General features: G+C 44.6%; 2 protein-coding genes across 6 annotated transcripts; both read left to right on the top strand.

Moving 5' to 3' along the window:
* Nucleotides 1-10512: 10512 nt before the first annotated feature.
* On the top strand, nucleotides 10513-41559 carry LOC119173460 (uncharacterized). 5 transcript variants are annotated; one of them, XM_037424276.2, is made up of 18 exons: nucleotides 10513-10652; nucleotides 14976-15040; nucleotides 15116-15180; nucleotides 16240-16326; nucleotides 23909-23971; nucleotides 26906-27038; nucleotides 27267-27328; nucleotides 28961-29038; nucleotides 29746-29830; nucleotides 29925-29986; nucleotides 35326-35400; nucleotides 35486-35555; nucleotides 36082-36131; nucleotides 36329-36391; nucleotides 37515-37593; nucleotides 38893-38966; nucleotides 40235-40312; nucleotides 41379-41559. In XM_037424276.2, the coding sequence occupies exons 2-18, from the start codon at nucleotides 15013-15015 to the stop codon at nucleotides 41493-41495; spliced, it is 1269 nt and encodes a 422-aa protein (XP_037280173.2). In that variant the 5' UTR covers nucleotides 10513-10652; nucleotides 14976-15012; the 3' UTR covers nucleotides 41496-41559. The 5 variants fall into 5 exon arrangements, with proteins under 5 accessions (XP_037280173.2, XP_075745955.1, XP_075745956.1 ...); XM_075889840.1 differs by lacking the exon at nucleotides 23909-23971; XM_075889841.1 differs by lacking the exons at nucleotides 14976-15040; nucleotides 15116-15180 and having other exon boundaries at nucleotides 10518-10652.
* Nucleotides 41560-44891: 3332 nt separating this feature from the next.
* LOC119173387 (uncharacterized) lies at nucleotides 44892-54941 on the top strand. Its single transcript, XM_037424230.2, has 4 exons — nucleotides 44892-45171; nucleotides 46776-46846; nucleotides 50639-50728; nucleotides 54506-54941. The coding sequence occupies exons 1-4, from the start codon at nucleotides 45129-45131 to the stop codon at nucleotides 54638-54640; spliced, it is 339 nt and encodes a 112-aa protein (XP_037280127.2). The 5' UTR covers nucleotides 44892-45128; the 3' UTR covers nucleotides 54641-54941.
* Nucleotides 54942-121896: the final 66955 nt, after the last annotated feature.

Here is a 121896-nt window from a genome sequence, read left to right as displayed (position 1 = left end):
TCCGCTGGCGCGCCAAATAGGACCACTTCTAAATTGTCAACGCTTTCGTGGTGCGGTTCGGGGGCCGATACTTCGGCCCTTGGAATTAGCCCGGCGATCACCTCCCGAATTAATGGGACCGGTGTGACAGAAGGCCGCGCTTGTGCTGCTCCAATAGCGCGTAAGACCTCTCCCCACATAATCGGTGGAGCGAAAGAGGACTCTAGCCGTTTTTAGAGCAAGAATTTTGCTTACTGTCAGTGCGTGAGTGAGGCCGAGGCCCCCCTCACTCACTGGGAGCTTCAGGAGTGTGCGTCGCACGGGCGCTGGCTTGTTCTCCCATAAAAAAGACCCGAGCACTTTTGACAACTGTGTGGCCGTTTTGGTGGGCATGAGTGCCACCCTGCTCGCATAGTAGGCAAAGACGCAGATGGTGGTCTTCGCGGCCACGGCCTTCTCACGAAGTGTGAGGTCTTTGGAGCTGAGGCAAGTAATCGCTGCCCGTGCTCGTTCCAGCGTCCGCTGCCACGTTGTCCCTGCGACGCCGGCACAGCAGAAGTAGATGCCCAGCACCTTAACCGCTTCGACGACTTGGAGATCGCCGAGGGCTCCGCGAGGAAACTTGCCAAACAGGAGTGCCTTGCATTTTTGCCGGTTCAGTTCCGCGCCCGAGAGCTCCGCATATGATGCGAACACCGTCCGGAACTTCTGGAGACTTGCTGGGTCTCTGGCGAACAAAGAAACGTCATCCGCATACGCCAGTACTTTCATCTCCTCTTCACCAGTCAGGGGAAAGCCTCTAATCTGTTCGTTTAGCACCAAGTTCCTTATGAGTGGTTCGAGTGAGAGAATGAAGAGGGTGGGCCCTAGCACGCACCCCTGCCGGATCCCTCTCTCGTAGGCAAGTGTGTCAGTTGGAGTGCCGTTCACAATGACGTGACATGTCACGTCGCTGTATAGAGCAGAAATGATATCAACAAAGCTTGCCGGAAACCCAAAGTGGCGTAAAACTTTGAGCATGTATTGGTGCCTGACCCGGTCGAAGGCCTTCGCCTGGTCAAGGGAAACGAAGGCGCCCGACAGGGACTTCGCTGTCATGTACTCGAAGACAACCCTTGTCACGGTCAGGTTCGCGAAGATAGAGCGGCCTGGAGCCACGCAAGCCTGCTGCGGAGAGATGATGGTTGGCAGAAGGAGTGTCAGGCGTGTGTTCAGCAAAGAAGCTACAATCTTGTAGTCGACGTTTAGCAAAGAAATGGGCCGCCACGCCGACGGCTCCTTCTGTGGAGCTCCTTCTTTCAGGAGGAGTGCAATCTTCCCTTCTCCGACTGACTTAGGATTAGGTTTGCGCGTGACCACCATGTTGACAATTTCTGTGAGAGGGCGCTCGATAACATAAAAAAGTAGCATAAAAGTAGACGGTTAGGCCGTCTGTGCCAGGGGCGGAGTTGGGGCGCATGCTTCTGATGGCGGTGAGTACTTCCTCAACGGGTACCGCGCTGTCAAGCAGCGCGGCATCCTCTTCGCTTACGCGAATGAGATTCTGACAGAGCTCTTCCGTGAAACGCACGTTACCCGGTCCACGGCTGGGTTCCGTGCTCCGGAATGCGGCCTCGTAGTGATCTCTAAGGATCCCGGCGATCTCTTCTGGATCGGTTGTGACTGAGCCGTCTGAGCATTTCAAACGAGAGATGCACGCACTGCCGTTCCCGTGTACCTCATTATGGTTCTCATCCGCTAAGCTGGGTGCCTCGGCCCACCCGGCAGGTGGTCTAGCCGCTCGCTGTTGCAATAGTCGGGTATATTCGGCTTCCAGTGTGGTCAGGTAATTCTGCATGCACAGCGTAAGTGTCTCGGCCTCTTTGACGATTCTGATTCTACGTAACGTCTCATTGATCCTGGCTGTGATACGCCGCTTTCTCTCTCTGCCTTCGTCTTGTAGTATTGCCTTCCACTCGATCTTTAATGCGTCCCAGGTACATGAGGTCAGGCTCGGTGCAGTCGCCACAGATGCGCGCCGTCGGTTTCTAATGCGCTCGATGCTTTCCTGATCTTGTAACAAAGCTGCATCGAGGCGCCAGCCTTGGTCAATTCTGCGGTCTCCGGGGGAACCGCTCAAGGTGGTGGCGAGCGGGAGGTGGTCGGATTTCCTTGCCAGATCGGCGGGGGGAGAGAGGACTTCGCACGCAACCACCGAGAAAAGGAGGAAGTCGGGCTGGTAGGTGCGGTCCAATCTGCTCGCCGATAGCTGCGAGGTGCATGTCGGGACGAAGAGATCACCGCGCGTGTACAGCCAGGCGTCTGTCAGGCTGAGGTGCATCAAGAGCTTCCTGAGTTCTCTGGCGTGATAAGTGGACCCGCCTTGGCCCGGCCCCCTCACGTCCCGCTGGGAGTCGATGACGCAGTTGAAATCGCCCAGTAGTTTGTGCGGGCGTGGTTCCGTGAGGTATGGGCGTCACGCTTGAAAAAAGGAGTTGGTGTCAGACCTCTTAGCCGGGGCATAAATATTCGCGAAGCGGCACCGCTTTCCATTCACGAAGAGGTCTAGTAGGAGTATTTTGCCGTTCGCGCCGAAGGTGCAGAACGCCTTGTGGCGGAAGCGGCCTGAAACAAAGATGGCCCCCACGCTGCAGGCCCTCGCGTTCGTCAGGGAGAAGAAGGCATCAACCTGAAACTCCCTCTTGAAGACGGCAACGTCGAGTGGCGACCGAAAGTTTGACTCTTGGATGAAGAGGACATCGATCCCCTGAGCTTGAGCGAACGTTAGGAAACTTTCCTGTTTTGCTTTGTCCCGGAAGCCCCTGACGTTCCAAGTGGCGATCTTAAGATGGGGCATGACCTAATAATGATGGTGCTGAGACTGAGAAAGTGGGCCAAGGCGTGATGGCAACAGGGCGCAAGAGCTGAGAAACGCATGCCTTCATCGAAGGGCATGCAGCCTTGTACAGCCTCAACTGGCAGTCAGAGAGTGTAGTGCGGGAGGGAACGACCGAGTGAAGCGAGAGCGGGCAGAGTCGACCGGGGTGGGGGGGGGGGGCGAGGCCGCCGGAGCGAGCAGACGCGCCGTAGCACCCGTCCCGCATCGGGATGGCTCATCAGCCAAGTGTGAATGGAAGGGTGCGAAAGAGCAGGCCGTGCCTGTGGGGGAGGAGGTGGCGAAGCTTGGAAGGGAACGACTAAGAGAAGCGAGAGTGAACAGTGTAGACAGGAGGGCTGCGAAGCCGACGGAGCGAGCAGACGCGTTGCGGCGTTTGTTGGCGTCTCTGGGCATGGGCCAACCCCTTTGCCCCGAGAGACGCGTTGTACGTTTGCTGGCGTCTCAGGGCGTGGGGGGTGGTTCCTCCTTGCCCCCTCCATCTTCTTCGAGCTTCTGGGCCTTCGCGTGCAGCGGAGCGTCGCTATCGCTGCTTTGACCAATGGGCCCGGGTCTGCGGTGTCGTGCGTCCCTGTTGGCGCCCGCTCCCCCGGCCGGCTCCCGCTTGTCGACGCGTCTCCGTGAGCGCGAGCGTGATCTCTGCTCGAGGCCTGTGGCTGTCTGTCCTGGTCTCACGTCCGACTTCCGGCTTAGTCGAGCCAGGTGGGGTACAGGGGAAGATAGATGACGGGGTCCGTCGGTCGTCCTCACCACATTCGGGGGGGACGTAGTGCCCTTCCCTCCATATGGGAGGGTCGACGCTGGCGGCGTCCTGGACACGGGCCTGCAGGTCCTGGGTGGTGACGGGGGCCAAGACGTTGGCGGGTGCATCGGTGGGGGAGGTGTGTCTTACTCGTGACTCGTTGGTGTCAACGGCCGCTTCAGCTGCGGATGACAGAATCAGGCCGTCATCCTGACCTGACCCGAGTGCGGCGGGCAATGGAGGTGGCGATTGCGCAGAGGCCGCCTCATTGTCACTCGACTCGGTTTCGGTTGACATGGTGGTGGTGTCGTCCACCCTTCCTGCCCCCTCGTTGGCAGACGAGGCTTCAGTGTCGCTACTTATGAGCGCACCAGTGTCAGACTCGCGGTCTCCCGAAGTGGGCGCCCCCTCTGATGTGCGGGGTGCGGACCTGGGAGTAAGAACCTGCAGACGCGGTGAAATGGCAGCCCTGGCAGAGGCGGGTCCGCTTGACTGGTGGTGAGGCATAGCGGTTTCGGAAAGCGAGGGGAAGCCGTGGGCGGCTGAAGCGTACGAACGCTTACGGAAGCACTCGCGCGTTCCGTGGTGTCCCCCGCAGCGTTCGCAGTCGGCTGAACAGCCCTCAGTGTCGTGGCCGAATGTGCTGCATCTTTTGCAGTGCGCCGCGGTGCACGCGGTCGCCATATGCCCAGTCTCACCACAACGCGCACACACCCGACGCATACCTCTGTACTTGCACATTTTTTTGTGCCCTGCAATCGTCAAGAAGTTGGGGACAGGGCGACACATCTCAATTTTCACGAGACGCACCCCGTTCAACTTGGTCTGGCGAGTGGCTAAGGTGGCGAACGAAATGCCCTTCACCTTACCAAACTGGGCTAAGGCATTACTAAGGGTCTCATCTGACAGAAAGTGGGGTAGCGGTAGACGTTCACATACATAACCGGCGGCCCAACTGCCTCTACTGGCACGTTCACCCCGTTAACCCTAAAGCCTTCTGCAACCAATAGCTTCGTCGCCTGACCAGCGTTGCGGGTGCATACGAGAAATTTTGCTCCCCCCATGTGTTGTAGCACCAATACACTATCATCTCCGGCTGTTTCTTCTACAGCGTATATTAAATCGTCCACAGAAACGTCGCCTTCGGGCGCTGAAAACATAAAACAATTCTCCCTCACCGGGAGTTCAACTGGCGTGGCCATACTGGTGGGTAGATTCCGCAAGCCGCCGGGTCGGGCGAGGCTTGAGGGTGACTCATTACGTGCAGGCGAGCTGCACACTGGCAGAACGCGGCTCAGCCGAGGCGGGGGCCGCGCTGGACTAGGTAGTGCCCGGTAGACCGCAGGAGGGCTCTGGGACGGCAGGCGTGGGCCGGGGACCTTGCACCACCAGGCATGGGGCGAGCGGGCACCAGGCAGGAGCCGAGAACCTGAGACGGCAGGCGTGCGCGCGGAGCGGTGCTGCCACAGGAACGACCACTGGCACGGACTTCACAGGAACCGGGGGCCGACGCCAACGTGACGTGACCCCATGTCTCGCAGGGAGGCTTGAAACAACGGCCACTCGAACTCCTTGATCTTAGCCAAAAGGCCAAAAGGCCAAAAGGCTGTTTGTACACACTCAACACCACTGGGTACTTGAAACGGCATCAGTCGACGCCTCAAATGGCCGACCCCATCCGCAGCCCCCACCAACATTGCTCAAGGTTAGGCGTTCATACTTGTGCAATTGCCAACTAAAAAGTTATTATTGCGCATATCTGGGGCACCATAATAACACGTATATATTCTGCATGTGCGTCGTTTAATATAAAAGGCATACATAAGTAATTATAAAGACCGTAGCACTTATCACGCAACGCTGACCATGCGACGCCTGCACAACAAGACGAGTATTTCCAACGCTTTGCTAAGGCAACACAGTGGTGGCACCTACCCGTCGTCTTGCGTTCTACACCTTATCACCTCTGAGACGAGCGCGCACACCAGTCTCAGAGCCGCACCCGTTGTTTTCCAAGAAAACTGTCAGTTGGCGCTCATGTCTCACGTGTGACGTCCCTTGATGCGTTCGTTCGCCTACACGCTGCACACTCGAGGCACTCTATCGTAGCGCCTCCAAAATACCATTCACCAATTTTCTTGCGCAGAACATAAAATAAATGTTTTGTTTACGCTCTCCACATGCAAGAATATCGTCTTTCGACGACATTTGCAGATTACATGCAGATACGGGGGCAAATTTTTTAAGCAGGTCTCGAGAAGTGTTGTGAAAATACAAATGCTGTGGCTTGTGCACTTCACTTATATCTCTCAACATTAAAAAAATAAGTAAAGCAGGTGTGCTTATAAAGAAGCTCTTATATAGGATACACAACTGTTACAGCTGGAGTACAAGTGGCAAGAAAGACATGTAGGTCTTTCGAAGAACATGTACGCCATTGGTGCGTGCTTCTGAGGCAAACGCCTTCGAAACAAAAATACACCAGGCTTGTGCAGAAGGTGCAGCAGTCACAGGGAAAGCTAAAAGAGCGGCCTTTCAAAGCCTTTTCTAAACACTCATAGGTAAACTGATGCAAGCACACTAGCTGGGTACCCACTAAGGTATAATTACTAATAATAATTTTTGGGTAGTAGGCCGGCACTCGGTGAACTATCTTTAGTCATTCTTCTGAGAAGTGTGGCATCCGCTAAACACCTGCAAAGAATTTAGTTCCAATTGTTCAGGCAGTGGCTGACAATGATTAGGAATTATGCCTGAAGTGGGCATTCGCCACGGTCAGTAGGTGATCAAGAACAAGGTTTTGTAACCGGCTAAAGCATTGGACGACCCAATGCTTTAGCTATTCGATTGGACGACCCAATCGTTACGCTATTCGAATCGGGTGAAGCCTGCAGTTGCTCTTTTGCTGGTCTGAAACGGTTCATCACTCATAATAAACCGATTGCTTTCCCGACATCAAGCCTGCCTAAGGCAAGTTTGCGAACAAAGCCCAAGCACCAGCATAGCTGAATGAATGAATACTGGGCAGATCCAGGTTCAGGCCACATTGTCCTTGCAATTAGGTTTTTAGGACGACGCTCCTTATAGCGGCACCCCTTCGTTCCTCGTAGTCGTTGTAGTATTGTGTTACCAGACTTACATATTGACCTCCGAGGTGGTGCCGGTGAGAGATTTCTTCTGTGCGTTGTTGAACAATAAAAAATTCGCAGCGTGCGCGTTAACTAAAAGCCAAATTCTCCTGTCTCTCATTCCCCTTTAGCAGTCATTGGCATGTACATTGAGCCCTTTCTGACAAGAAAGGGTTGCTACGTTATACTCGTTGAGCATAACCTCCTTGGTTTTAGAAAGGTTTAGCGAGCGTTGGGCCGCAGTGCCATGAATACAGTGAACTAGTATATACCATGAACTGGAGGTGGTTAAAGGTGGCAAGTAGACACGAAGCGCAAGGCGTAAGAAAGTGTGCGTGTGCCACCTCTCGTTTAGTCCTTAGAATGTCCGCCGGACGGCGGTGCATATGCGGAATATATGATGAAAAGATGCGAGACGGTGGTACTTGGAGTGTTGAATAAATGGACGAACGGACACACAGACAGATGCATGGACGGACTCACGGATGGCTGCACCGACGAATGGACGCATGTACGGACGCAGGGGCGAATGCATGGACGAACGCAGGCACGGACGCACATATGGACGTGCGGACGCACGAACAGACGCACGCATGGACGGACGAATGGACACACGGACGGTCACACAGACGGTCGCATGAACGGACGGAAGCAAGAACGAATGGACGGACGGATGCTTCGCCCCACTCTCCATCATTGACTCCGTGGATATGTTGCCATTTTCTTTTTCTCAATTGGTGCGAAGTGGCTACGGACACCGGCGGCGGCGGCGGCGGACAACTACGGCGCCACGCGTGACCCGAGTTGTTATCTCATAACAGCTTTCGCTGTAAAACAGCTGGGACATTCAACTGTAGCGTTCGCTTTGTGGCGTATATTTTACCCTTTCTTTGGAGCGCACACTCAGTCAAAAAGAACAGGCCATGAATGGGGACACCAGGAAAGTGAGTCTCCTAACGCCCTCGCTCTTCGACTGTCGTAATGTGAAAGACTAATAAAGACAAATGCTTATGAAAACACCAATACACATGAAGATTTGCTTTAAATAAAAATATAAAGCTTGAGAAGAAATCCTAGAAGCTTCAAATAGCTCTAGTAAAGTCAACATATATCAGCAGTTGGCACTAGCGTAAGTTGTCTCACGTCCAAGTAATTTGTCCACGCAGTAACAGGTCCACGCAGTAATGACAATTTATGACATGTTAAGCTTTGATCAACGTTGTAAACGACTAAGTGATTGCGCACTTTATTAGTTTCCTGAAAGTTGCTGCCAACGAGTTATCAATGATGTTTACCGACCAAAGGCAGGAAGAAGCAGTTAGCAGAAATTTATAGGCCATCTCTGCACCAGTGACATCCGATACAGTGCTATCATGCAGCAAAATTTGCTCGTTCATATCGTTTCATCCGACAATGTTAACAAAATGAATAAATTTTTCGATGTCCTTGTTTAAACACGCAATATACAGACAGAACTAAAAGCCTAGATGGCTGTGTTTCATTCACATTCGTTGCTGATGGCATGTCCATCTATTCCGTTTACGTATAGCATTGGCAGTTTTTGGGTAACAGGTTTTTGACGATATATAAGACTGTCATTACGTAAACACCGAGTTACTTGTTAACATTAGCCAGTTTTTTGTTCAAGAAAAAAAAAAGGAATATTTTTGTATAATGTCTAGTACCACTAGACCAAGTATCCTGAATTTGAAGGAATGCTATGCTTATAAGAATATTAGTAATTATTGCTGGCGTTTTTCGACCACCTAAAATTTTTTCATGTGCATAATTTGAAAACGGACTGTTTAATTTTGCCTTTCGTGTGCACTGAAGTGCGCCCACGATGACTAGGTAGTCCATCCACGCCGTCGTGTGTAAAAACGTGTCATGCTTTAAAGTGTATTTTCTACTAACATTTAATATAACGGGACAACATATAAAGTTTGAAGTGATCGAACCTAGAGTGAACAAAATTATACTAGCCTTGCGATATGTTCTGAACATTGTGAAAAAATGTCGCAGACCTTTGGTGAAGCTAGGAAGCTAAGGAAGCTTTGGTGAAGGCCAAATTAACATATCAGGGAAATATTATTGCATCGCAAGCTGCATCAAATTTATGATTAGGTGTCAAAACAGCCGCAAATCACTTTCGCCTTCTTGGTTATCTTAACTTCGAGGTGAGCATGTACTTAGGAGGACAACCTCAGAGGCCACAGGACGCGTCGTCATAAGCATGCACACAAGAAATCGGGGGGGGGGGGGGGGGGGATTACCCGATAGATTGATTGACTGATTGATTGATTGATATGTAGTGTTTAACGTCCCAAAACCACCATATAATTATGAAAGACGCCGTAGTGGAGGGCTCCGGAAATTTCGACCACCTGGGATTCTTTAACGTGCACCGAAATCTGCGCACACGGGCCTACAACATTTCTGCCTCCATTGAGAATGCAGCCGCCGCAGCCGAAATTCGATCCCGCGACCTGCGGGTCAGCAGCCGAGTACCTCAGCCACTAGACCACCAAGGCAGGGTGGGGGGGGGGGGGGGAATAACTTCTTAGTCTTCTAAGAAAAGGGGCACAAAGCCAACCCCACACACTAACATTTCGGGAGGTTGCTACAACTTGGAGGAGAGGGCGCAAAGACAGCCCCATACTTCTACATAATAAGGGTGGGGGTGCTGCGACAAACTTTTGTCTTCCCCAAAGGGAAACCCTGCGCGCGGCAGCGCGTCGAGTATGTAATGTGGCTCACGCAGGTGCCACTTTTGTCTTCCCCAAAGGGAAACCCTGCGCGCGGCAGCGCGTCGAGTATGTAATGTGGCTCACGCAGGTGCCAATACTCGCCGCTGCTGATCCACGTCTGAATAAAAAAGAGTGGCCGGCATTGTCTAAGACCCTCGGGGGCATTGTGACTGGTTGCATAAATTTTATGTGGTTCATATTGCGCTTTCCTGTCATACATGACCATAGCATAAAACCTCCCCACACAAACGCCACCTCTCCACCTCTCTGCAGTTATTGCTGTTTAGTGGCGTCTAGCTTAATCGCGGAGCCGAAAGAAGAAAGAAAAAGTGTTGACCCATGAGGTAATGTGCTTATACTTGACAGATAAAAACAAAAAGATAATCCGGTAGGATGATGTCGCCACTTGCATGAAAAAGTAAGCTGATTTTGCCGCAGCATGAAACGATGTCGGTGGGCCCCTCGAAGCTGAGCACCATCCTGTAACAAATATTTACATAAAGAAACTCTCTTTTGTCCATGTCTGTTCAGGCTATGTCACGATTGAAAAGTTAACACGCAAAAACAGAAAGGAACTGAAGAGACTCTGCGGATACGGGTTCAAACGTGAGTCAGGTTAGTGCATTTTATTACGTACAAAAACAAGCACACTTACGCACATGTAAAAGTCTTGTGAGTCACTTAGACCTCGCGCACCGAGTAATAACGACCAATGAACTATCTGGTTGGGCAGTGAGTAAATGGTGTTTCTGACATTTAGGGGCAGGTGGCTCACACTTTTCAAAAAAGCCAGACGCAAGCGATTTTGCAGTCCTGCTTTGTTTAAAGAACCGAGATCGGTAGGAGCCAGCTTTATGTCGGATCTGCGGAGTGCGAACATTGCACAGCTGCATGGACGTCGACAATGCACACTGCCCATGTGTCGTTTCTATTGTTGTTCTGATATATATCATTGTTTATTTGTTTTTAGCCAAAGAGCTGCTTCAGCACGTGAAGAGGCGATTAACGCCTTTGTGGCTGCGAGTCACCCACTTTATATGCGTTCCTGTCGAGAAAAACAGCTGAAATGACATACGAAATTTTTCAAGAAGTATAACTTGGCGCTGGAAGAACAAGAGTGTGGTGGCCATTTGCAGAACCTGGTCACACGAAAGCAGAAGACCAGGAACTCAGTTTGTAGAGTGAGTAACCAACGCACTCATTCAGTGTTCAGCTACGCATATATAGTTTATATAAGATAGAGTAAAGAAAAATTAGGCATTGGGCAAAACGCAACAATTTGGTTTTGGCGGCCTCTGTAGCGTATATAAAAACTTCTTTTCTGTGTTTCTTTTTTCCAGCGATAGGTGCTGGTGTTTGTCTACCTTTTCATGTGTAAAGTTGATGATTGCTCACAGCGTCCGCACAGGAAAAATTACGCTGCTTGTGTCGGTGTTTTAGTGGCTCATCCTAAAGGAACGAAATTATGCATGGTCAAATTTTTCTATACGTGCGTGAATCTACTCCTGCGTCAGCACAGTAACGTAAATATTTATTTTGTTACACTACGGCCTGCATAAACACAATATTTTAGTTAGTTTAGTGCTGAGGGATTAAAGCACAATTTCTTTAAAATTCAGGCATATGCGTGGGGCAAAACCAGACAAAAGGCATCATCATATTGCTTTGGAAATTTTCTTAGTTTCTCAAGCATTACCTTGCACTTCTTATATACTATATTTGTTTGTTTAGAAGGGTTGGCACATGAAAGAGATTATCATGTAGAGCTTTCTCGGAGGAAAACGACATGAAAAAGCACTGATTGCCGTTCAGGACATGGCACCCTCTATTTGCCCTGCATCGATGTTTTTTCGTGTTCCTAATGATGCTCTCAAAAGACGCACAAAAAAGACGGAATCTTCAAGTAAATTCATTCACAAACACGTAATTTAATTGAGTTTTAATGACATACAACGTTTCTCTAATACCCTAACTGAAAAAAAAAGTGCTAGAAAATCTGAATAAAGCACAGTTTCAAACTCATAGTTTTACAAATCGCGGTGAGCAAAGTAAAAACCCAATAAATACCTGAGCAGTTCTGCATCGAAACGGCAAAAAGAAGTGAAGAATATACGTCACAATCTATCTAGGTGGCAATTGTTGAATAATACAATGATGTGCAAGCGTTCAACAAAAGACGTCAGCACAAAGAAAGACTGGTGGTGTTGGATCTACAAGGAGTTTCGGAGCAAACTAACACCGCGTTCTGTCTAAATTTGATGGCTCCCTAAGACTTCGCAAGGGTCCACAGAGAGAACCTCAAGTGTTTCTACTGAAAAACTTGAAGATAGATTTTTTCCACACGGTCTTATTTTGCCCTATGCAGCATCTCATTTTGCACTCCTTGTTGAGGAAAAATCAGACATGCGAAAAATTTTTATTCGCTTTTAAAATAACGTTTTGAACCGTAGCAACATGACAAAATCTACGTAGCACATACCTTGTATCCTAACGAGTGTTTTTGCGTTGATTTTGAATAGTAAAGAGTGAAATAACAAAAAAAGAGTGACAGCTTTGCCTCAAACGCGAAGCAATGTATGCTATATTTACAAAAACAATTGCAATGTCAAGAATATGACGCATGGCATATCAATAAGTGCTTCACGTTGCTTACTCACAAATGACGCACGAAACGTACTTACATAAAGAGATGAACGCAAATCAGTTGTTACTTTTTTGTCAGTTATCTCAGTTGTTACTTTGGGTGTGTCTGAAAAGCGCGGCCTTTTCGCAAATGGACACTGTGCAGCGAGTGCAGTGACCTTTGTGCACCCGGTAACTACAACAGAATCGTTCGGTGAAAGTCCAAGGTGTACGATTATGGCCACCGTGTGACAAGCGCGCATACGCGTGCACATCCGCCCCCCCCTCCGCGGGGCAAAGCACTAGTAGGTTATGAACGGATCAGTGCACGTTGCCGCGTCGTGACGACCTGGCGATGCACGGTAATTGCACCATCTCGCTGGTAATACTGAAAACATGCTTCTAAAATCACCGTCGCCAGCGGTAAGTGGTATATTTAAATAGCTTGCCGTTTCAGCGTTGAAAGGAGGGGCTCCTCCGTGGATCAGTGGCAAACGACACGCAGTCTTAAGAAAGACCTCAGACCTTCGATTCCGCTCGCCTGAGTCCTTTTTAGCGGCGAAGCTCCTTAAGATGCCACCCGTTCGTCCCTCGTCGTAATCGTAGTGCGTAACCAGTCTTACGCTTTGACCTGCAAGGTGGTGCCGGTGGGAGATTTCTCCTGTGCAATGTTGAACAATAAAAAAAAAATGGCAGCATATTCACGTGGTGAATGTTGAAAAGTGGGGTGATGCATCCATCCGTCCATTCGTTCTTGATTTCGCCAGTCCATGCATCCGTCTGTGTGGCCATCTATGCGTGCGTCTGTTCGTGCAACCGCGCGTCCATCCATGCGTTCATCCATGCGTTCATCCCTGCGTCCGTCTATGCGTCCATCCGTGCGTGCGGCCATCCGTGCATCCGTCCAGGCATCTGTCTGTGCGCCCGTTCGTCCATTTAGTCAACACTCCAAGTACCACCATCTCGCATATTTTCATCATATATTCCGCATATAGAAGCACCACCATCCAGCGGACATTCCCAGGACTAAACGACAGGTTGCACACGCCCGCTTTCTTACGGCTTGCGCTTCGTGTCTACTTCCCACCTTTAACCACCTCGAGTTCATAGTATTATATACTAGTTCACTTTATTCATGTCACTGTGGCCCAATGCTCGCTAAACCTTTCTAAAACCAAGGAGGTTAAGCCCAGCGAGTATAACGTAGCAACCCTTTCTTGTCAGATGGTGCTCAATGTACATGCCAATGGCTGCTATTGGGGAATGAGAGACAGAAAAATTCGGCTTTTAGTTAACGCGCACAATCGCAAGCACACTCAAGGGAGGTCACGCAGTCTACATGCCGTCACTCAGGTTTGTTGTCTTCAAGTAATGTAGGACCAGTTTAATCGCTTTCTGCTCGATTGGGTGGATGCCCAAGGTCCGAGAATCTTCAGCACACAGAATGGTCTAGAGCTCAGTTGGTTCAATACTACCTGGAGCTGACATTGCTTAGTGTTGTAGCAAGGAAAGCTGCACAGGACCTGTTCGATGATGTCTTCAGCTCCGCAGGAATCGCATGTAGAAGTGTCTGCCATACCGATGCGAAAGGAGTACACCTTTGCAAATGCAACACCCAACTAAAGGCGGCATCACAGTGTCTCAGAGGAACGGAAAAGTTGCGATGGTAGCTGTATCTTGAGCGAAGGATCCAGTTCGTATAAGTGATATTTTCGGAAGTTGGTAGACGACCAGAACGTGCGTGTAAGACTTCGAGCCAGCAAGTAAAGTTGTCTTGCTGCATCAGTCCTTGATAGAGCAATCGGGAAGCCAAGCGACAATAAAAGCCGGGTGCAGATTTTCATTCCCATGAATGTGGTAAAGAACGTATCGCCGCCGAATGACCGAAATATGAGATTGAGTAAATAAGTTGTTTTAAGGGCGAAGCTCCTTAAAGCGGCATTTAATGTCCCTCGTAGCCATTGTAGTAGTGTGTAACAAACATAACATTTTGACCTTCAAGGTGGTGCCGGTGAGAGATTTCTTCTGTGCGTTGTTGAACAATAAAAGATAGTGCTCAATGTACATGCCAATGGCTGCTAAGGGGAAATGAGAGACAGGAGAATTCAGCTTTCAGTTAACGCGCACGCTGCGAACTTTTTATTGTTCAACAACGCACAGAAGACAAGAAAGTGTTGCTACGTTATACTCGCTGGGCATAACCTCCTGGGTTTTAGAAAGGTTCAGCGAGCGTTGGGCCGCATTGACATGAATACAGTGAACTAGTATATGCCATGAACTCGAGGTGGTTAAATGTGGGAAGTAGACACGAAGCGCAAGCCGTAAGAAAGTGTGCGTGTACCTCCTCTCGTTCAGTTCTTGGAATGTCCGCTGGATGGCGGTGCTTATTAATGAGGAATATATGATGAAAAGATGCGAGATGGTGGTACTTGGAGTGTTGAATAGGTGGACGAACGGACACACATACAGATGCATGGATGGACGCACGGGCGGCTGCGCGGACGGATGGACGGACGCAGGAGCGGATGCATGGGCGAAAGGAGGGACGGGTACACAGATGAACGTGCGGACGCACGAACAGACGCACCCATTAACGGGCGGATGGACGCACGGATGGCCACACAGACGCACGCATGGATGGACGGAAGCAAGAATGAATGGACAGACGGATTCTTCGTCCCCCTATCAATCATTCACTCCGTGAATATGCTGCCATTTTTTTTCACAGTGACACACAATAAAACCAAAACAGTGGCGTTAAGAACAGTGAAGGCCTCATAGCATTACCGTGGATATATCCCATGGTGTACCGACTAATGTAGAAACAGACAAACGCAAACAAAAATTATTTGACGTTGCGATCCTCTCACTAAAAATTGCAGGAATTACGCCCGCAATTCATCGGCAAGCGCAAGTCAGATGAAGTGGCTAGCTTTTCCTTTATTCCGTAAGTGCACCCAACCATTATTACCAACGTGTTACACACTCAAAAATAAAGTAAAAATTATGCTATGTAACGCAGTGCTTTCCGTGACGGTGGGAGCAGAAAGACCATGTGACCAATACACCACGACAATTAGGGCCCTGGTGAGTCAACAGTAAGGATGTAAATTCATCGCCAGCATCACTTGTTTCACAATGGCTGATATATAAAGTGGCAGTTCTCTGAGATTTGCGAGTGAATTGCTGAATTTTAGTTGAAGATAGATTCGTACAAAATTTGAAGGAAGCATAAATAAAAAGGTTCTCCTCTTCTAGAAGGTGTCACAAAACTACACATAGATTTTGAAACGACAAAAAGTCCTAAAATAGCCATTTAGTTCCCCGCATACCACACTATACAATACACAAATTCTTGAAGTTCGATGTCGCTAACGTGCATGCTAACGAAATCAACGAAATAGAACAATAAGCGCAGAGAGATAACCACTTTAGATGTGAAAGCAATAGCAATTCGTTCATTGCTACAATTCGCATAATCTTGGGCATTGATATATACTTGCCCCGCCACGGTGGTCTAGTGGCTAAGGTACTCGGCTGCTGACCCGCAGGTCGCGGGTTCGAATCCCGGCTGTGGCGGCTGCATTTCCGATGGAGGCGGAAATGTTGTAGGCCCGTGTACTCAGATTTGGGTGCACGTTAAAGAACCCCAGGTGGTCAAAATTTCCGGAGCCCTCCACTACGGCGTCTCTCATAATCATATGATGGCTTTGGGACGTTGATTTGTGGGGTTTTTAAACCCCACAAATCAATTGATATATACTTACATAGGTACAAAAATTACGCAAGATTATGTTGCCCACTTTTGCTGTTTATGGTGACACGGAGTATACACTAGGAACTTCCTGAAATACACAGCCTTCCACAGTTAAGACGCCACCTTATCTGTGAAACGCAGTTTTCCGGCAAATTGAATCTGTTCACGTCTCATATAAACGACTTCCACATTTGCTTCATTCGCAATATAATACCAAATTTCAGTCTGAGCAGTACGTTTAGATCTTGTATGCTTCTTTTGGAGACTTAAATTAACAATTTTATTATGTATATTACTCAACTTCGACCGCCACAATTACGTCTCAGGTTCTTTTAAGGATTTGTGTTCAGCCATGCATCTCTAGACCAACTGTAAACCTTAAACTGCAGGAACGGAGCACATGCATTCTCAGGAACACAACCGAATACGAAGATGCCTTTCACGGATTCAACGGAACGCGGTGCAGGTCGGCATTGGTAAGCTGTCTTGTTGCCACCTAACGTTAGGTCAATATTAGCATACCGATCTATGATATTGTTCATATTACGAGCTGGTGGCAGCTGACAAAAAGCTATTTATCATGTCATGCCCTGCGCCGTAACATAAGAAGAAAACATAAACAGGTAACACTATGCTTTCGTAAGAAATATGCCTCGCATAGGGCTTGGGGGGTGGTGCAGCTTGATACTTGAAAAGGTGAAAAGCTGCTACCTTAATTTTTAGGGTGGGAGGCTCCCCCTTGAAATTATAATTTTTCACCTAGCGGGACTAAGCCCTGGTTAACCTACCCACCTTTCTCCTTATTTTTCTATCTCTCTCTCACTCTATGCCATGGCCAAAAAAAAAGTTTACGGGGGAGAGCACGGGCCTGGTGTGGCATCCCCTTGCTATCCCCACTGACTGGGACTCACCGGGCACAAGACAAAGATATATAGAGATGAATGGGTGGGCCTTTCACAATAATAAGCGCAAAGAGATAACTACTTTAGATGTGGAAGCAATAGCATTTTGTTCATTGCTACAATTCGCGTAATCTTGGGCATTGATATATACTTATATAGGTACAAAAATTACGCAAGATTATATTGCCCACTTTTGCTGTTTCTAGTGACACGGAGTAGACTAGGAACTTCCTGAAATACACAGCCTTCCACAGTTAAGACGCCACCTTATCTGTGAAACGCAGTTTTCCGGCAAATTGAATCTGTTCACGTCTCATATAAACGACTTCCACATTTGCTTCATTCGCAATATAATACCAAATTTCTGTCTGAGCAGCACGTTTAGATCTTGTACGCTTCTTTTGAAGACTTACATTAGCTATTTTATTATGTATATTGCTCAACTTCGACCGCCACAATTACGTCTCAGGTTTTTTTGAAGGATTTGTGTTCAGATATGTGTGAATTGGATAGTGATGATAATTGATGCAATTATCAGCCAATATTTTGTATATTATTATTGCCCCAAATGCTCTCATGATGCTATTTTTCTTTGAATTCAGTGAAAGATTGCTTGCTCGAAACGCGGCCATTGGGTTTGCTCACTATTATCGCTGACTCAGAATACATCGCACAGAAAACTAACACTCTCCAATAATCCCTTTTCCCCGTCACCACGCTTACGCTGTTCCAATGATGGTGGTAACATGTTACAGCTAACGTCGTTACCGGTAATGCGTTGCTTGTTTCGGCAACTTAGTAACGTACTAGTTACCATTCCGGTACTGTAACGGGTAACGCACTTGCGTTAACCTTTCTCGGTAATGCGTAGTGTCACGTTACTCGTTACTTTTTTCGTCTTGTAAGTGCCATTTTTGCAGATCTCGCTCCAACGAATTCTTCTGATGCAGCATCGGACAGCTGCTGGCCTGTCAGGCATGGAGAAAAGAATGCGCTGATGAAGTTGGTTTTGTTTTCGGAAATCACGGCTAGAAATTTACTAAGACATGCTGACTCCCTGTGGGGACGGTCAGGCTATCGCGACACAAAGCTTGAAGAAAGCCGCAGAATCCGCCAAGTGAAACTACACGGACATGCTTTTCGTGTAAAATGATTGTGGCAGGTTAATCGCTGGCACCTGGCTTTTCTGTGTCCTGAAGACAGGCTGCCCGTTGGGAAATCGCATGGGCCTGTTTCAGTCCATATCACGCCCCGCCGCGATGGTCTAGTGGCTAAGGTACTCGGCTGCTGACCCGCAGGTCGCGGGATCAAATCCCGGCTGCGGCGGCTGCATTTCCGATGGAGGCGGAAATGTTGTAGGCCCGTGTGCTCAGATTTGGGTGCACGTTACATAACCCCAAGTGGTCGAAATCTCCGGAGCCCTCCACTACGGCGTCTCTCATAATCATATGGTGGTTTTGGGATGTTAAACCCCACATATCTATCTATCTATCTATCTATCTATCTATCTATCTATCTATCTATCTATCTATCTATCTATCTATCTATCTATCTATCTATCTATCTATCTATCTATCTATCTATCTATCTATCTATCTATCTATCTATCTATCTATCAGTCCATATCACGTGTTCATTGTGACGCTTCGTTCGGGGGGAGGGGGGGCAAGGAAGTTTCGCACGAGAAAGTGGCAACATGAAATTCAAGTTTCAGTGAAGAAGGAGCATACTCGCTAAGCAGAGAGCAATGACCACCGCATCAAATTTCACAAGTACTGCGTCTACGAGTAGGAGATCAATTATGCTACAATCGGCTTTTTGTGGAATTCAGGCTTATCTAAGGGGAAAGAGGAGGTAACTTCAACCGGTCTTTAGAAAGCTTCTAAAAAAGAAACAAAAAGAGAATGCGAATGGGACGCAATATTTCGCACAATTCTTCTTGCAGCGCAAAAGCACAATTCTACTCGCTACATTAATTGGCACCTCTTTTTCAACTAAAGCCCACTAATATCACTGTCTCATGGTATGGCCAACTAAGGTTACCGATAGCTACAGGCACACAAAGAGCAATTATTCTCATAACTTATTCTTCTAGGCCTACCTTTTCAAATCAGGTCACAAAGTTTAAAAGAGTTTGTTCTTCCCTTCGAAACAAAACCGAAACACAGCAATAAACGAAGCCACAAGTACGAGTTGCCGCCCGCAAGTACGAAAACTACCTATATCCGTGTACTACCCATCATTCCTATGGTCGCTGAACGATCGCAGCGCCACAGTTCCCTATAATAATTTTAAAAGACTGTATACAAAGGATATCTGGTGTCCTTCGGGGGACATGTGAACGTGCACATGCCCCCCCGCCCTGTCCCCCTCCCCCCAAAAAGTAGCAAACGCAGGCATCCGTAAATGCCTACTGCAGCGCGGCGGGTGATTTCAGAAGCAGAAGACCCCTAATTTTGATGTCGACAATCTTCACTGGCGGTGCTGTTTGGACAGGTAACGGCCAATCATAGTAAGTTTTTTCATTGTTCGGTGATGCTCTCTTTGAGGATAAAATGCATTATTAATTCTCATGTCGTGTATGGTGTTACATTGAAAAAAGTGGCTTCACAGTGTGCCATAGTGTCAGATTCCATTGTGCAGAACTCTACAGGCATTTTCACATAACACTGATGACGTCAAGCACATTAAAACCTGCATAAATATTTCTAGTCAATTTAGCGTTTGGGTATAATCATTGTTCGGGTTACACTTTATACGGGAAGCATAACTTTGAGATTTGAAAATCTTATTTTGGATTCCTGCAGTGGAAACAAATTAATTAAAACTTGTCACTGTGGAGCAACAAAAGAGGTAACGTTCGTTATTTTTTTCGGTACAGCTAACGCATTGTATACCTTTCTTTTTAGAGGTAACGTAGGGCGGTAACGGGTTCTTTTTAGTTTCAGTAATGAGTAACGTTTTTAGTTATCTTTTTTGGGTAACGAACTAACACTGGTTATCTCTACGGCAATACATTTCTTTCTTTTCAGGGTTATGCCTAACCCAATTGTAAACGCATTAAACAATTAGGGGTTAGTTCTGCGCTTCTACACGTTCAATCTGCTAACGCTATCGAGCGTATCGGACGTATCTTACTAACAAATAAGAGTCTTCGCAAAACGAGGCAGCGCGTTTCATTAGTGGTAAGTATTCACAATAATGAATCATCACGAAAACAAAGCGTGACCTAGGTCTCATTCTATTGCAGAGTCGAAAGAAAACATGCCTGTTAACCTTTTCCCAACAGCTTCTTCATCAAGCTTATGCATTCTCCCAAGCACACATCTTACCCACCAAAATTATTTTTGTTCACAAATAAAACCCAAATTTAGGATTTCGAATGTTGTAGCTTGCCGGCGGATCTAGCCTTGCAAAATTTTCAGGCAATTGCCCCGCCCGGAATAATCTTTGCGAATCGTATTGAAATACTATCCTTTTTCAAACGAAGCGCGGGCATGCATTTAGAAAGTCGTGCATAGTGCGACGGATCTCTGCCCCAGCTGGCAGCCTGTGAGCTATTACGCATGCAGTTTTGGACCAGACCCCTACGTCATCACACTACAACCAAACATATCGGTCACTCATCGACAGTCACATGCGAGCGACTACACGGAAACACAATATTGCTTACACTGTCGCGTGGTGAGTCTAAACGTTGTAGTTGCTCGAAAAATCATTGATGTTCTTTCTCTTAAGCTCACGACACTTAAAGGGGCCCCAAAACATTTTTCAAGTAACCATAGAATAAATTCTCTGAAAGAGCTTATTGCTTTACGAATTTAACACCGCAAAAATTTTAGGAATTCATCCAGTACGAATGGAGTTACAAAGGTTTGTGGCATGCTACAATTGTATTTTCTCTTCTCTCGTCCCGACGAAAGCGCTGGAAGCTAAGCAGGGAGGGATGGCAATATGGTTGATTGGGCGAGTTGGTGATACATGACTATTTCGAAATGAGAGCTCACTACTTAGACACGGACAGAAAGACAGGGGCAAGCGCTTATTACCAACTGAAAATTTATTCGGAAAACTATGAAATACATACGGACAGATGGAACAGTATCATGGCACATAAGATAAGACCAAATCACGGACCAAAACAACAGAACCGATAAAAGATCTCTGTACGTCAGCCCCACCCTACCAACGCCTACTGTGATTTCGAGTGATTACTTAACTCCTACTGTCTAACAATGCTAGCTTTTTCGAAACAGGGATGGCAAGTCACAGAAAAACTTCACGCGCGCTTTGCGAGCTTGAGCACATTTAGGGGCGAAGCTCTTTATAGCGGAACTTATTTGTCCCTCGTAGCCGTTGTAGTATGTAACAAATAAAACATTTTGACCTCCAAGGTAGTGCTGGTGAGAGATTTTTTCTGTGTGTTGTTGAACAATAAAAAATAGTGCTCAATGTACATGCCAATGGCTGCTAATGGGGAATGAGAGACAGGAGTTAACGAGTAAACGCGCGCGCTGCGATTCCATTAGCAGCCATTGGCATGTACATTGAGCACTATCTGTTAGGAAAAGGTTGCTACGTTATACTCGCTGGGTGTAACCTCCTTAGTTTTAGAAAGGTTTAGCGAGCGTTTAGCCGCAGTGCCATGAATACAATGAACTAGTATATACCATGAATGAACTAGAGGTGGTTAAAGGTGGGAAGTAGATACGAAGCGCAAGCCGTAATAAAGTAAAAGCCGAATTCTCCTGTGTCTCATTTCCCATTAGCAGCCATTGGCATGTACATTGAGCACTATCTGACAGGTAAAGGTTTCTACGCTATACTCGCTGGTCGTAACCTCCTTGGTTTTCGAAAGGTTTAGCAAGCGTTCGGTCGCAGTGCCATGAATACAGTAAACTAGTATATACCATGAACTCGAGGTGGTTAAAGGTGGGAAGCAGACCCGAAGCGCAAGCCGTAAGAAAGTGTGCTTGTGTCACCTCTCATTTAGTCCTTGGAATCTCTGCTGCATGGCGGGGCTTCTTTATGGGGAATATATGATGAAAAGATGCGAGATGGTGGTAATTGAAGTGGTGAATAGATGGACGAACGTACACACAGACAGATGCATGGATGGACGCATGAACGGACGCAGGGGCGGATGCATGGACGATAGCAGGGACGGACGCGGGAACAGACGCACGCACGGACGGGCGGATGGACGCATGGATGGTCACACAGATGGGCGCATGGACGGACGGAAGCAAGAACGAATGGACAGACGAATGCTACGCCCCACTCTCCATGATTCACTCCGTGGATAAAGCTGCCAATTTTTTTCTTCTTTTTTTTTCTTCGAATGCGCGGCTTTCTCAGTGTGATTGCGTGCGCATGCGTGGACACGAAACGGCTTCCAGCGGCGAACTCTGTAATGAGCAAGCGCGCTATGTTCAAATCAGCCAATAGCTCATAGATGGATCGTTGACGTGTGATTTTTAGGTATATAACGTTATTTGTCAAAAGAAGAGAAAGCAATTTTAGCTGACTTTGATAATTTATTGTGAATTCCAGGCCGCATGCTGTGCTCTAATATTTGGCTTGCGCGTTTTCTGGAGTAGGGAGCCCTAATGTGCGCGCGTCTCTGTGAGACGCGCGCACTTGAAGGCTTCCTAGTCGGGTGCCTGTGCTACCGATCGGCAGCGTTTTCTGACCATGCTCAAAAAGTGTTGCAAGGCCCCTTTAAGGAAATAGTGGTCTATATCACCACAGGCCTTGGAAGCCGGACACAATGGCATCGCGCAGAGTCTGATCTTGTAAAGTCGTGCTGGTGTACATGGTGATCCCGCCCGGATGTGATGTACCAAACAGGCCTCTTCCCTAGATGTGTTTAGAAAAAGTAGTTAACGATTAAGAGCACTAGGTGCTCTAGTATGGGAGAGTGTGCGCCGTCCCTGAACTTAAGTCCCTTGAGTGTTTCGAGTACTTCGTACTCAACTATGGGAGAGCACTGAGCCGTCGCGCTAAACGAATGAAACTCACATATGGGAGGGGGGGGGGCGTTAAAAAAAGTGGGTAACGATTTAGAGTACCAGGTACTCTATACTATGGGAGAGCACTGAGCCTTCCCGCTAAAAGAATAAAACTCCGAAGACTACATTCATATGACCCCTTTTATCACGCATGAATGTTGTGATATGAATGAAAATGCTTGGAGAGGCTTCTTGAGAGCTTTTTGTAAAACCTGTTGATTGTCTCTAGGAGCCTTCTTCGTTGTGTGTAAGTTTCAAAGCACTTCGGGCAAGTCTGTCCACCGCCTCATTACATACTATACCGACATGAGATGAAATCTATTGAAACTTTATATGAGAGCAACGTCGGGCAGGTCTTCAATAATTAGCAGCGATCTTTGAGTGCACTCTCCCAAAGCAAACCGAATCTTTAGCCGCTGCAGAGGGGGCTTACCGAAAGTAGCACGACTTGTTGCTCCCTAGGAAACTTAAGCTCCTTATAAAGGCTGCCTGAATTTCCCCGCTTTCACATGCTGTACACGAAGCAACGCAATAGAGTCGCACTGCCGACGACCCCTTTAGGGATGGGATCACAAACGCTGCAGTGCTTGCTCCGCGCTATATGTCGACCGATCCGTCTGTGAAAACTTTCGGATGGTAGGCGTACTTTTCTTCAATGTATTCAAGCACCGAAAAACGTACTAACTTTTTGCATGTACAAACCTATTTCAGTTTTTGTGCCTGCACCTAGCCATTTGAGAATAGAATTGTGTCGTACTATTGCTGAAATAACTAATCACAAAATATTCAAAGACGCTCTAAAGGAGGCGTTCAAAAAACTGAAATAATAAAGTATTTAAGCGCAAAATATTTTTCACACAAAATTTTTCTGCTTGCCTTATTATTATGCCAGCATATGCAGTCACATGATATATGTTTATTTTTGTATAACGAAGAAAATCCCGAACAATGGTGTATACGTTCATCTGTGTACCTGTGGCATTTTTTAATACTCTTCATCATTTTCTTTTTACTTACCTGTTTTTACTTCTAATACACGTTTTCGCTGATCATATGAATTATTACAACCCTCTATGTAATGTCCACATTAGACCGTTAGGGTAAATGAATGAAAAATGAAATGAAAAGAGTCATTTTTCTTTCAGAAAGTCACGAGCAACTGCTCGTGCACCGACGGAAGGAATGCAGGAAGCAAGCGATATTGTGCGGTATGAAAATGGGCTCATTACATAACCATCTGCTTGTCATCTACCTGGAGGGTTGCCCTATTGAGAAATAAGCACATTACGTGAAGCTTTGCCCTGTTTATCTGGAACCTTAGAGTGCGCTTTATTCCAGGTCACACTTAGACTACCAAAAGAGTGATTTCTAGCCATTGTTCTTCGAAGTTAACTGTACTGCTTTTCGTCGCCTTATGCTTCGAAACGAGACATCTGCAGATCACAAGAATTTCTTTAAAATGTTTCCTACCACTAACAATTTTTAAATGCTATAGATATTCTGGGACGAGACGGCATGTTATATAAAAGACTGATCAAAACTTGCTTGTGAGAAACGAATAGTTTTGTATATGTAACACACGTATTCCACAGAGACGGCTTCGCTAAGAAACACCACAGTTAATAAAAAAGAGTAGATAAATCCTTCCATTGGGCCTTGAAGCACACAAAGCATCCTATTCGAGCACACTTGTGTATTTTAGCGGGGGTTGCGAAGAAGAACGCTAAAGTTGAAAGGTGTTCGTCAACGTTGATTATAACAATTGAAAGTGATAGGGTTGTTTAACGCCTAAAATTTCTTAAGATGTATAATTGTCTGTAATAGAGCACAACATAGAGCATGCGGTAATACATTCGACAGCTCTCTGACGGTCACTCTCATGTCGTTGACTAATCTGATAGTCAAAGAGAGCTCTCTGACTATCATAATGCGAAAAGGACTGTTGACAAGGCATTGCTTTTCAGAAGCGTATAGCACATTTCGCTGTCGGAACAGTTGGATGTTATTTCTAATTGATGCGATGAGAAAAATAGAGAACAGTAACAAAAACAAACAAGAAAGAGAAAAAAGAGGAATTGACACAGTTGGTTTGGTTACATAAAATATTATTAGGCAAAAATTATGGTGCATACTTTTCGATCAATTTTTATTACTCACGTCTTCTACACAGATTGTGTCAAGAAATGTATCTATAATAAAGAACGGAGACAGCCATTCTTTAAAACATTTTTTAATCATTCTTTAAAAACTCACAGAAAGGAGGCTGGGGCAGAAGGCACCTTCCGATGCACACAAACAATAATGAGGGCAGTGTTTATAAAATTAACAAAATTAACTTGTTAACTAGTGTTGATAGCTGGTCATGTCAAATGGACGAATTCAGGCTCTTTCTACAAATGGTTCATAGCCACTTTGAAATTTTGGAAAAGCGGTCACTGGTAATCACTGCGGAATGTTAAAATTAATCTAATTTAGCTGAAGAAACCAAAACCGGCACACCAAACTGCGCACCTACCATTCGCTTCGACAAGGCCCTCAGTGACAATATGGTTTTCCTGACCGTTGTCAACCGTCAATTTAGACACTTCGCTCCAAGACCGCTTATTGATGCTCGCTTATTCTTCTCTCCCAATGCGAGGAAAGCAGTACCGTCATAGAGGGTGTTATTGAAGTCAATGGTATATGTGCTGTTTGGTGCGTAGGTTTTAGTTTCGCCAATCAAATCGGTCAGATTACATCGCTCCGTGGTCATTACCAGTGACCGCTTTTCGAAAATTTCAAAGTGACCATGGACTATTCAAACGAAGGGCCTGTTTGAGTGAAACGGCTATTACCACTGGTCAAAAGGGTACTGGCGTTATTTGTATAACTACTGCCATAATTAATGCTTGTACCCATCTGAAGCCTTCTGCCACAGGGAGGGAATGCTGGAAGTTGCACACAGCTACCTTCTTACCGTAATTTTTAAAGAATGTTGGACAAATTTCTTTAAAAATCATGTATATGAGAGAGCACGTTACAGTAGCAAGGTACCATTTGCTTTTTTTATGTAAAAATAAACACAGAGAAAACCCCACACGTTTGTAACACGAATAAACTTCTGAACTGTGTGAACATACGGCACTAGGTTCATTGACAAATTTTGAACAAATATTGTAGAATACACTAAGTCACTGGACATATCGCAAACGCTACAAAACAGCAAAAGTGCCAGTATGTATAGAAAACGGTGGAAGTACACATTGACAGTGCTTCGCTATACGGAGAACAACCTATTCAAGATACAAAATGTTAAACGAGACTGTAAAATGTGCAGAGTGTGAAATCTTGATGTACACACGGGGGGAAAACTCTTGTTCCCATTAGGTTGTTTTTGCCGATTCCTGTCGCATTACGAAGAGCACTCGCTAGCTTGATATTTAAATATATGCACATTTTACCAACATGCAAGTGGTACTACAATAATGAAGGTAATCAGTGGTGTCATTATGTCTATACCCTGAAGTGTACCATACAAATCAACGGGATAATGAAAGCACCGTACTGCTGCGTAAAACTCGTGATAAAGAGTGTGATACAGAAAAAAAAGTTCGATCTTGGCACAACTGAAAAAGAGTATTAAGAATGATCAAATAATCAGTTTTTGTTTTCCACAATTTTTTGCAGTTGGCTCGGGCATTCAGGCGAAAAGCTGTTGCGAACAGCTTGAGAGTACCTAAAATTCTATTATCGCAGCTTTATATACAACGTACAACGAAATAAAGTATATAAGTGTACATTGATCGTAATACTAATAAAAAGAACATATAGGAAAGGAGGTTGTGCATAACAGGGGTGATTTGGTAGTTATTGAGAAGCAAAAGAAACATTTAAACAACAAAATCTACTATCCTAATCAAAAGTAGAAATAAATAGCCATAAGTACATCAAGAAAGACAGTGATACTTTAGCAATTCTTTAGCAAGTCTATGCACTTGTTCTGACGCATAGTCGTGATGAATAATTGGAAAACAAATAGGTACAAAATAAGCACATTGGAATAAGTGCGGAAGCAGAAAACACATTGCACGTTGTCGCGCCAACAGTTTCATCCTGGAAAAAATGTTGGAATATTACTTTATGGGGATGTTTTCTACGTGCAGCACATGATCACTTACACGAAAGACGAAAACGCAGTGAACGTTACTCTAGGATACTGCAATGATAAAGGATACTGCAGCATCAAGGACATAGAAGCGTATTGGGAAGTGGACGTAAGATCACCAGAAGTAGCAGGTAGGGACCAACCTAAATATTTAAAAAAATAAGTTTATTTTTATTTACTAGGAGTGTACATAGATTGAAGAGTAAATAATCAGTAAATACATAGATATTACTCTATCCGTCAGATTTCAGAATGTTTATATATTTTGTAGTTTGGTGTCTTCCACTGTGTATGCATTTTCTGAGGCCCGAACGGGAATCTGTGAGCTGATTTAGATTAAAGTCTAACCTTTTTTGCAGAAACACTTAAAGCCTACCCGCGACCAACATGTATTGCTCCAAGCATTAACGTGTCACCTGAGGTGAGATTACAGTCACACGTTTTTTTGTGAGATGGTGGTGAACATTTCACTCCTCTATGTGTGCAATTACGGACCAGCGGTTGTGAGGCATAGCTCGCAGATAGCCTTCGTAATCGCAAACACGTGTTTGCTTCTCCAAAATGTCCGGATATGCTTTTAAGTGTCCACTTCTTGCCGATACGGCGTAGCGATATCGCAACAGTCATAACGGTTCAATGGCTTTCAACAAACGCTCATAAATGACAAGGGGAGGTGCACATAGAGGGGGGAGGGGGGCTCATCATCCACCCCACGAGTCTTTTGAAGACGCAACTGCTACGTAGCCTCCGCAGTAACCTCTGAGGAAGGAACCAAGTCGGCTTCGAAACGTCGGGTTTCTTCAAAACTTTTAATTGGAGTCTAAATCATCTCCCAAAGGACATTCGATAAGTGCACATTTATGTTCACATTTATGTTATTTATGTTCACATTTATGTGCACATATATAATGTCCTGTGACTTACTTCATTAGGTAGTCATGTTGTCGTGATTCCTTCCTTTTGCCTAAACCAATAGCTCACGAGTCCTGCACCGTATGGTATACTTCGAGCTCTGAAAGCCGGCGAATCAAATGAATTTGAGCAGCCACCCCTGGAGGACGTCTTTATATAAAAAGGAATTAGGCATGGGTGCTGAGTTTGCTGTTTTATCTGAGTCCGCCTCACTAGAAAAGTGGCTTATGTGCTCGGCTGCTAACCTTAAGGTCACGGATTCTATACCGGCCGTGGCGTTCGCATTTCGATAAAGGTGAAATGGTAGAGGCCTCTGTACTGTTGCGATGTGAGTGCATGTTAAAAGAACACCAGAAAGTCAAAATTTCTAGAACTCCCTACTAAAGAGTCTCTCATAAGTATATCATGGTTTTGGGGCGTAAAACTCTATACATTGTTAATATTGCTGTTATTATGTTTTATGTGACAAAGTAACAGCAAAGCAAATTTAGTTGTGATTGTCGTGACCGGAACGTGAACACGCCGGGTAGAAGAAACCAACGCATCAATATATATCTGCCTCTAATGTTAATAATAACAACAATAACTGTAGGTTTCAGAAGCGAAACTGATCTTGCCAGATTCGCATTCGTCGTTGTCGCAGAAATATTTATCCATGACTGTTTGAGACATGACAAAGTTGATGAAAGTGCCCCCTCTCGCCGTATAGCTCGATGTACTCGTGGGATGCAAGGAGGTCAAATGGTAGTCTAGAGTGCGGGAAAGACAAATGTAAGACCTGAAACGATCAGCATGGATGTATGAGGCAGTGGATAAGCTAAAGAATACTGACTGTAGCAAAAGAAAAACACCTTTGTAGAAAGTGACGGGCTCGTGTAGTGTACTGAGCTCAAATTGGACTAAGAAATTTAAAAGCACTTGCAGGCTGTACATCGTGATAATCTCTGCATTAAATCTCTGAATAAATGGAGCATGAAATGTAGTAGTGTGTGGCTTGGTAACACTTGCCTGACTTTCATCACATGCTGTAATAACTCATAAGCATAGGTTGCGGTAACCTTTGAAGTGGTATGTAAAAACAAACAGCAACCATTTATTTCAGAAAACATATATGCGTCTGTGTTTTGGTGTTTCTTCATAGCTTACCGCAGTGGCTGGTTGCGAGTATTACTGTTATAAAGGGCATAACAAAGACATCGATGACGGACGACCATGCGTGGTGAGTATTGTAATGGCATGGGGAAGTAAATAATTTTCTGTCACGATTGTTGGTAAAAGTACTGAACTACACTACGCTATAAAAGAAAAGCAGTGTTAATGAGGCGATTGTCAGTGACATCAACGGGCTAATAAACCCAGTTATGTATGCACTAAGACCTCAGGGCACACTTGGCTAATAATGTTGGGGTACTCGTCGCAGAGTTACAAACTGATTTCTTGAGTTCATTTCCGGAGTATTAAAGTCTTTAAATGTGAAGGTAGCCTTTGCTTTTTCACGTCTTCATTTCAACGAGCGAGTATATGGAGTCAGATTAGAGTTTGGCTGTCATTGTCAAGTAACAAATTTTCAGCCTCTTTATTTTTTGGTTAGTTGGTGCTGACTTCTAGCTATTCATCGTCTTTTTCATCGTAAGTCTTCTCAGATTAAAATACGACAGCTTCGGGCTTCGGGCGACCGCTTCGGGCACGCTCTTTTTGTTTGTACCATCTTCAAGTTGCGTGGTGTTAGTGTAACTTCCGTTCGAACATTCACTTCCGCTCCCATCTCTCGTCTCTTTAGCCGTCAGTTTTATAGAGACACAGCGTAGTGATCACGAACAATTATTCGCAAGTGCACATACCAGTCGTTTTACTGAAACGTCAGGACTGTAAAAACAATAAATGAAAGAATAAGACATGAATGGAAAATTTTGCCTATGCTTGCAGATGGAGTGGTACCCGGCTAGCGTAACTGGGGAGCCAGTCGTGACCCTTACTGGAACTTGCATCCAAGGAATATGCCACCATTCTGGTATCGGGTCCCTGCGCTTTGTCAAGCATTCGTAGCGTGATATAGTTGCATTGTGGGGTATTCACTCTTCCAATACGCACTTTCTTCTTTGCAGCATCGACCTGGCATACCATCGACGGCTTGTGTCATGACAGCGAGCGCTTCAGCAAGTACGGCGTAAGGAAGTCACATTACACTTGACTCATAGCAGTTCAAGAAATCCCTTAGACCCATTTCCAAGCAATGATCGAGTGACGAAACAACGCTAGTGGAGAGTCTCGGGAATAGCTCACCGCAAAGCTATACACAGTATTTCAAATCTGGACGGGATCCAGGCATTTGTTTCAAAGATACGAGCACTTTTGTTCCTTCATTTATCCGGACGATTGCGCGGGAGGTTGCACGGAAGTGGATGACACGCGTAAAGTTACATAAGCGCGGGTCATGACTTCGTGAATTTTTTAGCGTTCCTTTTTTCATTATTTAACGCATTTAAATAGTTTCGGTGTAACGAGGAGCGCGGCGCCGGCATTGGCGGCTGCAGCTTGTGAAGCAATATAGTTCTGCAAAAATCTGGTGATTGCGTCGGCAAGCATCGTAAAAACTGGGCTCACTGGGAGACAAGTATTCCACTCAGGTTCTAATGTTTCAAATTAAATGAGCGGGATACCCCACGTGCCACCTCAAGTGAACGACGGAGCAAACAAAAGAAAACTAAACAGGCCTGAAACTTAAGCATAAGTTACGTTTTCGGTGTTTCTCAATTAGGAAGTACGTATTTTTATTTACTTAACTCTAAAAGGCCACATGCCTATTAGCGATGGTCATTTCGAGGCACTAAACAAAATACCGATGACGAGTTTCTTCCCTCAATGACGTATACGAGGTCCCAAACTAATTTTAACTGGCGGGCAGAGGTCGTGTAAGTTATTCCGACAAATGCCTGTGCAGTGAAGTAGCTCGGAGCCAGGGAATAGAGAAGGGGGAGGAAAATTGTTTAAACTCAATGATACTGTCTTTGACATTGTTGCCATGTAAAAGCCGTTCATTTCAGTATGCTACATAGGTCGTTTCTGAAGGGGATTCAGCTTGTAACGGCATTCACTTGTACTATTTGGTATCTATTCATTGTTACGTTATTACGCACGGCTTAAACAACGATGATTAGGAGACGGGGAGCCACACGAACAAAATCGAAATCTAACGTCAGGATACGAGCATGTTGATCTCTGTAACTACAATCTGGATGTTCATTATAAAATACATAGTTTCGCTTAACGGTTATGCTTCGACAAATGGCGACCGACTGGGGAGAAGGGGCTTATGAAAAAAAATGCATAAAATCAGTTATGTTCTTCCAACTCATGAACATACTTAATAAGGAAATAAGAAAAAATAATGCAGGACGAAGGCCATAGAGATTCGTACAATAATACTTAGAGGAGAATATGGCGCTAGTGTCAACGCTGGCTCTTTCAGCGGTGTTTGTACCCCAATGGGAATAAGGGGAAGCAAAGGCTTCGAATCTGCTTCGGATGAACCACGTTCTTAATATTCGCAACGCGTGTTTGCTGAGTGCAAAACAAAGTGATATGAAGCTATGTCTAACTGAAGCTTGCTTTCTTTTTTTGCACGCAAACTTTAATGCAAAAGGTTTGTGTGACTAGGTGGTAGAAGTGAAACCGGGACAAATTTAACCACCAGAGTATGCAATGCTCTGCCATTGCGATCCAGATTATGATTGATTTGTGGGGTTTAACATCCCAAAACCACTATATGATTATGAGAGACGCCGTAGTGGAGGGCTCCGGAAATTTTGCCCACCTGGGGTTCTTTAACGTGCACCCAAATCTGAGCACACGGGCCTCGACATTTCCGCCTCCATCGGAAATGCAGCCGCCGCAGCCGGGATTCGAACCCGCGACCTGCGGGTCAGCATTGCGATCCAGATTAAACATCAAGAAAAAATGAATGGTAAACATCAAGATGAAATGAATTATTGTTTACAACGCTTAAACACAAAAATTGTTTTGCTCCCGAAAGCATGCAATATCTATTTATGGAAGTAACAGCTCAGTATTAAGTGAGGAACATTTAACGTTTCGTCTGCTGGGATGCCAGGTGCGTCTGTTCAAGTGGTCTGCCCCCAACGCACCTGTTGTTTAGTTGTGAGGTCAAGTCAGAAGAGCGTGGTGGTGCGTCTACTTCACGTTGCCGTCGTTTTGCAGTTTATTTCAACGAGTTTTGGCAAGACGCGCTAACAACAAACGTGAACTCGAAAGTAATACTCTGCCCTGGCTGGGGACGTTACATTTATGCGGAGCGGTGAGTGAACGACGCTTTGCTCAAACGGTTAAACACAACTCTAGCGTTGCAGTAAATTGAGAGGCCTAGCGGTTGTCAGCTTCTGTGAACAACAAAGGCACAGCTTCAGTCCTTTGCACCCACCCCACTACCCACTCTACGCGAAAAACGGAACTGAAACTGTAGGAAAAAGTCAGTAGACAGTTCACTGCCTCACGCGATCCAATCCGAAGCCTGTACTTCCCACAATTCCCATGAAGGCACACGATCACAGTGCCAGATGTCTCTCTAGGTACTATTGTATGAAACTCTATGACGAAGGCAGTCATGTTGAGAACCGCACTCTACGCAGTGGCTCTCTCCGGTTACGTAATTAGCCGAGAGGGCCGTGAATAATCTTGGCGTATTTTAGGGGGGAAGCTCCTTAAGGCATGGGTCTGTCCATTCCTTGTATGTATGTATGTATGTATGTATGTATGTATGTATGTATGTATGTATGTATGTATGTATGTATGTATGTATGTATGTATGTATGTATGTATGTATGTATGTATGTATGTATGTATGCATGCATGCATGCATGTATGTATGTATGTATGTATGTATGTATGTATGTATGTATGTATGTATGTATGTATGTATGTATGTATGTATGTAGTAAGCAACCACCGGTGGCACATACCCGCTCTAGAGCGGGTATGTGCCACAGGGGATGCGAGATGGGAGATGGCGGTACTTCGAGTGTTCTCTAGATGAAGGCACGGATAGACGGCCAGACAGGCTAGCAGACGGATGTATAGACGGGCGGAAGTAAGGACGGACGCACGAACAGAAGACAGACAGATGGATGAACGGACTCATGGACGGACGCATGGAGAGATAGACGGACGCATGGATTGACGCATTTATGGCCACGTGGACGGACGGAAGCAAGAACGAACGGATGGACGGAGGCACGGACGGGCTGACGGACGCTACGCCCCACTCATCATGATTCACTCTGGGGATATGCTGTGACTTTTTGAAATTAAGCTGCAGATATTTGCTCTGCACAGAGCAGTAATATTTTGCTCACATGTTCACAAAAGCGGTAACAACATATCGGAAACGTTTTCTGCCTATGCTCAAATGTGTTGAAGAACCCCTTTAGGTGTTATGAATAGTTTGAAAACGTGATATGCGTATGCTTATAGAAAACATGGCTTCCGGAAAACATGGACACATTACTGATTTTACCTTTCGTTACATTATAACTTATAACGTACTCAAGATAATTTTTTCCTTATACATATTTTATTGCGACTGCAATTATATACACACTCAACGTGAGTATTGGCCACCTCAGTTAATTTCCAAAAAACCCTAAGTACGCGCGGAATGAGTGGTCCGCGCACCTTATGCTACGGATGTAAAATCAGGTGTGCGAGTTGAAACCCACGAGCACATGCTCTGAGCACGGGCTGCACACTACTGCCGATTGAAGCAAGCGACCATGCGCTATAGGGAAGAACAGCTCAGTTCCGCTCTGTTCTGTCACGGACCGCACACTGCTGTCCGCGCAGCGCAACTGACACGCAGAACAGGCAGCCGTAGCGAGAAGGTCGTTTGCTGTTGTGCCTATGTTGGAACTAGCGCGCAGATTTCAGGAAGTGAATCGGTCTGTAAATAGAATTAAACGAGGGACGAAACTGGCCATAGTAAGAAGTTCTTTGCACACGTAAAGACAAGCTCATGATTCGTTTACTTGTCTGTCTTCCGCATTGCTTTAGGAGCTTGCTCCTTTCGCTTGTGGCTTGTCGTATGTCGGCGGGTGGCGTGTACACCAGTGTTGCCTGTACACTTCTGCGGTCGCGCTCAAGGTCGCCTTTCCGGTGATTCTGACAGTGCTAGTTACATGGGGCGCCGCAACTCAAAGCGTCGCTTTTTGATGGTCTGCGCACTCACCTCCTCGAAGTTGATTTGAAAGAAAGGGAAGTGAAGAGAAAAGTGTGGTGCCATAACTGTCCCTCTCTCAGGAGGTCACCTCAACAACATCACACAATGACTGGGGAGTGGTGCAGAGAAAGGAATGTGAAAGAGAGAGGAAAACAAGAGGGTGTTAGCGGTGTTTGCTCTGGCCGCACGCGAACACTCGCCGCCTTCGAGCCGGAAGGAAAGAAAGAGAAAAACGCCAAGCAGGCTGGCAGGACGAGGATTGTCGCTTCAAAGGCGTGGCCGCACGTGACAAGTTCCTACGATGAGTGTTATGCACGGGTACCGATATCCTCCCTAGACCCCTTACCTGCCTGCTCTCAGCCTCGTTTAAGAACGCCTTATAACTCCCCGTCATTCATAATCGTTAGGCAGTGAAATCGCGACAGCGGCAGTAAGGCATAAAGGGGAACGTAAGGCATAAAGGGGAAATTAACGTGCCGATTGACGTGGCCAACACTGGGTAGTGCCGGCCGTGAAGCGTACCCGACAACGGTGTCTTCGACGTACACATCATGCAACGGCTCTTAACAAACTGGGGACTCGCTCGCTGGATTCCATGCCGACCGGTTATGCCCTCGCGATCTCCGACGACAGCGTAGCTCTGGCCGTCTGGGTTGGTCCGACGCCACCACCTGCCGCCGGTCCCCTACGACGATGACAGCGTAGCTCTGGCCGACTGGATTAGCCCTACGCCATCTCTTGTTGCCGACAAGAGCTCTCGCCAGTTGTGCCCCGTCCTCGAACTCCTGTGACCATGTTTAATCTTTCCTATCTCTCTTCTGTCGTCACTCATTGTCTACGCGCATCTCTCTCTCTCTCTCTGTGTACCTTTAATCCTATCCTTTTCATTCCTCCTTACCCCCATTCCTTGTGAGCTACTGATGAGGTGTCGCACTGGATGCAGACAGTTACGGGGCTCACTTTTCTCTTCTTTTCCCTTTTATAACCACAATCTCTTAACAAGCTTTCTTACAGAAATGGTCTCGTAAAGAAACGTCCCGTGCACCTCCAAGGAACCTCCTCAAACATCAATAACTTTGCGGGTATGGAAGTGATTTCGTCCCTCACGCCAATTTCCTCGTGTACACGCCATAGCGCGCGGAAAGAGGGAAATAGTTCCAGGTTAGCAGCGGTTGCGCCAAGTGCTATACATCATGTTCTTGTCCTAGCTCGTAACAATAAAGGTTTATTCTGCGTTAATTTTGTTAAATGTGAACTATTTTATTTTTTTTTCGTAGCGTATCGTGGAAAGCTGCAAGTATAAGTGCCCGGACCTTACTAAACGAGATCGCCCTTATGGACTTACGTGTTTGGTAAGTTCATCTGTTGGTGAATCTACTGCTGAGGGAGACGCCTCTATTTCAATGTTTAACCCTTCAAGCTCACTGTTCGTTACAGATACGCAAGACACCAATCACGAAAAGAAACGAAGTTGGTATTTGTAAGGAAGGCACCTGTACACGGATTCGTAAGTGTGCCAATCTTGTCGTTGATTTTTGCACGCATTAATGGAAAGTAAAACCTACTAAATCTAAATAAATATGAACAAATGCAACACACGCAATTCATTCTCATCTTTTGCGCAGAATGACTTGAATACTATTTTCCTGAGATTATTTTTTGGTAGCTCTGATCATCGCGTCAATGGTATGGCCTATAAGAATACTTATAAGCCATAACACAAGTGGTAATGCATACAAAGGTAAATTCAAAAGTAAATTTAAATGGTGTTGTTCTCCTTGACAGCGCATTTGTGTCATTCGGATGGTACATACCTCGTAGATCACTCATTATTAAAGAATATTATGTAACCACCTATTAGTAATCCTACAACTGAGACAATAATAAGCGCACACTAGGGATGACCTATTGGAACATACTGCTGATGGCAAGCAAAAAGCCCTGAATTATAAGAAGCATAAATTGTAAAAATTGTCTACAGTCCTGACGAATCAGGTTTGATGTAACTAATCCTACGTGTGCTTTCATAACAGGTGAAGATGATCCGTGTGCAATGAAGATCTATAATGAGAAAACAGTGCCGGTAAGGGCGACTATTTCAGATACTAGCAATACTTTGTGTCGATTTACTTGACGTTATGAGGTCACTTTCATGTACCGTAACTTTTGATTTACTTCTCCTACGAGCTAGAGGAACTGTGCTGTGCTCAAATTTTCTTCGAATGCTTAAACCTGATTGAAGTCGTGTTCTCTCTCAGGGCAATATTTTTGTCTTTATAGCCCCGAGTATCCAAAAGTTGCCTCTGTCGTGGTGTGCCAGTGGCCAATGGAACTCTGTGTGCGGTAAGTTTTCTGCCCCCAAGTACACTACGAAATTATCAGCAACCAACGGGTTTCGCTACATTAAAAAAAAAGAAAAGCGCGATGGCACAAGCTGCCGGCGATGTCGTATTTACCTTTCTTTTGTCGTCATGAGTTATCACAGTTTTTGATGTCACAGCACAGTGAAGGCTCGTGAATTTAGCACGTGCTAATAAATTCCTCACAATGCCATATAAATAATGGCGAGGGGGATTTAGTATAGGAATATTTTACTCTCCCTTTTTCCACCGTTTAAAACACGAACAGTCGTCAAGGGAAGAGCTTTACTTGTGGCTTCTGTTGGATTACGAGATACACGAACGCCGTGGACATCGCCCACATGAATTTGTGCAGTTATAAAAAGCTAGTGAAGAGCAGGGAGTTCTGAAAAGCTCTAAGTCATGCCGTTGTAGTATAGTGGGCATTGACCACTAAGAAAGACCCAGAGGAAGAACTAATAACAAAGAAGGTAAAGCGGAATCAGGTCGAAAGTGTAGATTAGTCGCGCAGTGTAAAACTCCTGCGAGGGTACTTTATTCCTTTTATAAAATTTTTGGTGGAACCAGCTATTTGAACATTGATACTAGAACCAATTTGTAAAGCTTCGGTATGTAATTGACGTTATGATGATTCATTATTGATCATGGCATGCCAATAGCAGTGCATTTGGCTACGTTAAAAATGCTGCAAAAGGTACTGTTCCTTCATTTTCATTAGAGCATAATTTATGTGCTTACAGGCCAACTTTCGCTTCCAGTGTGTCTGTTGCTCCAGTGTAGAGAATTTATTTTGCATTGAGTGACCGAAAGAAAATTCTCCAACGTAAAGAACTGCATCATGAGAACTTTCAAGCTGCCCTCGTCCATTCGAAACCCGTAGTTTACTTTGTGTTCCACACTCTGCTACTGCTCCAGTGTACAGCTATTTGTGCCCATATCGGATTAGTCAAAACTCCTAAATGAATGGATTAGCGCTCAATTATGGGTAATTAGGATGACAATTCCTGCTATTAAAGAGAGATAATTACTGATTGCCTAATTATATGAAGACATCAACAGCATTTGTTACTGCTCACTGCGCTGATACATTTTTTTTTTCTTTTCAGTTGGCATACTCGTTTGGTTTTGAAGGTTACATGTTGCAAAGAGTAGGGGCCTGCTTTGGAGGCACATGTCAAGAACGACGTAAGTACGGTTGTATGTAGAAAGAAAAAAAAATTAAAAGGAAACGTAGTTCTTTTCCCAAGCTTCTAGATGGATTGATTTGTGTGTTCGATTTACATGGAAGGGCATTGGCTATCTCTTAAGCAGCAATTGTAGGGTCGTTCAATACTAGATAAACAAATGGTGCTAATGAATAGAGTAATGGGTGCAGATTAAATAGTGCGACTTTCATTGAAGTTTTGTAGGCATGCTTTACAGTGAAATCTTGTGATTTTGAATAATTCTGCTCACTAGAAGTTTGATCATTTCGAACTTACAGTTAATCTGAGCTGACACATTGGTGCTGGCCCAGATCTGTCTATTTATATGGAGGAAATTTTCGATCATTCGAATACGTTGGTATCCACGACAGTTAATTTAGACTGGCAGCCCATGGTTTTCAACCCTCCACTCAGAAGTTGGCACAGAATGATCGCAGAATGTTGCAAAGGAAAACTAAAATAAAATATAAAGCTAAGAAACAGCCGCATTTCTCAGGATATAAAATTTTGGATGCTACTCTGGAGCTCTTGAGCAAGCTACGAACGATGCTGCTCATGGATTCGCGTTCGAGAAACACAAGCATATGAAAAGTTATTGAGCTTTGTTGCGCAGTTAACCTTATTCTGGTACAAAGAATACGTATACGGGAGATTTCGCTTATCTTTAAGTTTGACTGCGTTAACTCTACCATGTAAAAAGTGTTTTGTAGTGTAAATAACATCATACATTTCGACATTAGGGCTCATTTCTCACCTGCATACATGGAGCATATAATCAGATAATGAATTAGTTATGTTCACTGGTAAAAACTCTGGTAACCTAATCAACAAAATCAACTTTCAAAAACGTGAAGTACTACCTAGTTCACGATAACAAGACCAGAGGTGACCTCTTTCTGTTCTGCCGTGCAATGTGGCACAATAGGTGTACTTTTTTGGCGCCTGGTCACTCATCAGAACTCCACTTATTAGGAACATTTATATAGATCTCTTCGAGTTGAAATTAATGAACTTTTACTGTATGACCTAAGCAGATTTTGAATGTAGCTTATCGAACGCCAAGAAGTTCAGTATAAGTTTACAACATTTTGGTGACAGGATAATAACAGTTTGCGCTTCAACTAAGCGATATTTCACCCACATATAGGCGTTTATATGAACGTAAGATGGCTCTCTCAAAGTTTAAAACATTTTGAGTGCTGTCGCTGGAATGATGAAAACAATGTTAGGCAGTCTTTGAAGAATACAAAATGTTTGTTTCTTCACTCCAATTTTTTAGCTCCTGAGAGGCCTCCTAAACAAATATTCAAGAAACGAGAATGCAAAGTAGAGGACGTGCAGGTGACGCCAGAGGTGAGGCTTTCAGGGCTTCTTTGTTTTATCCGACAAGCCATGCTTCTTGCACTAATGCTAAAGTGTTCGCAAGCACAGGAAGCGAAAGTTCACGACTGCGGTCGTCATGGTAATTTTTTGTCCACTATAAAGGGAAGAAAATTGTCGGAATACTGAAAAACACACTTCATCTAAAAACTCGGTTCACCGAATATAAGCATATTCAGTGTCTAAGCAGCGCGAAATAACGCAGTGCATCGGGTAGCTATGTCGCACTGATAGCTCATCGCTTCTGGTTCATTTAGAGTTAGTTTTAATAATGTTACGCGGGTAATTTGACGGGCTTAAAGCAATGTTTGGCTTTAAGTTTCTCTCCTTTCTTACTTACCCCCATGCTCGCTTGTTGTCCTGCCTTTGCAGTGAAAGAAAGAAGCAAGGAAAATTGGGAAAACTTAAGGATTGCAAATAGACGCCACAACACGTCGAAGAAATTTAAAAGCATACTTTAATACTTAGTGCACGAACGTGATGTGACGGAAGAAATGAACGAAATGTATAAAAAGAATATCAAACCACTCCCAAACACAAAATAAATTGAAAATTTCGTTTATCGATTTGTACATAGTCACGAATCGCACGTAGAAATGCCATTAAATGTCTTGCAACAATTTTAAGGGTGAATTTTAGCTTTTCTGCTGAAATGCATCTCACAGCCAAAGCTACTCGATGCTTAAACTATGGTCGCATACGTTATAGGCTTACCAAGGACATTATAACTTGGATATTCATATGTGTGGTATATATTGGTGGTAAACTATCAAAGAAGAGGAGGAAAACAAATTACACTGTATGGGCTGTATATTGGCGAACGTGCTTCTTTCTTTACTATCGTCTCTTGGTTGCGCTATAACATAAAGGGTTAAATTTTATTACAATATCAAGTAGAGCGCGGTAGCTGGTGATATATTCAAGGGTACGTCTGTTTGCACGCGAACAGAAAGAAAAAAAACGTAGAAACGATAATAAGCATAAAAATGAATAATTGGAAGTAAAATTACAGTAGTGCACAGCTCAGATATATTCACAATCAGTATGAGGGGTAAAGGCATTCAAGGTCAATGTTACAAGACGAATACAATCTTGAAATTTCTGTGTTGCAAGGAAACACCACGGGTGCTAAGCGCTCTCTCAAAAAGCCGATGCGGAGATTGAGTGTGGCCGATCAACGACAACATATTTCTGTTATCATTATACTCACGCTACAATCTCAAGCCTATTATTTATTTCAGCTCATTGTGGCTGGTGGCTGCAGGGCAACGTGCAGACGCTACGAGACAGAAGACCGTCTCAACGGGACGTTGTGTTTCGTAAGTTGGTTACCTTCGGCTAGGATAGTCTATGTCACTAAACGACCAAACGTAGGCATCAGAAATCCTCTAGAGAAATGCTGCGTTATTTTTATGAATAAAGCGAGAGGAATATATGTGAAAGCTGTGCTTAACATAATGATTGCATCCCGCTATTCGTAGTTCAAAAAAAAAGGAAACGGGGTACATGAACACATGAACAGATGAACGCTTCTTGGAGAGGATTTCAATCTCTTTACAACTTGCACAGTGTCGCCACCTTTCGCAAATCCCTAGAGTGCCTCGATATGCACTCCTTCGGGGGCGCGGGCATCGAGGCACCCTACAAAGCACTGTTCACTGCTGAGACTGTTGCACATTAACCTTATTTTATGCATAACAATTTTTACACATAATATTTTGCTTTCCCTGTCCAACTCAGTAATAACAAGCTGTAATTTGCCCCCGTTGTTATTCATCAACGAAATGCTATCAGTGAGACCCACCGAGGTGGTCTAGTGGCTAAGGCACTCGGCTGCTGACTGTTAGGTCGCGGGATCCAATCCCGGCTGCGGCGGCTGCATTTCCGATGAAGGAGGAAAAGTTGTAGGCCCGTGTGCTCAGATTTGGGTGCACGTTGAAGAACCCCAGGTGGACGAAATTGCCGGAGCCCTCCACTACGGCGTCTCTCATAATCATAGGGTGGTTTTGGGACGTTGAACCCCACATATCAGTCAATGTCATCAGTGAATCGTAGGTGACCAAGATACTTACCATTAAATCATATATCTAACTCTCCCTACTCTAGGGTCCTGAAAAAAGCCCGTAAATACACAGAAAATAGCGTTAGACAGAGTGTGTCTTTCTGTTTAGTATGCCCCCAAGGAATCTGAAATAAGCGAGGTGGCACAAGTATTACTAAGTCAAACTTTTCAGTGCTTTCGTAACCACTACAGACATCTTCAAGTATGACACAACAGAAACGGGCATGCGCCCCACTAAACATTTATTACGTATAACATATTCAGGCAAAGTGAAAACCCGTCCAACCGTGCGAGTAATTTGCTCTTTTTTTTCTTTTTCACAGCGTCATTACACTCGCGACACCTTCGGCTGGTTTCAAAAAAGGAGAACCTACCATATCGGTGAATGCGAATCTGGAAAATGCCGGTACTCCACAAACAGCTTCCTCATTAAGCTTTGAATCTTAATACCTATGTCGCTTGAGAGCGTAAGCTTGTCGAAATAAACATCAATGACAAATCAAATGTGTGCAGTGTCGATTTTCTGAATTTTTTTCACGCAACTGGCTGTCCTTTTCTACAGGCACCAATAGCCTGATGTACGTGTTTTCAATGCTTATATTGTTAAACAACGCTGCGGTGCTGTCGAGTCCTAGTGACAGAAACTCACTAGAACCTTTGCATAAGACCACTGATAAATTTGTTTTCAAGAAAACAAACAAACGACCTGATCTCCTACAATATACAAGGATAATAAGACATTATCATTTTTCTTGTAACTACTTAACTAGACTGTACTTCGACTAATATGTCAATTGTTATAGAATCCGGAAGTGATAGAATGCCTAAAATTGTGTTTCTTTCAATAGTGTGAAGCGAGCACCTGAATACACACAGTAACTCTAAAATTACCCATAAAATTTCGATGGCGACGGAAGTGGGGATGTGTCTCACGCCCCATTTATGAGACTTTGAGAAAAGCAACAAGCTACTGGGCCTATGTCAGCACATAACACAACGAGTCCAATCGAGATTAAAACGCCTTAAATCCTGGTTATGAATATCACGTCCATTATTTATCACAACCAAAAAAATCTGTTGGCTTTTATTACGAAAACGTGTCTTTGTGCGCATGTTGGTAGCAATGTTAACAGGGATGCCAGCAACAGTAAACCTTTGTTTTTCAAGAAAGCGCGTGGGCTCTCGAACCCCCTGTAAGTTGTCATGGATTCTTTTTTGGAACGGCGCTGCTTCCGCAATCACGGCATCTTTGCATCATCGGATGCACACAGGTGTAAAGTTAAGAGCATGGAGTTCTTGCTGCTGGCGAACCCCACAAATGTTCGCAAGTACTATCGGTACTATTGCCGGAGACGACGTATGACTGGGGACGCTCACTGCTAGGGCGTCAGATAACGTTGAAGCAGAATGAATAGCACCGCACGAAGAACAGAATAAGAATGGCCGACGTAAACGCGGCAATAAATCGCCACACATATCGACACAACGCATCTATTCGAAATGGCACCACGACGACTATTCTCGAGGCCTGTTGCGGAGGATACAGGCACACTCATGCGGAGGACTTTATCGTTATACGAACGTCGTAAATAAATTATGCAGCAAAAGACACCTCAATATTGATGAAATGTATTAATATCTTTACTGTTGTAGCAGGTACATGACTTTGTTCGTAAATACAGCCAACAGTTCTCGCTTCCCCAAAAATGAAGATCCTTGAGCTTCCTTGACGTAAACGAGACATACAAACTGCATGTCCTTCAACGCAAATACGAGGGAGTTAAACATTTGCTCTGTCACTCAGACATGTCTGTAATTTTTTCCACCGTTACGTCTTTAGCACAATATGTTCTCGCCTAAAAAAAGTTAAAATAGAGTTTGTGGGAGCCCGTGAGGCAAGGAGAATAGTGATACCAAACTTTGCATATCTGAAATAAAAAGTCACACTCAGTCTGTCACCGAAATAAGAATCCTCTTAGATGCATCTGTTTATTTTTAATTTCTATGCGTATTCGACATGTGGCCGAGCTCACATCGAGAGATATAGTTAATAACATGGCAACGCATCACAGCAGTGATACCCGCTGCAAAAACGACAATGCTAAGAAGTACGTCACCTGTTAATGCAATTACAGAGTTCATACCCCTAAACACGTCTGCGAATGGAATCCAGCGACACGTCGCGCGCTAAGCGACAGTCTGATATGAGCGTTGGCTGATCAATCACGAAGCCCCCCCCCCCCCCCCCCTATGGCATCGAACACAGGATGCAGGAAAAAAAAAACGATGACACACTCACAAGCTGAAAAACAAATAACTATATTGTATTTTCTTCGTTACGGCTATTTTTAATCACTGGAAAAATACTACGAGAAAGAATTTCAAAATTCACGTTCTGTCACAAAGAGTAACATGTAACCTCATAACAGTGACCTCATTAATGCGCATGCACAAGCCTGCCATTCGCTTGAACACAATTTTCCCAGCTATTTTGTTTGTGTTTGATTACAGTGTCTGTATGTCCATGCACCTTGATAAATATGTTTTGAATAAACAGCGTATGACTTGAAAAGCCCTTCTTCTCTCGGTGCGATCGCCTTGTCGCACAAAAACCTGAAGAGTGTTATAGATAGTTTTTTTCTAATGGGTGTTATATTAGTTCAGCTGAGCAGTCTTGAAACATTAGTGCGGAACGAAAACTGTAAAACTCGGTAATATATTCCTAGAACTGGCATGAACACTTTGTGAGTGACGCCCAGTTGTTGCCACATCGCTTATAACACGAGATGCAACTGATTCACTGAATACTTTCATTTGGTCCTGAGGAGGCGATGGTCCCCAAAAGCCTAGTCTGTGGGCAGCGCCCACAACAGGATCGGGAGTTGAAAGCAAGACAAGAAAATCAAAAGATGGCCCAACATGTCGTTCATCAACAAAACGGATTCTTAACACGGACACATGAGCAAAAAAGTGAAAACAACAATAAAAGAAATGTAAACAGCTTTACGGTTTTCTGTCCAAGAAACCATAATGCTAAGCGCCCTAACGATAGAGTCACAGCGCGTCAATGCCAGTGGTGACTCAGTAAGGTACGTGGATCTGCCGAGACCTTGAAACACCGCGAGGCACTTCCTACGACAGTCTGTAGTACCTGACGCACCCGCGTGTCGTTTGTCGGCACTGCCAACGTTGACACAAGCCACGCGCCCTTAATTGAGGCCTCCGCGGTGCACGATCCCACACGCCGAGGAATACACGACAGGTTGCGCAAGAAAAGCCGAAGGTGACACACCTTATGGATGTCTTCGTTTCCTCGTCTATTGAGACGGAAGACGGTGTTTAACGACCTTTGTTATTTTTTTTTCTTTTCACGTAATCCTTTTATCCTATTGTCTTTCGGATCGTAAATGAAGGGGTCCCAATCAGTGAAGAACAAAGGCGTTGCCGCCACTAGAAACTAAACACAGACGCCTGCAGAGAAGAAAGGAGCTAATCATGATAGACAGGCGTAAACTCTATGAAAAAGTTGCGCTTCTTTTTTTTTTCTTCCGGCACGAGCCCTAAGCAAGCCGTCTGAACGCTTCGTGTTACGCTTTCCTGAAGTTTCCTCGTACATATATATACATTTTTTTCGTTGCACTCCCTCCCGCCATGACGCACACCTGTCGACACGCTGAGAGGACTACACTTGAAGTGACGTCACTCGATCAAGGTCATCCCCCACCCCCTCTCTTTCTCGCACCCGCAACCCCCACGTGAGATATCTCTCACGCTGCGCGACAGCCTTAGAGGAAATACCTCTTGCCTCCTTTCATGTTCTGCGGCTTCCTGCATTGAACGCGTATATGCAATTCTTTTTGAAGCTCATCTCCCTTTCTTCCGATGTATCAGGTTGGTCTCGGCCTACACGTAGCGAGCCTACAAACACGTATATAGGGTCTGTTGCTAAAGTCGGCTTGCTCACAGTGAAGAACCCCATCGAGGCGTAGCCCCTCTGCTGTGACCATCGCATTAGTGCCTCATACGCGAGACCCGTTGACGTTTGAAGCACACTGCCCGTTTTCGATAGAGACATGAAGACGATAGCAGCCTGCGTCGCCATGCTTGTTGTTTTGGGTGAGTGATTATTCATATTCAGATTTGCGTTGCCCATACTGGTACCGATACTGCCACGTATAGCAGCCATATCATCTACTTATCTACTCCCAGTACACCAGAATATACCACTATGAGAGACGCTGTAGTGGAAGAGTATGGAAATTTCCACAACCTTTAGTTACTGAAAATGAACTCGTATTGATGAAAAGTCCAACTGAGGATAAAATGCTTTTTGTTATCAATTAAACGATTATTAGGTAAGGTTTTTCTAATTATAGTTTTTTTTCGGATGATCAGAAAAATTCAAACTACAAACTGAAATAACTGCGTATCATGATGTCAGATCAAACATAAAATGTGTTTTTAAAGATGACTGGACCATAGGGGGGGGGGGGGGGCTAGTTGCAGTGTACATTCAGTCTAGCTACGGAATAGGAAATTGTGAATCAACCATGAGACAAACGTGATTATTGAGAGGAACCATTTACCGAAAATATTCACTGCACAAAATACAAGTTTTTCCTTACAATTACCAAAAGAACGAACGCTATTGAAGCAAGTTTATATTTGGAAAGTTTTATAAGCGCGCAGCTAGTAGACGGTGAACTAAAATTTATCGCATTGAGCTCCCTTTAGAATGCGCCAGTAGTTTCCAGAAATAGAATTCACTGCCTCTTGTTTAGCAGCCCAACGCTATGAATGCACTAAGCACACATGACTGGTTTAAGTTTACGCAGTAGTAAAGTACTTGATAAGACTGACGTAGCATAAGCAATTGGCCACAATCTGATGTTTCAGTGCTATTCAGCAACACTTGTGCTTTCCTGCACAACGGCGTGAAGACCAGCAGATTATGCAAGAGGAAGTGTGAGCTGAGGCCCATAGGTTTTTATATTTTCCTGATGAGTTATTTTGAGTGACGTTACAGAAGTTTTCTCAACGAATTATACTATTATGTTTTAGCCAAGATGACCTCCCTTCTTTAATTTAATTTGCTGGCTGATTGTGAGGCCGCACAAGTTTGCTTGAAAGAACATTTGTTCGGTTAATAAGGAAGAGTTTCACACCTATCAATGCATACAGTGTGGTTGTCTGATCAAGCGAACAATTGCAAGGAGATGAGGTTGGAAAGCTGCTTTCATACAGCAAAGTAAATCAGAACTAAGCAGCTGGTACAATGGAGGCTCAGTGAGGTGATATTAGCTTTCCGTGATTGGCGGCTAAAAAGGACTAATTGGAGCTAAAAGCGTTTATTTCGGCTAGCCTAGACCGAAATTAAAATGTCTTTGTCTGGCGTTAGTATTCTTTTTCAACGCTGAGCATCAAATGAGTTATTTAATATAGTCAAGACAGACGAGTCGAGCGATGCTATACTGCCCACTGCTTTTATCTGGACCTGTTCCTAGATTATGCGTTTACGTTGGGCTTTGAAGAATTCATTAGCGAAAAGTGCGCTGAATGCAGCCTGGGCCTAATGATTTTTAAAAGTATTACTTGGACATGCCTTCAAAAAAAAAAGACCAAGCGCCAAATAACACTAATTCCTCGTTTAAGTAATTTTTGAAAAAAAAAATGTTAACCACGCGATAGTTATACTTTCTAAGTAATCCATATCTGCGCAGGAGTGCTTGTTGAGATAAGCTGCGCCACAATGACAACGGACCCGAAATGCCACAGGCTGCGAACCAAAGTGGTGAGTGCAAGAAAATAAATATTGCGCATGATATATTTCTGTAATGTTTACACTTCCATGCTATCCTACTGTAAGGGGTCATGTTACCTATGGAATACATTTCACGCTAATCTAAGAATTGGTACAGACGTCGGAAATAGGTATTAGTCGTATACAGGCTAATATGTGCTTATTACCAAGCCAAGATGTCAGAAAAAAAAAGAAAGCTACATGGAGCCACTTTTCATAAAGTACGTATATTGCTATATGCGATGACCATGACAGATGGCGTCTGTCTAAAATTATTGGACGCGTTTGTCCATGAAAGTCGACTGTGCACTTAGATATAATTACCGTCTAGTCAGCCATGTAAGACCAATAGCATTTGAGTTAAGATATATAAATAAGAAGAACTCGGATTTAACGTTTACTTGATGGCTAAGTTAGGCAAATAAAATATAGCGATGAGGAAGGAACTCATTTTCTAGTTTATGGTGTGTACCTCCACTGTAAGATCTTATGGAAGCACAGACGAAAAATACACTTCTTTACTTGAATTTAAGCATTATTTTTCATTCAAAAGGGGCAAGGCTGAGGCATAAATGACAGCAGTGAGACACCTCTAGGATACAAGACATTGAACCGCGCGAAGTACGGAATTATTTCATACTTATTACCGTTTTCAAACGCCTCGATTGAGCTTCTTGAATGATCTAATAAATACCACAAAAAGTTACACTGGGGTAATAAAGAAAAACAAAAAGAAAAAAAAAGCGTATTGGAACCGGAGAAAGTGAAACTTTGTCTTGGCATAAATCTGTAGCAATTTATTTTTACGAGAAAAAAAAAACACGAAAAGTCAAAGTTGCTCGCACGATAGGAAATACGTCCGCAATACTGTACAGTATTTTGAACATGCGTACGTCATCATCCACGAATGGCAAGTGTCACGCGATACCGAACGGGTCAAGCATAACGTTCTTCTTTATACCTGTACGGGCAAAAGAAACGCGCCACGTGTGTCCGTTGCCAGTCAGACGCGAAGGCCGAACAAACCTGCACGAGAGCTGGTGAAAGCAGGCTTATCACGGAGGCAACGAGAGTATCTCCCCCCCCCCCCCCCCGAAAAAAAAAGGAAACACTTTATAGACTGGTCACGTTCTTCAGAAAGGTAAAAAATATATACTTCACCGACAGTCGCAGGCAGGTTCAGTTTTTCCTTTTACCTCGTCCCGTCTCCCTCGAGCAGTTAGAGAATTTAAAAAATTTGCTGAATATAAAACTGACTAGCTGAACAACACGCCTTGCTTCATGATACGCAATCTCGTCAACCTTCAGTGCAAGCGTGCCTGCAGTAAACAGTCCGGCAAGCGTTTTCACAAGTTCTACCTCGAAGTCGTGGAATTCGAAAGCTGTTTCAGTGGCGCTAGGAAAGAGGTCATTGGAAGCGTATACAGTGGCATGGCCTGTGTTAACTTCAATCAGACAGCAGTTATAGCAGCAACCCTCGAATAACTGCTTCTTGTTACGAAATATAGCGTATTTTCAGTAACGCGGGAAGGCAACGCATGCACAAACAGACACAAAGAAATAGCACCAGACAACACAAAAGCCATTTATTACGCCCTTCAAACTAGCACAACTTTCTGGCCGTGTAAGCTGCGTTTTTTTTTTCAAAAGTGTGGGAAAAGTTTGAACTGCATCGACTAGTGCCATTGATATTAACACTTTCTATAGGCGTTGTTATCAGGGCTTTAGTCCTATACTGCACGTAGTGAGTGGTCTATAGGTATGCATCGTATTACGGCTATGAGAATGCGGAGCTGTGATCACGTGTATTATAGGACCCTGACAGGCCCAGCGTATAAGCAGAAAATAAATATAATGTAATATTAGAACAAAATTGAACGTGACATACTGTAGTATATGAAATAAAATTATTATTAGGAATAAGAATTGAACGTATTTGGAATAAGAATTGAATCCATATCATCAAATTAAAACATTCATACAGCTGGGTTTACATTTTGAAACAGGGGAATTTTAATCGTAGGTAGTTTTTTTCTGTTTGTAATATTTGTAATTTAATATGTAGGTAGAATAGAATTCCCCAGGGACGTGTTCCTGCTTAAGTCTCTGTCAAATCTACACCATGGGCGCTATAGGTTTGCCTACTTTGCACTGATATTGCTACTTTTTTTTTGTACTTGCAGCAGCAGAAAAAAGCTATTGGACTCTTGGCTACATTCAGGCTAGTTTCCTGTTGCCTGAATTTGAAGCACGTTCCAAGGAAGTTCGAGTATTCGTTGTGAAAATCTAGTGAATAAGATGTGTTTCTAGTTCCCAAAATTGAATTTTCTTGCTTGCGTAACACACACACACACACAAAAAGAAAAGACTTTTAGGAAAGAGGCTTTGAGATGGTAAAAAAAGTGGCATGGCACCTGATTTCGCAGACAACCCATTGCTGCACGCTACTATAAAGCGTGAATGGAAGTTATCAGGATAACTGAAAGCACATGGCATTTCTCACGCTCGGCTCTCATCAGCATTAAAAACAGAATTTCTGACAAACTGTTTGTTTTTGTTTAAGGTTAGGTAGGTAGTGTGAAGAATATGAACGGCTCAGTCGTCGTCATCCCACTAGAAACGATTTTCGAAGTGGGTATAATATTTGTGGTTGAGTCACAGTAACTGTCATTTAAAGCATATTCATTCATACTTCATGTTAATTGATACTCGTAGCCCTTTCAAGACAAGTAATTGAAGAGGCGTGGAGAGAATCTCGTTACTGAAACAGCGCGAGAAAATTGAGTGTTCTGCGCGAAATGATTGCGAAAGTAAAGATTCCACGCTTTATCTCAGAAATAAAATTCAAAGGGCCCTTTCTGTAGTTATTTATATTCATACCAAGAAGCTCTTGAATTTAGCTACTTCAACCGCAGCGTGGCAGCAGTTGTAACACACGCGAGGCCACTTCTGGCCAGTTTTACCACCCTTGGTTCAGAATGGCTACTTTTTGTCTAGCTTTTTGAGAGTTTTCGACGTGGTAGCATTGCTCTATAGGCCATGCAGAGTAAAATGATGAGAAGGTACCTCGCCTCCTATCAAACGCTTAACAGTCATCAGTAGGCACTACCCCGAAAATGTTTTGTCTGCGACGTCGACAATATTTGCAGAACCGGCGAAACGTCCCGTAAAGCCAAGCAGCCTGACGCATCTTGAATCAAGATGATGTCCCGTCGAGCTGCCAACTGTGTTAGGCCCTTGCACTGATAATTATTACTTGTTATTAGACTGTGTTCGAGGCCCCATTTCTGACTCATATGTAGTCGTAGGTATTGATTTATGCGGGAAATTGAAAGAAAGACATTCAATTATGAAAACTGGCAGCCAGCTGTACACCATAAGCAATCAATAGATAAAGTTCACAAAAAGCCGTGTAGTTATATTAATAAGTGATTATGCGAATATCATTTTTATGTCAGCTGCACGATGCCCCAATGAAACGACACTTTCACAACCTCTGTTCTTGTTTAAGAGTCCACTGACGCTTCCTTCAAAATAACGAACATGTTTACAACCGGGTGTATTCTCGTTGCGTCTTTCACTCATTCCTTTCTTCGAACATGCATGACGCAAAGTAGCACGTGAACGTAATTACGCTTCTCGGCCTTTTTCAATCACAAGTACTGCCTTAATGATTATGAGTATAACCTTACAAAGTCTTAGAGAGGTCATTCGCTGAGACACGCAACTGAGTCGTGATGTAGCGAGAGTTCTGTACATATATGCGTGTGTGTTTCGATGCAGGAAAAAGTGCGCCCGTACTGTGTCTACCTCTGCCACATGCCCGAAGGTTACATCAAAATGGGCATGGAGGAAGACGGCACGCCCTGCAGGGTAAGTCAGACTGTGATTGCACACTTTCTTAAAGCGCCCCAAAGCAATGACATCATGAACGCAGAAAGCACCTTTTTTTCGCAAACGGCGCACACGCAGTGTGTTTCGTTCACGTTTAACATCAATGTGCGACCTTCACTCGGTGATGTCATAGATATAACGACGTAATCGTAGACGTCTAATATTATTGCGTGTCCCCGACACGATGATGTCGTAGCAACTAGGTATTACGTAATGATCCCTATAATGACGACTTGGGGGGAAACACTGTGACGCTTATGGAACTTGGTTTGGCATGAAACCGTTATTTTCTTGTTATACACATAAATAGTATTTCTACATAGCGGTTACCATGTAAGCAGCAAAAGGCACCATCAAAGTGGGAATAAAGACGGTTTAGAATAATCGCGAATTCAGTCAGTTTTTGCATTTTAAGATGGTAGAACAAAATGGCATCGCCAGAGTGAGAGTGCTCTTGAGGGCGTCTTGCATTTTAAATGTTCGTATAAGTATGGGCACGCCGTTTGAGCTATAACTAGGCAATACCTGGACGTATACTACTGGCTACCACATTTACTGATCACAATGTCTTGCAGTGACAAAATTGTTAGGAACGTTCGATGATGCTGCTTCACCCACACTCACTGACTCCTCCATATATAAACGAGAAAGAACGAAAATAATTGAAGGAGGGTAACCGTTGAGTGGAATTGAAAAGCCGCCAAAGCTCGAGCAAATTGCGACCAAACTAGCATTGTCAGCCAATACTATCGGCAAAATATTACCAAATAGAACAGGACTGGTAACATAAAGATGAATTTACTATTGATGAATAAATAACATCAGTCTGAACGAGCAAAAATATTGAAGTAGCCAATTAAAGACTATGGCGCCAACTGAAAATTTTTATAACCAATTGGGTCAATAGGTAGCTAACTTGGTGCCATGTAGCCACCAACAGCAATAACGATAGCAAGCTCACTATGTAAGCGCACAAGCACATCCTCCAAAATGACATTTTAAAATATCAGTGATCAAGATTTTTTTTTAAATGCCAAGCATTTCTAAGCGAACTTCGGCGACTTCGAGCGCATCTATCTATCTATCTATCTATCTATCTATCTATCTATCTATCTATCTATCTATCTATCTATCTATCTATCTATCTATCTATCTATCTATCTATCTATCTATCTATCTATCTATCTATCTATCTATCTATCTATCTATCTATCTATCTATCTATCTATCTATCTATCTATCTATCTATCTATCTATCTATCTATCTATCTATCTATCTGTCTATCTATCTATCTATCTATCTATCTATCTATCTATCTATCTATCTATCTATCTATCTATCTATCTATCTATCTATCTATCTATCTATCTATCTATCTAGCCGCTCACGACATTTAGTTCTCCTGGCCGTTTCGATAATGATATCGATACCAAACCTGGTATGGCATAACATGACTGTATGAAAAACATATTTGACTAGTCATAACATGAAAATAATGAAATGTATATCATGAATATTATGATTAACATTTCATGGTCCTGCAGCTCTTGCGGTGGTTTCGTTCACATTGCATGCTGCAAAACTTGTATGGTATGACATGATTGCATGGCGAACACAAGTGACTGACCCTAACATGAAAATCATGACATGCGTGTCATGTAAAAACATGGCTACATGCCACGCTAATGATGCGCTCGCGGCCTTTTCGCCAGCGTCACATATACTTTCTTTGGTATTATAGTACGTGAATGGATGACGAAGATATGTGACTGGTGCAAGCGTGATAATCATGAAATGCGTGTCATGTAAAAAGAAGACTACATGTCAAGCTAATGATGCGCTGGTGGTCGTTTTGCTAGCTGCACTTACACCAAATTCGGTATTACGGGATGTGAATGGATGACGAAGTACGATACTGTTGCAATCATGACAAGCATGAGATACGTGTCATGTAACCACATGACTTCATTCCACACTCATGATGCGCTCGCGGCCGTTTCGCTAGCTTCACATATTCCGAATTTGGCATTACGTGACGCCAATAGATGACGAAAGTATGAGGCTAATGCAAACATGATAACCATGTGATGCGTGTCATGTGAGAAAATGACTACATGCCACAGTCAAGGCGCCAATAAATTTCGACGTGACACGGTGCGCGTGCTCGCCGACGTTCATTTAGTCGCATCACGCCATCGTTGCCTCGCCAGGCGGCGGTCCTGCCATATACTCGCAGGCACGCGCCACGCTGCGTTTCTTTGACGCACCCGCGTTTCAGCGCACCAGCGTCTCTCCGTCACGAAAAGAGGGAGATGCAGTGTTGTCTGGGTAATGCATCGGCGCGAAATGCGGCATGTCGCATTTTGCGCCGGTTGCTGTCGGGTCGCACCGACGGACGCTGGTCGCGCCTGGCGTCAGACTATAGAGTGCTCGCGTTTTGCTAACGAAGCGTCGCTGTGCCCAGCGTGCACGGGCGTCAACGCTACATTGATGTTTATTGGGTCCTTCATGATGCGCTCGCGGCCATTTTTCTAGCTCCACATAGAACAAATTGGGTGTTACGTGACGCCAATAGATGTCAAAATGTATTACTGGTGCCAACATGATGATCCTGACACGCGTGTCATGTAAGAACATAACATACCACGCTCATAGCATGCTCGCGGCCGTTTCGCTAGCTCCCCATAAACTAAATTTGGTATCACGTTGATTGATTGATTGATTTGTGGGGTTTAACCTCCCAAAACCACCATATGATTATGAAAGACGCCGTAGTGGAGGGCTCAGGAAATTTTGACCCCATGGGGTTCTTTAACCTGCACCCAAATCTGAGCACACGGGCCTACAAAGTTTCCGCCTCCATCGGAAATGCAGCCGCTGCAGCCGGGATTCGATCCCGCGACCTGCGGGTCAGCAGCCGAGTACTTTAGCCACTAGATCACCGTGGCGGGGCAATTTAGTATCACGTGACGTGAATAGATGACGAAGGTGAGCGACACATCTGAACAAAATAATCGTGACACGAAATTGATGAACGGCTTCATTTACCTCCACCCCGTAATGTTGTGCTGATTTTAAAGTGATATATCAACATTTCTCCTTTAAGCTTCGCATATCATCGATTCCTACTGTACGTGGGATCTGCCATTTTTTTCTTAAGTTTTTAAATAAAATAGCGCACCTGCAGTATGGTATAAACGGCGTGAAGTACGACATTATGAGAACTCGTACATGCTTGCTTTACAGATGAAAAAAGAGTGCCATAGGATGACAAAGATTCAGGCGCGAGACATCAACTTAATTTGTGCGGGTATGCTAAAGCAGGCATGATCGGGAGGCATAGTCACATCGTGGAATGCATACTAGATAGATTCGCAATAATTTTTACCCCCCGTGGTTTCCTAACTCGCCTCTGACCTTGAGCACACCGACATTCTTGCATTTTTCCGCATACCAATTAGGCCTCCGTAGTGGATTATGCCACCCTCATTTTTGACGTTAACAGCGCGATTTTTCGATTAGTAATCTTCCACGCGCAGTGCGTGTCTTATGTAAGACTGAGTCCTTTTACCTCAACATATTTAGCTTTTACACCTAACCTACCAGCGCAAACGTAACGCGAAAGTGTGCGTTTTTGTTTTTGCCTTCTTGAGTGTGCGTACCGAGAGACTAACGGCATTGAATCTCACTCTGCTGACGCGCACGTTAAAGGTGTTTGTCCACTGTCTGATGCGAGAACCTCGTTGTTTGCGCAGTTCTTCGTGCACGAAGGCGTGTGCCAGAACGGCCTGTGCCTGTTGGACAAACTCAGGAAGGAGCGCCCTGCGAAAGGCGACGGTGACAAGGAAGGCGGCCCCGTGACGCCCAAGGCCGACGAGAGCAACGAGTGACCCACGCGAGATGCGAACGTCGCAACGACAGGCACGCTATGCCACGAAACGACACCTTTACTATCTTTTTGTCATTGTCTGCCCGGCTGAGACCGTCGAATATAAGCAGTGCTGTCGCACGTCATGCGTATACGAGTGGATCAAGTCTGTGATACGCAATTACAAATTAGGAAAAGCACGCTGTGACTATTACAATTGTTGCGCCCATAAGTGCACCGTGTTTGTTGTTACACAATTGACTCTTCGCAAAGGAGAACGACGAGCAAAAAATTCAAATAAAATGCTATTTTATTGGTTTCAAGTGCACTGGTCATATATGTCTGTTTTTTTTTTTCATTTTTTGCACGTGGAGAATGATTTCTAGAAGCCAGATACGTCTTGAAGCAATTGTGCTGATAGGATGGAGTTGTGTTAATTATTTTTGTTTTGTTTTGTTATTCATGCCACTTAAAAGTTTCAGAAAATGACTATTGTTAAAAAAACACTTCTGTTATCGCCTGGTGGTATGCTTTTGCATAGTGTTGTCGTTCTTTGGCTTGGTTGGCAGTTGGTCGTGATTGCAAGAAGGCCAACATTGTGGTTTCACATATATTTTTCTTTGCATGTGCTTAGGCTTAGGAAAAATAAAAATAATATAAAATAAGCAAAAAATGGTTGAAGTGATCGGATTTGTAGTAAGCGTGAGGCACAATTTTCTCGTAACGAGCGCCATAAACGTTTATGGCAACTCCCTTTTCGATTACTGCTTTGGAGCCTTAGATATTTGTTCCAAGTGCCTGCTTGTTTACGCAGGGTTTGATTTTATCGGTGACGCTAGCGCGTGCGTTTCCGCACGTGCGTGCGTCTCTGTGTGTGAGCCCGTATGCATGTGTGCGCGCGCGTGCGTTGTGTGTGTGCAAGGTGACGAATGTATTGAAGCTGACGCTTTTAAAGGCACACTGAAGGCAAATATTAGGTAGATCTTTATTGTAGAAATAGCGGTTCAGCAACATCGTAATGATACTTTTGTGCCAATGAAGGGCTTATTTTGAAATCAATCGCGTTTTAGTGGTCCGCATCGGGTTAGCACACTTTATATCACCCGCCTCAACGGAACGTCTGATATCAATGCTTACGTGCACAACGTTGTCCGGCTTCAATGCGCGGCTGTACCATCAGAGGGAAATTAGGCGGAGCCACAGCAGCAACAACGTCCATTCAACACTTTTCAGCAAAGGCCTTCAAAATTGCAGTTGTTCTTGGTTCAATTCGGCCCCACTGAATGGTACAACCTGTCCAGTTTAACCACATGAAAATTGAATTTCTAAGCACCCGTGCTATTCCCAATACTAATGGCCGGGTTTTTTTTTTCAATGAATCAAGCAGAAACGAAGAAGCAGCATTTTAATACGTCTCTTGATGCACAAAAGATTTTTTTTAAGGCCGCTAGACTGATTACTAGTGAATAATTGTAGGCGGTTTGTCTGACGTTCTCGGGATCATTTTTAGAATGTCCTACAGCGGCGTATTTATTTTTATGCGCTTACTTTGATTCTTTTTAGGTACGGCCCTGACGATGATTATATTGTCGTTTTAGACGTCATACATTGAGGCTTCAATATTACGTAAATTGTTATATAGTGTTGCTTTAAGAGTTTAGTGTCCTTTTAAAGGAACTAAAATAGATTTTAGCGTACCTCTAGGAGTGTTTAGAGGCTGTAGCAAAATGTATGACTCAATTATAGCACATATTTTTAGCGAGGGCATCCGTAGCCCCGTTCCCGCTCACCCAATACTGTGACATATACTCCAAAAGCAACCAAGCGGCAAGTATAGCTATTGCGACATTCAATGAGAAGTCGGCGAACCATTCGGCATGACACAAGTAAACACTTCATCGTAGAAAGCAGTCACCTTGAGAAATATTGCAGATAGTGCCACTCTATTTATCAATCGGTACTCGTCCACGATCATGGAAGAATGGTTTTTGAAAACTCTGCTACGACATCACAAACAAACTTCAACTGATCCTGATGCACGTAGTATTTGTGTCCGTAGAAAAGAACAATGTTCTATTGACATGAGGGCGCCGGAGATAATTGCACGAAGCACTCAAGTAAAATGTAAATCCCAGCAAGAACGAAAAAATACCCGGAACAAAGAGCGCAACTCAACCCAGCAACGTATAGCATGATAAAGATGGGCAAGTGAGTTTGACACGGAAATATTCCAGTACCTTGTTTCTGCTGTGATTACGAGTTTGTGCTAGTGGTGCTGCTACATCATGCATGGCGCATAGATTTATGTCTCTGCAACAATATTCACGTGGTTTCAGTCGAGAGTTTAACGAAATACGACCTGATCAGGAGAGAGCATTGTTAAAAAGAAGGTGGCTGACGGGAAAAGTAAAAAAAAAAAACAAAACACGCCAGACCTGCCCGCAAGGCGCAGCACAGTCACTGCGAAAACTAGAAGAGCGGCTTTTCAGAGCCTTTTTGATACACTCATTGGGTAACTACTGCAAGCAAACTTGCTTGATATCCACCAGGTCATAATTATGAAAACTATTTGGCCGGCATTTGCTGTGCTATTTTTCGTCATTCTTCTGAGAAGCGTGGTATCTGCTAAACACTTGAAAGGAATTTTGTGTCAATTGTTCATGCAGTGGCTGACAACGATGAGGACTTATGGCTGAAGTGGGCATGTGCCACAGTTCAAGAGCAAGCTTGTATAGAAGCATTAGACGGTCTACTCGTTACGTTATGCGCATTGTGCGACGACTGGTTGTTCTTTCACTGTTGAGAGAGAGAAAGAGAAAACATTCATTGTCGTAAAACACTTCATAAGTCGTATTAACGCGATTGTTTTCCCGACATCAGGCCTGCCCAAGGCAAGTAACAAGCAACAGCGTACCTCAGTGGTAGAATACTGGGGTGGCACCCAGCGGACCCGGGTTCGAACCCAACTGTGTCATTGGCGCTGGGTTAAACCTGCTTGAGGCAAGTTTCACATCAATTTACAAGCACCGGCGTAGCTCAGGGGTAGAATGCTGGTCTGGCACCAGGATTCGATCCCTTCGGTGTCATTAAAGCTAGTTTTTTTTTTTCTAATTTCGCGCGATTTGGTTACCGACACCGGCGGTGGCGGCAGCGGACAACTGCGCGTGACACCAGTTGTGATCTCATAACAGCTTTCACTGTAAAAAAATGGTTGAGCCCGCGCGCAACACGCGACACAATCGCAGCAAAAGCTAGTAGAGCGACCTTTCTAGAGGCTGTTGTGTTGTAGACTCTCTTAGCGCAACTGATACAAGTAAACATGCAATGTAACCATCACTGCCTAAATCATCGCAATTGTAACGAAACAGGGAAGCATCCATTAGGCCGTATTTCGGAGAGGTGTGGTACCCACTGTGCATTCGCCAAACGTTCTGTGCACTTCGTGCTATGGTTGAAGACGACGGAGAATAATGGCTTAGTCCTGTGTGATGAGTTTGAAGCGTTTAACGAACCACTCGTTTTGCAATTCGCGTTTGGACACGTGGTTGTAGTTTAACTTTTCTACCACGCCATGTTATAATTCCTAAAACAAATTCTCGCCCGACCCGAGACCTGTATAAGATTTTTTTTATTGCGAAGAACGTTTAAGAGCCTGGCTTGCTCTGTAATTTAATCCACTCGTAGAACTCTTTTTCTCATTTCATGTGATAGCGATTACGGTACGAGACGGCACATAATGTGGCAGCTTTGTGCTCAATGTTGAGCTAGTCGAGACGCGGTTTTGTTGTGTGATTTGCAGGTGCGCGTGCACCACGACTGTATTGATGCCGTAGCTCCCGTTTATTGAAGTTGTTTTCTCCATATCATCGCCTTGCCTAAGTCGCCGAGTCCTCCCAACGATCAGGGCGGGGACTTTGGCCCACTAAAGCACCAAAAATTCAACCTAAATTTAGTACATTCGCTTCAAGCATATTTATTACATAAAAACTACTAAGGAAATCAGAGTCCTTTGTGCAGTGTGTTGCTGCTAACGTTATGTACACTGAAAACTAGCAGTTAACACATTGTTTCATGTGAAACGGCAATATTGGTGGCTCACAAAGTCATACATGGTAAGTTATGTATGACTAAATATTTGCGCCGTGCTTGCTGTGAAACACGAAGTGAGGAAGGAGAATTGAAATGACGTGGAGACTACAAGCGCAAACTATCAACTGATTTTGTCGAAAAAAAAAACTTGATGTAAGGAGAAAAAATTGGCAGATCCCAAGTACAGTGGAAATCACCGATATGCGAAGCACGAATGAGGAATGTTGATATGTCCCTTTAAAATCAGCACAACGTTACGAGGTGGACGTAAATTATGCCGTACACGACTTCTATGTCATGATTACCATGTTTGGACGTGTTGTAATAGCATAGCAATCAATATCTGAGGTTTAACATCCCAAAATCAAGATGTAATTATGAGGAACGCCGTAACGAGGAGCTTTAGAAATTTTGACCGTCTGGTGTTCTTTAACGTGCAGTGGCATCGGTGGTACACGGGTCTTAACCATTTAGCCTCCACGAAAAGCGAACGTCATGGCCGGGATCAAACCCGCGACCTCCGGGTCAGCAGCCAAGAATCTTAACTACTGATCAACCGTGGTACAGAAATAACAGAGAAATAGCGTCATCAGTTCATAATTTTGGCAACTAAGGTGAAAACTTTTAGTCTGATTGAAGCGAAAAAGCTAGAAATTATTTCCGAGTTGTTCAGCCGTCTGAAGTCCACAATATTGTTGACTTTACAACGGGAGGGTTAATGACCGACTCGGCCAAAGGCCTTGTTGACGCCTATGAAATCGTCTAACGTCAATTTCGAAATGTTTGAGAAGCGTGACGTACATGTCGATAGCAGCCTCGAACTACCGAGACAACAAGCTTCAAACTACTGGCTTTGAGTGAATTGACGTGGCTCTTGCTACTATACAGAATAATTATATTTAACAATACAACTTGTCTCACAATAAGGAATAAAGTAGTTTCAGAATTAGAGTCCCCGTGGTAAAACTGTTGTAAATAAATCTTCTCACGATGAAATTGTCTTCACAATATATTTATTTGTTCATTTACCTTTCAGGCCAAAAGCGAAAAATAGAGGGATGGCAGTAAGCGAAAAAAAAAAGAAGAAACAGATTGAACCTTGTACAATTTTAGCAAGAGTTAGAAGAGGCATGTAACAAGATCAGATAAATGATACAAAGCATATTTAGATTAAGCTGGTACGTACTAATTAAAGAAGACCTCGATAACAGAAATCAACCAAATTGCACACGCAATGTCATAGCGAGAAGGAGGAAGGTAATATAATAAAATTTTAGCTAAAGCTACTTGAAACAATTTATTATCATGATTGAAAGCATACGGTACTTGGTTGCATTCAGTGCATAAGCAAAGAATAAATAACTGAAAAATATTTTGACATTGCAAGGTACCCTTTTAAGAACTACATAAACGCTAGAAAAGTTTTTTCTATCAGCTAGTTTTTGAAAATATTTTAGCCTTGAACTCGAACCACCATACAATTCAGCACTATTTCCATTTTTACTAAGAGCCCCACAACCTGATTAGCTGAATCCTGTCTTTTAAATAACGTATGCTTCATTCTATTTGTATTTTCTCCCTATCGGAAAAAAACGAATGGTGGGCATGGTGGAAACCACCACCCACCATTATAGTGGATTAATGTAGTGGGTGAATGGTGAGAAACGCCCACCATGGCGCATGGTGGGTATGGTGGGTGCTGCAGTGCCGGCAACACTTGAGCGCGAAATGACGTCAGAATCACCGTGACGAGCTGCCACAAAAAATAAAAAAGAATTCTATAAAAACGGTATAAAAAACACCCGTCCCGTAAAAAAAAAAACAAGGCGCCACGGAGGATCGAACGTGCAACCTGCGAATTTCCATTCGAAGACGCTAACCACTGCGCCACACCAACATGACGTTGATTGCGTGTTAAATACTTAGTTGCCATACAAACTTAAAGTTCAACTTGGTTATGTTTGTCGTGTACACAACATGGACAAGATCTACACCTGCTACTAAATATTGCACATTTATTAAACACAAGCAACTGCGGCCTGTAACGATTGCCACTATGTTAATGACACTAGTGCTATTTTTTGCAATTCACAGCTTCAAGAAAAGAAACCAAGTGGACTGGGGAGCAGCGACAGTTTACCGGCGGGGTCTGCCAAGTTTAATATCCGTTTCGCGCTCGTTCTAAAGGGCAACATCTGTTCACGCTTTATGACGCTTCTAGGCTCATTCCATAGATACGCCCGCCTAATTTATTTGATTGAGTATTGGGATGCTTTTCGCGCAATGTAGAGGGCGGTCGCGCCAGCGCAATGCTGTAGCTCTTTCGCTAAAGCAACAACTACATAACGGCTTGGCCAAAACGAATGCAGTGTGCCGGAAACATTACGCTATCATATTGGTTCACCAAGCACACGAATCGCCACGTCTGAGTTCTCGTACAAAAGCTAGAGAAGTGCCGACGAGTGTGACCAGCGGCTGTCGGTGAGAAGACACTTAATTACGTTCTCTGGGAGTGCTTTAATCGCGTCGCATCGATGTTTGTTGCTTCTTGAGCGGACACCATACACAATGAAAAATGCTTCATTTAGGTTAATTGATGCCATATAGCTGCGCTGTATTGTCATACTTAATCGTCGTAATCATGTATTCTGAAACCCGGAAGCACGGATAACACAATTGTACGGGCTCGGTCAGTAGGCCTAACCTTTGGTGGAAATCATGGTGGTAGAACATGTAGTGTACAGATCCCAGCTTTGTACACTATATAAATTGCACGTCATTATAAGCCCACCCATCATCTGCTTACTGCTTCCCAGCATCATTTAACCATATGGTGTAGTAGCGCAATTTTCACGGGGACGAAGAGGACAAGAACACACGACACTCGTGTCGTGTGTTCTTGTCCTCTTCGTCCCCGTGAAAATCGCGCTACTACACCATATGGTTAAATGATGTCTCACCAACTAGCCCAGCTCTCAACCCTACTGTGCTTCCCAGCATTATCGCGATGGTGGGCAGAGCTTCTCAGCTTGGTACACCATGTGGCCCACCATAACAAGCAGCACCCATCATCTGCTTAGTGCTTCCCAGCATTATCGCAATGATGGGAAGAGTTTCTCAACTTGGTACACCATGTAGCCCACCATAATAAGCACCACCCACCATATGCTTAGGGCTTCCCAGCATTATCGCAATGGTGGGCAGAGTGTCCCATTATTGCCCACTATCTAGCCTCTGCTTTCCACCATCATTTCCACTTTACCCATCATCTGTACACCATACCACCCAGTATGTCCCAGCATAACCACCATATTTTCCACTACGTCCCACCATAGCCATCATAATTTCCACCATGCCCACTATTATTTCCACTACTCCCACCATGTTTTCCAGTATCCACCATGGCAATTTTTCCGATAGGGCTGCCATAGAAGTTGGCACCTTGAAGCCGAACGTTAAAAAATTACTAAGCTAGGGTCAAATCAGATGTTCATTTATTAATACAAGAGCAACGAGTATGCTAATTTACGCTAGAAAAAGAAGCCTTTGCTTGTATTTGCTAGTATAAAGTTTAGGAATGATAACTTTACCGTTTTATGGAAAACTCAATATAGTAATTATTACCTGTCATGATCTCCAAACTTTGCGTGTTTAACGGGGCATAACATTTAAATAGAAATCACATTTTGGTGGGTTGGACGCTTGACACGCCCAAGCAGCTTCTGGAATCAAATATATATTTGATGCCTATATAATGCAGATGTGTTCACCAATAAAACCTATCAAAATATTTAACAATTGAATCCTATGGCCTTACTGATGAAAAACCTTAAACCTGGTTCCTATTTTGGTAGTCACTTTTAAAAACAAGAAACCGTGAAATCGCTTTGCAACAACTTCTCTACAAACTGTAGAAATGTAAGGTGTTTTATAATTTAAACAATACCCGAACAATTACAGATACGCCACTTCAGGCTAGCAGAAATGGACACACGGACGAACGGACAAACGCTTCGCCCCACTCATCTTCATTCACTTCGTCGATATGCTGTCAAAACCCCTAACGCCATCTATTGAGCAACTCATTAACTAGAGGTGGCTACTACTACTACTACTACTACTACTACTACTACTACTACTACTACTACTACTACTACTACTACTACAGAGGAGGGAATGACGCACGTGGCCTAAAGAGCTTTGCCCCTATTATGACTCGCTTGTCATGGCATGAATCATGTCACAATCCGGTTGAGTGAACCGTCTAACCCCTTGCGCCAGACGAGTGGCGCGTACTCACAAGTGGTTATGTGCCACAGGCATGCGGGTATGGGCCATAGGTGAAAGAGTTAAGAGTTTCTATTTTGATTGATTGATTTACTGATAGATGATGTCCCAAAACCACCATATGAATACGGGAGACCCCGTAGTTGAGTACTTCAGAATTTTCGATCTCCTGGGGTTCTTTAACGAGCACCCAAATCTGAGCACACAACCCTACAGCATTTTCGCCTCTATAGAAAATGCAGTCGCCGCAGTCGGTATTTGATCCCGCAACCTGCGGGTCAGCAACCGAGTACCTTAGACACAATGCCATCGCAGCGGGGCTTGGTCGATTTTAATGTGTGAGCGTTGAAGGGGCCCTGCAACACTTTTCAGCATGATCAGAAAACGCTGCCTAGCGGAAGTAGAGGCTCCGAGAGAACACGCGAGTCCACTATAGCAGAGTGCGTGGCTTGTAATGGACAACGAGTTCTCGAATTCAGCTAAAATTGCTTTTTTTTCTCTACAAAAGACGGAATATGCTAAAAATATGCTAAAAAATTACTCGTCACAGCCGTTGCATCAGTCATTGACTGATCTGGTAGGGCGCGCTCAGTCATTACCAGAATCGCCGCGGGAGGCCGCGACTTGTCTACAAGTGTGCGCTCAATCGCACTGAAAACCACGTATTTCAAGAAAAAAAGAGAGATAGAAAAAGTGCTGAAGGTCACAAAGCATGGGTGACGTATTTCCTCTCCCCGCGCCATACTTACCTGGCGATTTCGTCGGGACGAGAGAAGAGAGAAAGATATTTTAGCGTGCGACAATTTTCGGTGACTCCGCCTGTACAGTACGAATTTTAAACAAAATTACGACGATGAATTTGTGAGGCAATAACCTTCGTTAGTGAATCAATTCTATGGCTACTCAACAAAGTGTTGCATGGCACCTTTAAAGAATGCGACATCAGGAGCGTTGACCCAACGAATGCTAAGAATAACTGTCACGGTCCCAGCAGAAATCAAACCCTAGAATTCTGGGGGAAATAAAGCATTCTAGAACAGGTCCTCATCAGTTGACACGAATTGTTTACGAGTAGACTCTACTGTTTGTGAAACGTCAACTGTGGTTGCAGTGCTGGCTATCCAATTTAAAAACATTGCATATTTACACCTTTGAACAGCCGTCACTTCGGGTTAACGTCAAGTAGGTTTAGGAGTAATCCGTTGAATTTTATTATTGGAGCAGTGTGCTAGGCTACTATTGACGTGAGCATCAGCCCTTCATAGCAGCTTACCGCTTGCGGTGTTGCTAATATCCAAGTTGCTGCAGGCATCGTAATGCAATTGTAAAGAACTGGTTATATAAAACATTAGCGGCTGCTTGACGTATGTCTGTGTGTACATTTGGACATAGCTTAATAAGCGCCATTTAGTACAGTCTCACTAAAAAATTCCACAAAGTAACTTTCCATCCACATGCTTCGAATAACATCAATTCCCTATGTACGTGGGAATTGCTTAATTCTTACTCAGTATATTTCAGAAAATGTTGTTTTTGTCGCACCAATTATGCTATGCTGTCAGAAAAAGTGAAAGCTCCCAGAACTCAGCGTTCACGACGTGTAGTAGAGAGGGATTCTATGGCGAAAACATTTGAACACTGTATCTATCGCTCATGTGAAAATTGCACTCGTCTTCAGGCTCATAGTCTCAGACAGAAGCAACAAAACAAAATGACTTTCTTTTTAGTTTTATAACATAAGTTTGTAAAGAAAGAAGTTATTCCATCGCCCCTCAATCAGTAAATAAAATTGTGAGAAAATGATTCTTCTAATGCCTGAGTCTCTGAAAGACATGAGGTTAGCAGCCCATTTCTCGGGGCAAAAAACAATTTGTAGTTGAAAACTTTAGTTGAACAGCTCAAACGTGATAGAAACGCTAGTACGAGTTGAACCGATAATGTTACATTACCTACGCTTTTCCAAGGCACACTTTCTTTTTGTGCTTCGTAAATCCAACAGTGCGTACAGAAGCTAAGATATACTAAAGGATAACTTGGTGTCCGCAATTCCGGAAATCAATAAAAAGAAACACCGTTTTTGACAAAGAAGATGGAGAACACTATGGCCGATCGTCGATTATCATTCAGGTTCGAGTACTTTTCCAATTTACTCCCGGGATCATACCATTGCATATTGCACAGATTGTGGTGGCGAGATGGTCACCTAGCATAGTCTGTAAAGCGCGCTGATTTGAATGACACTAAAAACTCAAGGCGGCAAAGGAAGGCTTTAGTCGTTTCACTATCTTTTGTCTTCAAGTCTCTCTTGGAGTGTCTGCATACAGCAGATGGAGGCACGAAAACACATTTTCAGAAAGCAATTCGCGTTTAGGTAAAGGAGTAGGTTGCACAACTCTGATTACCAAAATACAGCAACGCTCAAGAATGTTCACCATCAGCGATCACACCATAACAGCCGCACTTCCATGAAAGAGATGGAGAAGAACAGACGTGTTTAAAAGGCGGCACATATAGTTTGATTTAAAAAAAACATGTAGGTGGAGAAAGGTTAAAGATGACACCAAGCTGCGTAATAATGAAATATTTCATAGACAAAGTGTGACTAAGAATAGATACATGCGTAGCTTGTTCCGCCTACCATGCACTTTTGTGTGAACGCCTCTGACACGTGGTAGAGTTCTACACGCTGCAGTGAAATTACTGTCAGTCTCTCCCCCACCCTTTTTTCTTTTCCCTCTCTTCCCTCTTTCTCGCCTTTCTTGTCCCCTTCCCTAATGCCCCAGTGTAGGGTAGCCAACCGGATGTCTTTCTGGTTAACCTCCCTGCCTTCTCCCTTTTGTTGCTTCCTACTCCCCCTTCTTTCACAGCGACACCATGCCTGCCATTCCTAATGACTAAGGCCAAATATATGCAGTTGAAAGGTTCCGATTGAGCCGGTTATACGCATGATTTCGAAACACAAAATATCCACAAAAGCGATAGATGTTGTGATGGATATTAGGGAATGTTAACAACTAAAAGTTCCTAGACTAGACTAGACTTCTCTCTATTGTCGTAAAATCAGGTACGTCCATGCGACTTTCCAATTGGAAATTCATTGTAATGATAAAGAATGACGGGTCACATTGAAAAGAATGCCCACGCTTCCAGTTCATTCGACAGTGATGATATTTGTCATATAAAATTTTCAGCTCTTTCCCCCAAGAACACAGGCCCATGGAGCCTTGCTAGCATACAATAAAAGCGTTTTATCATATAGGCTAGTCCTGTGTAGTAAGATATGGGAAAGAGAAGTGTGGGTAAGAAGTTGAGATGTGAGCGTGAAGAGAAAGAAAAGTACAAGGGCAGGGTAGAACATACCATAGGCATGTTTAATAAGGAAGTGGGATTGCATTATAAACATCCGCTTTATGTGGTTTATTGGTCACAGGCACTAGGACTACGAGAGAACACCTTCGCCTTGTTTGAATAAATGCCGGTGTACACCGTCGAGGGGAGCATTCGATGTCCGCTAAAGAAACCAATTTAACCTTGCTCCTCCTCCCCTGGCCAGAACTGAAGCATCACCAGAATATATTTTTCATCGAGGTGGTTAGGTTCAAGCATACTCTCGTTATGTTTGTGCGTGCACTTGCAAGTGTGAACGCGTGTACGGACGAATAAAATAGGAAGAAAATTTAGGAGGACAGCCGACCCCACCCATTATGCGCCTACGCCAGCGCACCAGAATATCACAATGCCTTCTTTTTTTACGCGCTATTCGGTCCTAAGATTCCGAACTGCAGTCTCCCTTTGGTTGTCTTCACCCAGGTGAAACGGGACAGAGGTGACGTTCCTGGATGCCCCAGCATGCTGTGTAGAATAGCGCCACGTTCACCCATAAAAAAAAAGCTACATAGTAATGACAGTGCACTTTCCTGTCTTTGTTGTATATGCTGATGATTCCATCAATATGGTGCAGGCAAATTTAACTAAGATATTGGAGGGAGCAAATCAAGTACATAAACAAAAGCGCTATTCTACCATCAACAGGCGCGTCAACTATTTTAGAGACCACTGTCACACATCATTGCTAACTGACGCAACGCCAGTAACTAAAACAAAACCTGTATACAGTGAACTAGGAGTTGAACGCACGTTACCTTAAATAATATTTCAGAATAAGGACGTTTCAGGAAATCCCCAGCAATTTTATGTGCACTCAATGCAAAATGTTTCATTAAAGAAACTTTAAATAGTGAATGTATCAGTTGAATGAACCTGATCTGCGAATGAGTGAGTGAGTATGAACTTTAGTGAGTTTCTGAAAGGCGAAGCCTGACTAGTTTTTGAAATCATTTGATTGAAGCTTTGCGCTCTGCAGTACATAATGTATACACAGTGCGTGCCATTCCACCCCCAAATCACCTACTGATCTGCAGCAGTCCAACATCGTTAGTGCATACAGCGCCGCCGAAGCAAAGCAGCTGTGCGGCTGTCAAAAACGAGCCACATACGCTTTGGTACGTGTGCAGGGCTAACAGGTTTGGAAATCGTTTCTAGTGTTCCTCTGAAACCGAAAGTAAAATATTGCGACAAAGAAGTTGTAGGTGGGAAGGGTTGAGGGTTCAAATCTTGCATCTGTAGTTGAGGCTGTACGATATACGCATTGTAAAGCTTCGAGAATTCGTGCCACAAGTAGCTGTGCCAGAAATAGAGTATACAAATGTAGATTACCTGGACAACCTAATCTTTTCTTGTGCTTTAAGAGTACCAGTCCAAATAAAAAGTAGACTTCAGAAGTAATTGCTTTTCACCTTGTTGACATAATATCCGTGGTGTCGAATGCAGCTATTGAATGTTCAATTTAGTGAACATATACACGGTGTAATCTAGTGACTAATCAGTTTTGTGATGCTTCAGTTAAGTGAACCCTCATATTTGGTTTCCTTGAACTTCAACCAATTGACAGTTTACTGCATTGCTTTCAAGCTCACCCAGTGCATGCAATGAGATCTCTTGTTCTCAGATTTTTGCTGTGTGAAGTTCACCCATTGTAGCCGTCGAATGCAGAAATAACCGAAACTCAAGTGGTCCAAAAGATGCAAAGAAGCACACAATGTTTTTAGTTAGTTTTAATTATGTCTTCTTGGACGCGACCAAAAGGCATCACTGGTGTTACAAAATAGAACAATTACCAACAACTTGCTTAGTTTCAAAAAACTTCTTTCTTTTGGTGGTGTTAAAAATGGCAGCACACGTGATCAAATGACAATGACGACAAAGACACTCGTTCATTAGAATAAAAACCAGCTGGCACTGTTGATGCCATATTTTTTGTAGCATAGCGGGGAACGGCTGCAGCTAAATGTGCATTGTCTTTTTTCGGTTCACAATACTGCATTGTCTTTACCCGAGGCTCACAAAACTGTTGAGTTGTCAGGTAGAGAGAAAAGCAACAAGATCAAATAATCAATGCGGCTAATGACTTTCAACTTTTCCGCGTCATGAAGTGATACAACAATGATTTAGTGACGCCCATAGAGTTTGATCGCTAGCAGGGAAGAGGAAGTGGAAGTGGAAGTAGCAGGCAAGAGGAAGTGGAAGTATGACGTCATTGGTTTTGAAGGTTCTGCCAGACGCAGGCTTACTATGACAGAGAAAAAAATAAAAGGAAGAGACAGGGATGTTCACCTATAATAACTGGTTTGCTACCCTGTACAGGGGGGGGGGGAATGAACGTCGAAAAGAGGACAGAGATAGCGATATATAAAACAAATTATAAAAACTCCCAAGCATTTCCCCGAGGGTGAACATGGTTAAGTGCGAATGCACGGGGTGATGCTATGAGGGGTATATATTATTTCGCACTATTGTAGTTATTAATCACATTGTGGTGCCTTTATGGTGTAATGGTTCCTGGGAATCGCAATTTGATCACACGGGGGAGTTTACGTTAACTCACTGGCGAATGCCAACGGATTTTAACTTTTCTCCTTCTCATAGCATCACCCTGTGCATTCGCACACAACCATGTTCACCCTCGGGGAAATGCTTGGGAGTTTTATTACTGATGATGATGATTAAAGTGTAATTACTGAATTTAGGTGTTGTTTGTCATGAAGCATTTGTACACAGATACATTATATACGAAGTATTATTTATTTACACTTCACGATTTTCGTACGATGCATTAAATGCACACATTGTGAGCGCGTCACACACACACACACACACACACACACACACACACACACACACACACACACACACACACACACACACACACACACACACACACACACACACACACACACACACAAACTACACTACAGATTAGCACCTATTCGTGTTATCGTTGTAGCTCACGGTTAGTACCAGCGCTTTGTGATCTGAGAAATGTACGGTGAGCGGATCCGGCAAGACGGAGCGGACCGTACAGTTCCTACTGAACGCCAAGTCTATGAAGCCACCGTTGATCGTGGTCGGAAACTCGAGTGACAGACACGTCATGGAGTAATTGTTCAGCATGTGGTCAACCAACCAGCCATTGTCCTTTCTAACGTCCATGTTAAAGTCACCCACCACCACAATCGGAACCGAGGGACGCGCGCGCACAGACTCACTCTACATCGCCGCATCCATCTGCTCCAAGACGTCATCTCTCGAGAGGTTCGGGGCCAGGTAGACGGTCACAACCAGGACGGCATCGCCGGAGTAGGCACTGGTGTAGACTGACCGTTGCCCCGCGTGAGCCGCCTGATGCTCATGAAGGGGAGTCGAGGCGAGATGAGGCGCTCTTCCACCGGGTTCAGATCGGGGAGGTCCGCGGGACGAGGCGGGTACGCGTAGCCGTGGCTCTTGCTCAACGGCGGAACCCGCCCGGCCAGCAGGGACTCTCGGCAAGACGAACACACCCCGAACGCACCGAAGGGAGCCAGCCGCGGGTCTTGCGCATCCATGTCGTCGCATCGGTGTTCGCCCGACCGTCTTCCAAACTCGTTCCAAAGAACCCGCAACGCGTTAAACCTGTTGGTCTCGTTCCTCACTCCGGAAATGCAGCTCAGGTTGTTATCGAACCACAGCCGGTCACACACGGCGCAGCTGTGACCGAAGCTGCGATCCACAAAGTCGCGTTTGAAACGCGCGTCCGGACGAGCAAAGTCCAGGACTCGCTCCCTCTCCCGCGCGGCACGTTCACTGGCTCGAACGGCTTTGGGAACGTCCACTCGTCGTTGACGATTGCGAGCGGCGTCTTGACGCCGGCCTTCATCGCCCTTCTCCACCTGACGCTTGCGTTGGCTTTCCGCTTCTTGGGCCGCGTTCGCGGCTCGATGCTGACGCCTCATCTCGGCCTCGCAAGCGCGCAGTTCACCATCCGCTGCACGCTTCGCCCGCTTGTCCTCGGCCTCGCGAGCGCGAAGTTCGGCATCCTCGCACGCTTCGCCCGCTTGTCCTCGGCCTCGCGTGCACGCAGTTCGGCATCCGCTGCACGCTTCGCCCGCTTGCACTCGGCCTCGCGAGCACCCAGTTCAGCATCCGCTGCACGCTTCGCCCGCTTACGTTCGGTCTCACGAGCCCTTCGCAGCGCCGCCTTGTCTTCCAACGTCGGCGAAACCACCACGGTACCGTCACCTCCAACGACGGGTGCAGTGCTGGCATTCGGTTGTACTGCATTCGTTGTGGATGGTAGCGTTGCCTCCGGGACATCCATCGCACGACCCGCTCTTGACGGGAGACTGAGAGAGAAGGCGGGCACGCGAGAGAGAGAGGTATGCGCGCAGCTGCAGCGAGTGATGAGAGCGGAGGAGCAAGCGAAGGGGGAGGGGGACACGCGCAGCGGCGTTAAAGATATAAGGAGCGTTACTGACACCGATATCAGCGTCGCGTCCGTGGCTTATTCGGTAGAGCGTCCCGCTGCGGCCCGCCAAGTCCTCTTTCTTTAAAAAATAGAGAGAAGACTGCAGACGCCACCGACGGCGGTGGATGGTTTGGGGTCGCTTATAAAATGTATTCACACTTAAAAAAATCTCGTGCACTCACAAGCAGGACCTTCCGATCATTGTCGTTTGGACAGGCCGGTCGAACGCAAAAAGCCAGGAGCGCCTTCACAGCCTAATTCTGCGACATAAAGTTCTGTCGGTAGCGCAGAATTCTTTCTTCCAAAAGAGTCTGGTTGTCCAGTTCGTCTAGTGTATTGCAGAGTGACTGTCTCTCCGATCCGTATGGTGGACATTGCTTCCATTGCACACACATACCTTCGTCACCTATTCATGTACCATAATAACAAATTTGGTATATGTGAAGGTGGCGAAACGGCCACGAGCGCATCATGAGCGTGCCATGTAGTCATGTTGTGACATGACGCGAGTGTCATGATTTTCATGTTAGGGTCTGTCACTTGTGTTCGCCATGCAATCATGCCATACCATACGAGTTTTGCAACATGCCATGTGAACGAAGCCACCGCAAGAGCTGCAGGACCATGAAATGTAAATCATAACATTCACGACATACACATCATGATTTTAATTTTATGACTAGCCAAATATCTTGTTCATACAGTCATGTCATGTCATGTAATGATATCGATACCAACTGTGGTATCAATCATCATCATCACCATCATCAGCCTGACTACGTCCACTGCAGGACAAAGGCCTCTCCCATGTTCGCCAGTTAACCTGGTCCTGTGCTTGCTGCTGCCAATTTATACCCGCAAACTTCTTAATCTCATCTGCCCACCTAACCTTCTCTCTCCCCCTAACCCGCTTCCCTTCTCTGGGAATCTAGTTAGTTACCCTTAATGACCAGCGGTTAACCTGGCTACGCACTACATGCCCGGCCCATGTCCATTTCGTCTTCTTTATTTCAACTATGATATCCTTAACCCCCGTTTGTCCACTAATCCACTCTGCTCTCTTCTTGTCTCTTAAGGTTACACCTACCATTTTTCTTTCCATTGCTCGCTGCGTCGTCCTCAATTTAAGCTGAACCCTCTTTGTAAGTCTCCAGTTTTCTGCTCCGTAGCTAAGTACCGGCAAGATACAAGTGTTATATACCTTCCTCTTGAGGGATAGTGGCAATCTACCTGTCATAATTTGAGTGCTTGCCGAATGTGCTCCACCCCATTCTTATTCTTTTAGTTACTTCAATCTCGTGGTTCGTCTTTGCGGTTATTACCTGCCCTAGTAGAAATAGTCTTTTACAACTTCATGTGCGCTATTACCTATCTCAAAGCGCTGCTCCTTTCGAGGTTGTTGTACATTACTTTCGTTTTCTGCAGATTAATTTTAAGACCCACCTTTCTGCTCTCCCTGTCTAACTCCGTAATCTTGAGTTGCAATTCGTCCCGTCAGCAACGCAATGTGATCGGCGAAGCGCAGGTTACTAAGAGATTTTCTGTTAACTCTTATCCCTAATAGTTCCCATTCTAGGCTTCATAAGACCCCCTGTAAGCACGCGGTAAATAGCATTGGGGAGATTGTGTCTCCCTGCCTTACACCCTTCTTGATTGGTATTCTGTTGCTTTCTTTATGAAGCACTATGGCAGCAGTTGATCTCCTGTAGATTTCTTCCAGAATGTTTATATATAATTCATCTACGCCCTGATTCCGCAGTGTCTGCATGACGGCTGATATTTCTACTGAATCAAACGCCTTATCGTAATCTATGAAGGCTATGTGTAGTGGTTTTTTATACTCTGAGCATTTCGCTATTGCCTGATTGATAGTATGAATGTGGTCAATAATTAAGTAGCGTGTGGTATCGATACCATTAGCGAAACGACCAGGACAGCTAGAAGTCCTAGGAGGCTAGATAGGTAGATAGATAGATAGCTAGCTAGCTAGCTAGCTAGCTAGATAGATAGATAGATAGATAGATAGATAGATAGATAGATAGATAGATAGTGTCACAGAACGAGCGCTAAACAAGAGCGCGCCGCCAAATCCTTGCGACAACGGGCGGCAGAAACGCCGCGAGGTAAAAAGAAGAAAAAAAGAAAGCCAACATCCAGGGCTCCCGGGCGCGCGCTCTCCCCGCAGAAGCACGGCTTCGCAGACGATCCTCCTCACCCCACATCGGCGGCCCAGCAGGACCACGATTTTTCTAGAACGAAGGAGGCGGGGTCAGACCGAGTGAATCATCCTCCGGAGAGGGCAGTCGAACCGTCTCGTGCCTCTCCCCAGCCTTCGCTGCGTATCGCGCCGACGAAATGACGAGAAACATCTGGAAAGTCGCGCGCAAGGTATTTAACCGAGCAGCCGAGACGAGAAATCAGGAGGTGACGGAAGTTAACGCCAGAGCGCGTAGGAATTCCGCCGTGGAGTCGGCGAAGGTTCTGCCCGTAGTGACAGAACAGGAGGAGACGGAAGTGAGCGCCAGAGTGCGTAGAGAGTCCGCCGTGTAGTCGGCGAAGTTTTTGGTCCGTAGGGACGGCTCGAGCTACAGGCAAGAGCGTGAGTTTACCGCTATCGAGCGAAGACGCGGGCAACAGCTGCGTGTGTGAAGCCGACGGATTTCCGGCGAAGAAGTTGAAGTTTGAAGAGTGGCCAATTGAAGACGGGAGGTTTCCTAGAAGAGAAACTTCAGGGCTGCGGAACGACAACAACGCTGGACTTTGAGTGAGTGATTCTCGGAAGAGTATCATCTCGACTTTTGTTCCAAGGACTTTGGACTGAATAGGTTTTCTATCTCTTTAGTCCTTAAGTGTCTTGGTTGTTCAATGCATGCGACTGCATTGTAGCTCGTATTGTTGTCCGTGTCCGTTGTTTCAAGTGTGGCTGATTGTATTGTGTAGTACGTTGATCGATTGGTTTGATTGGTGACATATTGTATGCGACTATTGTGGAGTGTGCAATTTTGTGTATTGTTTTTGATCTGCCGTTAATGAGAATATAATTTTGTTTATCAACTCTCGGCTCTGACTTGTTCTTTGGACCACAGCCGGCGTCCGCTGGCGCGCCAAAAAGGACCACTTCTAAATTGTCCACGCTTTCGTGGTGCGGTTCGGGGGGCCGATACTTCGACCCTTGGAATTAGCCCGGCGATTGCCTCCCTAATAAACGGGACAGGTGTGACAGATAGATACGCTCAAAGTCGCCGAAGTCCACTAAAAAATGTTTCGCATTGAAAATTTTCGCACAAGAGCCAAATGGCTTTTGTGCCTAAATGGTGCAAGTAGCGGGCGTCGCCACATCGTCATGACGCGGTGGCGGACTCTGTTCGCCCACGCGTATTTTGCCCTGCGGATAGGGGGATGGGTGGACGCACACGCTCATGTGTTGCTCATGCATCCTCATCGTTGTCGCGTAGCATCATCATGTTGGTTCGTTCATCGTAGCTGTCGGCTGCCGGTTCTTCGGGCCTAATAAATGTCTTCCGAACCAAGAATTCATACGTGGTGAAGGGTGCTGTTAGATCTGCCGTCGTCCTCTCGACCACTCTACCCGCTGGAGCAACGTTGAGGTCGCCGCTTGGGCCAGGTTTCCGGAAATATGTCGCAGCAAAATGAAGTCGGTGCTGCAGCTGTTCCCACTCTGCCACCACATGCCGCGCCTTCTCACGTCATTAACAGCCCCCAGCGTGAGCCCAATTCCTTCGCTGGTAAACGCGGGAAAGAGGAATGGCTGGACGATTTCGAACGTGTCGGTGCTGCTAACTGGTGGGATAACACCTACAAACTCGCTCACGTCTCATTCTACCTCACGGGTGTCTCGAAGACGTGGTTCCTCAACCACTTCATCGACATCCCCGACTGGTCAGCCTTCAAAAATCATTTTCGCCATGTCTTTGGCACACCGGATGTTCGTTCGGCTCTCGCAAGAAAAGCTCTCGCGGCTCGAGAACAGCATATCGGGGAGTCGTATACATCCTACATCGAGGATGTTCTTTCACTTTGCCGCCGGGTTGACACGCCACTGACAGAGTCAGACAAGGTTCGCCAGCTTCTTAAGGGGATTGCACCCATCGCGTTCAATGCCCTTGCAATCCAGAATCAGGCTACCGTTGCTGACGTTGCGACAACCTGTCAGCGCCTCGAAGAACTTGAGTCTATGCGCTTACAACCGGACAGTGACGCGGCCCGTTTTATGGCGGATCCAAACCTACGAGACACGATAAGGTTGATTATACGCGAAGAATTAAAATTAATGAGATTCACACTACCTTCAGTGTGTCCCATACAGTCTTCTTCAACGTCATTGCAGGAGGTCATAAGGGGCAGCTCACGTCCGTGACCCACATGACCCATCTGCAGCCCACTGTCGCTCGTACTCTCCCATCGTTCTCGCATGCCGCCGCCGCGCCATCAGGCACCATCAGCTCGACGTCGCCGCCACGAACGTACGCGTTGGTTGCTGCCGCACCTCCCACATGCTTTCCCACGAGCTTTCCATCACAACCGTCTGAGCCGTCATCTGTCCCTCTCACTGCTCTCTCTCCCGGTGCAGTTAGCGCAAACTACTGGCCTCCTCATCGATCGACTCGCCCTACTACGTGCTATTATTTCGCCTATCGTGGTCACATTTCAAGTTTTTGCCGCAAGCGCCAGCAAGACGAGCGTCGAGGGTACGACATACGTGAACGGGACTATACCACAGGAGCCTTGTACCAGGGCTGCCATTATTCGTCACCGCCGCGTCGGTCTCCATCTCCGCCAGCATCTGGTGAACTGCGCAGTAGTCATGATCAACCCGGTGCCGTTCACCACAACCCTACCGTCGTTCCTCTTCTCCTCTTCAGCCTGCTGCCATCGCTTCTGATCGGCATCTGGAAAACTAAGCGATGCAGGTTTCGGAGGACAAACTGCATTACAACACAGGACTCCAATTCACATCACATCACATCACATCACTTTAATACCTTAAAGACCCCCATGTAGGGGGTATTACATAAGGGGTGGGTTACAGGTAGATGCACACTGGTTTTCAAATGGAAATGTGCGTGGTGACCTTCTCTTTAAATGTTGATGGACACGTGATGGCTGGAACGTCACAGGGAAGTCCATTCCAGTCCACTGCTACACGGGGGAAAAGAGGCAGAAAAAGTAGTAGTGCGAGCATGTGGACGGGCAATTTGAAACGCGTGGGCAGTGCGGTGAGATATGCGCGTCGGTGGGACGATGTAGGGTGCTTGATTAAGAGGGCTGTGAAAGAACTTGTGTAGCAAACAAAGACTGGTAATGCGGCGGCGCACTGAAAGATTCGAAAGACCAGTTTCACGTTTAAGGGATGATATGCTTATGTTATATGAATATGAAGAATGTATGATCCTAGTGGCGCGGTTTTGCACAGACTCTAATTGATTTATCAAGTATACCTGGTGCGGGCTCCATATGGGAGCTGCATATTCTAGTTTAGTTCGGATTTATAGGCGAGAAGTTTGATGTCAGATGGGGCATGACGCAAATGACGCTTCAAAAAACCCAGAGTTCGGTTCGCTGATGATATGACGTTCGTGATATGCGTGTGCCATGAAAGATCACTGGATAAGGTGACGCCTAGGTATTTATAGGATTTATTTGTTCAAGAGTAGAGTTAGCTATTACGTAAGAAAAATGCAAGGGATTATGCTGGCGTTGAAAAGAAACGAGTTTGCATTTAAAGGGGTTAAGCTCCATCAACCACAGGTCGCACCATTGCTGTACACGATGAAGGTCATTTTGAAGTGCAGTTTGATCAGAGGGGTTAGTAATTTTGCGGTATAGAACACAATCGTCGGCAAACATGCGGATATGAGAAGATACATGCATGGGTAAATCGTCAATATATATTAGAAACAGAAGGGGTCCGAGGACAGAACCTTGGGGGACTCCCGATGTTACCGAGAGGGAGCTGGAATGTTTATTTCTAATATCGACAAACTGGGAACGGTTAGCAAGAAATTCTGAAATCCATGCAAGAATTTTGGGGTGCAGATTTAACTGGGCAAGTTTTAGTAACAGGCGTTTGTGTGGTACCTTATCGAAAGCTTTAGCGAAGTCTAGAAAGATTGCATCAGTCTGGAAGTTACGGTCAAGATTAGCGTGCAAATCATGAGTAAATATAGCTAGTTGTGTTTCACAAGATAAAGATTTACGAAATCCATGCTGGGAAGAATGAAAGAAATTGTTAGCATCCAGAAAGTTTATTATGTGAGTGTATATGACGTGTTCCATGATTTTGCATGAGACGCTGGTTAGTGAAATGGGGCGGTAATTTAGGGGTGACTGTTTGTTACCTGATTTGTGGACCGGAATGACCTTTACCACTTTCCAGTCTTCTGGCAGCATTCCTGTTTTAAGCGACAATGAAAACAGCATCGACAAATATACTGCAATAATTTGTTTAGTGTTTTTTAACAGTTTAGAGTTAATGTTGTCAACGCCAGCCGATGATGAAAGTTTAAGTCTGTCGATAAAGGACGAAATTCCAGCAACAGAAAATTTCACTGGAGTCATTATCGGTAACGTCGTAGTAGGTGGCGAGGGAAGTGGCGAATCGGCTTCTTTCGTGAACACAGAGCAGAACGCGATGTTAAAAACGTCGGCACAATCACCGTCACTAACTTCCTCACCATATTGGTCAGTAAGCGTTATTTCACGCGGCGGTTGCGGGTTTATAACTTCCCAGAACTTTCTAGGGTTATTTGTCAGAATTTTAGGTAAGTCAATGCGATAAAACGTCTGTTTTGCACTTCGAATTGCAGCATAATATGCCTCTTCTGCAGCATAGTACTTCTCCCATGCGCACGCAGTACCATTACGTTTCGCAGTACGAAAGAGACGTTTCTTTTTATTTTCCTGCCTTATTAAAAGTTTCGAAAACCATGGTTTATTTTGATTAGCAGGTAAGTTCATCTTTGGGATATATGTATTAGTTAACTCGGATATTTTGTCCCTAAAGACTAACCAGTTGCTGTTAAGAGATCTGGAATCGAAACTGGATTCAAACTCAGGCAGGAAATCTCGCAGTTCATTATTGATTGCTTTATAATCACCTTTGTTGTACATATGAATTGTTTTGCTGGAAATGTGGCGTGTTTTAGGGATGAAGTTTAATGTAGTATGAATGACTTTATGATCACTGATTTCACGTAAGTAGGAGATAGATTCTAAGTTTTCGGGGCTGTTTGTTAGTATAAGATCTAAAATGTTCGAAGATTCACTAGTTACACGAGTTGGTTCCGACACCAGTTGCGTAAGGTTAAAGTTCAGACAAACATCGACAAATTCTCTTGCTTCGGCATTTCCTGTAATTAGTTGTGTTTCGTTTATCCAGTCAATATTCGGGAAATTAAAGTCGCCATAGAGGAGGATATGTGCGGATGGGTGTTTATTAGAAAGCGTAGACAGCACTTCATTCAGTTCGTGGGCGAAATTTGGATCAGAGTGAGGGGGTCTGTAGCATACGCCAAGTAATACTGTTTCGGGTGGGGCACGGCATAATACCCATAATATTTCAAGTTGTGAAGGAATGTTGATAAGGGAGCAAGATAGCTCTTTGCTAGTGGCGATTAGTACTCCCCCACCACGTGCGTTCTTACGGTCATGACGAAAAAGATTAAAGTGCGGCAAGTCAGCCAGAGCCTCTGTATCCGAAATGTCGTCAGTAAGCCACGTTTCGGTCAATAAAAGTATACTGCTGCCAGATGATTTTAATAGATTAGACAGGGGCATGCGCTTAGGAAGAAAACTGCGGATGTTAGTATAAATTACCGAAAACGAAAGCTTAGCTTTAGTGCTTGTGCGTGGCTGTTGGCGCGCTTGCCGTCGGCGTACTGATCCCTATGTTTTTTATTTGACAATTCCTGCTTCGTGGTCGTAAATGTATCGCTTAGAGCCGATGTGTAAAGTTTGGAAGCGCAGTGAAAATGGCACAGATTTGCTCCTAGCGAAAGCAATGAGCTCTTTTCGGGCTATTCTAACAGGGTGTGTGAAATCTTCGCCAATGCTAAAGTTAGTACCTTTTAGTTTTGGGCCGTTCGAAAGGATAGATTCTGTAGTTTTGAAAGACGAAAATTTCACTATTATAGGCCGTTTGTTGTTATTGGTGTGCCGCCCTAGGCGGTGTGCACACTCTATGTCTTTCGGTTCGATTGTGAGTTGAAGTCGTTCAAGGCAGTGCTGGATTATTATTTCTTCTGACTGAGTGTATGTTTCCTTAGGATTAGTGTCAGGGAGATTGTAGAATATTAGATTGTCACGCCGGGAACGGTTCTCGATGACATCGAGACGCCCGTCTATGTCGTACACACGGTGCGTTAGCCCAGTGGTATTAGTATTTATTGCATCTACTTCCGCTCGAAGGGTTAGAAGATTTTGGCAGTGATTTTCCAAGTCAGCAATACGATTTCCAAGATCGGTGATAGTCTGGTTTGTGGTGGCTATCTGGGATTTAAGACCCTGCATCTCAGATAATATTGCCGACTGGCCCTGCGACAACTTTTTCAGCTCAGAAAGTATATATGGCCCGGGGTTCGTCTCTACATCTCCCGATAGCAAGAGCAAGGCACGTACGACATTCACACACTCGGTAACAAGCAAGCAGCAGCACTGTGGGCTCGGCAGCTGCACCAAACAATAGTTACTTGATTTTTTAGTAGACGTAGGACACGAACTACCAACCTGCATGATCAGGAGGAACGGGTTAGCGGCCTGTGTAGTGGCACAGCCGCGAAGCCCACAGTGCGCGCTGGACGGTGGCTGCTGCTTTATAGGCTGCGCAGGGGATGTTGTCAACGGCGATAGGGTGGCTGGATTTATCTCGACGATCCACGGAAGGAGGGGTGGCGCTGCCGAAGATCCGGAAGCATGGGTGCCAGGGAGAGGGTAAACAAAATGTTCGCCTTCGTTGGTAGCAGGTAGGCGGCTTCCCGGGGTGGCAGACGATGCAGCCAGCAAGGCAGGCAGTAGCAGGTCGGCGATAATGCGGGCAAAACCCTGCATGATCAGGAGGAACGGGTTAGCGGCCTGTGTGGTGGCACAGCCGCGAAGCCCACCAATTCCTCCAGCGCACCCTTACAATATAATTTCAGTCACAGTTGTGGGAGTGGACGTTGATGCTTTGGTGGACACTGGGGCGTCGTTTTCTGTTATTTGTGCTGATTTGTGTGCCCGTGTTTGAAAAGTCACGACGCCTTATGATCGACCAACACTGGTTACAGCCCAGGGAACAATGATTCTCCCTTCCGCTTTCTGTACTGCCGGTGTGCTAATCGGCGACATTCTTCATCAAATAGAATTTGCTGTGCTATCCCCGTGCTCCCACGAACTCATTTTAGACTGGGACTTTCTCTCCCCTGCTTCCACGGCTATTTGTTGTGCACAACGTGTCATCCATTTTACTTACCTAGAGCACTTGCTCAACGACGAAACCTACAGGCCACTTCGACTCATCGCTGCTGTAGACATCGAGTTACCACCACACGAACATCCATTAGTCACACTTTTGTCCAACGACGTCGACTCTGGGGACATTTTGGTCACTCCGTCACCACGTTGCCTTATTAAAGACATAGCTCTCGCATCAGGTATGGCTCGCTTCAACATTGGTCCTCGCTGCTACGAACACCACACCAGATAAAATTTTACTCCCGCGGGGCACTATACTGTCACCTGCGTTGCCGATCTGGAGCCTGTGTGCGTCGTGCCTCTTCCCCTGTCTCCTCTAAAAGCCATCCTGCAGATCATGCTGCTTTCTCGGCTTTTACAACAGCCATCAACAAAAACTTGACAGACTCACAGAAGCAGCAGCTGTTTGATTTGTTGGAAAAGCATGCAAACACTTTTGACGTTCATTCATCCACCCTGGGCCAGACAACCGCTACAGCACATCGAATTCAGACTGACAGAACATCCATTGTGCACCGCCGTCCGTACCGCGTCTCTCAAGCCGAACGAAAAATCATTGAGGAAAACGTAGACAATATGCTGCGACGGGAGATAATCCAACCCTCGACCAGTCCTTGGTCGTCTCCCATCGTTCTGGTGTGTAAAAAAGACGGTTCTGCACGATTTTGCGTCGATTACCGAGAACTCAATAAGATCACTAGGAAGGACGCATACCCCATGCCACGCATCGATGACGCCCATGATTCCTTACAAGGTGCTGAATTCTTTTCGAGCCTTGACTTGCCTTCCAGCTATTGGCAAATCCCCATGCACGAAGATGATAAAGAAAAAAAACTGTGTTTGCAACCCGGATGGCCTATATGAATTCAATGATATGCCGTTCAGTCTATGCAATGCGCCCGCAACTTTTGAGAGCATGATAAACACCGTGCTGCGTGGCATGAAATGGAAGACTTGCCTATTTTACCTCGAAGACATTGTTGTCTTTTCATAGACGTTTTCTCAACATCTGCAACGCTTGGACGAGGTCCTGACTTGCCTTATGGGTGCTGGTCTTCAAATTAACACCAAGAAGTGCCATTTTGCAAGCTGATCTATCAAAATCCTCGGTCATGTTGTAAGCAAGGACGGAATTCGTCCAGACCCTGATAAAACTGCTGCAGTGCTTTGCTTTCATCGCCCTACCAAACCGAAAGATTTGCGAAGTTTTCTTGGTCTCGCCTCTTACTTTTGGTGATTCATACAAAACTTTGCCTCCATAGCCACACCACTCCATAAGCTACTTTCTTCCGGCATGCCCTTACAGTGGTCACAGGAATGTGAATCGGCTTTCGACAGGTTGAATGCCCTCACGACCGACCCTGTACTTTCTCATTTTCAGGATGATGCACCGACCTTTCTGCCCACAGACGCTAGTGGCCGTGGTTTAGGAGCCGTGCTCCTGCAAAGCAACAACTCTTCGCGAGAGCGAGTCGTTGCGTACGCCAGCCGCATCCTCTCCGCAGCCGAAAGGAACTACACGATCACCGAGCAGGAGTCCCTCGCCATCGTTTGGTCAGTACAGAAATTTCGTCCATACCTGCATGGCCGCCATTTCACCATTGTGACCGACCACCACGCTTTATGTTGGCTTTCGACACTCAAGAACTTGTCGGCACGCGTCGGATGCTGGATTCTACGCCTCCAAGATTATGATTTTGAGATCGTGTACAAGTGCGGCAGGAAGCATAGTGACGCCGATGCTCTTTCTCGCTGCCCACTACCAGCGACTTCACTCGGGGTTTCCGCCATCAATTTGCAAAAAACGCCCTCGGAGTCCACGTCTACGGCGGTTTCCTCTCTCGCCTCTATAGACAAGCTGCCTTCGGACGACCCCCACGATTTTCCTTCTCGACAGTTGGGTCACCCATACTGTCGACGTATTATAGGCTACCTCACTGGCAGTTCCCGTCCACCTAATGCAAGGCGCCATCGGCAACTTTCGCAATTTAGGCTAGACAGCTTGGTGCTGTACCGCAAAGTTTACCATCCTGATGATCAGCGCTGGGTTTTCGTTCTAACCCGACCGCTTCGGTCTGAAGTCCTCAGAGCGCTTCATGACCATTCAATTGCTGGTCGCCTTGGTTGCCATAAAACATTCGATCACCTTCGAAGTCGGTTTTATTGGCCAGGCATTACCACTAGTGTAGCTCGGTACGTCGGGTACTGCACAACCTGCTAATGTAGAAAACTACCGACATCTGCTCCAGCCAGTACACTACATCCTCTTCCGTGCTCAGCCACACAATTTGAAGTCGTAGGCGTCGATCTTCATGACACCGTTCCAGTCAGTGCTGCTGGAAACCGCTGGATAGTAACAGCCATTGACCATTTGACGGGCTACGCCGAGACGGCTTCCGTCACTACTGGTTCAGCTTCTGAAATTGCCGATTTCATCCTCTGAGCCATTATACTTCGTCATGATGTTCCACGTCTATTGCTCAGTGACCATGGAAGGGTCTTCCTTTCACAACTAGTGAATGAACTTCTTCACGCTTCAGACACAACTCACAAGCCTGCCTCTGGTTATCATCCCCAGACTAACGGCCTCACTGAGCGATTCCACCGCAGTCTTGCTGACATGATCGCCGCCTATATTCAACCAGACCACAAGAACTGGGCCGTAGTTCTACCTTTCATCACTTTCACCTACAATACGCCCATTCAGCGGACAACCGGCTACTCACCATTTTATCTAGTTTATGGACGCTCCCCTACTTCTTTCCTGGACGTCTCTTTCTTTACCTGCCACGCGGATTCATCTCCGTTCTTTTATCAGAGGAATACGTTTTACGACTCGCACAGTGCCGCCAACGTGCTCGTGTAAACACAGAAACCTGACAGCAAGACAGAAAGCTAGTTTATGATGAATGGCATCGTGCTGTATTCTTTCAACCTGGAGACGAAGTGCTCCTTTTCACGCCTATTCGCACACCTGGTTTGTGTGACAAATTTCAGCCACGGTTTATCGGGCCGTACACACTTCTTACAGTTCTTGAAGAGACTTCACCAGTGAATTATCACGTGTAGCAAGTCTTCTTGTAGCAGTTTCCCAAAGTGCGTTTAAAAAGACTCGAAAGCTGCTCTTCCAGCTTTCGCCGTCACAGTGGTGCGCGTTTCGTGCAGGCATGATGTTTTTTTCTTTCCTGAATATTAGGTCTGCGCGTTCAGATATAAAATCGTTATTATGTCTGCACGAGTGCACAAGCGCTTCCCTGACATATGCCTAGTAGATTCAAATTTTACAGTTAGCAGTTATGTTTTCAATAACCTGACTGATGACATGAATGTGATCAATTGTTGAAAATTGATCTCTATTTGACGTTAATATATAATTTTTCTGACGTGTTCTTTATATTACAACATACCTTTCTAAGGATACTAGGAATACCATGCTAATATATATATATATATATATATATATATATATATATATATATATATATATATATATATATATATATATATATATATATATATATATATAATACATATATATATATATATATATATATATATATATATATATATATACATTCTTTGTCGTGACATGTCAAGCTTCCTACATATCTTTTGAGCACCGTTCCCTATCTGCACTGTTTGAACAGTAGTTATGCTGGTATTATCTCTATCGGTATTATTCTACTATTATTCACGGTATTCTTGTCCATCCGACAGTTTAAAGAATTTCATGCTTCATTAGTTTTATGCGGCATTGTTGCTTCATGACGTCGTCGTTTGTAACATACCATGGTATTTAATTTTATGTACCCAGAAAAAAGGTTGGTATATTCACTAACTACCAGACCGCTACTTGTCACAGAGCTTACTAACCAGCTAGCAAATGCAGCTAGTTAAAGTAAACCTAGTGAAAGGCACTACCTTGTTGGGCTCGTAACAAACACTAGCCCAAATACTAACAGGCTGGGTAAAAGCACTACGTCATTGGGTCCTAAAATTTACTACCTTGTCAGTAAGTAAGTAAATTCTGCTGACTCGAGTGGTTAGTTCATTACTAAATTGTTAGTAGCCCCCAAAAATCGAAGTTTATGCCCATTTTGTTAATGTTCGTGTGCATGGCCATATCAATATGATTTTATCACAAAAGTGTATAATAAAAACAAATTGGCATGGTCCTCGTAAGGTATTATTGACTTTTATTAGTCCTGTAACTATAGTGGGGTAAGTGCGCATCACAGCAACATACTTATAGAGAACTGACGACATGATCAGATCAGATTCACATATGTATGGTCACATGTGGATCTCATATGCTCATATGGACTCATATGGACTCGCAGATGATATTGTCGCGGTTCAACGTAAGCAGTGCACCGAGACGTTGAGTCCGAGAACCAACGGCGTGTGTTTTTTATACAGGAGCTAAGAGCAGGCGAGCAAAACAAAAGCACGTCGTCTTCTTCAGTCCCCCTTTTCACGAGCTGTTGGCGCGCACATCGTCTTCGTTCTTTGTTTAGGACGGGGCAATATGCTCATGTGAGTCCATATGAGCATATGATTTTCATACTAACATGCCTAATATTCATGAGAGCTCTTATGAGCGGATCACGAGAACATGCACGCAAATGCATGCACAAGTAAATCTTCGAGACTTGGACATATCAGAATTTTACTGTATCAGCAGCTTGAAGACTATATATACCTCTGATTTCGGACCACACACTGCGTACGTTTAGCAGTCACACAATTTATAACATAATTGTTCTCTATGCATCATCATGTCCCCTTCTATTTACTTATGTGTGTGCCATTGCGTAGCACGAAACTTCTATTTCAAGGTAGTCAATAAAATTAGAGCTTGCCTAAACTTCGATTACAATCTCACCATTACGGCAAAATGTACTGCGGCATCTACGACCGATTTGTCAACGTAGGTCGCTTAGTAGTTTCCTAGTTAAAAACATGAAGAAAAGTTCCCTGGTTCGTAAGGGCTAAAGTTTCAACCTGCACTAGCTGGTGGCTAGTAAAAGAATGTCGCGAAGCTATTGAAATACTCCAGAAACTAGTAAATACACGCGTTTACTAACTGATTACTAACTTTTTTTCCAAGAGTGTTCCTCTTATGCGCCCTAATTCGCCCGATGAGTTGATTGATACGTGGGGTGTAACGTTCCAAAACCACATATGATTATGAGAGACGCCGCAGGGGAGGGCTCCGTAAATTTTCACAACCTGCAGTTCTTTAACGTGCACCCAAATCTGAGCTCATTGACATATGGCACTTCTGCCTCTATTGTAAAAGCAGCCGCCGCAGCCGGAATTCGATCACGTGACCTGCGAGGCAGGAACCGAGTACCTTATTCACTAGACAACCGCAGCGGGGCGCGAAGTTCGCTCGCGCTGAGGAAAATGTTCAGCTATGTTTTGAGGTATTGGTTCTAAATTAACTCCTTTATGCTGTTTCTAGGTAAGTTTGCTCGCAAGAAGCGTGAGTGTTTTGTAGATTGCATGGCGCAATCTAGGGATCACGATAAGTCAGTTTTAGCTATAGCCTCGTGTGAGTAGCAATAAATAATAAAAAAAAGAAAACCACAACTTCTGTTGAACTGGGATAACCTGATAACGGGATACCGAGCACGAGCGCTGGGACTAGACGTGCCTTAAAGAAAGACCGTTAGTTCTTAAGGAGTTAATGCTTGCCATTTAATAATTAACGTAACATGAAGCTGCAATAATCATGGAGGTGTCCTTTTTTTCACTTGTTTGATTTCTTTCTAATGAAGCTTTTGTGCTGTTCTATATCCACTCACGAGCATGACCAGTGTTGCAGGTTCCCACTGTCGCCCCGACCCCTCTTTTGCGGAGCTCGAAAAAATCATTGCAAAACATATGATCTTCTAAGGCGCCTGTGCAAAGTTCAGTTCAGACCGCACATTCTGCACATTTCCCGCATTCCTAACTATGACTGTTTAATCTGCCTTTGGTAGTTGTGGCATTAAACTAAATTTTGTACAGTGGGCGTGTTCCCACCCTAATCGCGTCATATACACGACACATGCTAACTACGCATTGTTTTTTGAACGAAAGTAATATCTCAGCCGATCCCCTGGAGTAGTAGCAGTTCCCAAAGTCCCACTTCCCAACTAATTGCTGATTCTATACGACGCGTTACGTGCGTTGAGATTCGATGTGCAGTCGTCAGCAAGCTTAACATTACCGCTCTGTCACGTGACCCACACCATGACTGATGCCAACTGAGAAGTACCGGGCGCTGTTGCCGAGGCAATACATCAGTATGCTTTGGATATTACGCATGCCAGCATGCACGGGTAACATATCAGCAACAGAACCCAAAGCTAGGTGGCGCCTGTGTCAATCAAATTGTTCCAGGACACGCCGCGGAACGTTCGTGTTATGCTGGCTGACGGCTGTACATCTTGATTGTCTATGAGTACATGTATAAAGGAATCGCTGAATTCAAAGCAGTTACGTACGCATGTTACGCTGTTATATACGATGCAAGTTTGGCGCAATCATACGAACATTCTGTGCTTTCCATAGCGTCGTATGTAAATAATTATACAAGGACTTTACACGCCCCTTGGTCGAAATTTCCGGAGCTCTCCACTACGGCGTCTCTCATAATCATGAAGTGGTTTTGGGACGTTAAGCCCCCCATATCAATCAATACTTTACACGCCCCTATATACTATCTTTCAATGTATCATTTTTCGAATGATACGTTTTCCTGATATGATTTAAAATTAGGCATACTTTCTTTCTGGCATAATGGCGGAATAGATATGTCTGGAGTATTAATCGCAAGGAAAGCATTCCCCGCCTCATAAAAACAATGTCGGACAACCATAAGTGGCCATCAAGATTCGTTACAGGTGTACAGAACTGCATGTTGATTAGTATTGCGCAGTCTATAGTGAACTAGTACATTAATATAAATCAAAAGAATAAAGTAAATTTGCAATTACTCTTACATATATACTGCACAACAAAATTAATATGAGGTCTTTATACTGATACAAAGTATTGAAGGATATTACAGCATACATCCTTCTGACTCTCTTTACATCCACCTCGAGAATATACAGCACCCGCGAGAAATATAAAATAGTGCCCATATTGATCATGCTGTTGGTATTAATCCAACCAACAAATTATTAATATGGTGTACTCTACAAGTTTTAAATGTTCGGTACGCATATGAGAGCATATAGCCTTCAACTCATTTCACATTCGCGTCCCCAATATCGGCACTCAAAAGGAATTAAAAAGAATGTTTAAATTCATGATTCCATTATTATTCATCCGACCAAGCGAATAAAAATATGATGCACTCAACAAATTTGCAATGGTTGATCCGCATATCAGAACCTACAGCCTTCTACTCTTTTTACATCTGCCTCCACAATAAAACACTCGAGAAGAATTTAAAGGATGCTTAAATTGATCAAGCCGTTGGTATTGATCAGACCAACAGAATAAAATACTGTGTGTTCCATATATTGGCCATGGTTGATTTAAAAGATGACAGACAAATAGTGTACTAACGCTACTGCAGCACTCTCATGAGCAGTTTATAATAACCGCCAATAAAGGTTACAGAGAGTCTATTAAAGACAGCATGGTGGTTAAGTAAATTTTCCAACGTTGAGATCATCGATGTGTGACGTGAAGTTATGCGTAAGAAGAAATAATGCTTAAAAATAATGAAATATTGTGTAAGAAGGAATAATGCTTCGCTACGTGTACTAGAATAAAAGTAGCAGTATTTAGCGTCAACGAACTCGCTGCACAGAAATGCTTGTTCGCACAAAGAGATAGCAAAAAAAGTGCTTTTTTTCACAAAAAATAGCTCATTTTGGTGTTGGCGAAGGGATAGTTTATTGTAAACCAAGAATAATAATTTTGTCCATGACCGGAAAATTTAAAAGATGCCAATTAAATAAACAATGAAAATTTTCGGGTCCGGGTCACCATCGAACCCTGACCGTCTTTGTAGCAACCAGGTATTCTGCCACAGAGCCACAATAAATGTTCAAACTGCTTTCAAAAAAATAAAATAAAGACTACACAAATGTCATGCTGCGAGAGTAGTCTCCTTAACACATAATATATTGCGTTGCATAGGCGTAGAAATCCGCCATGCGTTAAAAGGATACAATTGAGAAACGAGGACATTACAAGATAGCGCTGAGACATAATTAATCATGATCACCCGCAGACGCATCAACAAAGGAAGCAGCTGCGTTCGCTCGCTTGTTACCCATACGAATGCGTAGTGGGCCTTACGCTGATTCGCAGAAAGAATAACTTTGGCGTACTGGGCAGTTGCTAAGAGCTGCGCTTGAAGTACGCAATCAATGATACCTTGAAACGGCCAATGTTACGCGAGCAGTCATTCGCTTCATTACAACACGGTTGAAGCATGCAGTGAGAACAGAAGTTGGCTATCAGTTCAGTGGGCGATGCCCCCCGAGGTCATAATATGCTATCGAAATCTGCTTTTGAAAGACGAAGCTGAAGCGTCCTCTATTTTTTCTGGTTGGTTACTTTTTAGCATGGCGGCCGAAAATTCTCAATAATCTACCTAACGGAGCCATTACACCAAATTTTCGCTTATAATGTGTGTTATGTGGGTTAATGCCTGCTTGGTTACAAACAATCTGGCGAAATTTCAGAGCATTTGATCAAGCGCCTAATTTAAAACAAGCATTTTCACAATTGATTGAGCGACCCGGGAGTCTGACAACGGTGGCTTAATCGCCTGCTATCACGTAACAAGCCATTTGCATATCGATCGTCTGTATGCGAGTGTATGTATGTGCATATCTGTCGAAAATGTTTAAACATTTTCTGCAAGTCTGTGCATTTGTATCACTTTCGATATTGGAGCCTGGAAACTGGTAAGGGCTGTTTCAAAGCACCAAAAAAGTAGAACGAGGAGTTCCTACTGAGGAAACAGTAAATAAACATTGTCATATGCTTGCACTGGTAAGTGACAACTATAGCGAAATCTATTTCCGAAACTCATGAGCGTTAAAACAGGAAATCTTTCCTAAATAGACAGATGCCCGTTCTGACGACGCATTTTTAGGAACAAACTGCGTAACAAAGCTACGAACCCACCTCTCAGACAATAACAATAAAACACCAGTCCACGCAGCGTGAAATAAAAGAAAAATCTTGCACGCTATGTGCTGGCCTAAAGCAGTGCTAAAACCCGTCATTATGCTGGGTTGTGTCACGACAATCATTCAAGTACGCGACATGTGTTATACCTTAATCATATAGTGGTTTTGGGACGTTAAACCCCACATATCAATCAACATGTGTTATACCTCCTTCCATACCATGTGTTCAGCGCTGTTTTGTATTTATCAAGAAATACATAGCGCTTCTAGCCGATAATCAAAGCAGCTTCTTTCAGTGGGGCTCTTCGGTCGGCCACTGATCATGTCAGGCGCGTTTGGAAAAGGTTGCCGAGCAATCATCCAAACCATCAGAAGGTGCCTGCTCATTAGAAAGCAAAATGTAGCTCGTCACGAGGAGTTTTCTTCCCATCTATAGAGCAGAAATGTGGAAGGGCCTTTCAAAGTTACAAATTTGTAGTGGTACTTTCTGGTAAATTCGTTGCCACCATTACTTTTTAACACATGGACTGCTGACAACGGCGATAATATGGAGAGAAGACATTCGGACCACTAACAAAATGCGCAAGCACATTGCTGTGGCGCAGCACCACAAATGCGTCATTGCTGCAATATCGCCGTGCAGGTGTTGCTTATTTATTTATTTATTTATTTATTTATATATATATATATTTATTTATTTATTTATTTATTTATTTACAAGTTCCTCACAGACTCCTCGCGGAGCATTGAGTAATGGGAGCATCACAAAATGAAATGGTATAGAATGCGATACATGAGTCTAAAAAGTGCAACAGTAACGTACTTGCGAGACGGGAAAACAAATTGAATTACATGTCAAAAAATACTAAGAATAACACCAACTACTAACTAACAGCACAATAATATGAAAACAATACTCAGAAAAAGTAAAAATAAACCACAAACTATTAATTAACAGAGTGATACTAATAAAACAGTACTCAGAAAGTAATGAAAAATAACACTCGATTTTTAAAATATAGCGGCACGCAAGTCGTGTAAAAAATGTACATCACTTGTGCACTCATAGAAACAAGAAAACAAAGTAGAAAGGAAGTCCTAGCACGGAACTTCGCACATACTTCGCACAAAAAAAAAGTTTCCGTGACGTGATACGGGTTGATGTATAATGTGATGATTGTGAATATTTGTTGCGATGAACACTGTAAGGTCAAGAGTTGTCTAAATTTATTCTTATCTGCTTGCGCAACAGTGCCATTTGAAAGCGAATTCCATAGGCGAATGGCTCGTCGCACAGCCGAGAAATTAAACGTGTGAGTGTTTCCACATATAGATGCGATTGTAGCTTCAGTCGTTGTGAAGACGTCGTGATGTGCAGGACGCGCATACCAATGGTATGCCTGGTGCCTTTTTTTAGGAGTGAAGCTCCTTAAAGCGGCACCCGTTCGCCCTCGTCGTAGTCGTAGCGCGTAACCAGTCTTGCGCTTTGACCTGCAAGGTGGTTCCGGTTGGAGATCGCTCCTGTGCGTTGTTGACGAATAAAAAATTCGCAGCCTGCGCATTGACCAAAAGTCGAATTCTCTTGTCTCTCATTCCCAATTAGCAGCCATTGGCATGTACATTTAGCACTATCTGACAAGAAAGGGTTGCTAGCTTATAGCCGCTGGGCGTAACCTCATTGGTTTTAGAAAGGTTTAGCGAGCGTTGGGCCACAGTGCCATGAATACAGTGAGCTAGTATATACCATGAACTCGAGTTGGTTAAAGGTAGGAAGTAGACAGGAAGCGCAAGCCGTAAGAAAGTGTGTCACCTCTCGTTTAGTCCTTGGAATGTCCGCTGAATGGCGGAGCTTCTATATGCGGAATATATGATGAAAAGATGCTAGATGGTGGTACTTAGAGTGTTCAATAGATGGACGAACGGGCACAAAGACAGGTGCATGGAAGGGTGCACGGATGGCTGCATGGACGGATGGACGCATGGACGGAAAACAGGGGCGGATGCATGAACGAACGCAGGGACGGATGCATGGATGGGCGTGGGGAGCGTCACGAACAGACGCACGCATAGACAGGCGGATGGATGCACGGACGGTCCCACGGTCAGACGCATGGACAGACGGAAGCAAGAATGAATGGACGGACGAGTGCTTCGCCCCCCTCTCCATCATTCACTCCATGGATATGCTGTGATTTTTTGGTAAACATATCTACGGAGTAACGACAAGAGTGCCATGTCACGACGATTACTTAGAGTTTGAAGGGAAAGGTTGAGTTTTATCTGCGTTACGCTTGACTAATAGTTGTAATCGCGAGAAATGAATCGACTAGCTTGATTTTTGACAGTTTCTAACAAGCAGATTAGGTATTCTTGATAAAGAGACTATATGGGAGACGCGAGTTTAAGCTTCGGACGTAGAAATGTTAGAAACGCGAGTTTGCGAATGTCAGGTGGGCAGCTACGCAAGTTGCGGCGAATATACCCGAGGGATTTTGAAGCGTGTGCGCAAATGGTTGTGATATGAAAGGTCCAGGACAGGCTTGGTGTAAGATCAACGCCTAGATATTTGTACATTGATGCCAGATGTACTAAGTTTCTATTTATGTATACGAAAAGCTATGATTTGAATTTTTACGTGAGAATGGCATTATTTAACCTTTATATGAGTTGAGACTCATTTGCCAGGCGTCACACCATGCGGCAACAAGCTGAAGGTCATGCTGTAGAATGAGGTGATCATCAGGGCTCTCAATGGGCCGGTATAATATACAATCATCGGCAAAGACATGCTTGCAGGATGAAATTTTACGAGGTAGACCAATAATGCAAATAAGAAAAAGCAAGGGTCCTAGCACACTACCCTGTGGTACACCGGAGGTGACATAAGTTGGGGGTGACGTATGATCATTTTCGACTGTGAATGGCTGACGGTTTGTTGGAAAGTTTCAGATCCAAGAGAGTGTGAAGCTGTGTAATTCAAGAACTAATAATTTCGTAATTAAACGGCGACGAGCTACGCAGTGGAAGTCTATGAAGAAATTAAGAAATAGGCAATCTGTCCGAAGGTTTTGATCCATGTTAAAATGTATGTCTGTAATGAGTTTGAGCAACTGAGTTTCACATGACTGGCCCTTCCTAAAACCGTGCTTATTAGCAAAGAAAAATTTATTGCATTCCAGATGGGTATATTCATGCGAAGCAATGACATGTTCAAACATTTTGCAAGAAATGCTTGTCAAAGTAATCGGATGGTAGTTTTCTGGTGAAGCTTTACTACCACTTTTGTGTACTGGTACGACTTTTGCTATTTTGCAGTATGAAGGAAGCTGGCCTGATGATAAAAACTGGCGAAAAATATGACACAAGATTTTACTAGATATTGCGACTGTATTCTTCAAAATTTTGGAGTTTATATTATCAAGACCCGATGAACTCGACAGCTTAAGTTTGGTAATGAGACCTGCGATACCTTCTCCTGCTACGTCGATGGGTTCCATGTACTGATGGTCTAGATCTGCGGCTTGCGGAATGTTTGAATGGTCTTCCGTGGTGAATATGGAGGAAAAGACCGTAATAAAGGCATCTGCGCAGTCCTTATCATTTAGAAGAACTTGATTTTTGTCACATAAGGATATGTGCTGTGAGCCGTTATTTGGTAAGATCACCTGCCAAAACTTTTGAGGGTTGTATTTGAGTAGCGATGGTAAATCATGCGTGTAGTATTTATCCTTGGCATCTACTAAAGTTGAACAATATTCTTTCTAGAACAGACTATACTATCCCATCGCACGGGCGAGTTTCTACGCTTTCCGTTTGCGTATAGCCTTTTCTTTTTATTTCTTAACCTTCGAAGGTTTTGGTGAACCAAGGGTTGCACTTATCGCCCGATATCTTGATTAGCGGGATATGCTTTTTCATTAATGCACACAGCTTTTTTTAAACGGAAGCCAGGTTTCTTGTACTGAACAAGCCGAGAATAAAGGTAAAAGGGCGCTAGACAGAAAACTTTCAAGTTCTTTGTTGATTTTGTCATAGTCTCCTTTGTTGTAGTCACGAATAGTTTTGTTTAAGACGCCAAAAATTGCAAGGGAATATTAAGAGTAAGTAGTAGCAGCTTGTGGTCACTGAAGCCATCTAAGCAGACAATTTCGCCAACCGTTTCAGGGGCGTTAGTGAATACTATATCTGAAATGTTTGGGCCACGAGTGGGTTGTGTAAATATTTAGGACCAATCGAAGTCTTGAGCTAGTGAAATGAACTGCATGGAAGTGCGACAAGTGGATGATAGGGTTTTCCAGTCCATGAGGGGAAAATTGAAATTGCCAAAGAGATAAACTATATCTGCTGAACATAGTTTAAGAGCTTTAGAGATATTACTACGAATTTCGACGAAAAATGATTGGTCTGTATCAGGAGGACGATAACAGCATCCTATCAAAACTTTGTTACTGTAGGTTTTACATTCCGCCCATACTACTTCAATACTAGATTTTATGCTTACAATACGTGACGCGAAAGTTCTTTTGATACCCGGAGTTCACCGTCACCTTTTCGTTTTCACTGCAGCGATCACACCTAAACATGTTAAATGGGCTATGATGAGGGAATATGTCTTGATTGGCTATTTCAGGCTGTAGCCAAGTTTTCATAAAATAACAAGGTCTGAATTGCAGTCGTCTAGAACTGAGGTGATAGCGTCGCCTTTAGGTAACAGACAACGGATGTTAGTGAAAGACAGCGATAGTAATGGTGTGATTTCGGGTGGCTTTGACACGTTGCGGTTGCAATTGTGCGCAGAGATCTCTCGCAGGAAATATCAACTTTACTAGCGCTATCATAGGCATAAATGGCGTTGCCAATTCCTAGTCTATCATTTGACAGGCCAAAAGGCCGGGCTTGCGCTTTGGCAAAATCGATCAGCTGCTGTCTGGCCTGCCATGTGGCTGGAGAGAAATCTTGATGAATTTAAAGGCCAGCTTCCTTAAGCCAATGTGCAGCAGACAAGATACGTCCTTTGTCTTTGAAAAATGTCAGTTTCGCAATGATAGGCCTCACCTTTTGCTCGGTATATTTACCTAATCTGTGTACCCATTCAATATGCGAAGCAATTAGTTCCATGCCCACTTTTTCAGAGCAGAGTTTTAAGACTTTACTTTCTGAGGCAGCCCAGTTTTCCTTTGGCTTGTCTGCTATTCCGAAAAAAAAAGAAGATCAGGTTGGATTGTCGCATGCGGTTTTCTGCATCTTCACATCTTAAAGATATTATGTTCAGCTTATTGGAAACTTCACGCACTGTTTTCAAACACGTTCCAGAAACGCCAGATGATTGTGTTGGTATAGATCTTTACAACGCTGCTAACTTTGTATTTAGCAGTTTAATTTCCTCTACCGCGAGGGCACAATCTTCGTTCGTGCGTTTCAAATCAGCGCGCAAAGCCTTTTTATTATCTGCATATTTGCCAACATTTTCTAGAGCAGCCACCTGTCCCTTTTAGAAAATTTTACAGTCAGCTTGCACAGCAGCTACGGCACTTTCGAGCTTGTTTATTCGCTCCAAAAGCAGCGGCAAAGGCGTCTGCCTCAGTCTTGGTCATTGGGTCGGGATTCAACTCAACATCGCCTGCAAGGACAAGTAACAATTTAGACAAGGTAAAGCATACTTTTGATATTAACGAAAGAGAACGCGTAACCACATTAGTCCACTCTGTCGGGCACGACACCACTATGTTACAATAATTGCAGGACTTCAACAAGGCATCATCTGCCAAGTAACTCACCTGCAACAACGAAATTGGTGTGAAAGGCTTACTGGAAGTGATGATATACAAACAATATCGCTTTTATTATTTTAGTGCGCACCATCGCAGAATATTACATGTCCAAATGGTTTCACATGTGGCCTTAGAGGATTCAACAAAACCAGAAGATGCTTTTTTATAAGCGACCATGATGATGCCAACTACCCGCCACCGGACTATGAAGTTATTGTGGCAGCAACGCTGATACCACACGCACAATAAACGACGTTCCTCTGTTTATGCCATTGCTGTCAGTTTTAATTCTTCTGAATGAACCTTCTGATCATTCCCGCAAGTGAAAGGGTATTATCAAAGGTGTGCAATCAGGAAAATGTGTAGCATATTACGTGTACGTTTATGAATGAATATTAGCTTCAAATAGAGTAAGGGGAAACGATGTCATGACGTATATTGCTGCAACCTATTTGCAGTACATTATCAGGGGCACTGAAAGCAAGTACTTCGTGACGAAGTTTTACTGTTATCACTTTATTAAACAAATATCCCGTATTTACACCAATAATTGTGCTGAATTCGATCTTTTATGGCGGCTTAAAAGGCTAAAAGTTGAGTAATATCTCCGCTTTACTAAGATATCCGATCTGGCTCTCTTATTGACTTAATTCGTGTACAATTTATTCTGACTGATGTTAAAACTAGGTTGTAAAGTCTGTGAACTGATCATATTCTTGCAGCGTAGTAAAATAGAAGCTATCAGTATGAGGAACATACACTTGATGGGCAGCATTGTGTGATATTTTCAGAGCCAAAGAACGACTGGGACATCGAGGCTTAAATCGGGCCATTCATACTTGAATGCCATTTTTTTCTTGTCGTTTGCTTGTATGTGGGCGCGGCCCGCTTCGAGCTAGTTGACGCCCCGACAGACTTAAATAAACTTTTTTCATACCATACTTTGTACCCCGGTGACTTATTTGCTGGGGCACAAATATTGTTGTGTGTTGTTAGAGATCAGTAATGAGAATAGGTCTGTGCCAGAAAAAAGCACCTCTTAGCCTTAATGTTTGAAGTTTTGCAATGTTTTCTGAGCCGAATGGCTACTCCAGGAGAGCAAAAAGAAAAAAAAAACTGGAGCTATGTTTTCTAAATCTCTGGCTATGGGTAATCCAGAAAGACACCTGTGTGTATGTGCGGCAAGTGAGCCCAATTACAATACACATTAGTTCAGGGGATTGATAAACGGCACAGTGAACTTGCGAACGACAAACGTTGCGGCCTCGGCCCATGCTGTGATGTGATAAGCTACGGGAGGAACGAAGGAAGCAGTGTTGATGTGAGTTCCGCGAGTTGATGAGGCGGAGCGGATGCCCCATACGGTTGACCGCTACAGAAGAAACAATAATATACTATATAAAACCTATGGGAAGTCACCGGTAAAAAGGCAGCAATACCATAAATCGCAAAAAGAGAAAAAATATATAGGACAAATATTATTTATGGAATAATAAAGAATAACAGCCCATTCAATAGTGCACTTATTCATCGAGCGTCTTGCTGAGACAATAAAATGATGGCGTGTTTATCTTTTGTCTACATTCCAGACTTTCTAGAAAGTGACAGACGTCATTAAAAGCAGTTGTCATTATAAATTAGTGATAATATGAACGAATACATATTCCAGAATTTTTTTTTCAAATTTACCTGGCTTTTGACAGTTCCTCCAGCGTGGGTTTGGGCCACCGATTTATGTGTGGTTCTGATTAGCAGCGCCGTGTAATGACCATTTATATATGTTGGCTTGGTTTGAATACTTTAATAAACATGAACAAGTGATACAGGCGCATCAGTCGTCGGCGACGGTATTAACACGCAATTCTAACACAGGAGCTGTTCATGCACAGCGAATTTCTGTTAGTCGTGAAGAAAATTACCATCGTTATCAACCGCAGCTGCTGTCTTCCTCCTGTTCTTGGTGTGCGTGTTCTTCATTTGTGTTGCTTCTAAATCGTGTGCGACAATTTTTACAGCTTAGGGAGTAATAATAGTACTGATATGCTCTCACAAAACGAGCGCTCAAAAACGGGCGCGCCGCCAAATTCTCGCGACGAAGCGCCGAGAGGTCAACGATAAAAAAAAAGAAAAAAAAACAAGCATCCAAAGATTCCCCGGGCGCGCGTCCTTCTCCCCTCGGAAGCGTGGGTTCGCCGACAAACCTCCTCTAATCGGGGCCCGAGCAAGCCCTGGAATGTTCTAGATGGAAAAGGGCGGGGTGATGCCGGGTTGCGTCATCCGTTGCGGACGGCCTTCGAACCATCTCGCCCTCTCCCAAGCCTTCGCTGCGCATCGCACCGACGAAATGATGAGAATTTTCTGGAATCGCACGCGGAAGGTATTTAACCGAGCAGCAGAGATGGGAGATCAGCAGAAGAAGGAAGTTAACGCTAGAGTGCGTAGGGTATGCCGCCGCGTCTGTCGGTGAAGGTTTTGTCCGTAGTGACAAAGCAGGAGAAGAAGAGGATTTCCACCTGAGGGGTGACGACTCGAGCTACAGGCAAGAGTGTGTGTCTACCGCTATCGAGCGAAGACGCGTGGCAACAGCTGCGAGTGTGAAGCCGACGTGTTTCCGGCGAAGAAGTTTGAAGCTTGGAGAGCGGCCAAGTGAAGACGCGAGGTTTCCTGGAAGAGAAACTTCGGAACAGCGGAACGACAACAACGCTGGACTTTGAGTGAGTGATTCTCGGAAGAGTATCATCCAGACTTTTGTTCCAAGAAATTTGGACTGAATAGGTTTTCTATCTCTTTAGTCTTTAAGTGTCTTGGTCGTTCAATGCATGTGACTGCATTGTCGTGCGTATTGTTGTCTGTGTCCGTTGTTTCGAGTGTGGCCGATTGTACTGTGTAGTACGTTGTTTGATTGGTGACATATTGGATTCAACTATTGTGGAGTGTGCATACTTGTGTATCGTTTTTGATCTGCCATTATTGAGAATATCAGTTTGTTTTGTTTATCAACTCTCGGCTCTGACTTGTTCTTTGGGCCACAGCCGGTGTCCGCTGGCGCGCCAAAAAGGACCACTTCTAAATTGTCCGCGCTTTCGTTGTGCGGTTAGGGGTGGCTGATACCTCGGCCCTTGGAATTAGCCCGGCGATCGCCTCCCGAATTACCGGGACCTGGGACATATGCTAAAGAACAAGTAGAGAGAGAGGAGAAAAGAGGTACAGTGAAAGAAAGAGAGAAAATAGAAAATAGTAGAGATAGAAACAAAGAGGCTGTGAGAAATAGAGCGAAGAAAGAAAAGAATGGAAAGAAAGAGAAATAAAAAGAGAAACCGATGGAAAAAAATAGAAAAATTGATATACACAAAAACAAATCAAACGGGAAGAGCAAAGAGAGAAAGGAAGAGAAAACAAAAAGAAAAAGGGTAGGTCGCCCCTGCTCCACACTTTCTTGATCTTTCGCCCCGATGTGATGCGGCCTTCATTCTTTTATGAACGTTAACAAGTTCCCGATCACTTGACTATGTTTCTTGAAATAGGGCTGCACCTGTACAGCTTCGACGTTTGCGTCCTTTAAAAGAACTCTAACAGATGTGTAACAGCACAAATGAATAAAAATAAATGTGACTGATTTTCACTGCATGTTTTCGATCTCACTTATAATTGATAGGCTTTAGGTGTTCCAGAGAGGAGTAGCGCGTTTCCTAGCAATATTATTGTGCATTTCTCGTAGCTTAAATTTTTATATTCACCTTACACATAACCTATCTTCTCTTCATGTATCTATGTTTTGCTGGGTTTTTTTTCAGTGTGAGCTTCACGGTTATTTAATGTCAAGTAAGACGTGATCACCAAAAAAATATAATGATTAACAGACGGAAAGTTATGACGGCGAATCCTCTATGCACCATCGAACGGCTGTGTTATACTTTTCTTCGCTGTTTTTTGAGGTTAACATTCATATGCCACTCGAACCACCACGTTGTTATACAGGACTAAGGTAAATTATTAACAGTCAGCTGGTCTGCTTTGTTGGGGAGTTCTCGGTAAAGTACGGAGTCTTCTGGGAACAGCCGACTTTATGTGTTATGGTTTTGAATGCATTATTCATAGGAGCTGGATAATGAATGATAATCATGAGTTCTTAACAATTAGCTCAGCTTTGTTTGTTACAAAAATATACAGACGTCGATAGAGCCGACGCACCTCAGTAGAAACAGTGCGTTAGGAGCCACGATAATCTGCGTCGTTTCTATGCAGCGCCGAATGCGTTGCACCCGGCCCCAAGTGCTACACTGTGGCGGCCCCCATCCCGCCACCGAGCCCCGATGCCCTCACTGGCAACAAGAGAGGAAGGTGCTAGAAATCATAGCCTCTGCGGACCCGCCCCTCTCTCGTCTTGAGGCTGAGAGGAACCTTAAGAGCGAGGGAAAAGCTGTGCCTGCTCGAGCACCGTGCAGAGGTATTTCCTTGGTAGTGCAAATGGGCCGAACGTACGGCGTGGTTGTTTCGCCCCCGGCTACCCAACCCTCGGCCCCAGACAGCAAGGTGCAGAAGGACATGGTGATCAGTGCCCTGACCGCTGCCGTGCAGGCCCTCATCGGGACAATACCGCAATCCGGCCCTGTGTTTGAGCTATGCAACGCGGGCCTGGCAGCCCACGCGGCCCTCAACCAACTTGGCTAGCGGCAAGATGTTTCGGCCGCGGATTCTTCAATAGAACGTTCGTTCTCAGCACTGCCATCACGCCGAGCTGTCTACCCAACTCCTCCTACGCGAGTACGACGTCTTGCTGCTGCAAGAAACATATGCTCGCATCCGAACAGTCAACCTACCTAGTTTGGTCGGCTATCACAGCACCACGAAGTGCGAACTTGAAGACTGTCGTGCAGTCCGGTGCAGCACTCCCTCGCGATCTCTCGGTACGTAGCGGGCTTCGGTTTACGTGTCCGCCAACCTCCCTCACGCTGCGGTGGACATTGAGGACATTCTCTGTGACACCCTCGAGGCCATCACCCTGACTGTGCGCATCGGGAGCATGGACACCAGTGTTGCGAGCATGTAAGTGCGCACATCAAACTACTCGGCACACTGACACACCAATTTTGTGTGCTGCCTCGTAGACCGGCTAAATCGTGACACGGTCATCGGTGGCGACGTTAACTATTACCAAACCTCATGGAGCAGTGGTGTGACGAACCCCCTTGGGCGCGACCTCCTCGGTGCCGTGAAAAAGGCCGGACTGCTCGATATATACACGGGTAGCTGTACTCTCGCATGCCGTGGTGTCTTCGACAGTGCCATCAACCTAACTCTCGTGGGTAGTACGTGTAAATATGAGTGGCAACGTGCAACAGACTGCAGGGCTCCAACCACTACCCCATCTTGATTACATACCACTCAGCTAACATCAGGTACACTCGGACATACAGTATTGTTAAGTGGATGCGCTTCAGAGAACTGTGTGCTACAGTGCCAGTATCTGCATGCAGACTTCTTGACCACGCTGGCCGAGTGCCACAACGCAGGTACCACCCACTGCACCGTGTCTGCGGGCACCCCCGCACCAGACATCAGCCTCCTCTATCTTCGCGCTGCGCATCGCAGGGCGCAGATTGTGGCAGTGCGCTCGCAGCATCCGGAACATTGGCGTGCCTATAACTGTTTAGGGGCGAGAGGAGGAAGACGTGAAACGGCGTCGAAGGCGACCGACAGGGCCGTGCCGATCTCGCCACTTTATTCCACGCCTGAAGCGTAGTGTCCACGTCAGACACGCCAAGTGCTCTGGCTTGTTCTAATCCTCGCGCAGCTCGAGCTAGCATCAGCTGCGCGAGAGGCGCGGCGCAGTGATCAAGAAATGATGATGGTGATGATGGCACTAACGGGGCTCAAAAGGACGGCTCAAAAGATGCCACAATGTGTCACGCCAAGCACGTTGTCGTCGCCGACGTAGGGTCACGGGTGGCAGACCTGTATGAGGTATGGGCGTCGTCGCAGTTGTGACACACGAGCCGGCGTTGTGGACACGCGTCTGGTTGTTGCCATGCGGCGTCATAGGCTCCGTGGAATGGTGGTGGTGGAACCCAGTCAGCGTGGGCTCAGCTAGAGGGTTGGACGGGACACCTGTGCTCGTGTAATTACCTACGGTAGTCCGCGCACGAGCATTGGCGTGCAGGTCTGCATAATTGATGGCTGCCTCCAGCCAACCCCATAGATTGCTCCACCGCATGCGTAATATTGACGCAAGGTAGGCTAGCAACCATAGTAACCAGCCTTTGAGGAGGGCAACGAAGTAGTTCTGTAGGTGCGTGCTTTCGTGTTCGCATTTTCTGGCCCTTGGGTTACGAAAGTAAACGCCCATCTTTGTGCCTGCGTACGTGTGTCTTTGTAACCTTTTCTGGTGGAAGTGCGGGGTACGGTAGATGATACGGTTCTCTGAGAGCACCCCTGACGCAAGTCCATCGAGTAGCTCAACCGAGCTTACCCCTGTGCACATACGTTCCAGCCGTCGTCTCCAGGGACTCGAGCCACAGCATGGTTTGCTGCATGAACGTCAGAGTACTATGAATCAAACACCGCCTAATGTTACCACGCCAGCACCAGAACACCTGGTTGTCAACCAGCCCAAGACGCTGAAGACATTTCACGGAGCTGCTTTTGAAGATGTCGACAACTGACTCGAGCATTTCGACTGGGTCGCCGTCATCAACGATTGGACTCCAGAGCGTAAGCTACGTTATGAGTACTGCTTCCTGGAGAACTCCGCGAAAACGTGGTTTGAGAACTATGAAGCAACGCTTACGTCATGGGATGAGATTCACCGGCAGTTCCTCAAGGCCTTTGCCCGAGAGGACAGGAAAGAGACAGCGGAGCGTGCTATAGAGTCAAGGGTTCAAGGCCCTAACGAAAGGGTGACGACTTACATAGAGGACATGGATCGGCTTTTCAGGCGTGCGGAGCCCTCTAGGGCTGAATCCAAGAAAGTTCGCCACCTAAAGCGTGGTGTTAAAGAAGAGATTTTTACCGGCCTGATTCGAAACCCACCTGCGACACTTGCGGTCTTCCGTGAGGAAGCCACTGCCATGGAGAGCGCCCTTAAACAACGTGCCAGGCAGTATAACCGTGGTGGACATCCGATTGAGGTCACTTCTGTCACTGTAGGCAATAACATTAGCGCGTTGCGAGAGCTTATCAGAGCTCTCATTAAGGAAGAGCTACAAAAGATGCAGGTGACTGCTTCACCTGTAGAGCAGCTCTCTATTGCGGAGATGGTACACGCCGAGCTACGGCAAGCCGTTCACGCTCCGAGGCGCCACAACAGAGGCACTGCGTTGAGATGAGCTACTCGGAACCAGTGCGACGTCCTCCATCGTGCAGTTCAACCAGCGTGTTTTACCCCAATGACCGACACGCTCAGCAAATGGAGGCAGGCTTCCGTCCTCGAAGCTCGCCGTTGATCACCGAAGCAAGACCAAGAAAAGTGGCATCTGGCGCACACCCGATCACAGGCCCCTTTGTTTCCACTGCTGGAAAGCCGGACACGTCTACCGAACATGTCCATACCGTCATGTCGGTCTCCGTGGCTTTTCGCCTAATGCCCCTCGTCCATGATCTGGCGAGGACAACTGGAAATAGAGAGTTTCATCTCGAATCGTCGCAGTATGGAACATCGGTCGCAAGAGCCCCACTCGTCGTCACCTGCTCGCTACGGGTCACCGAGCCCAGCCTATTCACGCAGCGCTCCAAGACGCCGTTCACCTAATCCTGCAAGTCGGGAAAACGGAGTTCAGCGACCTCCGGAGGTGAGGCCGCTGACGCTGACTCTAAGGAAGATCCTCCACTACGACGACAGCAATGGCAGCAAAAATATGTACAGACGCAGTCAAACGTGGTACGAAGAGTGGTGCCATCAAACATTGCGGTAACTGTGGACGACGAAAAAGTAATGGCGCTAATCCACACTAAAGCAGACACTTCCGTTATGAGCATGGGTCTTGCCTGCAGGCTGAAGAAGTTTTCGACCCAGTGGGCTGGGTCGAACATACGTACGACAGGAGGCCATCTTCTCATTCCGGTGGAACGGTGCACAGCCTGAGTCAGTATTCACGGATTTACGTATCTCGGAGATATTGTAATACTGCCGAGTTGCTCGAGGGACCTGATTCTCGGACTGGACTTTCTGCGTGATAATGGAGCCGTGATTGACTTGCAAGAGTCGCAGGTGACGTTTTCTACGGCACACGCTTTAGAGCGCAACCCTCACGGCAGTTACGTCAATACTTTGAGAATTGTTGACGATGACGTCGCGTTACCGCCGAAGAGTAGCGTGTTCACCTTGGTAACTTGCGACGTTTTTGATGAATTCAACGACTATGAAGGTATTGCAGAGGCAAATATCCCGCTGCTGCTCAAACAAAACATCTGCATAGCCCGATGCCTTGTTCGGTTAGAGAATGAACGCTCTCGAGTTCTGGTCACCAACTCCAGGAATGAGTTTTAGCACGTCCCTAGAGGCACTACTGTCGCTTTCCTCAGTGAAATCGCCGACTTTTCCAATATCGGCACATTGGATACGACTTCACCGCATGCAAAAGCTTGTGCCGACCTGGGAAGCTGCATTCACGTTAATCCAGACTTGCCAGATTCACGAAAAGAGCGGTTGCTAAACCTTGCGAGGGAATTCTCGGACTTCTTCTCCACCGCATCGAAAGTTCAACGTACCACCGTTACAAAACACCGCATTGTTACCGAGGTGTCGGCGTGGCCTCTTCGCCAACATCCATACCGTGTCCCCCCAAAGGAACGATAGGTGATTAAGCGTCAAGTTCAAGAAATGTTGAATGATGAGGTCATTCAACCCTCGACAAGTTCGTGGGCGTGACCTGTTGTCTTTGTAAAGAAAAAGACAACACACTACGCTTCTGCGTCGACTATCGACCGCTTAACAAAGTTACAAAACGCGACGTTTACCCCCTGCTACGGATTGATGACGCCTTAGACCGTCTACGCCACACCCAGTTCTCTACATCATTAAATCTCAAGTCAGGGTACTGGCAAATTGAACTGACGAGGGCGACCGTGAGAAAACTACGTTTGTGACTCCCGATGGGCTCTTCGAATTTAAAATGCTGCCTTTTGGTCTCTGTCCCACTCCCGCCACATTTCAACACATGACGGACACTGTACTAGCTGGACTAAAGTGGCACACGTGTCTTGTATACTTGGATGATGTCGTTGTGTCTTCAAGCACGTTTGACGAGCATCTTTCAAGGCTAAAAAATGTCCTCACCACAATAAGGAGAACGAACCTTACTATCAAGCCCGAAAAGTGCTACTTCGGCTATCCGGAGTGGCTGGTGTAGCGCGGATGAGAGTGGAGTCCCCAAGTTGATGTCACATGCTAGAGGGTGCCACTCCTATACCTCGATGCCAATATACCTTCCTCTCGAGGGACGGTGCCTAGCTACCATTCATGATTTGAGAATGTTTGCCGAATGTGCTCCATCCCCTTCTTATTCATCTAGTTACTTCATACTCATGGTTAGGCTTCGCGGTTACAACCTGTTCTAAGTAGATGTACTCTTTTACAACTTCATGAGCACTGCTATTTATATCGAAGTGCTGTTATTTCCCGATGTTGTACGATACTTTCGTTTTCTGCAGATTAATTTTAAGACATACCTCTCTGCTATCCTTGTCTAATTCAGTAATCGCGAATTCAAATTTGTATTCTGAAGCACAGTTTACTAATGTACTCTCTATGAACTCGTATCCCTAACTTTTCCCATTATAGAGCTCTGAAAACCTCTGGTAAGCACGCGGTAGATAGCACTGCGAAGACCGCATCCCCTTGTATTATTTATTGCATTTCTTGTATTCCATTCTTCATTGATAATGTGTCGCTTCACTATGGTGGACGTTTATCGATTGTATACTGTTCTGTGATTTCTATATATGCTTCGTTAACGCCATGATACTAACTATCTGCATGCATGTTGATATTTGTATTCAATCAAATACCTTCCCTTAATCTATGCAGGCTTTGAATAGTGGTTGGGTGTATTTTGAGTCCTTCCTATCACCTGATTGATAGTATGAATGTGGTCCATTGTTGAGTAGCCCTCAGGAAACTCTGCTTGATTTTTTGGTTGATTGAATTCTAATGTCTTTATACTGTGAGCAAGTATAACTTTGCAAACAGCTTTTATACGACGGAGAGCAAGCTTGGTGGCCTGTGATTCTTCAAGTCCTCGTCTTTTCCTTTCTTTTTGAATTGAGATGATGTTAACATTTTTCCTAAATTCTAGTACTCTCCCCGTCAGGAGACCCTTCGTAAAAAGGGTGGCCAGTTTTTATATTTCAATGTGTTCTTCGTCTTTCAGCAGATCTGACGTTACCTTATCCTCACTAGCAGCCCTGCCTTTTTGCATTCCTTCAAAGGCTTTCCTGACTTCTGTTATTACTTCATTACTCTAGTCATATTCTCATTAAAATAACGTAACTTTACGTAACAGCTAGCGACGCTTCATCCCCCACCAGAACCACGCAGTACTTAATCACGTGACGTTCCCACTAAGAACCGCGTAACAGCTGATCACGTGATTGAAATGACGTCATTAAAATTACATGGCGTCACGCAGTCTCCTGTCATGCTCCCGCAAGTCTATCCCCGTGACATGCTCCTACCAAAACCTCGTAACGCTTCCGCAGTGTGAGGAACCGACCAAAACTGGACAGGAAACGTTTGACAATACTAGCGAAACTGATCTAGGTCAAACTCTAGCTCTAATATTGGTTTCAGCACCCTATCCTGAGTGGAATACACGCATTTCTTGTTTTTTCGTTCGGCCGTGGTTTACTAAAAGTCCATATACTAATGAAAATCACAGTCAGTGCGGCAAACTCTGACTCAAACGTCCCCTCACTCAGACTCACCTTCGTTAAAGTTTTATTGAATATAGCTCATTCCGGATCTAACTTAATGCTTATTTTGTGTCTGAGTGAGCATGAGTGAGTTGACTAACAAATCAGGTTGCCCAACTATGTGCCTACGATAGAAAACTGAATTAAACTGTGTGCCTATACTGAACGCAAAGTGACAATGCTCTCTTCATAGCTTAGCGAGCGTGTGATAGGGGTACGGAGTCTTTTCTATTGATAATAGTATTATTTTGTAAAGAAAAAAGGGAGAAAGATAAATAAATAAAAGGAAGAGACAGAAAGGTTGACATAGAAGAACTGGCTTCCAACTTTGTACAGGGTGGGGAAATGAGGATAGAAAAGAGAATAAATATTGACACATATAAAATAAACTAGAAAAAATATGCCCATTCACACACATGAGTGTTCTGATCAGAGTCATTTGGAGAGGGCGGTTGAACGCAAGCAGCGCAGGAGCGCTTTAACAGCCTTCTTATGCGACATAAAGTCCTGTCAGTAGCGTAGGATTCTTTCTTCCGAAAGAGTCTGGTTGTGCAGTTCGTCTAGTGCTTTGCATAGTGACTGTCTCTGCGAGCAGTATTGTGGGCAATCACACAAATATACCAAATTGTTGCGTGACTGCCACAATGGTCACATGCAGCAGTGTCGGCCATTCCGATGCGGAACGCGTACGTATTGGTAAATGCGACACCCAACTGTAACCTGAACAGCATAGTAGCTTCAAAAAGAATACCTTTGGCCCAAGTACGCAAGAAGTGATGGGCTCAGGTGTATCATGTTGGAACATCTTTCTAGAAACGCTGATTGTACAGTATGTCGCACAGAACGGGTGCGTAAGCATCAAGCAGACTGATAGTGGTATGCGCTAAGAATAAAGAGCTTTATTAAAAAAATTACGCATGCTGGGCCATATTGAGATACTGCAGCAATCTATTCCGTTGGTGTCGGATTTTCAGAGTCGTAACTGACATAGTAATAGTTATAATAGCTACTGTATTCATAGCAAGTGCCATTTTCTTCTCCATCAAGGTAACCACAAAAGCAAGGTCCTTCGCACGTGTAACCATTGAATTTTCCACACTGAAAAACAGAGAAAAAAAAACTGTTTTCAACATCACCACTAAGAAACCAGCTCACTAAGATTCCATCCGAAGCTCATTCATCATTCAGTGGCGCAGTAATTGACGAAGCGCAGCGTTAACCCTTTCTTCGACAGCGGCATGCCAACAACCCATTTCATCGTCTGCAGAAAAGCTTTCCTCCCACATCAGCTGCCATAATCTGCGCTACACTAAGCAGAGATTTCCCCCCCCCCCCCAAGTCTGTGTATAGGGTCGGGTCTTTACGCAGTTTTGGATAGGTGCAGCAGGGTTAAATGTCTTTAAAATAGGTTGTTTTTTTTCGGAAGGTTCTGAACGTTAGTTCGTTCAGATAAAAACAAAACTTTCATTCAAAATACTGAATAGTGTTCTTTTAAAGATGATAGTCTTTGTTGGGATACTTGAACGCAAACAATTTCGCCCCTCTGCCAGTATTTTTTTCCAGTTTTTTTCAGAAATGTGTTCTACACTCTCAGCAATGTTGTCTTATGTAGATTTGCACAGCAACTTAGCCTATAAATACCTTAAGACACAGTCGTCTGATTGATTCATTGATTGATATGTGGGGTTTAACGTCCCAAAATCACTATAGGATTATGAGAGACGCCGTAGTGGAGGGCTCCGAAAATTTCGACCACCTGGGGTTCTTTAATGTCCACCCAAATCTGAGCACACGGGCGGGCCTACAACATTTCCGCCTCCATCGGAAATGCAGCCGTCGCAGCCGGGATTCGATCTCGCGACCTGCGGGTCAACAGCCGAGTACCTTAGCCACTAGACCACCACGGCAAGGCAGTCGTCTGTAAAACTGCTACGCTCTTCACTAAGTTTAACTGGGCATTAGGTACATGGCAATAAGTTTTTTTTTTATTACGCACCTCCTAAAACATGAAGATATTCAGTAACATCATCAGTTCTTGACCATTTCGACACCGGTTAAAGGCGTTAAGGATAAACGCTTCATTGGGTGAAATTAAGTTAAGAATAAGAAACAACACTCAAAGTGAACCAAAAAGGGCAAGCTCCATTGTCAGTCGTGGGTAACCTCATCAGCGGTAAGTCGAGTCGGTATTCGTAGATGTGGCATCGAAGATTCAAGCTGTATGCTGGGTGGTCCCGTCAGTCCCGAATAAATTGTACTGCTCTGATCGCGCACTCTTGTCTATCTGAAAAATCTAAAATAATCGAGAATGTTGGACATTCCGAGGCAACGCACGCAATGAAGTAGTTGCCGTTAAGAAATCGATCTTTCGAAGGTAGAAAAAAAAAGGGCACGTGTCAACAAGGTAGCAGGCATGGAACTGCAGCATGATATGTCATACCGTACGTAACCGATGCCATGCACGTAACATTTGTCCCACACCATTCAATAATAAAACAACAGTGTTACCCACAAGAGTGGAAACTTGGGCTAGTTGGTGCGTAGTCATATTGCAAGATGTTTCAGCGCGCGAACAAAGGAAAAAGGAAAGGGTAGACAGAAAGAGCGCTGTCTCCGTCAGTGTTACCGTCAACACTACAGCACACGTGTCTTCATTCTACGAATTTTGTGCTTAACCATAATGCATCTAGACTTTGTGGTGGAACGTTGTCTTAGTGTGCTGCATATAAAATGCTATATACTATGACAAAGCTTACTAAGCATTGTTACATCAGTTGTTTCCACTGAAGAAAAAGGGCCTATGAATTCAATATAGTGTTTTGAAAACACTGAATGGAACTGTATGTATGTATGTATGTATGTATGTATGTATGTATGTATGTATGTATGTATGTATGTATGTATGTATGTATGTATGTATGTATGTATGTATGTATGTATGTATGTATGTATGTATGTATGTATGTATGTATGTATGTATGTATGTATGTATGTATGTATGTATGTATGTATGTATGTATGTATGTATGCTTGTATGTATGTATGTATAACTTAATCCCATCCCAATTTTTCGCTTACAGTGGGTCGTTCAAAAACCATCGAACTTTTGTCTTACACTGCAAAAGCGTAGTTTGTTTCATTTAGTATAAACGCAGTGTTCTTACAACAGTTGAGAGTGATTGCAAACACTTGAGTGTGATGATGGTTCACGAATGCTATTAAAGGAAACAAGGTAAACATGCGAAAAAGTACATCTTTTTTCTCAATCATGAGACTGACAATGCATTTTTTTTCTGGGCGGGTCTACGAAGGGTGACAATTTTTAACAGGAAAGTGTCTCATGCAGGATCCCATCATGGCTCGACTGAAGTATGTCCGTGACATATATGATTTTTGTAAGATGTAAACTAAGAAATGCGAGGAAAAAAAAGAAGAGAACGTTCCATTGATGGGAGCCTAACGTTCGACGCGTCATTCAGCAGCGTGCGTCATTCAGCAGCAGCCACAAAGCGTATACGTTCTTTAACTTGCTAACGACAGGCTGTTTATATACACCATACGCCGCTGGCGGTACTCACAAATTGGTGAATTCCGCGTTTTCTTCTTTTCACAGGTCAGATGATGACAAGCTTTAAAGGTTTTCAACCAGCGAGTTGCAAGTTACGCGTGCCTCAACAGGACACTGGTCACTCGTGCACCCGCGCTTACCTTGGGATCGGGTCATTTTGTAAATTTCTGCCTTTCACTAGAAGTGTTGTCGAAGTTACAGAGAACACAATGGTCATACCGCTTACTGCAATGGCCTCGTTTGCGAGAGGAGCATATGCTGCTCACACAAAAAGTAGCAGTTGCCACTTCACGTTCCTCCTGTGCATACCTTTGAATTCATTTTGTGTATACTTTTTTTTGCGTTTGAACAGAGCGTTTCAAATCTCGAGATGAAACAGTTGTTAGCTTGGGATTGTACTGTTTGCGTTCTTTTCGCGCGTACTTTCTGCTTCAGCACGCGTTGGAAGTTTCGAAAGGCTTGCTGTTCTTCATGTGACATTACAATTTGTTTCTATGGCCTTCATTATTTCGATGTTGTGGGAAACCAATGCAGAAAAAACGCTGTACCACATATATGGAGTTACGCTTTTGTTTTATACTGATTCCTGAGGCCTATCAATGACCCATGGTTTAATTTATACACACATGCATATAAAAATATTATTCAAGTTACAGTTAAATGGGTTAAATGCATTGTGAGCACATGGACCTAGGTATGGTATATAATTACGCAAGCGAAGCAAACATTGTTGCGAAATAGTAAACTCACGACTGCTGGACACTTAGGAACGTCATCGCGCTCGTCTACTTTATCCAACTTTGCTGCTTCACCAATGAGCACAGTTCTGGAAGAAAGAATATACCAAATAAGTGTTCCGTACAGTTAAATTATTCTTCAGGGTGAATTGATAACACGGAAACAAGCTCGGGCAACCGTTGGGTACTTTTATAAGCGACGCCAGGAGGCTTTGAGAGCTTGGTCAAGTACGTGTTTATTATTCTATTCGCGAAAAACGTGTAGGAAGTACAAGTATGCCGACATTGCAAATAGTGCGTCCAAATAGCGCGTCCACCACGTTTCGGTTATTTATAGAATGTTTGCACAGAATAACGTCCATAATCAAAACAATACGTACTAGTGTCGGAACTGTCACACTAGATGTGGAATGCGTAACTACCAAAGCTAATAGTAAATATAATTGATGGAGTTTAGCGTCCCAAAACAGCAATAAAAATATTGAAAATACCATCGAAGTGTGCAACGAAACATTTGGATCATCTAGTGTACTATATTGTGCACCTAAATCTAAGTACATGGGCTTCACAACGTTTCACCTGCATTGAAAATGCGGTCGTCGTGGCTGGGATTCGATGGCGTTATTCTCGGTTTGGCAATGCACTCATAAGACAAGGACAAAAAAAGAAAAACAGCGGACTAAACATGCGCGTTTTTTTTTCTGTTCAGAGCAGCCCTGCCAGTGCATCGTTCAACGGAAAGCCCTTCAGGCGCGGTCTTCCTTGGCTTTATAGCGAACCTGTTCTCTTTTTTTTTGTCCCCATCTTATCGGCGCTATGGCTTCACTGAACGAAGCAAACCCAATTATCCCAAAAGGTTATTTTTCTTGCGTGAACAGTCAATCACGAGCACCTTTATCAATACGCCACTCACGCCTGCGTATCTCTCAGGGCTAAGCACGATCTTTGATATTGACGCCATCTTTTTAATTGATTGATTGATATGTGGGGTTTAACGTCCCAAAACCACTATATGATTATGAGAGACGCCGTAGTGGAGGGCTCCGGAAATTTAGACCACGTGGGGTTCTTTAACGTGCACCCAAATCTGAGCACACGGGCCTACAACATTTCCGCCTCCATCGGAAATGCAGCCGCCGCAGTCGGGATTCGAACCCGCGCCCTGCGGGTCAGCAGCCGAGTACCTTAGCCACTAGACCACCGCGGCGGGGCACGCCATCTTTTTAGATGATAATCATATAAATACACTGAATTCAGTCGAAATCTCATGAATTGCGAAAATCAAGTGGCGTTCACTGCAGTGGCGTCATAACCAGTGAAGAAAGTAATCAACACAAGATTATGTAACTATATGGCGTCATAAGTATGTCACAGCTCACCAGTATTGGTAAAATCACCACGACGTCTTTATGATGTCACGTGACGTTAAGTGACGTGCTGAGGTTTCACATTCCTGAAAGCCATCGTACCGTTTTTTTTTGCGATGAAACGTTGAAATAAATTCACACAGTTCTGTAAACACTTATGAACATATATGGCAAATACACTGGCAATACATATAAAATTGGTGTATTTTGTAAAAAGAATGATAAACTTATGGCAGTGACGTAGAGAATATTTCAATAGGGTTACGGCGCCTGATGGGTAAGAGCTCAACAAAGTGCTTTTGTGTACATGACGCTGCGAGAGAAGTGCAAAGTTCATCAACACAAGCACCTTAAACACATATTATGCACTGGGACACCTACGCATGAAAGGGAGGGAGATTGAGAAATCAGCGAAGCAGGTGCCGTTTCCCTCTTTTTTTCCTACTCCCCATCTATGCTTTCCTTTACTACCCATTGCTATACCATACGATATACAAGACTATGGTATTCTTTACCCTCTCCTCTCATTCAATCCATCCCATCAATCATCCGCACTTTTTTTGCCTAAGGAGTTACAGCCAGAACATTTAACGGACAAGCTCATGTTGAATTAGGTCATGTTAGAGTTGTCAGATATAATTGTTCTGTCCCAAATACTTTGTACAATGCTGAGGCCTGCAATTACTAAACATTTCAAGGATCTTTGTGAAATTCTTTGTGAAGCTCGTACTCTTCAATGTTGTGAGTAAACTAGCAGATCTCAAAAGTTGTGAGTGAAAAGTATGAGGCTGCAACTGACAAAGAAACCATTTCTTTGTAACATTTTTAGTTCCTCATTTCTTTCCCCAACACAGGGTAGCCAGCCAGTCTAAGGACTGGCTAACCTCCCTGTCCTTCCGCCTAAACTTTCTTCCTCCTCATCCTCTATAAATTCGTATTCAGCTTTGCTATTTTTCTTACATGTAGGTTTTACGTCTACTACCACCCTGCCTTCTGCCACTTCTCTTGACACCACCTTTTCAATTTCCTGCCTATTAGGCCTGTGTGTTCAGACATAGAATTCTCGTTATGTCTGCGTGAGCGCACCAGAGCTGGAATGAAATTTGTGCTGTATGCTTCAAATATACAGTTAGCAGTTCTGTTGTCAATATTTTGACTGATGAAATGATTGTAATTCAGTGTTGAAACTTTATTTCCTGTACACGGCAATGTACAGTTTTACTCCTGCATTTATTACATTGCACCGTATCTTTCTAACGATGGTTGGATTGTGGTGCTGATATATTCACTTGACGTGTCTAGCTTCCGGCTTGTCCTTATTGCCCTGTTCACTGTTTGTACTGTTTCGGTAACCTTTACGCTGCTATTCCTATGTGAATTATGTTATTTCTACGTAGAACATGCTATTATTCTTTATGACATTTCAGATTATCTGGCAGTTGAAAGAATTTCACACCTCCCTAGTTTCACACTTCATTGTCGCTTTATGACGTGCTCTGTTACATGGCAGACTTGCTGTTATTTGCACGTAGTCTTTCTGCAAGGTGGTGAATTTCGGAGGTGGCTCAGAAAATGTTTCAAAACGTTCGCCGAGCTAAAAAAAACATCATTTCACAACGTACGGTTTCTATGACACCTATGTGAAGCTCGGTTATGACAACACATCCCGCATCTTTGGCGCGTTGCTAACTCCTATATGAATACTTAATCTGCTTTGGTGAGCTGTGGTGCTGAACTAAATTTTGTACTCTATGAGTGTTCGTGCCTTATTCCCATTAAAATTAATACTAATGTTCACTGTGAAAAGTCATTTACACGCACGTAAGGTCTCAGCCGAGCTCCTTGAGCAGTAGTAGTTAATGAAGCTGCGTTTCAGAACTAATAACTCATTCTAGATGACGCGTTGCCTGCGGTGAAATTCAATGCACAGTCGTGAGCAAGCTTAAAACAAATGCTATGACGTATGACTTTGACTATACTGTGGCTGATATCAGAAGCGAAGCGCTGGGCGCTGTTGCCGAAGCATGTATGGCAGGAAGGTAGACATGCATGGATAACATTTCGGCAAGAGACCCCCATGCTACGCAGCCCTAAAGCGTCCATCAAACCGTTTCAGGACACGTTGCGGAACGTTCATGTTAAGGGACACAAAAGATGAAAAAAATGACTTGTTTTATATTGACAAACTCACGTAGGTGGGTTACGCAATAAGGTCACGTCATTATACGCATATTTTGCGCAGTTATATGAAAATTTCATGACTTTTATAATATATAGTCTAAATAAGAATATCACGAAATGACATGTACCTATATAGAGTTTTCGGGGTATCGTTCTTCAAAACAACATAAATTTCGCTTATATAATTTAAAATCAAGCACCCTTTTTTTCTGGGGATTCCGACGGAAAAGATAATTTCGAGATACTAATCACAAAAAAAAAAGCATCCGACACCTCTAAAAAGCAGTGCCTAAAGCCATGAGCAGGGATCAGCGTTCGTTACAGCTGCATACAACTGCTAGGTATTTGGTATTGCGCAAGCGAGGAATGCAGCGCACTTATATAAGTTTAGATACTTAAGTAAATTTGCAATTCAACTTACATATATGCTGCACAACAGAAGTATAGAAAGGACACGCAGTAATACGTGGTCCTCATAGTGATAAAATATATGGCAGTATGTTATACCTTATAGCCTTTCAGATACTTTGCATCCGCTTCCGCAATATATAGCGCTCACGCGAAATATAAAAAGAATGCCAAGATTGATCATGGAGCTGGTATTTATAAGACTAACAGAATGAAAATGTGGTGTACCCTATATATTTGCGATGATTTATCGGAATATTGGGACATATATCTTTCTAACTTTTTTGTACATCCTCCTGCGCAATAATAGCACTACCAAGATATATAAAACAATGATTGAATTGATCATGTGGTAGGTATCGGCCAGAACAAGACTAAAAATATGGCGCGCCCCGTCAATTTGTGATGGTTGATATATAAGTTGACAGACAAGATGTCTACGAATGCTACTGCGGCACTCTCAAGTCTAGGTTAGAATGAGTGTACATGAAATGTTAATGTGTGGTTAATAAAGGTGGTATGGCTTGATTCATGATAGTTAAGTAAGTTTTGTGTCGTTGAGATTATATATATGTCTGACGCCACTTCACCCACAAAAACGAACATACATGTTATTGTACTGAATTAAAAATAGAAGTATTTCAAAGAGACACAGAACCAGTTTTACATTCGTGAATTTATTGTAAATTGGGCATTTCCGACCTCTTGCTACATATCTACGAAATATGTTTTTCACGATGCTCAATTGAACAACGGTCCTACATGCGAGCAAAATTCGACCAACGAAACGCTTCCAATGACCACGGACAGCATGAGAGGACGTTTGTGCAACGAGACTCAACGCCCACATAGACGCAATGTCCAATAGTTGACATTCGGGCTCGCTGGACAAGGTGTCTGCCGGACTTTCTGTCTCAATGAACATTCCGTCTCATTGGGAATTCTGTCTCGTTTTACATTTAGGCTCTCAATGAGGGAAGGATCACGGGAGAGGGAGACATGTGGGGAGGTGGCGTCGGCTTCGGGTTCGAGCCGAGGACGCTCAGCCTGCTAGCTTCGGGATTAAGCCTTGTTTCCACTACGATCAGCTGCATAACAAATCATCAGTTCTGCCAGTTCGAAAGTATTTTTTGCCATTGCAACATTCTCATAATCCGGTAAGAGATATTTGCCATCCGACATTCACTAGTACTGTTTGTGCGGCGTTGAAGTAAACTCGTGTTGCCGAAGTACTGCGTGGCATACGGCAGCCGCAGCACTTTTGGTCGCTATGAGGTCACTTTTCACTAGTTTTCTCGAGATGAGATGATAACTGCAAAATGGGTCACTATAAAGTTTAGAAACTACGAGCTAAAGTGTGCTCTAACCCAAGCATTTCCATGACAGCGACGACGTACGAGGCCTAGCTCTCATGCAGTCACTGGGATCAATTGTATGCGACTGAACAATGACGCGGTTCCCTTAGCCGCCACCACGACTTGACGTTGCGAGCGAAAAAAAAATCACAGAATATCCACGGAGTGTATGAAGATGAGTGGGGAGAAGCATCCGTCAGTTCGTCCTTGCTTCCGTCCGTCCAAGCGTCTATCCGTATACCCGTTCATTCGTGCTTCCGTCTATGCTTCCATGCAATCGTTCATGCGTCCGTCCGTTCATTCTTATGTTAATCCGTCCGCACATTCGTCTATCTGCCCGTGCGTGCGTCCGTTTGTGCATGTATCTGTTCATCTGTCTGTCCATCTAGTGAACACTCCAAGTATTTTATTTATTTATTGACTTATTTGATTACTTATTTATTTGATTTGCATACACAGATACCCCAGGACACAGAGGAAAAAGGGAGAGAGCAAGCTGGCAACTGCCACCTGGACGGGCACACTGCCTGCTAACAATTTCTGGAGGAGGGAAGGAACAGAGGAAACAAATATTAGAGGGGAGAAAGACGAAAGAAGATGAGGAAGGAAAAAATGATGAATATTTCTACGAGTATGAATAAAAAACATTAATAAAATAATGAAAAGGACCATCTATAAACGGGTGGCAAGATCCATTTGGTTCATAAATGTAAGGAGAGCTCGGTGGGCCTGGTCGCGTCGGGAAGCACAACCACCTGAAAAGAGGTAGTAGTCTAGGATCATGCACTTGAGCCCTAGAAAAAAAATATTCCTTAATCAGCAAAGACCACTGCGTACCAAATGTGGGACAGTGCCCCGCCGCGGTGGTCTAGTGGCTAAGGTACTCGGCTGCTGACCCGCAGGTCGCGGGTTCAAATCCTGGCTGCGGCTGCTGCATTTCCGATGGAGGAGGAAATGTTGTAGGCCCGTGTGCTCAGATTCGGTTGCACGTTAAAGAACTCCATGTGGTCGAAATTTCCGGAGCCCTCCACTACGGCGTCTCTCATAATCATATGGTGGTTTTGGGACGTTAAACCCCACATATCAATCAATCAAATGTTGGACAGTGCCCTACGGGATGCTCAAGTGTTTCGCAGGAGTCACAAGCGGCGCACAACGGACTGTCCACGCGCCCTTGACGGTGTAATCATTGACGCACCAGCACAGAGCCCACTTTTAGTTTGTACAACAGCGCTCGGGAAAGACAAGGCAAGCCACGGCCACGGCGAGGGAACAATTCATACGCCACACACTGGTCTGGGTGCTGCTTTAGAAGGTGTCGGCGTATAAGTAGACGAGCGTTGTCCATCATACATATAATTCCTGGACAGTCACAGCCATCATGTTTGCATGACGAAGCAAGGTGACCCGCTTCTTCATTGCCCACAATACCCACGTGCGAAGGTACCCACTGTGCAGCTAGGCATACCCCACGTGACAGATTATTGTTGATGGATTCCATGATGCTGATTCCGTAGGGCTGTCGGTCTCCTTGCTGGTGAGCCACTAAGGGCACCACGAGAGTCGGTGTGGATGACAACCTTCGATTCTGGTAACCCTTCGTGTACGTACGTAACGTCGACATCAATCGCTGCTAGCTCGGCCTTCACCGACGATGAGGAATGCGGTATTTTCAACAACTGCCTGATATCGGTTGAAGAGCGGGAGAAAGCTGCAGAAGCGCTCAGGCCATTGCTGCGTACAGAAGCGTCCGTAAATACTTTTGCAAGGTCTTCAAAGTTTTCAAATTGGTATGAATGGGATAATTGGTATAGTTCCGAAACAGGTTTGTCATACTTTTTGCGTATTCCTCAAATTGACAGATATGGGTAGGGAAGGCACATGGGCTGTGCTCTGTCGATGTTGGCAACTTAATAGTTTCGCCGGTATTGCCAGTAATGTCATTTAACAATGTCGCCATTTTACCCATCTAAGAAAATGGGCTTTGTAACAGCCTTTTAAGGAGTAGTTTGTCATGTGGGGCTCGGTTCAGACGCTCAATATGATGTAGCACTCTCTGGTCTGCTTGCAGCCTTAGCGGCAACTGGTGTGCTTCAGTCAGTAGTGGGATAGATTGTGCTTCACTAAGTAAGCCAAACAGTACTCGGCAGGCAACACGATGATCCCGTTCCAGCTGAGACATTAAAGCAGGCGATACATTCAAGACTGGTACATCGTACAAGAGAGTGAAGCTGATTGGTAAACTTGTAGTGCCGTCTTCTGATCAATGCCATCACCCCTAACAGTCAAGGTGGGTACATACTTAAACAGGGACAGTGATTTTAACCTCACACTTTTAACAGAAGGGCTCCAAGAAAGGCGTTCATCGATGATTCTAGCCAGGTAGCGATGTTGATGTACCCACTGTATCGGTGTGTCTACGAGGTAAAGCCTGCTAAGGCTTCGACGAGCGCGTTGCTTTGGATGATACGTGATCGCAGCTGATTTCACAGGTGAAACCTGCAGGCCAACTTCCACCAAGGATTTCTAAGTTGCATTCAGAGCTCGCTGTGATTTACCACGAAGATGTGGAGCATGGTGTGACGGACCACTGACTCAGAGTGCGATGTCGTCAGCATAAATCGCTATGCCTATAGGAAAGTCACATTCTTGCGATAATCGGCCTGGAAGTTCAGCAGGTTCAGTGTTAAAGAGAAGTGGTCACAAGACGCTGCCTTGCGGAACGCTACATTTAACAGTGCGAGGTTCACTTTGTACTTCTCTAATGCGCACTTTCATTCTGCGCTCGTATAGAAAATCACAGAGAAAGTGTTACAGATGACCTGAAATTCCTCCATGCATTATTGCACAAATAATCGCCTCATGTGGAACCGAGTCAAACGCTTGCTGCGTGTCAAGAAATAGAACATACGCTGAATGTCTGTTTGCTCGAGCAGATTCAAGCGGATACAAGATCTGCTATGCTGTGGAGGGCTAAACAGTGGCGACAAAACCCGCTCATGGCATTAGGGAGGAAAATGAGCTCCTGTAATGTTGCGTCTAGACGAAACAGCACCATACGTTTCATGAGCTTCATAACATTAGAATTGATTGATATTGGCTGGTATGACTTCAGGTGTTGTGCAGGGCGACCAGGCTTTAAACTGCCTTCACCACAGATAATTTCCATTCAGCAGGCATCAAACTCGTTTGCCACACTTTTTTGTATTCGTCCAGGATACATTGATGAAAAACTTCATCAACGTTTTGCAAGACTTCGTACGAAACACCATCTTCCTTTAAGGGAGTGTGACGATAACAGAGGCTAAGTGCATTACGCAGCTCGGCCAGGGTAAATTATGCCGCACCCATCTCGCATTGAGGTCAATATAAAATTGTTATGGAATGATGGCTGGCGTTGTCTCTTGATATAGGACAAGTGAAAATATTGGCAAAATCTTCTAGAAGAATTTTCGGAGACCATCCAATGGGGATGCGCAATGCTGTAGTGGAGTTTCCGCAGACCTCAGGTGTTGAGAGAGCCTTCAACATGCGCCATACACTCCCGAAACCACCCGCCATATGCAACGAGCTACACAATGCGACCCAGCTTCTTCGACAAAGTTGTTTTGTTTGCCGGCTAATGGGTGCATCTAAGCGGTCATAAAGTGTCCAATCAGAGCTTCTTTTGGAACGCTGTGCCCTCCTGTAAGCACGTCGTCGACAAGCACGTATACTGTCAAGAGCTTTAGGTCAGGGCTTGACTTAGCTATGGTTCGCAGTCATCGTACTGTAGCTTACTGCAGACATTCACTCACTAGTTTCAACAGGTTATCGTGTGATGGTGCCCCCGTGATCAGCTGACGGAAGTTGTCCCAATTCGTCACTGTGTAGGCAGCACTCTGGCTGCTAGCAGAATTCTCTGGAACCAGCCAAATGGGCAGATGATCTGAATCCATGGGTCAGCTTCGCTTGACCAAGCAAGACGCACATCTTTCATTGATATGGCAAGATCAATGGTGGATTGTTCCTTTCCTCTGTCGACAAATGAGGATGAGCCGCCATTTAAGGGTCTGCAGATATTGTTTAACAATGAACTCATTGAATTAATTCCACTACACGATTGTCTTGTGGACGACAACACAAACAATATCCACACAACAGAAGTGACGAGCCACACCGAGATAGCAGGCACTTCAGCAATGTGATTTCTGAAGATCGCGTTGGCCGAAAATATATGCTTGCCACAGTCGTAGTTGTGTCCCTGAGATTAATAGCAACTGCTACACATTCAAAGTCGGCGTCGCCGAGGTGACTTGCGTCGATGACATGGAAATTAACATCATATCGTGTGTACAATGACGCTTTCGAGCATTTCGTGGATGCGTGGTGTCTGTACACTGGAAAGATGCACATGCCATCACCGTGTACCGGGTATTGCTGTGAACGCCCTTGTAACACGGAAGTCTGAGCTCGTCATTTTTCACATTGGTTTCTTGCAGAGCTATAACATTCGGCGGATTCTTCATTGCAAGGAGCCTAAGAACGAAATCAGAATGGCGCGGTCATAGAGACCTGACGTTCCATTGCAGCACATAGGGACGGGGCTTGCGATAGGTGTTCTTGTTATTTTTAATGAAGACTTTTAGTGAAGAAAAAATGGAAGGTCCTGAAAGAGAAAGCTAAAAAGATAGCATCACGAGAAAAGATGCTTCGCCATAGCACCCGTCGAGTAGCTGGCAATGGCACAACTCAAGATGCACCTGTATGTCCGAACAATGGTACAGTCAGAGCGAATGGAAGTGACGGAGGAAGGCGCAATTTCAGCATTTCGGCAACATCGTGGCTGGCGCTTCCATCAAAGCCGTCGGACAAAACCTCCTCAAAGGTCACGCCTCATAAAGCGTCGGAACCAGCTTCCGCCAAGCCCATGTCTGCAGTAGAAAATACTCTAAACAGGGCACCAGAAATGGCTCCAGCCAACGATGATGCCCAACTTGTAAGGTTCTTGTTTTTTTCATTAGTTTATGAAAGAAAAGTTTTATATGCAAAGCATTTTTAGAAAAATTCGCCGATTTTGAGCGTATCTATCTATCTATCTATCTATCTATCTATCTATCTATCTATCTATCTATCTATCTATCTATCTATCTATCTATCTATCTATCTATCTATCTATCTATCTATCTATCTATCTATCTATCTATCTATCTATCTATCTATCTATCTATCTATCTAGCAACCAACGACTTTTAACTCTCCAGGTCGTTTCGATAATGGTATCAATACCAAACTTGGTATGTTATAACATGACTTTATGAAGATTATATTTAACTAGTAACAACATCAAAATCTTGACATGTATGTCATGAATATTATGATTTACATTTCATTGTCTTGCTGCTCTTGCGGCGATTTCATAGAAATGATATGCTACAAAACTGGCATGTAATGACATGACTGCATGGCGAACACAAGCAACAGACCCTAACATCAAAATGACGACATGCGTGTCGTGCACCATTATGACTACATGCCACACTCATGATGTGCTCGCAGCCGTTTCGCTAGCTTTGTATATACCGAATTTGGTATTATGGGATGTGAATTACACATCCCGTCATACCAAATTACACATCCCGTAATACCAAATTTGGTATATGCAAAGCTAGCGAAACGGCCGCGAGCACATCATAAGTGTGGCATGTAGTCAGGTTGGTGCATGACACGCATGTCGTCATTTAGAATTGAATATTCCGTTAAAGGTTAGCCAATCGGTAGAAACAGTTATCCATAGGCTTCGACTTGGTACAACCTACAAGAAGGCTTTCCCGCATAAAATAAGGAAAGCTTTAAGTCCTACCTGCTCATGTGGAGAAGCTCAAAAAGACGTGGAGCACATTCTTCTGCATTGTAAAAGTCATGTTATACCTCAAAAGAACCTTTTTCAAAAACTCAATTCTTCGGATAAGCGACCTCCACCAATTGCAAAAATCTTAGGTCCATGGCCAAAGGAAAGCTACAAGCCACTGCAGCGCGTGCAGTCGTTCACTTTCTGGAGGAATCAGAAATAGCTCAAAGGTACTAAACAAGAAACAAGTGTTGACCACGGTATGTTTCAAAACAGTACTTAGTGTTTCACTACGATATTTTTGCGAAAAACTTTCT

This window comes from Rhipicephalus microplus, chromosome 3 (assembly GCF_043290135.1).
Source record: "Rhipicephalus microplus isolate Deutch F79 chromosome 3, USDA_Rmic, whole genome shotgun sequence".
Classification (NCBI taxonomy): Eukaryota; Metazoa; Arthropoda; class Arachnida; order Ixodida; family Ixodidae; genus Rhipicephalus; species Rhipicephalus microplus.
Note: the sequence above shows the minus strand (reverse complement) of the source record. Positions and strands in the feature narration are given on the sequence as shown.

Bases quoted from the DNA above. Each gene is read 5' to 3' on its own strand.
- LOC119173460 (XM_037424276.2), top strand. From the start codon at position 15,013: ATGAAGTGGCTAGCTTTTCCTTTATTCC. The intron at 15,181-16,239 runs GTGAGTCAACAG...CTTAAACTGCAG, and splicing joins CCACGACAATTAGGGCCCTG to GAACGGAGCACATGCATTCT. The intron at 29,039-29,745 runs GTGAGTATTGTA...CTATGCTTGCAG, and splicing joins ATGACGGACGACCATGCGTG to ATGGAGTGGTACCCGGCTAG.
- LOC119173387 (XM_037424230.2), top strand. From the start codon at position 45,129: ATGAAGACGATAGCAGCCTGCGTCGCCATGCTTGTTGTTTTGG. The intron at 46,847-50,638 runs GTGAGTGCAAGA...GTTTCGATGCAG, and splicing joins ACAGGCTGCGAACCAAAGTG to GAAAAAGTGCGCCCGTACTG. The intron at 50,729-54,505 runs GTAAGTCAGACT...TTGTTTGCGCAG, and splicing joins AAGACGGCACGCCCTGCAGG to TTCTTCGTGCACGAAGGCGT.